A 144,179-nucleotide genomic window follows, 5' to 3' on the forward strand; every position below is an offset into this window, starting at 1 on the left:
TTAGAGATCCTAGTGCCCACTTCATCTGAGAATACCATTATAGCTGCAGCTTATAGCTCTAAGGAATTAGGAGATTGTCCGGGATTTCTAATCAAAAACGATTTTCCAAAATAGTTGAGTATATTCTGAAATTCACTGATAAAAAACACAAGTATCCCTACAACCTAACTAACAGAGCAGTTCAGAGTCTAATGCGCTGATGCAACTATAAATGTCCGAATTAAATGTTAACAAGAATGCTCGCCAAAATTTGATGAGAATATTTCATCAAACGCCACGCTAAAATACTTGGTAGAATGTCTGTCCCGCGACGGCACGTGAAAATACGACAATACGCAAACTGAAGCTAGATAATGAAAATCATCCCAGAATTAACCCTTCACTTGAAATGCTCTCACGGTTCCGCGTCTGTCTGGCATCTGCTTTACCGACGATTAATTTTATATGGTCATTCCATTTTAAATCACTCCTAATACCTACCCCCAGATAATTTATGGAATTAACTGCTTCCAGTTGCTGACCTGCTGTATTGTAGCCGAATCATATGTGTGATGATGATGTGTGGTCTCTTTTTGTTGTTTGAAGTTTTCTGTTTCCGTTTGTTTGTCTTTGATAGCTGGGCCTTTCCCCGAGTTGTCTTTTCGTCAGTATTGCCACCATAGACGAAACGTATAGTTTGTATGTATAGTTTACATTTTAATGTCACATTCATATTTTTCTGATGTTGTTGTTTCATCATATGTGAACCTATCCTCTGGCGAGGGAAAAATTAATTTGCGTTTATGTTGTTTTTGGGTGTCCAGATGTACCGTGTCATTATCCTGTTCTGGATGGGATTGACCGTGTCTCGGACGTCTGTTAAGTACGTCTGTTAAGTACGTCTGTTAAGTACGTCTGTTAAGTACGTCTGTTAAGTACGTCTGTTAAGTACGTCAGTTAAGTACGTCTGTTAAGTACGTCTGTTAAGTACGTCTGTTAAGTACGTCTGTTAAGTACGTCTGTTAAGTACGTCTGTTAAGTACGTCTGTTAAGTACGTCTGTTAAGTACGTCTGTTAAAACGTCTGTTAAGTACGTCTGTTAAGTACGTCTGTTAAATACGTCTGTTAAGTACGTCTGTTAAGTACGTCTGTTAAGTACGTCTGTTAAGTACGTCTGTTAGTACGTCTGTTAAGTACTTCTGTTAAGTACTTCTGTTAAGTACTTCTGTTAAGTGCTTCTGTTAAGTACTTCTGTTAAGTGTGGTGTGTTTTGATTAACAACTGTCTCATGATCCAGTTCAAGATGGTCAAGATCGTGACTCGGAAGTCAATCGTCATTTTTGTGTATTTCTGTTGTGGGTAATCTGCTGTCTTTAAGATCTTCTTTACTCAGTGCTTCCTCTTCTCTACGAAAGTTCGCCGTTTGGAGTGTTCCCCACTGGAAAGTTCGTGTTTGATATGCTTCACCACATTGTATGTAGTCCATGACGCCGTAGAAACACGCATTGTCGATGTAATCTGTTAGGCTAAAACATTTTTTGTGCACAATGTTGCCACTATCGAGGGGATCCATCTCCGTTGGAGAGTATGTGGTCAGCAGGAGACCACGTGGTAATTTCCAGGATACTGCACGTCGCCACGCTCTTGTTTTTGTTGCTGGTGATTTGTGCTGGTGTCTATGTCCGTGTTTTGTTTGAGAGGACGTCTGTACATTTCCATACTTGATACTTGTATTCATATCCCTATCTAGAAGTCCAAGGAGTGTTGTCTCACTGTTTTTGTTTTAGTGTGTGCTGGTTGACATTGTTGGTGACATCATACTCCGTTTCTTCTATTTGTCCTTTGTAGAGCTCTTTGTAAGTAAGGCATTCTATCCCTCCAGCTTTGCTATATGTTCTTTTCCTGCCCTTCTAAGGAATACAGTTGTTTTTCATAACATTCGAATTTTTTATGGCCGGTTTCCCGCAGATAGCTTCCCTGTCACATCTTTTGGACGAATGACCAAAATACCAACACCTGAGGCACTTTTGTAGTTACACATAGTCCCTATTGCGTAACGATTCAAGTTGTATGTACACCCTGTCACTCTGTAATAACAGTAATCTGACTCCTGGTGTCACCTCCAGAATATTATTTACCGTTCTTTCCCCCTTTCGGATCTGTTTTGAAACGTACTGCGACTTGTTGTTGAAATTCATTTTTGATGATGTGGCCACTGAGATTTACTTCAAACAATTCTTCCAGAAAGTTATGATCTGTGAGTGTTGTTAGGACGGTGTGTATTGCCAATAGTGGTCTTACTTTTCAGGGTTCTTCGCATAGAATATGATGTTTTTTTTTTCAATGATCTTCCTCTTGTATGCTTGTGTCTCAGTTTAAAGAATTACTGTGTTTGCTCTATTCCTCATTGCTTTGACTTTTATTTTATCACGTCTAGGGTTTATTGCTTTAGTTAAGGTTTCCCTTACGGCTTGAGCATCCTGATTGTTCTCTGACTTAAAAAAGAGGACAGTTGCCTGTTTATTTGTTGTTAATTCCCTTTGTTCTTCAACCCTGGTGTTCGGGTTGGTGACAGGACTACCTGCCGCGACTGCAGCGCAAATCAGTGGTATTGGCCTCGTTTCAGTGCGTAATTTTCGATTTTCTTCCTTTAGGGCTGCGATCTCCATTTCCAAACGCTGAATACTGTCTGTTGCGTCAGGGGCCTTTGCCGCCGTTAATTCCGCACGCAGTCTTTCGTTTTCAGTTCATGGTTCGTATTTTGTCCACGATATATGATTAGACCATAGTTTTTTCCTGGCTGGTGCAGTATTTGCGTAGACACCCTTTTCTGCTTTAGCTCTGCTTGAAAATCCGCCAGAATTTCGTCTACAGCTGCTACCATTTTCGATTCCGTGTTTGTACGTCTAGATGTTCCATCTCCTGTTCAGGTTGTTCGTGTGATCGCTCCTTGTTCCCGTTGTGGGGCGGCGGTTTAACTCGTGAGAATAGAGTTTTGCTGCATACATGCTTGCAATTCAAAATGTTTGAATGTTGAATCCGTTTCGGGCTTTTAGAATGTTGTTAATGCTGTCTTTCGCCGTTCTCAACACTGGCTCTCTATTTACTTTTTTAGCTCCCAGAATGTGATTTAACCAAACGTGAAGCCAGTATTTAGAGATCCTAGTGCCCACTTCATCTGAGAATACCATTATAGCTGCAGCTTATAGCTCTAAGGAATTAGGAGATTGTCCGGGATTTCTAATCAAAAACGATTTTCCAAAATAGTTGAGTATATTCTGAAATTCACTGATAAAAAACACAAGTATCCCTACAACCTAACTAACAGAGCAGTTCAGAGTCTAATGCGCTGATGCAACTATAAATGTCCGAATTAAATGTTAACAAGAATGCTCGCCAAAATTTGATGAGAATATTTCATCAAACGCCACGCTAAAATACTTGGTAGAATGTCTGTCCCGCGACGGCACGTGAAAATACGACAATACGCAAACTGAAGCTAGATAATGAAAATCATCCCAGAATTAACCCTTCACTTGAAATGCTTTCACGGTTCCGCGTCTGTCTGGCATCTGCTTTACCGACGATTAATTTTATATGGTCATTCCATTTTAAATCACTCCTAATACCTACCCCCAGATAATTTATGGAATTAACTGCTTCCAGTTGCTGACCTGCTATATTGTAGCCGAATCATATGTGTGATGATGATGTGTGGTCTCTTTTTGTTGTTTGAAGTTTTCTGTTTCCGTTTGTTTGTCTTTGATAGCTGGGCCTTTCCCCGAGTTGTCTTTTCGTCAGTATTGCCACCATAGACGAAACGTACAGTTTGTATGTATAGTTTACATTTTAATGTCACATTCATATTTTTCTGATGTTGTTGTTTCATCATATGTGAACCTATCCTCTGGCGAGGGAAAAATTAATTTGCGTTTATGTTGTTCTTGCGTGTCCAGATGTACCGTGTCATTATCCTGTTCTGGATGGGATTGACCGTGTCTCGGACGTCTGTTAAGTACGTCTGTTAAGTACGTCTGTTAAGTACGTCTGTTAAGTACGTCTGTTAAGTACGTCAGTTAAGTACGTCTGTTAAGTACGTCTGTTAAGTACGTCTGTTAAGTACGTCTGTTAAGTACGTCTGTTAAGTACGTCTGTTAAGTACGTCTGTTAAGTACGTCTGTTAAAACGTCTGTTAAGTACGTCTGTTAAATACGTCTGTTAAGTACGTCTGTTAAGTACGTCTGTTAAGTACGTCTGTTAAGTACGTCTGTTAAGTACTTCTGTTAAGTACTTCTGTTAAGTACTTCTGTTAAGTACTTCTGTTAAGTACTTCTGTTAAGTGTGGTGTGTTTTGATTAACAACTGTCTCATGATCCAGTTCTAGATGGTCAAGATCGTGACTCGGAAGTCAATCGTCATTTTTGTGTATTTCTGTTGTGGGTAATCTGCTGTCTTTAAGATCTTCTTTACTCAGTGCTTCCTCTTCTCTACGAAAGTTCGCCGTTTGGAGTGTTCCCCACTGGAACGTTCGTGTTTGATATGCTTCACCACATTGTATGTAGTCCATGACGCCGTAGAAACACGCATTGTCGATGTAATCTGTTAGGCTAAAACATTTTTTGTGCACAATGTTGCCACTATCGAGGGGATCCATCTCCGTTGGAGAGTATGTGGTCAGCAGGAGACCACGTGGTAATTTCCAGGATACTGCACGTCGCCACGCTCTTGTTTTTGTTGCTGGTGATTTGTGCTGGTGTCTATGTCCGTGTTTTGTTTGAGAGGACGTCTGTACATTTCCATACTTGATACTTGTATTCATATCCCTATCTAGAAGTCCAAGGAGTGTTGTCTCACTGTTTTTGTTTTAGTGTGTGCTGGTTGACATTGTTGGTGACATCATACTCCGTTTCTTCTATTTGTCCTTTGTAGAGCTCTTTGTAAGTAAGGCATTCTATCCCTCCAGCTTTGCTATATGTTCTTTTCCTGCCCTTCTAAGGAATACAGTTGTTTTTCATAACATTCGAATTTTTTATGGCCGGTTTCCCGCAGATAGCTTCCCTGTCACATCTTTTGGACGAATGACCAAAATACCAACACCTGAGGCACTTTTGTAGTTACACATAGTCCCTATTGCGTAACGATTCAAGTTGTATGTACACCCTGTCACTCTGTAATAACAGTAATCTGACTCCTGGTGTCACCTCCAGAATATTATTTACCGTTCTTTCCCCCTTTCGGATCTGTTTTGAAACGTACTGCGACTTGTTGTTGAAATTCATTTTTGATGATGTGGCCACTGAGATTTACTTCAAACAATTCTTCCAGAAAGTTATGATCTGTGAGTGTTGTTAGGACGGTGTGTATTGCCAATAGTGGTCTTAGTTTTCAGGGTTCTTCGCATAGAATATGATGTTTTTTTTTTCAATGATCTTCCTCTTGTATGCTTGTGTCTCAGTTTAAAGAATTACTGTGTTTGCTCTATTCCTCATTGCTTTGACTTTTATTTTATCACGTCTAGGGTTTATTGCTTTAGTTAAGGTTTCCCTTACGGCTTGAGCATCCTGATTGTTCTCTGACTTAAAAAAGAGGACAGTTGCCTGTTTATTTGTTGTTAATTCCCTTTGTTCTTCAACCCTGGTGTTCGGGTTGGTGACAGGACTACCTGCCGCGACTGCAGCGCAAATCAGTGGTATTGGCCTCGTTTCAGTGCGTAATTTTCGATTTTCTTCCTTTAGGGCTGCGATCTCCATTTCCAAACGCTGAATACTGTCTGTTGCGTCAGGGGCCTTTGCCGCCGTTAATTCCGCACGCAGTCTTTCGTTTTCAGTTCATGGTTCGTATTTTGTCCACGATATATGATTAGACCATAGTTTTTTCCTGGCTGGTGCAGTATTTGCGTGGACACCCTTTTCTGCTTTAGCTCTGCTTGAAAATCCGCCAGAATTTCGTCTACAGCTGCTACCATTTTCGATTCCGTGTTTGTACGTCTAGATGTTCCATCTCCTGTTCAGGTTGTTCGTGTGATCGCTCCTTGTTCCCGTTGTGGGGCGGCGGTTTAACTCGTGAGAATAGAGTTTTGCTGCATATATGCTTGCAATTCAAAATGTTTGAATGTTGAATCCGTTTCGGGCTTTTAGAATGTTGTTAATGCTGTCTTTCGCCGTTCTCAACACTGGCTCTCTATTTACTTTTTTAGCTCCCAGAATGTGATTTAACCAAACGTGAAGCCAGTATTTAGAGATCCTAGTGCCCACTTCATCTGAGAATACCATTATAGCTGCAGCTTATAGCTCTAAGGAATTAGGAGATTGTCCGGGATTTCTAATCAAAAACGATTTTCCAAAATAGTTGAGTATATTCTGAAATTCACTGATAAAAAACACAAGTATCCCTACAACCTAACTAACAGAGCAGTTCAGAGTCTAATGCGCTGATGCAACTATAAATGTCCGAATTAAATGTTAACAAGAATGCTCGCCAAAATTTGATGAGAATATTTCATCAAACGCCACGCTAAAATACTTGGTAGAATGTCTGTCCCGCGACGGCACGTGAAAATACGACAATACGCAAACTGAAGCTAGATAATGAAAATCATCCCAGAATTAACCCTTCACTTGAAATGCTTTCACGGTTCCGCGTCTGTCTGGCATCTGCTTTACCGACGATTAATTTTATATGGTCATTCCATTTTAAATCACTCCTAATACCTACCCCCAGATAATTTATGGAATTAACTGCTTCCAGTTGCTGACCTGCTATATTGTAGCCGAATCATATGTGTGATGATGATGTGTGGTCTCTTTTTGTTGTTTGAAGTTTTCTGTTTCCGTTTGTTTGTCTTTGATAGCTGGGCCTTTCCCCGAGTTGTCTTTTCGTCAGTATTGCCACCATAGACGAAACGTACAGTTTGTATGTATAGTTTACATTTTAATGTCACATTCATATTTTTCTGATGTTGTTGTTTCATCATATGTGAACCTATCCTCTGGCGAGGGAAAAATTAATTTGCGTTTATGTTGTTTTTGCGTGTCCAGATGTACCGTGTCATTATCCTGTTCTGGATGGGATTGACCGTGTCTCGGACGTCTGTTAAGTACGTCTGTTAAGTACGTCTGTTAAGTACGTCTGTTAAGTACGTCTGTTAAGTACGTCAGTTAAGTACGTCTGTTAAGTACGTCTGTTAAGTACGTCTGTTAAGTACGTCTGTTAAGTACGTCTGTTAAGTACGTCTGTTAAGTACGTCTGTTAAGTACGTCTGTTAAAACGTCTGTTAAGTACGTCTGTTAAATACGTCTGTTAAGTACGTCTGTTAAGTACGTCTGTTAAGTACGTCTGTTAAGTACGTCTGTTAAGTACTTCTGTTAAGTACTTCTGTTAAGTACTTCTGTTAAGTACTTCTGTTAAGTACTTCTGTTAAGTGTGGTGTGTTTTGATTAACAACTGTCTCATGATCCAGTTCTAGATGGTCAAGATCGTGACTCGGAAGTCAATCGTCATTTTTGTGTATTTCTGTTGTGGGTAATCTGCTGTCTTTAAGATCTTCTTTACTCAGTGCTTCCTCTTCTCTACGAAAGTTCGCCGTTTGGAGTGTTCCCCACTGGAACGTTCGTGTTTGATATGCTTCACCACATTGTATGTAGTCCATGACGCCGTAGAAACACGCATTGTCGATGTAATCTGTTAGGCTAAAACATTTTTTGTGCACAATGTTGCCACTATCGAGGGGATCCATCTCCGTTGGAGAGTATGTGGTCAGCAGGAGACCACGTGGTAATTTCCAGGATACTGCACGTCGCCACGCTCTTGTTTTTGTTGCTGGTGATTTGTGCTGGTGTCTATGTCCGTGTTTTGTTTGAGAGGACGTCTGTACATTTCCATACTTGATACTTGTATTCATATCCCTATCTAGAAGTCCAAGGAGTGTTGTCTCACTGTTTTTGTTTTAGTGTGTGCTGGTTGACATTGTTGGTGACATCATACTCCGTTTCTTCTATTTGTCCTTTGTAGAGCTCTTTGTAAGTAAGGCATTCTATCCCTCCAGCTTTGCTATATGTTCTTTTCCTGCCCTTCTAAGGAATACAGTTGTTTTTCATAACATTCGAATTTTTTATGGCCGGTTTCCCGCAGATAGCTTCCCTGTCACATCTTTTGGACGAATGACCAAAATACCAACACCTGAGGCACTTTTGTAGTTACACATAGTCCCTATTGCGTAACGATTCAAGTTGTATGTACACCCTGTCACTCTGTAATAACAGTAATCTGACTCCTGGTGTCACCTCCAGAATATTATTTACCGTTCTTTCCCCCTTTCGGATCTGTTTTGAAACGTACTGCGACTTGTTGTTGAAATTCATTTTTGATGATGTGGCCACTGAGATTTACTTCAAACAATTCTTCCAGAAAGTTATGATCTGTGAGTGTTGTTAGGACGGTGTGTATTGCCAATAGTGGTCTTACTTTTCAGGGTTCTTCGCATAGAATATGATGTTTTTTTTTTCAATGATCTTCCTCTTGTATGCTTGTGTCTCAGTTTAAAGAATTACTGTGTTTGCTCTATTCCTCATTGCTTTGACTTTTATTTTATCACGTCTAGGGTTTATTGCTTTAGTTAAGGTTTCCCTTACGGCTTGAGCATCCTGATTGTTCTCTGACTTAAAAAAGAGGACAGTTGCCTGTTTATTTGTTGTTAATTCCCTTTGTTCTTCAACCCTGGTGTTCGGGTTGGTGACAGGACTACCTGCCGCGACTGCAGCGCAAATCAGTGGTATTGGCCTCGTTTCAGTGCGTAATTTTCGATTTTCTTCCTTTAGGGCTGCGATCTCCATTTCCAAACGCTGAATACTGTCTGTTGCGTCAGGGGCCTTTGCCGCCGTTAATTCCGCACGCAGTCTTTCGTTTTCAGTTCATGGTTCGTATTTTGTCCACGATATATGATTAGACCATAGTTTTTTCCTGGCTGGTGCAGTATTTGCGTAGACACCCTTTTCTGCTTTAGCTCTGCTTGAAAATCCGCCAGAATTTCGTCTACAGCTGCTACCATTTTCGATTCCGTGTTTGTACGTCTAGATGTTCCATCTCCTGTTCAGGTTGTTCGTGTGATCGCTCCTTGTTCCCGTTGTGGGGCGGCGGTTTAACTCGTGAGAATAGAGTTTTGCTGCATACATGCTTGCAATTCAAAATGTTTGAATGTTGAATCCGTTTCGGGCTTTTAGAATGTTGTTAATGCTGTCTTTCGCCGTTCTCAACACTGGCTCTCTATTTACTTTTTTAGCTCCCAGAATGTGATTTAACCAAACGTGAAGCCAGTATTTAGAGATCCTAGTGCCCACTTCATCTGAGAATACCATTATAGCTGCAGCTTATAGCTCTAAGGAATTAGGAGATTGTCCGGGATTTCTAATCAAAAACGATTTTCCAAAATAGTTGAGTATATTCTGAAATTCACTGATAAAAAACACAAGTATCCCTACAACCTAACTAACAGAGCAGTTCAGAGTCTAATGCGCTGATGCAACTATAAATGTCCGAATTAAATGTTAACAAGAATGCTCGCCAAAATTTGATGAGAATATTTCATCAAACGCCACGCTAAAATACTTGGTAGAATGTCTGTCCCGCGACGGCACGTGAAAATACGACAATACGCAAACTGAAGCTAGATAATGAAAATCATCCCAGAATTAACCCTTCACTTGAAATGCTTTCACGGTTCCGCGTCTGTCTGGCATCTGCTTTACCGACGATTAATTTTATATGGTCATTCCATTTTAAATCACTCCTAATACCTACCCCCAGATAATTTATGGAATTAACTGCTTCCAGTTGCTGACCTGCTATATTGTAGCCGAATCATATGTGTGATGATGATGTGTGGTCTCTTTTTGTTGTTTGAAGTTTTCTGTTTCCGTTTGTTTGTCTTTGATAGCTGGGCCTTTCCCCGAGTTGTCTTTTCGTCAGTATTGCCACCATAGACGAAACGTACAGTTTGTATGTATAGTTTACATTTTAATGTCACATTCATATTTTTCTGATGTTGTTGTTTCATCATATGTGAACCTATCCTCTGGCGAGGGAAAAATTAATTTGCGTTTATGTTGTTTTTGCGTGTCCAGATGTACCGTGTCATTATCCTGTTCTGGATGGGATTGACCGTGTCTCGGACGTCTGTTAAGTACGTCTGTTAAGTACGTCTGTTAAGTACGTCTGTTAAGTACGTCTGTTAAGTACGTCAGTTAAGTACGTCTGTTAAGTACGTCTGTTAAGTACGTCTGTTAAGTACGTCTGTTAAGTACGTCTGTTAAGTACGTCTGTTAAGTACGTCTGTTAAGTACGTCTGTTAAAACGTCTGTTAAGTACGTCTGTTAAATACGTCTGTTAAGTACGTCTGTTAAGTACGTCTGTTAAGTACGTCTGTTAAGTACGTCTGTTAAGTACTTCTGTTAAGTACTTCTGTTAAGTACTTCTGTTAAGTACTTCTGTTAAGTACTTCTGTTAAGTGTGGTGTGTTTTGATTAACAACTGTCTCATGATCCAGTTCTAGATGGTCAAGATCGTGACTCGGAAGTCAATCGTCATTTTTGTGTATTTCTGTTGTGGGTAATCTGCTGTCTTTAAGATCTTCTTTACTCAGTGCTTCCTCTTCTCTACGAAAGTTCGCCGTTTGGAGTGTTCCCCACTGGAACGTTCGTGTTTGATATGCTTCACCACATTGTATGTAGTCCATGACGCCGTAGAAACACGCATTGTCGATGTAATCTGTTAGGCTAAAACATTTTTTGTGCACAATGTTGCCACTATCGAGGGGATCCATCTCCGTTGGAGAGTATGTGGTCAGCAGGAGACCACGTGGTAATTTCCAGGATACTGCACGTCGCCACGCTCTTGTTTTTGTTGCTGGTGATTTGTGCTGGTGTCTATGTCCGTGTTTTGTTTGAGAGGACGTCTGTACATTTCCATACTTGATACTTGTATTCATATCCCTATCTAGAAGTCCAAGGAGTGTTGTCTCACTGTTTTTGTTTTAGTGTGTGCTGGTTGACATTGTTGGTGACATCATACTCCGTTTCTTCTATTTGTCCTTTGTAGAGCTCTTTGTAAGTAAGGCATTCTATCCCTCCAGCTTTGCTATATGTTCTTTTCCTGCCCTTCTAAGGAATACAGTTGTTTTTCATAACATTCGAATTTTTTATGGCCGGTTTCCCGCAGATAGCTTCCCTGTCACATCTTTTGGACGAATGACCAAAATACCAACACCTGAGGCACTTTTGTAGTTACACATAGTCCCTATTGCGTAACGATTCAAGTTGTATGTACACCCTGTCACTCTGTAATAACAGTAATCTGACTCCTGGTGTCACCTCCAGAATATTATTTACCGTTCTTTCCCCCTTTCGGATCTGTTTTGAAACGTACTGCGACTTGTTGTTGAAATTCATTTTTGATGATGTGGCCACTGAGATTTACTTCAAACAATTCTTCCAGAAAGTTATGATCTGTGAGTGTTGTTAGGACGGTGTGTATTGCCAATAGTGGTCTTACTTTTCAGGGTTCTTCGCATAGAATATGATGTTTTTTTTTTCAATGATCTTCCTCTTGTATGCTTGTGTCTCAGTTTAAAGAATTACTGTGTTTGCTCTATTCCTCATTGCTTTGACTTTTATTTTATCACGTCTAGGGTTTATTGCTTTAGTTAAGGTTTCCCTTACGGCTTGAGCATCCTGATTGTTCTCTGACTTAAAAAAGAGGACAGTTGCCTGTTTATTTGTTGTTAATTCCCTTTGTTCTTCAACCCTGGTGTTCGGGTTGGTGACAGGACTACCTGCCGCGACTGCAGCGCAAATCAGTGGTATTGGCCTCGTTTCAGTGCGTAATTTTCGATTTTCTTCCTTTAGGGCTGCGATCTCCATTTCCAAACGCTGAATACTGTCTGTTGCGTCAGGGGCCTTTGCCGCCGTTAATTCCGCACGCAGTCTTTCGTTTTCAGTTCATGGTTCGTATTTTGTCCACGATATATGATTAGACCATAGTTTTTTCCTGGCTGGTGCAGTATTTGCGTAGACACCCTTTTCTGCTTTAGCTCTGCTTGAAAATCCGCCAGAATTTCGTCTACAGCTGCTACCATTTTCGATTCCGTGTTTGTACGTCTAGATGTTCCATCTCCTGTTCAGGTTGTTCGTGTGATCGCTCCTTGTTCCCGTTGTGGGGCGGCGGTTTAACTCGTGAGAATAGAGTTTTGCTGCATACATGCTTGCAATTCAAAATGTTTGAATGTTGAATCCGTTTCGGGCTTTTAGAATGTTGTTAATGCTGTCTTTCGCCGTTCTCAACACTGGCTCTCTATTTACTTTTTTAGCTCCCAGAATGTGATTTAACCAAACGTGAAGCCAGTATTTAGAGATCCTAGTGCCCACTTCATCTGAGAATACCATTATAGCTGCAGCTTATAGCTCTAAGGAATTAGGAGATTGTCCGGGATTTCTAATCAAAAACGATTTTCCAAAATAGTTGAGTATATTCTGAAATTCACTGATAAAAAACACAAGTATCCCTACAACCTAACTAACAGAGCAGTTCAGAGTCTAATGCGCTGATGCAACTATAAATGTCCGAATTAAATGTTAACAAGAATGCTCGCCAAAATTTGATGAGAATATTTCATCAAACGCCACGCTAAAATACTTGGTAGAATGTCTGTCCCGCGACGGCACGTGAAAATACGACAATACGCAAACTGAAGCTAGATAATGAAAATCATCCCAGAATTAACCCTTCACTTGAAATGCTTTCACGGTTCCGCGTCTGTCTGGCATCTGCTTTACCGACGATTAATTTTATATGGTCATTCCATTTTAAATCACTCCTAATACCTACCCCCAGATAATTTATGGAATTAACTGCTTCCAGTTGCTGACCTGCTATATTGTAGCCGAATCATATGTGTGATGATGATGTGTGGTCTCTTTTTGTTGTTTGAAGTTTTCTGTTTCCGTTTGTTTGTCTTTGATAGCTGGGCCTTTCCCCGAGTTGTCTTTTCGTCAGTATTGCCACCATAGACGAAACGTACAGTTTGTATGTATAGTTTACATTTTAATGTCACATTCATATTTTTCTGATGTTGTTGTTTCATCATATGTGAACCTATCCTCTGGCGAGGGAAAAATTAATTTGCGTTTATGTTGTTTTTGCGTGTCCAGATGTACCGTGTCATTATCCTGTTCTGGATGGGATTGACCGTGTCTCGGACGTCTGTTAAGTACGTCTGTTAAGTACGTCTGTTAAGTACGTCTGTTAAGTACGTCTGTTAAGTACGTCAGTTAAGTACGTCTGTTAAGTACGTCTGTTAAGTACGTCTGTTAAGTACGTCTGTTAAGTACGTCTGTTAAGTACGTCTGTTAAGTACGTCTGTTAAGTACGTCTGTTAAAACGTCTGTTAAGTACGTCTGTTAAATACGTCTGTTAAGTACGTCTGTTAAGTACGTCTGTTAAGTACGTCTGTTAAGTACGTCTGTTAAGTACTTCTGTTAAGTACTTCTGTTAAGTACTTCTGTTAAGTACTTCTGTTAAGTACTTCTGTTAAGTGTGGTGTGTTTTGATTAACAACTGTCTCATGATCCAGTTCTAGATGGTCAAGATCGTGACTCGGAAGTCAATCGTCATTTTTGTGTATTTCTGTTGTGGGTAATCTGCTGTCTTTAAGATCTTCTTTACTCAGTGCTTCCTCTTCTCTACGAAAGTTCGCCGTTTGGAGTGTTCCCCACTGGAACGTTCGTGTTTGATATGCTTCACCACATTGTATGTAGTCCATGACGCCGTAGAAACACGCATTGTCGATGTAATCTGTTAGGCTAAAACATTTTTTGTGCACAATGTTGCCACTATCGAGGGGATCCATCTCCGTTGGAGAGTATGTGGTCAGCAGGAGACCACGTGGTAATTTCCAGGATACTGCACGTCGCCACGCTCTTGTTTTTGTTGCTGGTGATTTGTGCTGGTGTCTATGTCCGTGTTTTGTTTGAGAGGACGTCTGTACATTTCCATACTTGATACTTGTATTCATATCCCTATCTAGAAGTCCAAGGAGTGTTGTCTCACTGTTTTTGTTTTAGTGTGTGCTGGTTGACATTGTTGGTGACATCATACTCCGTTTCTTCTATTTGTCCTTTGTAGAGCTCTTTGTAAGTAAGGCATTCTATCCCTCCAGCTTTGCTATATGTTCTTTTCCTGCCCTTCTAAGGAATACAGTTGTTTTTCATAACATTCGAATTTTTTATGGCCGGTTTCCCGCAGATAGCTTCCCTGTCACATCTTTTGGACGAATGACCAAAATACCAACACCTGAGGCACTTTTGTAGTTACACATAGTCCCTATTGCGTAACGATTCAAGTTGTATGTACACCCTGTCACTCTGTAATAACAGTAATCTGACTCCTGGTGTCACCTCCAGAATATTATTTACCGTTCTTTCCCCCTTTCGGATCTGTTTTGAAACGTACTGCGACTTGTTGTTGAAATTCATTTTTGATGATGTGGCCACTGAGATTTACTTCAAACAATTCTTCCAGAAAGTTATGATCTGTGAGTGTTGTTAGGACGGTGTGTATTGCCAATAGTGGTCTTACTTTTCAGGGTTCTTCGCATAGAATATGATGTTTTTTTTTTCAATGATCTTCCTCTTGTATGCTTGTGTCTCAGTTTAAAGAATTACTGTGTTTGCTCTATTCCTCATTGCTTTGACTTTTATTTTATCACGTCTAGGGTTTATTGCTTTAGTTAAGGTTTCCCTTACGGCTTGAGCATCCTGATTGTTCTCTGACTTAAAAAAGAGGACAGTTGCCTGTTTATTTGTTGTTAATTCCCTTTGTTCTTCAACCCTGGTGTTCGGGTTGGTGACAGGACTACCTGCCGCGACTGCAGCGCAAATCAGTGGTATTGGCCTCGTTTCAGTGCGTAATTTTCGATTTTCTTCCTTTAGGGCTGCGATCTCCATTTCCAAACGCTGAATACTGTCTGTTGCGTCAGGGGCCTTTGCCGCCGTTAATTCCGCACGCAGTCTTTCGTTTTCAGTTCATGGTTCGTATTTTGTCCACGATATATGATTAGACCATAGTTTTTTCCTGGCTGGTGCAGTATTTGCGTAGACACCCTTTTCTGCTTTAGCTCTGCTTGAAAATCCGCCAGAATTTCGTCTACAGCTGCTACCATTTTCGATTCCGTGTTTGTACGTCTAGATGTTCCATCTCCTGTTCAGGTTGTTCGTGTGATCGCTCCTTGTTCCCGTTGTGGGGCGGCGGTTTAACTCGTGAGAATAGAGTTTTGCTGCATACATGCTTGCAATTCAAAATGTTTGAATGTTGAATCCGTTTCGGGCTTTTAGAATGTTGTTAATGCTGTCTTTCGCCGTTCTCAACACTGGCTCTCTATTTACTTTTTTAGCTCCCAGAATGTGATTTAACCAAACGTGAAGCCAGTATTTAGAGATCCTAGTGCCCACTTCATCTGAGAATACCATTATAGCTGCAGCTTATAGCTCTAAGGAATTAGGAGATTGTCCGGGATTTCTAATCAAAAACGATTTTCCAAAATAGTTGAGTATATTCTGAAATTCACTGATAAAAAACACAAGTATCCCTACAACCTAACTAACAGAGCAGTTCAGAGTCTAATGCGCTGATGCAACTATAAATGTCCGAATTAAATGTTAACAAGAATGCTCGCCAAAATTTGATGAGAATATTTCATCAAACGCCACGCTAAAATACTTGGTAGAATGTCTGTCCCGCGACGGCACGTGAAAATACGACAATACGCAAACTGAAGCTAGATAATGAAAATCATCCCAGAATTAACCCTTCACTTGAAATGCTTTCACGGTTCCGCGTCTGTCTGGCATCTGCTTTACCGACGATTAATTTTATATGGTCATTCCATTTTAAATCACTCCTAATACCTACCCCCAGATAATTTATGGAATTAACTGCTTCCAGTTGCTGACCTGCTATATTGTAGCCGAATCATATGTGTGATGATGATGTGTGGTCTCTTTTTGTTGTTTGAAGTTTTCTGTTTCCGTTTGTTTGTCTTTGATAGCTGGGCCTTTCCCCGAGTTGTCTTTTCGTCAGTATTGCCACCATAGACGAAACGTACAGTTTGTATGTATAGTTTACATTTTAATGTCACATTCATATTTTTCTGATGTTGTTGTTTCATCATATGTGAACCTATCCTCTGGCGAGGGAAAAATTAATTTGCGTTTATGTTGTTTTTGCGTGTCCAGATGTACCGTGTCATTATCCTGTTCTGGATGGGATTGACCGTGTCTCGGACGTCTGTTAAGTACGTCTGTTAAGTACGTCTGTTAAGTACGTCTGTTAAGTACGTCTGTTAAGTACGTCAGTTAAGTACGTCTGTTAAGTACGTCTGTTAAGTACGTCTGTTAAGTACGTCTGTTAAGTACGTCTGTTAAGTACGTCTGTTAAGTACGTCTGTTAAGTACGTCTGTTAAAACGTCTGTTAAGTACGTCTGTTAAATACGTCTGTTAAGTACGTCTGTTAAGTACGTCTGTTAAGTACGTCTGTTAAGTACGTCTGTTAAGTACTTCTGTTAAGTACTTCTGTTAAGTACTTCTGTTAAGTACTTCTGTTAAGTACTTCTGTTAAGTGTGGTGTGTTTTGATTAACAACTGTCTCATGATCCAGTTCTAGATGGTCAAGATCGTGACTCGGAAGTCAATCGTCATTTTTGTGTATTTCTGTTGTGGGTAATCTGCTGTCTTTAAGATCTTCTTTACTCAGTGCTTCCTCTTCTCTACGAAAGTTCGCCGTTTGGAGTGTTCCCCACTGGAACGTTCGTGTTTGATATGCTTCACCACATTGTATGTAGTCCATGACGCCGTAGAAACACGCATTGTCGATGTAATCTGTTAGGCTAAAACATTTTTTGTGCACAATGTTGCCACTATCGAGGGGATCCATCTCCGTTGGAGAGTATGTGGTCAGCAGGAGACCACGTGGTAATTTCCAGGATACTGCACGTCGCCACGCTCTTGTTTTTGTTGCTGGTGATTTGTGCTGGTGTCTATGTCCGTGTTTTGTTTGAGAGGACGTCTGTACATTTCCATACTTGATACTTGTATTCATATCCCTATCTAGAAGTCCAAGGAGTGTTGTCTCACTGTTTTTGTTTTAGTGTGTGCTGGTTGACATTGTTGGTGACATCATACTCCGTTTCTTCTATTTGTCCTTTGTAGAGCTCTTTGTAAGTAAGGCATTCTATCCCTCCAGCTTTGCTATATGTTCTTTTCCTGCCCTTCTAAGGAATACAGTTGTTTTTCATAACATTCGAATTTTTTATGGCCGGTTTCCCGCAGATAGCTTCCCTGTCACATCTTTTGGACGAATGACCAAAATACCAACACCTGAGGCACTTTTGTAGTTACACATAGTCCCTATTGCGTAACGATTCAAGTTGTATGTACACCCTGTCACTCTGTAATAACAGTAATCTGACTCCTGGTGTCACCTCCAGAATATTATTTACCGTTCTTTCCCCCTTTCGGATCTGTTTTGAAACGTACTGCGACTTGTTGTTGAAATTCATTTTTGATGATGTGGCCACTGAGATTTACTTCAAACAATTCTTCCAGAAAGTTATGATCTGTGAGTGTTGTTAGGACGGTGTGTATTGCCAATAGTGGTCTTAGTTTTCAGGGTTCTTCGCATAGAATATGATGTTTTTTTTTCAATGATCTTCCTCTTGTATGCTTGTGTCTCAGTTTAAAGAATTACTGTGTTTGCTCTATTCCTCATTGCTTTGACTTTTATTTTATCACGTCTAGGGTTTATTGCTTTAGTTAAGGTTTCCCTTACGGCTTGAGCATCCTGATTGTTCTCTGACTTAAAAAAGAGGACAGTTGCCTGTTTATTTGTTGTTAATTCCCTTTGTTCTTCAACCCTGGTGTTCGGGTTGGTGACAGGACTACCTGCCGCGACTGCAGCGCAAATCAGTGGTATTGGCCTCGTTTCAGTGCGTAATTTTCGATTTTCTTCCTTTAGGGCTGCGATCTCCATTTCCAAACGCTGAATACTGTCTGTTGCGTCAGGGGCCTTTGCCGCCGTTAATTCCGCACGCAGTCTTTCGTTTTCAGTTCATGGTTCGTATTTTGTCCACGATATATGATTAGACCATAGTTTTTTCCTGGCTGGTGCAGTATTTGCGTGGACACCCTTTTCTGCTTTAGCTCTGCTTGAAAATCCGCCAGAATTTCGTCTACAGCTGCTACCATTTTCGATTCCGTGTTTGTACGTCTAGATGTTCCATCTCCTGTTCAGGTTGTTCGTGTGATCGCTCCTTGTTCCCGTTGTGGGGCGGCGGTTTAACTCGTGAGAATAGAGTTTTGCTGCATATATGCTTGCAATTCAAAATGTTTGAATGTTGAATCCGTTTCGGGCTTTTAGAATGTTGTTAATGCTGTCTTTCGCCGTTCTCAACACTGGCTCTCTATTTACTTTTTTAGCTCCCAGAATGTGATTTAACCAAACGTGAAGCCAGTATTTAGAGATCCTAGTGCCCACTTCATCTGAGAATACCATTATAGCTGCAGCTTATAGCTCTAAGGAATTAGGAGATTGTCCGGGATTTCTAATCAAAAACGATTTTCCAAAATAGTTGAGTATATTCTGAAATTCACTGATAAAAAACACAAGTATCCCTACAACCTAACTAACAGAGCAGTTCAGAGTCTAATGCGCTGATGCAACTATAAATGTCCGAATTAAATGTTAACAAGAATGCTCGCCAAAATTTGATGAGAATATTTCATCAAACGCCACGCTAAAATACTTGGTAGAATGTCTGTCCCGCGACGGCACGTGAAAATACGACAATACGCAAACTGAAGCTAGATAATGAAAATCATCCCAGAATTAACCCTTCACTTGAAATGCTTTCACGGTTCCGCGTATCTTTAGTAACTTAATACGGCACCCGAGGCTGTTTGTAGCAGTGCTACCGAAGCGACGCGACTCCCGACACAGCTGACGTACTATTCAGCGTCTGGAGAGAACTGGGGCCTTCCTTCTTCGCGCAGCGCTCTTATATACGAGGGCTGTTCAGAAAGTAAGCTCCGATTGATCACGAAATGGAAACGACTATGATAATCCGATAAAGCTTTGCACAGATGTGTTGGGCAGTGTCTCTAGTATGACCCTAGATAGCATCACGTCACTCCTCTCATTTCTGAGCTCACAGTGATCGCGTAAAGTTGTCTAGAGAATAGTGTCTCCCGCCAAGTACGAGGACCTGGTGAGAAATTTCGCCTGAAGCTATACAGCCAACATTACATAACTGTCATGCAGTTTCTTCTACAAGGCAATATTCTCAGCCGCATTCTGAAGGGGCAATGAAGATGCTCCTGCATCGTTTTCAATTGGAAATGTTTGACTACCCACAATACAGCCCGTAATTGACTCCCCCTGCGTTTCATTTCTGCTCACATGAACCGCTGGCTATGAAGACAACATTTTGGCTCAGAAAACGAGCTGTAGGCCAGCGAAGAGAATTGGCGGAAAGCACTGGCGGCTGTCTTTTATGATGAGGGTGTTTGAAAGTTGGTACAACGCTACGACAAATGTCTTAGTCAGAACGGCAACTACGTAGAGAAGTAGCTGGATGGTGTAGCTAACTGTTAAAAATAAAACATTTCTAATTTTTACTGTGGTTCCCATTTCGCGATCAATCGGAGCTTACTTTCTGAACAGCCCTCGTATATAGCCGCGGTGCGGACGGCTAAGGGAACGCCTGCTCAAATCGGCTCTCCCGACTAGCCGCTGGGCTAGTAACGCACCACTTCAAGTTACATAATAATTTATAGCTTCTTTTGCTGATGGCCGATGAAGCTCTTAATTTAAACGTGCATTCAGCACGCAGGTAAGTATTGATAATAAAATTTTGACGTGGCTAAGTTAAATACTTTGGGCGAGAGAATTAATTAAATTACGCTGCACGCAGTAGATGAGCTCTGAACTGGCCCTTTTGAGATCTGCTATCGCTATAATTTTATAGGTATTCAAACGAAACTTTTCACATCTTCACAGTCATAGCGGACCTCCAACCTATTTAAATCTAAACATCCTAGCCTTATTTATTAGCCTACTTAATCCATCTTGCTTCCTTCAGTTTTGAGACGAAAACCAGAAAATCGTGAATTTCCACTAAAGTCTTAATTTGTGAAATCCAGAGTACTGTTTTTATTAAATCATTATGAAAGATGAATCTAAATATAAATTTTGAAGTCTCTAGCTCTTTTCTGTTGCGCCAATGATTTTTTCAGAAAAACGTCCAAATTTCAAAAATGGCTGAAGTTATCGAACTGATATTTAACACACATTAATTTAGTATTATTCCTGACATGCTAGAAAAGTTTTAGGTCATTTGCTTGATTTTTAAGGTATTGCGCAACATTTATGACGTCAGAGCTAGTTACAGCAGACTGGCTGGCACACAATGGAAACTGATGTGAATTTACTACAGCGTGAGTAGGCTGCTTCCCTACACCGTGTTGGTGTGTTGTCATTCTCGTTCCCTGCTAATGTTATTGTAATGCTTAATTTCGGCGTCTGACCGCCTTCATAGGCGTTTGATGCAGCCGACGCCAGCTTGGCCGACGATGTATGCTTCAGTGTCCGCGTGTTTGTGTAGACTTGGAGATTAATCTAATGGAAACACAGTACTACATCACGTTCACGAGAACATGTCAACTAGTACACGATCAATTTGTTTGAAAATTTATGAGTGGAAGTGTAGACCAACGTCTAATCAAGTACTTGTAAAAGTGGTCGCGTTACCAACATGTTTTCAAGTAGCACAGAAGTGAAAAGTTTCCTGACATGGGATACAATTCAAAATGTTATCTACTCACTCCACACTACAAGTCCTAGAAGACTGTAACGGCGTTTGCCAAGTTCCCGTATATTCATTGTTTGCGATGGCAGTTATGAGAGGACCAATAGCCTCCACGCCAGTGATAGCTGTCTGCTGTGGTTCACCGAGCGTCGCTTCTGTTTGTCTTTTTTTCTCCTTACTGCTGCGTGCTGGTACAGCAGTATAGCGCGTACCTAGTACCGTCTAAGCGACGTTGTGGGCAGTGATTGTGTTGTTGAGTTTAGAGAGATGTTGTTTAAGAGGCAGTGTCTTTCCTCGGTGTACTAGTGACATCTTTTATAAATTATGTTGTTGCCTGTTAAGGTGTTGTCCTTGCCGGCGATGTCATTTCGGTCATGTTTGTGTCAATCACTGCGTCGCGGGTGCTCCCTTCTGCTGTGAATTCGTGTCTTGTTAAGCTAATAAAAATTGCAGGGTTTATTTAGAGAAAAAAGATTTTTCCACATCCATCGCTAGTCAAAGTAAAATTAAGTTTGTTCTTCCTTTGCTTCATTACGTTTGTGTTTAAGGGATACGAGTAATGAGTCCCCATTCGATTTCTTTTGCTGTTTTGTGCGCTGTTAGCGCCGAGAGTGTCTATGGATGGTACCACGAATATGAGAGAGCTCTCCGCATGCTTAATTTAGTGTGGTGGCAGCCACGCGATAGTACAGTAACAATTTGATTGTGTTAAGGTTTAGTTTGGTTGTTGTACTAAGGCTAATTAAAGCAATAAATATCTCGGTAATAATGTGCCTTGCCGCTATGGTAAGACAGGTCCCCGTCTGATCACCGAAGTTAAGCGCTCTCGGGCTGGGCTAGCATTTGGATGGGTGACCATCTGGTCTGCCGGGCGCTGTTGGAAAAAGGGGGGGACGGTACCGTTGGGACTCCGAGGCCTATTCCGGCGAATTTTTTTCTACATATTTTAATATGTATAGGCAACGGCCTTGCCGCAGTGCATACACCGGTTCCCGTCAGATCGCCGAAGTTAAGTGCTGTCGGGCGTGGCCGGCACTTGGATGTGTGACCATCTGGTCCGCCATGCACTGTTGCCATTTTTTGGGGTGCACTCAGCCTCGTGATGCCAATTGAGAAGCCACTCCGCCAAATAGAGCGGCTTCGGTCAAGAATACCATCATAAAGACCGGGAGAGCGGTGTGCTGAGCCCACGCCCCTGCTATCCGCATCCTTCACTGAGGATGACACGGCGGTCGGATGGTCCCGGTAGGACACTCGTGGGCTGAAGGCGGAGTGCATTTTAATATGTATGTTCTAGAGGTTTTGTTAAGGCGTGGAGAAGAAAGTTGTGAATGGTTTTTGTTACTGGCGAGATCAATAATTTGTTCAACTTTTTGGTTAATGAGAGCAAACGCAGATGGCTATTATTTGGGTCGTAATTGATATCTGTAAAATCGCTCTTGCAGGCAAATGTAATACGGTGACACTACATTCATCAATAAACCTTACTGGGAAATATGTCCTAAGAACCCCAGCACGTTAGACTGTCACAACTCCCACGCACCTATCGCTCATTTATAGCTCCTCACCTTAACGCCTGCAAATTTGTGGATGACCAGCGCATTAACTGGCGAGCCACGACAGTAAGCAGCAGTCACACCTGAAGGCGACGAGCAGCTGCCTCGTGAAAATATTGTGCAGTTTGAACTGTACCATTCATTGCAGTGCCCATAGACCTTACATGTCGTTGCTAATGTTAGAAAGCACATGGGAACACGGCTTTGAGACTGCAGGAGACCTGTGTCGTTTGCGAACTGGACCTCTGCAAGCAGCACTCGTTCCTCCTTCCTAGAGAAGCGGCTGCAGACACGAGCCGCGCCCCGACCAGCCGGCATCTGGGAGACGGGCCGCGTCCTGGAGTTGCCCGCGGCGGCTCCTGAGGGACTGCCGCCGCTGCTGGAACTGTGGGGCGCTGGCGGGGACAGCGGAGCTGGCATTGGCGGAGGGCCTCAGCGTCACGGCGTGGCGTGGCCTGGCGTGGCCTGGCGTGACGTGACGTCTGCTGATTTCTCCAGGGACGTCGCCAATGCTGTTTGGACTCTTCCAGGGGTAAGCGCTCTGCTGAGTCTGACCGCTCCAGACCCGCGTTTTCTAACCTCCACCTACCATGAACTCCACTACACGAATGTTTATGCATAATGATGAAAATTTCTCTGGAATGTGTGAAAATTAATGATTGTGATGAACGATCAAGTATTCATCTGCGCAGCCTCCAAGCTTGGATTAGAAGTACACGTGTTTTGTATGGTAGCCTGCTCCGTATTACTTCCACATATGATGCTGATGAATCTACTCACAGATCTTGGTCAATGTACCAAACCTGTAAATGACGTTTGAAGCTTCCTGGTACGGTCTAGGTAGTCTTAAATGAGATAAGGGTTTATCACTCCATCGATAACGACGTTACTAGAGACACAGGACAAGATCGGACTGGGGAGTGTTGGGCGGAGGAAAAAGTCCTTGTCTTTTCAAAGGACCCATCCCGGGCTTCTCCTTAAACATTTTAGGGAAACTGCTCCCCGGATACAGGTACCGTTGGTGGGTACTCTTGCAGGCCATGGATTTGGCACGTGTTGTTGTAGTTGTCCACATTCTGAAGACTAATCTTATGCAGCACTCTATGCTAGTGTGTCCTGCAACATGCGTGCAGTTGAACCTACAGAAGTTGAACAAAAAAATCACTTCGAGAAATGCTGATGCTAGCCAAGTCTGTAGGTTTCTTTATTGTACCTGACCACAAACAGCACCCCTCTAATGACCTCAGTACGTTGCTAGGTGTCAGTCTTTGTCAGAACAGTTTTCTGTGTAGTTCTGAGCGCATTATCTCGGACCCAAGTAGATTCGAACGGGGACCAATTGTTTGCGCTTGTGTGGTATGTGTTTCCCTAACCAAGGTCTTGGAAGCATTTGCTGTTCCAAGAGGCACTGTTTCGGAACCGTAAACCACATATAGTGAAAGCGGAAAATCATCATCCGATGTGCTACAACGCGGACGAAAGTGTGTGTAGAGTGATCGGAACAGACAGTCATTGAAAACGATTGTGAATTAAAAATGCGAGGAAGACGGCTGCAAAAGTTACTACAGAACTGAATATCGCGCTCGCGAATCTTGTCAGCACAAATAAAAAAAAACACAGCAGGGACCTGCAGGGCGAGCTGAAATTCCAAAACCATTCATCAATTATTCAAATATCCGTAACAGTAAGCCTTGCCGAAGTGATAAAACATCACTGAGCAACGGAAGAATGTGATCTGTTCGGATGAGTCTTGTTCCACATCGTTTCCAACTTCTGGAAGAGACCATGGATTATGTTGTGATTTTTGCTTATGAGGTCCATTTCATGGTACAATGTTTGTTTCCCATTGGTGATGCTGTGTTCGGAAAGTTCGCATAGTCCAGGGCTGGTTGTTGTGATCACATGTATCACTTTTCTCATCTGCTCTGTCCACCACAGTAATCAGATCTCAATATTATTAAGCCTTCGCGGTTTACATTTGAGGGAAGGGCACGTGATTGCTATCCTCCTCCGTCATCGTTTCCTGAACTTGCCAGTGTTTTCCGGGAAGAATGTTGTAACACTCCATTGAAAACAATGTGTTACCTGTATTTATCCGTTCCCAGATAACCAGAAGCTGTTTTGAATACCCAAGGTTATTCTGCACTCTAGTAGATATGGTAATGAGCGGTGGTTTCTGGTGTTTCCGTATCTCTACCCATATTCTAAGCTTTCTACAGGCAAGCCTTCGTCCCCCTCTACGATTTTACACTTCACACTAACACCTTGAGGAAACATTTCCTCGCTTATGAAATAGGCTATTCCTTTATGCCTCGTAGCTTATTAACTGATATCTTCTTTTAACCATGCTGTGCCATAAATTTATTTTCTCCCCATTTCGATACAGTCCTTCTTCATAGAGGATCTATACAAGGGCGATGTACTTGAGGACAATATTCTGGAAATGGAAGAGAATGTAGATGAAGGCAAAATGGGAGATACGATACTGCGTTTGACAGAGCACTGAAAGACCTAAGTCGAAACAAGGCCCCGGGAGTAGACAACATTCCATTAGAACTACTGACGGCCTTGGGAGAGCCGGTCCTGACAAAACTCTACCATCTGGTGACCAAGATGTATGAGACAGGCGAATACCCTCAGACTTCAAGAAGAATATAGTAATTCCAATCCCAAAGAAAGCAGGTGTTGACAGATGTGAAAATTACCGAAATATCAGTTCAATAAGTCACAGCTGCAACATGCCAACGCGAATTCTTTACAGACGAATGGAAAAACTGGTAGAAGCCGACCTCGGGGAAGATCACTTTGGATTCCGTAGAAATGTTGGAACACGCGAGGCAACACTGACCCTACGACTTATCTTAGAAGAAAGATTAAGGAAAGGCAAACCTACGTTTCTAGCATTTGTAGACTAATAGAAAGATTTTGACAATGTTGACTGGAATACTCTCTCTCAAATTATGAAGGTGGCAAGGGTAAAATACAGGGAGCGAAAGGCTATTTACAATTTGTACAGAAACCAGATGGCAGTTATAAGAGTCGAGGGACAAGAAAGGGAAGCAGTCCCCCTGCGGGTTCGGGGGTTAGAATAGGCCCGCGGTATTCTTGCCTGTCGTAAGAGGCGACTAAAAGGAGTCCATCCCCCTCAAGGGGGTAGTTAGCGCCTGCGTCCGGAGACGGACGGTTCCACGACCTATAATTGTGGTCTTTTTGGTTTTTCACTTCTCGTTTCTTCCTTGCTTTGGTTGGTTCCTTTCTTTGTTCTTCTCCATCTCACTGTCTTCCTTACTCTTTCCCTTGCCTTCTTCTCCTTGCCTCCTTCTCCTTGCCTTCTTCTCCTTGCCTTCTTCTCCTTGCCTTCTTCTCCTTGCCTTCTTCTCCTTGCCTTCTTCTCCTTGCCTTCTCTGGTCTCCGCCTCGGCGTTTGAGACAGTCTGTCCTCTAACTCTTCCTTTTCCTCTTCTTCTTTCCTCCCTGTGCGCGCCTGAAGGCCGACCCACGCGTTCGCACGCGTAGCTGGTGACGGGGTAACGCGTAATTCCCCGCCCTGGGTAGACAAGTAAGGCACGCACGTACCCTCTGGTAAAGGCCAGGCCCAGGGAGGGGTGATTGCCTGAGCTGATACCTTCTGACCATGCCGATTGGTCCCTCCGTCTGTTTCTCGGGAGGTGTGACCTGAGGTGTAAACATTCACCTAAGGCGGGAGTGCCCTCTGAGAGGGTCCCCATAAGGAAGGAGCGCGCCATCGGAGACGCTGGCAATCATGGGGGATTCCTCCGCAATGGATTTCTCTTCTTCTCTCTCGACTTCTGCCCACAAACGGAAACATGACCAGCCACCAGTGACAAAGGTACTACCGCCTGCCCCACAGTTCCTCGTCGTTTCTCGATCTGAGGATGGCAAGGATTTTTCCTCTGTCAACCCTTTCGTTATCCAGAAGGGCGTAGATGCCATAGCTGGTACTGTTAAGTCTTTTACAAGGTTGCGTAATGGTACCTTGCTACTAGAAACTGAGAGCGCCTTTCAGGCACAGAAACTGCTTCGAGTCACACTTCTGTACACATTCCCTGTCCGGGTGGAGGCTCACCGAACTTTGAATTCGTCTCGTGGTGTGGTCTATACTAGATCTCTCGACGGATTGACTGACGAGGAGATTCAGTCTTTCCTCGTTGAGCAGGGCGTGACGGCTGTCTATAGGGTCATGAAAAAGGTCAACAATGACCTTCTACCGACCCGGACACTTTTCTTGACCTTTGACAGTGTTCAGCTGCCATCGCGCATCAAAGCGGGCTACGAGGTTATTTCTGTTCGCCCCTATGTTCCGACACCTACGCGCTGCTACCAGTGTCAGCGTTTTAATCACACTCGCCAGTCTTGTTCCAATGCGGCTAAATGTGTCACTTGTGGCAGGGACGCCCATGAGGGTGACTGTCCACCTCCGTCTCCTCGTTGTGTGAACTGTCAGGGTGACCATGCAGCGTCCTCCCGCGACTGTCCCATCTATAAGGAAGAACGATGTATCCAAGAAATTCGGGTCAAAGAGAAAGTGTCCACCTCGGCTGCTCGCAAGCTATTTGCTAGTAGGAAGCCCACGCTGCTCCCAGCGGGTAAATTCAGTACTGTCCTCGCCTCTCCTCGGACTACCAGGGAGGTGGCAACCCAGACATGCGTTCTGACCTTCAGCACCACGGTCGTCCGTTCGGCCAGTGCTAAGATCGCGCGGTCGACGTCTCCTCTTCCTCCCATCACCCCACAGACACAAGCCCCTTCATCAGCTTCTGCTAAGACGAAGACCCAGAAGTCAGATGCACGGGCCTTCAAGAAGGAACCGTCCCGTGCAGACTTCCTACGTACTTCGACCTCCCAGCCATCGACCGGTACTTCCACCAAACGACCTTCCAAGAAGGCTCATAGGAAGCACAGTTCTCCTTCTCCGCCACGGCGCATTTCTTCTCCTGCGCCACCCAGCGGTTGCCGCCCCAGGCCGTCATCCGTTTCGCCTGGCCGCACCGCTGGTAGCCGAACAACTGGCCGTTCACCAGCGGAGGAAGCTCCCCCTCCCGGCCATCTTACCGAGATGGCCGATGAACCTATAGAACCAATGGACGATGACTGTCGGCCTACTGATAGCGGCGGCAGTGCTCGCACGAAGCCAGGCCCTCAGCGGCCTTCGAGGTGACCCCTTATTTCATCTTGCTTTTCTTCTTGCGATGGCACTTATTCACTGGAATATTCGCAGCATTCGCTCCAACCGAGAGGACTTGAAGTTGCTGCTCCGCTTGCACCGTCCGCTCGTCGTAGCCCTCCAGGAAACGAAGCTACGCCCATGCGATCAAATTGCCTTGGCACACTACACCTCTGTGCGTTTTGACCTACCCCCTGTGGTAGGTATTCCAGCTCATGGACGGTTATGCTGCTGGTCCGGGATGATATTTACTACGATCCCATCACATTGTACACCGGCCTGCAGGCAGCTGCCATCCGAATTACTCTCCCCACTTTCACATTTTCCATTTGTACCGTTTACACTCCATCGTCGTCTGCCGTTACCAGGGCAGACATGATGCAAATTATAGCTCAGCTCCCTGCACCATTTTTGTTAACCGGAGACTTCAATGCCAACCATCCCCTTTGGGGCTCTCCAGCATCCTGCCCGAGGGGCTCCCTGTTAGCAGACCTTTTCAACCAACTCAATCTTGTCTGCCTCAATACTGGCGCCCCTACTTTTCTTTCGGACACACCTCACACCTATTCCCATTTAGACCTCTCTATATGTACTACCAAACTTGCACGCCGGTTTGAGTGGTATGCACTTTCTGATACATATTCGAGCGACCACTTCCCGTGTGTTATCCATCTCCTGCAGCATACCCTCCACGTCGCGTACCGGTCCCCTGGTGGACCGCAGCATGTAGAGACGCTTTACGTGCTCGTCGACGTGCTTTACGCACCTTTAAACGCCACCCTACAGTGGCGAATTGTATCAATTATAAACGATTACGTGCACAGTGTCGTCGTATAATTAAAGAAAGCAAGAAAGCCAGCTGGGCTGCTTTCACAAGCACCTTCAACAGTTTTACTCCTTCTTCTGTTGTCTGGGGTAGCCTGCGCCGGCTATCTGGCACTAAGGTACACTCACCAGTTTCTGGCTTGACGGTCGCGAATGACGTCCTTGTGGCCCCTGCGGATGTCTCCAATGCCTTCGGCCGCTTTTTCGCAGAGGTGTCGAGCTCCGCTCATTACCACCCTGCCTTCCTCCCCCGAAAACAGGCAGAGGAGGCTAGGCCACCTAACTTCCGCTCCTCGAATCGTGAAAGTTATAATGCCCCATTCACCATGCGGGAGCTCGAAAACGCACTTGCCCGGTCACGGTCCTCCGCCCCAGGGCCTGATTCTATTCATATTCAGATGCTGAAGAACCTTTCTCCTGCGGGTAAAGGTTTCCTTCTTCGTACTTACAATCGAATCTGGAGTGAGGGACATGTTCCCGCATGCTGGCGCGAGTCTATTGTTGTCCCGATTCCTAAGCCGGGGAAGGACAAGCACTTGCCTTCCAGTTATCGACCCATCTCGCTTACCAGCTGTGTCTGTAAAGTGATGGAGCGAATGGTTCACTCTCGTTTGGTTTGGCTGCTCGAGTCTCGACGCCTCCTTACCAATGTACAATGTGGATTTCGTAGGCGCCGCTCTGCTGTTGACCATCTGGCTACCTTGTCGACCTTCATTATGAATAACTTCTTGCGGAAGCGCCCGACCGCAGCTGTGTTCTTTGATTTGGAGAAGGCTTACGACACCTGTTGGAGGGTGGGCATTCTCCGCACCATGCATACATGGGGCCTTCGCGGTCACCTCCCTCTTTTTATTCGTTCCTTTTTAATGGATCGACAGTTCAGGGTACGTGTGGGTTCTGTCCTGTCAGACACCTTTCGCCAGGAGAATGGGGTGCCACAGGGCTCAGTTTTGAGCGTCGCTCTCTTCGCCATAGCGATCAATCCCATAATGGATTGCCTCCCAGCTGATGTATCGGGCTCCCTTGTCGTGGACGATTTTACCATCTATTGCAGCGCTCAGCGTACATGTTTCCTGGAGCGCTGCCTTCAGCGTTCTCTTGACCGTCTTTACTCCCGGAGTGTCGCCAATGGCTTCCGTTTTTCTGCCGAGAAGACGGTCTGTATTAACTTCTGGCGCTACAAAGAGTTTCTCCCACCGTCCTTACGTCTCGGTCCCGTTGCTCTCCCATTCGTGGAGACAACAAAATTTTTAGGTCTTACATTTGACAGGAAACTTAGCTGGTCTCCACATATATTTGGCTGCCCGTTGTACCCGTTCTCTAAATGTCCTCCGTGTTCTCAGTGGTCTGTCGTGGGGAGCGGATCGAACCGTCCTACTTCATCTATATCGGTCGATCGTCCGCTTCAAGCTGGATTATGGGAGCTTCGTATACTCCTCTGCACGGCCATCCATCTTACGCCGCCTCAACTCCATACACCATCGGGGTTTACGTCTTGCGAACGGAGCGTTTTATACTAGTCCCGTAGAGAGTCTTCATGCTGACGCTGGTGAATTGCCACTCACCTACCGGCGCGATATACTGCTTTGTCGGTATGCCTGTCGGCTACTGTCAATGACCGACCACCCGTCTTATCGTTCCTTTTTTGACGACTCGCTCGACCGTCAATACGGGTTGTATGTCTCTGCCCTGCTACCCCCTGGAGTTCGCTTTCGTCGCCTCCTTCAACACCTTAATTTTTCACTCCCTGCAACCTTTCGAGTGGGCGAGAGCCACACGCCACCTTGGCTCCAGGCTCAGGTTCGCGTTCACCTTGACCTCAGCTCGCTCCCAAAGGTTACCCCCGGTTCGGTCTACCACTCCAGTTTTGTCGAACTTCGTTCGAAGTTCATTAATATGACCTTCATTTATACAGATGGCTCTAAGACCAATGACGGGGTCGGGTGTTCTTTTATTGTCGGGGCACAAAGTTTCAAATACCGGCTCCATGGCCATTGTTCGGTCTTCACAGCTGAGCTCTTTGCCCTCTACCAGGCTGTTCTTTACATCTGCCGCCACCGACATTCTGCTTATGTCATCTGCTCCGATTCCCTGAGCGCCATCCAGAGCCTCAGTGATCCGTATCCCGTTCACCCTTTCGTGCACCGGATCCAACGCTCTCTTCAGCAGCTGGTGGACGTCGGTTCTCCGGTTAGCTTTATGTGGGTTCCTGGCCATGTCGGTCTCCCTGGGAACGAAGCTGCAGATGCCGCGGCCAAGGCTGCGGTCCTCCAGCCTCGGACAGCTTGTTGTTGTGTCCCTTCGTCAGATTGTAGCAGGGTCATTTGTCGGCGCATTTTATCGCTGTGGCATGCCGATTGGGCTGCACTTACAGACAACAAGCTTCGGGCCTTGAAACCTCTTCCCGTGGCTTGGACGTCCTCCTCCCGCCCTTCTCGGCGGGAGGAGGTCGTTTTGGCACGGTTACGAATTGGACACTGCCGGTTCAGACATCGCCATCTGCTGACGGCTGCGCCGGCGCCGTTCTGCCCATGTGGGTAATTGCTGACGGTCCGCCACATTTTAACGTCCTGCCCGTATTTTAACACACTGCGTCTTGATCTTGGCCTGCCATGTAGTCTAGATGCCATTTTAGCGGATGACCCACGAGCAGCTGCTCGCGTTCTTTATTTTATCAACTTGACCAACCTCTCTAAGGACCTTTGATTATGCTGTTTTTATTTTAATCCTATGCCTGTCAGTCTGTCTTTTATCGTGTTTTCCCTTTTAGTTGCTGTTTTAAACTTGTGCCTGGTGGTGCATTCCTAACGTAGTCTGGGCGCTAATGACCATTGAAGTTGTGCGCCCTAAAACCACAAAAAAAAAGGGAAGCAGTGCTTGGGAAGGGAGTGAGACAGGATTGTAGCATCTCCCCGATGTTATTCAATCTGTATATTGAGCAAGCAGTAAAGGAAACAAAAGAATAATTCGGAGTGGGAATTAAAATCCATGGAGTAGAAATAAAAACTTTGAGGTTCGCCAATGACATTGTAACTGTGTCACAGACAGCAAAGGACCTGCAAGAGCAGCTGAACGGAATGGACAGTGTCTTGAAAGGAGGATATAAGATGAACATCAACAAAAGCAAAACGAGGATAATTTAAGTGTCAGGAAGTCGTTTCTGAAAGTATTTATATGGAGTGTAGCCATGTATGGAAGTGAAACATGGACAATAACTAGTTTGGACAAGAAGAGAATAGAAGCTTTCGAAATGTGGTGCTACAGAAGAATGCTGAAGATTAGATGGGTAGATGACATAACTAATGAGGAGGTATTGAATAGAATTGGGGAGAAGAGGAGTTTGTGGCACAACTTGACAAGAAGAAGGGACCGGTTGGTAGGACATGTTCTGAGGCATCAAGGGATCACAAATTTAGCATTGGAGGGCAGAGTGGAGGGTAAAAATCGTAGAAGGAGACCAAGAGATGAATACACTAAGCAGATTCAGAAGGATGTAGGTTGCAGTAGGTACTGGGAGATGAAGAGGCTTGCACAGGATAGAGCAGCATGGAGAGCTGCATCAAACCAGTCTCAGGACTGAAGACCACAACAACAACAACACCTCTTCACTAGTTTCCGTACCTACCCACTTAATATTCACAGTTCTACTGTAGCACCATATTTCAGAAGCCGTTATCTCTTATGGTGAGAACTGCTTATCACCCACATCTCACATCCGTACAAGGTTACCAGTTCATACAAACACCTTTAGAAAATATTGCCTAACACTTAGATTAAATTGTTATACCTGTTGTCGTGAAGGGAAAAGCTATCCAGTTTAAGTATCTTAAAATTTAATAAAAATCTTTTGTAATTATGCTTTAAAAGTCTAGAATGCATCCATTATAAAACATTAAAATGTGATGGCTAATTTCAATTGATTAAGCAACCACCTTCAGATCTTGGAGCAAGCAAAATAACAGGGAACTATCTTAAATTTAATGAACTAGAAATCTAATTTAAAATAGTTTCAAAGGAAGGAAATAAATTAAAGTAGTAACCTAACAGTCTTAGTAAAATATATGTCAGCAAATAACGTACTGGAAGCCTTGTATCGTCTCAGCTGACAAGTTCGTCCATGTAACGTTGTCTATACATTTTACTACTGGCTGCAATATTATGAATCATGGTTTTGAGCAACTCTGTTTCTATTGAAAGTATTACACGTATAGTCTCACTGCCAGCTATGTAGACGATGCAGGTTTTCCAATACGCTATATGCTGACACGTACTTACCATGAGAGGTACGTTATTACTGTTTTTATTTCCCCTCTCTCAGACGTTTAAAAGTTTGGGGATTGGTTTGCAAAATTTAACTTCAGGCACATTTCTCTTCATTGCGTATTCTCAGATTTGAAGATGATTACTTAGTTAATAGAAACTAGTCGTCACATTTTAATGCCTTCTAATGTACACGATCTACACAATTACGGAAAAAGGAAAAAAAGGAAAAGATTTTTATAAATTTTAAGAAAACTTAGATTTATATTTGGCAACAAGTTTCTCTTTATCAGAAACGTTTGTGTTGCCATTTCCAGTGTAGTCTGTTTCGGCCATCGTCAGTATTTCGCCGCCCAAACAGCAAAACTCCATCTACAGCCTTTAGTGTCTCAATTTCTGATACTGTCCGTCGACATTGCTGGGTGGTCAAATTAGAGGGATACCTTGTAGGAGACACGGGTTCGGTTCTGAGTACTGCCAAGGATGATTCATAAAATAAACCAATAAAAGCCGAAAGTAAATATATCGAAACTGTGAAATGTCACGACAGACAGAACACAACTAGATACGTCAAGTACAGATACGTCCAGTACAACACCGCCTTTCGCCGAAATTGACTTAACAGAACAAAGAAAGCCTTAAGGTGGCCAAATGGGACTTGGATATTTCAAATATTACCATTGTGGAGACCAGAGTCCCGTTACTCTAGCCTATTTAGAACCGGATCAAAAGACTAGAGAGGAAAAAGTTGGCCCTGTTTGCCTAACTTTATTTAGGAAAATTATAGAAAATTTAATTAATGTGACGTGCCAGTCTGGAGTACTACTAAGTTTCTAGTAACTAAGATTTGGCCGATGGAAAGCAATGTCTGTGAACTGAGTATATCCAGCGTATACCGCTATTCTTTCAAGACCCTCAGTTTGATTTGTGATAGCTCCAACACTGCTAATATGCAAAATTAGTTAATTTGTCTCACCCACAAGAACTCTTTTCACTCGATCAGACTTGTTTATCTGGTCTTGAAACTTCATGGAATGTCGGAGAAGGAAATACCCAGGGAAAATGTTGTATTGTTAATGATACAAAGTTTGCATCTGATCAGATGAAAACTCTTCTACCTAGCAATCAGTTGCCTGGAAAAATCTTTTGCGCTAGGGAATAAATGAGATCATGTTCCTCCAATGGCCGCTTTCAATCTAGCAGCAGTCGAGAAAGAAACATAGGTGTGACCGCAGCTGAACCAGTCGAAAATGATCACATTTGTCTTTGAAACCCATAGGCTGCCGAAAGTCGCTTTCCACCCTCCATGAGAATCTTTAGCTGAGCCACTGCGTTCAGAGAGGCTCCAAGAGGCTCCGACCGTCAGCCACTTGCCAGTGTGGTTAGAATTGACTGGTTATTAACTCACTGGTGGCTGTTCCATTTGCCTATGACCTCTGTTCCACATATACTTCCCTGCTATTTTCTCCCTTTGCAGGGATCTGTACTGTACTGCCCTAGTGCTCAGTGAAGTTTCAGTTTACTTCATGGAAGATCTCCTGATAGGCAACCCCAAACACACTTGCCTAAATTCTTTGTGACCACTGGAGACCTACTGCTAGCGCCAAGACGAATTAAGCGTAGAGATACTGATCCATTCTCTAATAACGGATGTATCTCAGATAGAAAGGCTAAAACGGAATAAATATAATGTTAAAATTCTATCCTGTTCATCAGTTCTATTGTTCCACCACCCATCAAAGGTATTCATCAAATTCTGCATTTGTGTAAAATACTTGTTTGAAGGTTATGAATGTAAGAATTCATAAATCGCTAAGAGAGCAAGTGTAGCAGACATTTGTAACTAGAAGATCCACAACAGTCACATACGAGGAATTATTCGGTGAAAGCTAAACATTGACTTGAAACAAAACACCGTATGTTGCATAGTCTTTGTGACAAAGGTCTGGGGCTGATAGCTCACGGTTTGGGGAACAACTTTCCTTTATGACGTAATTCTCGCTGATGCTTCCCAGCGACTCTAGGCATCACTTAATATTCACTGTCCCTAGGACGAGAGTGCAGATAAATAGTGTGGTCTACTAACCAGGTGTGCAGTCTACTACCTAGCCCAGTAAACTGCTGAAGTGATTTACGACAAGAAAACCATACGAATGAGTGACTCTAAGCAGAGAAAGGTATTTTAGAAGCGTGTCAGGAAATTTAATTTTGCCCTTCCTTTCAGAGCGGATGACTGAACTGTGTGCAACTCACATTGTATAGGAAAGACAGAGTGCCTACGCTTTGCCGATCCTCAGGGACATAACCAATATTAAACAACGCCTGGCGTTACTCATAAACGACAGCATTATATCTGATCACAGAAAAAAGTTGTTCCCTGTTGCGTGACCTATCAACTATAAACATTTGTTGCAAATACACTGACGGAAGAATTGCAACAAAAAGATGGTGTTATGTGACAAAGACGAAAGTTGATAGACATCTCTGCATCTGAAAGACGATTTCTACTCAAATTTCGCACAGTCGCATAGAAGTGAAACTAGCAGTGCCACTATGAAGGTACAAATCAGGTTTGCCTTAAATAAAGTATTCCACAGTGTTCCGTTCGAAAGCAAACAGCTGCATGCAATATGTCCCGAGGATGTATCCGAATTCTCCAGTTTGATTTAAAACTTCATCCGTCCAAGCAGCAGACTGGGCAAAAAGTCAAGGAGAACAATTACCAGTTGCGATTAGAAATCTGTGAGCAAATGATGACAAATTTAAACGAGGACAGTGGATTCCTTGACAAGCTGTGGATGTCACAAGAGACCCATCTTCATGTCACAGGTTACGTGAATAAGCAGAACTACCGTCACAGGGTAAAATCGGACTCACTTTTTCGAAACTGAAGAGCGGATCACAGAGACTAGTATCGTTATGTTGAGGTGTTGCAATGTTTGTTGCACACTGGATTGAACAATATTCCAAAATCTCACGAAGCCAGGTTTCAACAGGATGGTGCGACATTGCAAACTGAAGGGTAATAAATGGCAGTTGTGCTCGAATTATCGACAACCGTGTCATCTCGACATACGACGACATCCTCTGGCCCCCAGGATCACCTGATTTGTCCGTAGTCTCTTTTTTTTATTTTTTGGAGGGGTTACCCTTAAGAGCCATGTCCACACGACTCGGCCAGGAACACTGGATAAAGTGAAATTCGAGCTATCTCAGCTGCGATGTTGGAATACTCAATGAAGAACATGAGCAGGTTGGAAGAATACATTCATATAGAGCACTCGGTCTTCAGGCCACAAGTAGCCCATCGGGACCATCCGACCACCGTGTCAACCTCATTGAAGATGCGGATAGGAGGGGCGTGTGGTCAGCACACCGCTCTCCCGATCGTTATGACGGTTTTCTTCGACCGTAGCCGCTACTAATCGGTCGAGTTGCTCCTCAATTGGCATCACGAGGCTGAATGCAGCCTGAAAAATGCCAATAGCGCATGACGGCTGGATGGTCTCCCATCCAAGTGTCGGCCACGGCCGAAAGCGATTAACTGCGGTGATCTCACGGGAACCGGTGTATCCACTGCGGCAAGGCCGTTGCCACATTCGTATAGGAGGACATGTAAATAATAATTTTCATCCACTGATAATTTCGATTATTGTCTCCTAAAAATCAAGTTGCAATGGTTCAATTGATGTCAATAATTTTTTGGCATTTTTTTCTATTTCTATCGTGTGTTTTACGGTATGTTTCAAGCAAATGATTAGCATTTTACCAAATAATATACCACTTGTGACTCTTGAGATACTCCTGGACATAATTGTCTCTTATAGTATATTATCTCTTCTGCATCTTGTGTTGTAGTAACATTCATTGACTTTCAGACATGGGTTATTCAGAAACAGAAAAATTACGTTGATTTGTGATAGAACAGGCACATATACTTATGCGAAAACAGTTTTTCTTCAGTTTGGCCTTTGGAAATGGGGTATTTCCTCTGTAAGTAGTGACCGAACTCACGGAGGCGCTTCTCATAAAGCTAACTCAGTGTCGCATCTATCTCACAGAAGGCGTACGGATACACTTCCTGCAGTCTCAGGGAAAAATAGACCCATGATACGGCAGCCCTCTCGACACAGGCTGCTTGCGATAACTCCAGCAGTTAAAATACGGATCGGACAGTTTCTCCTACCACATGCTTGGGAAGGACATTTAGAGTTCAGCTGCATGTGGTACAATATAAACAGCGCATTGTATAAGATTGAATGTAGTTCTGTAAAAGAAATAAAAGGTGAAAATTTGCGGTCTATTTCGGATGAAAGTTAGATAGTTGACGTGGCTAGCACAAATAGATTTGTGGTACTATTCGTAGTGCACCTACGCCGAAATCTTAGTTTCGCACCATAGTTTGTTCTGGGGGTTGACCTCCATGAGCAAAACTCGGCTTTCCCTGTTAATGAGGCACGTTGCGGCTTATTGATAGTCAGAGGAAGAAGTTCTCGGCTAGGTGGTGCTGATATTCCGTCACTGAAATGGATTAAGTTCCGCTGTGCAGGAACTGTCTCCGTAATGGAAACTGTAGGTAAATGCCTCCTCCCTTACGAAATAAGCTGTTGATTCATGCAATGTTCTTTCTGTGTATTTGCTTTCTCGTTCGCAATTGCCTGGGAAGTTCCTCTCTTAACGTTGTAACAGTTTAGAGATAAGTACTCCTGACCCTTACCTGTCAGCATCTTCAGCAGCAGCAATTTCACGTCCACTATTGCGTGAAGACGACCTTTGAATTTTACCATACGTTACCTTCTTCAGCTTTCATCATACATGTAGTTCTCCCGACCTTTCAATTTTATGTGCCAATCTTCTACCAGGACAACATTTCGATATTATCTCCTGGTGTGTGTGTGTGTGAGTGTGTGTGTGTGTGTGTGTGTGTGTGTGTGTGTGTGTTTTGTTTATGGGCGCTCAAGGGGGGGGGGGGATAAAGACCTCTCACAAAACCCAAAGAAATTCTGGTCATATATGAATGTTGTTAGTAATACCAACGCTAGGGTCTAAACAACTACAGGCGAGACAATAACTGTAATTAGGCAAACCAAAATGCTGAACTCCCTTCCGTTTTCAAATTTTCCTTTACAAAGAACGATAAATGACTGTTGGACTCCGTTTGCAAATCTTCCTTTAGAAAGAAAAATCCAGAAGGGTTGCCTAGATTTAGTTCTTGCGCCTCTGTGACCTCAGTGAAATAGATAATTGTATCAGTGGCATTGAGAACCAGCTGAAACTCTCAAAACTGGACAAAGCACAAAGGCCCATAGTGTCCCTATCAGATTCTGTGCCGAATTTCCTACTGATTTTAACCTTCTTTTAATAACGTATGCCTTAAATCCCTCGACCGAAGAAACGTACTCATTGTGCAAGTCTTATGACTTACTCTGAAGATGGCGGCCGAAATATCAGTGGAAGAAATTGTATTAGCGCGGCTGCATGCCCGAAATTTAATGGACTAATTTACTTATTGGTTGGAAGATAGCACAGATCGCACTCATTTTCAAGAAAGGCAGCAGAAGCGACTGACAAAAATTCCATCACTTACACTGGACATACTTTAATTGTAGAATCTTGTAACATATTCTGAGATCAAATTGGTGGCATACTGCTGGTGCCTTATGACCCAGCCACACGCCATACAACAGAGTACAGCGGGTTGCCGCCATATCAGACGCTTGCAAGCCGTTGCAGCTCTTCACTGCCTGCAACAGTGCGACAACCACAGTAGTCAGCATAGTACATCTGTTTCAGCAATTGTATCCGTGACCGTCTAGTCAACAGCTGAACGCGAGGATCACACTACGTCTCTATCGAACAACGATCTTGCCTTCTATCTTAAATTCCCCCTAGGGTATCAGCAGTAACAGCAGTCTCAATCCACTTTACACCCTACAAAACCGATTCCTATAGTTAATCCTTGAAGCATCTTCATGGACAAGAATCAGGGATCTCCACCATGAACTGCCCATCGAGACCATCAGGGAAGTAATCGTGTCATTCACTCAAAAACAGCTGGCTTCCATTGAATCACTAAGGCACTCTATGAGACATCTTGATTATGTGAGTTTTGTAGCCCCTGAGATGTGACATCGCAATGAGTGTGTCTCGCGTCATCATCGAGGAAACACAATGTCATATCAAAGCAACATACGCTTATAAACAAAAAAGGAGAGCAGTTAAAGTAACGTTTTGTAACAGAAATGTAAAGCCAAGTGAAGCAGTATGGAGCATTAAACCTCCTAACTGTTGATTACTTTATTACGAGGCTCAAAGGACGTAGTGCTCAATACCCTTCTCACGCGGAAACGAAGAGAAAATAAGGCCTAAGCCCTTCACGCCTAGGAAGTCTAGCCAAGAGGTGGTAATATTTCCGTGAAATAATTCTAAAACAGTAATGATAAAGTATTGAGGGAGCCACATTCATCGGATGTAGGCTTGCATGCGCTACCCTCGTGACACCTGACAACTTCTTGGTAGTCCTCTACCGGTCGGCGTTTATAGGGCACTGCCTAGCGGCTCGCCAGTCAGTGTGTCCCAGGCTGTACATGGACATTTCGACCTAGGAAGACATCATCAGTACCGGGCGTGAGTCGCGCTTCGGTAGCTCAGTTGGTAGATCACTTGCCCGCGAAAGGCGAAGGTCCCGAGTTCGAGTCTCGGTCGGGCACACAGTTTTAATCTGCCAGGAAGTTTCATATCAGCGCACACTCCGCTGCAGAGTGAAAATCTCATTCTGGAAACATCCCCCAGGCTGTGGCTAAGCCATGTCTTCGCAATATCCTTTCTTTCAGGAGTGCTAGTTCTGCAAGGTTCGCAGGAGAGCTTCTGTAAAGTTTGGAAGGTAGGAGACGAGGTACTGGCAGGAGTAAAGCTGTGAGTATCGGGCGTGAGTCGTGCTTCGATAGCTCAGTTGGTAGAGCACTTGCTCGCGAAAGGCAAAAGTCCCGAGTTCGAGTCTCGATCGGGCACACAGTTTTAATCTGCCAGGAAGTTTCATATCAGCGCACACTCCGCTGCAGAGTGAAAATCTCATTCTGGATCATCAGTGCAGCTTACAACACCGTGCCTACCGGAGTATTTCTCGATCGTGACAGTCTGAGTGCTAAAGTCGCACGTTCAAGAACGGTATCACGTCAGTGACTTTCTTTCAGTCGATCAGGTCGATCTTTACATTACCCTCGCAAGTAAGTCTTGGGTGTGTGGTCGATCTTTACATTACCCTCGCAAGTAAGTCTTGGGTGTGTATCTCCCACAACGTAATAGTTAAAAATTTAACGAATTATATCTAATAGAATGACTTCCTCCTTGAGAAGAAAACGTAGATCGTGAAAAAATCTGTCATCAGAAACCCGACTCCCCATTTTCTCACCTGACATCATGAAAGTAATGGAACACGGCAATCGGATGGATGTAGTATACCTTCACTTGCAAGAAGGATTCGACCAATCACAACAAAAGTTTATTATTTTGAATACAAACAAATGGGTTTCCAGGCGAAGCTTGTGACTAGATTGATGACTTTCTGCTGGGTATGGAGAGTCGTCGGAAGATGTGGAAGTATCTTCCGATGCGCCCAAGTAGGTGTCTTTTGAGCCTAGAACTTTATATTCTGCATTACTAATCTTACAGACATTGCTAGTAGCGACCTCAGATATTACCCTGATGATGCAGTAACCTATAGTGAGGTACTGTCTGAAAAAAAGTCTTCCAATAGTCAGTCAGGCATTCATCAGCTGATTTCGAAGCTCTTGCAATACCCGTATTTGTCGACAGAACAACTGTTACGCTAACGATAGTTATTTTATATAAACCCAAACATGCATCAGCACCTTTGTGTCAATGTCAGTGCGTAGTCTTTATTCAGTTCTTTGAAATGTAATGTTATTTTAAGTAACAATTATTGTAACGAAGTTATCGCTTACACCGCTATTGCATTTTACATAACTGAATAGAGTACCCGTTGGCGATGACACATTGCGCTGACAGATGTTTGGGTTTGCGTAAAAGGCGCAGCTGAAATACAGTAAACAAGTCAGTAAGGTCTTGGTATTATTTCAGGATGGTGCATAGGTCGTCCACTTCATAAAAACACAAATATAAAGTTTTGCACTTCACATAACGAAAAACCGTATTATCGTATGACTACAGTATCAACGAGTCGCAGCTGGAATCAATCTACCCATGTGTAATAAGTTATAGGAATCCGAAATGCAACGATCACGTAGGCTCAGTCGTAGGTAGAGTTCGGTGGCACGTCTTAGAATAGTGTTGAATGACTTGGGGCACGTCCCAAATAGCACGAACAGAGAATATTGAACGAATAAGATCAGCACAGAAGGTGACATGTTGTTTCACTCGTGGGAGAACGTTACGGAGATGCTGAAAAAAACTCAACTTAAAATGCCTAAAGAGATATAAAAAGTACCAATGAAAACCTAGTTAGTTCTTTTTAAGAAGCAACTTTAAATGATGATATGATGATTCGCGTGCGAAAGGGAGAAAGCGCTAATAACTGGTATACGGAACGCACCCCTCAGAGTGGTTTCCGGAGTAGGAATGCAGAATGAGACCTCCAAGGCATTCCTCTTATGACGTTTCTGTGTACATTACTTGACATGTGTCAGCTTCGTTGCTTTGATAATGAACAACTCAGCAGGCTCTGAACATAGTTACTAGATAACGCCTTCATCACCTACAAACACATGGAGCAACGGTTTCCCCTGCCTGTACTAAGTGTTAAGAGAATCCATTTCCAGGGTGAGAATTATTGTACTATATGAAAAAAAAGTAAATTACTTCTAAACTCAGAGTGCACACACTTTATTTAACATGTAAACATAACTACAGATATTAGGATTTAGGTTATGACATGTTGGATATGCCTGCCATCATTGGCAATGATGTCACGCAGACAAATAGAGAAACTCTGCATGACCGGCTGAAGCGCCGGAACATCGATGGTGTCGATGACCCCCTGAATGGCTATATTCAACTCAGCAATGGTTTTGGGGTTATCGCTATTCGTCTTATCTTTAATCTAGCCCCACAAAAAGGAGTCGCATGTGTTCAGATCCGGAGAATATGGCGGCCATTCGAGGCCCATGCCAGTAGCCTCTGGGTACACCAGAGCCAGAATGCGCTCCGCAAAGTCTTCGTCCAGGACGTCAGACAATCTCCTGCTTCTATGGGTCGAGCTCGGTCTTGCACGAACCACATCGTTTTGAAACGACGTCCACTTCGGATAATGGGGATGAAATCATTTTCCAAATCCTTCACGTACCGTTCGGTAGTCACCGCACCATCAGGAACTGTCGCACCGATTATTCCGTGACTGGACATTGCACACTACACAGTCACTCAGAGGGTGAAGAGACTTTTCTATGGCGAAATGCAGATTCTCTGTCCCCCAAATGCGCCAATTTTGCTTGGCGAATCCATCCAAATGAAAGCGGGCTTCGCTGCTAAATCATACCATACTAATTCTGTGAGATTTAAAACTTTTGCGGCATACATATTGTTCCACAAAATTTCCGGCGAACTGCCGGATGTTTGCAACTTCCTGCCACAATATTTCGGTGCAGAGTCTTCTGGCCATCTTCAGGTGATACAGGCGAAAACTCACTGAGCTCTGGTATGTAGGGCCCCCGCGGCACATGCGTGGTGGATTCACTTGGCGTCGAGCGTACGCTACTTGAGCGCGTTTGATTCTGCAGCGCCGCGCGCCCTCCGTTGTGAAAACTTGCCGCATCGATATCAGTTCGATTGTCATCCCGCGGTTGCATCACGGAACTACGCCGGCTACGTAGGACACGAAGTTTCTCGACGACTGGATTCCATGCCGAATTCAATTAGTAACTGCCGTCACGATTAATAAGAGACTCATTGTCAGACAGCCGTATTTCCACTGATTCATTAATAACAGAACTCCAAATATTAGACGTATGGGCCACAATTTTTGTCTCATTGTAATTCATGGTTTGACCAGTGGAAATACAGTGTTCGGCGGTGGCAGACTTACAAGGCTGAAGAAGGCGAATATGCCGCTGATTTTCTACAATGCGATCTAGCACAATACGCGTCGTATTCCCTATATAAGGTTTGCCGCATTCACACGGAATCCTGTAAACACCTGCTCTGCGCAGTTCTAGGTCGGCTTTGACAGATACCAATAGCAAAAAGGGTTCAAATGGCTCTGAGCACTATGGGACTTAATTGCTAAGGTCATCAGTAGTCCTAGAACTTAGAACTACTTAAACCTAACTAACCTAAGGACATCACACACATCCATGCCCGAGGCAGGATTCGAACCTGCGACCGTAGCGGTCGCGCGGTTCCACACTGTAGCGCCTAGAACCTCTCGGCCACCCCGGCCGGCCGATACCAATAGCGACGAAATTTTTGCAGGAGGGCGAAAGATTGCTTTCACTTTATATTTTCTTAGTATTCTGCCTATTTGCGCTGAAATATTAACAATATATGGTAAATAGGCAGTCGTTTTAAAGGCCTCTTTCTCTTCTTTGCCCCGTCGTTTACAGGTCTGCAATGCCCTCTCCACTAGCTGGGACGAATACCCATTCTTCAGAAATACAGTCTGCAGGTGCTCCAGTTCCGTTTACAAACTATCGGTGTCAGAGATGACGTGGGCTCGGTGAATCAAAGTCTTCAAAACACCCATCGTTTGTGTCGGATGGTGGCAACTAGCGGCTTGCAAGTAAAGGCCTGCGAGAGTGGGATTTCTATATACCGAATGACCCAGTGTGCCATCGCTCTTACGTCGCACCAATATGTCTAAGAACGGCAGGCATTCTCAGACTTCATAGTAAATTTTATGTTTTCGTGTATGGTCTTCAGATATTGTAGGAACTAAAACCAAATACAAGTCGCTCCATTAAGATGTGTTTACATGGGCAATGCTTTACGGCAATGTGTAGTCGCAATGATGTTTCTGTCGACATTACTGCAATGCGACTGAAATACATGGCAATATTGCAGTATATCACGGTAATATTGCAAGTGGAGCAGGCTGTTGCAGTCGGTTGTCCATCTTTCCAGCGTTTCCACCAAGGAAAGAGAATATTTCGTGCGGTATCAACGGCGTGTTCCTCAACCGCACTCAGTACGTCACGCGCCGCTCTCATGTCCACAGAAGAGACGTTTAAATCGGCGGCCACGAATCGGACGCCGCCAAGTGTCGCTTCTGACGCCATCGGAGAACACCAACTTCGGATCCCTCCACTACCTGCAACTATCACTCGTCTGTGGGGGTTTTTAAGCTGCTGCTCTAAGAGCGCCGCCTCATAGTACCTTCAGGTTATAATCACACCACTCGCCTATCACAACGAGCGTACAGACTACAAAGCAGTGTAGCTACGTCCGGTGATCATGTGCTAATGCGCTTCAGCCCGTTGTAAATATTGCACCAAAATTACTCCTTTTTTCTTCGAATGCAAGCCCGGAAACGTCCAAAAATTACACCATGTCTCCGAATGTGAACCGGAAATCACACTAAAATTACGGCATTTCTATTCGAAGGCTTTCTGGTATGCAAATAAAACGGACGAAATCATGTTTCTTAGCGCTCTCATGGATCATTGGATGTAGTCGAATTAAGTCGGGTGATGCTGAGGGAATTAGATTAGGAAATGAGACACTTAAAGTTGTCGGGGAGTTTTGCTATTTGGGGAGCAAAATAACTGATGATGGTCGAAGTAGAGAGGATATAAAGTGTAGACTGGCAATGGCAAGGAAAGCGTTTCTGAAGAAGAGGAATTTGTTAACATCAAGTATAGATTTAAGTGTCAGGAAGTCGTTTCTGAAAGTATTTGTATGGAATGTAGCCATGTGTGGAAGTGAAACATGGCCGATAAATAGTTTTGACAAGAAGAGAATAGAAGCTTTCCAAATGTGGTGCTACAGAAGAATGCTGAAGGTTAGATGGGTAGATCACGTAACTAATGAGGAGGTATTGAATAGATTAGGGGAGAAGAGGCGTTTGTGGCACAACTTGACAAGAAGGGACCAGTTGGTAAGGCATGTTCTGAGGCATCAAGGGATCACAAATTTAGCATTCGAGGGCAGCGTGGAGGGTAAAAATCGTAGAGGGAGACCAAGAGATGAATACACTAAGCAAATTCAGAAGAATGTAGGTTGCAAAAAGTACTGGGAGATGAAGCGGCTTGCACAGGATAGAGTAGCATGGAGAGCTGCATAAAACCAGTCTCAGGACTGAAGACCACAACAACAACAACAGCTCTCTCTCCCAGCGATAACTAGGAACCAGTGTCAACTGCTGAAATGACGGTCAGCCCCGCTACGCTCAGCTTAAAGAGGTGGGATGTAGCTGTCTCTTTTCGACTGCGATTGAGACGTCATCCCTTCCAGCGCTGACGGTCCTTCTTTGCTCACAGCATTAAATCAATATTTTTCTTTCATGTATTGTGAAAGCTACAGTATAAGGCATTTTAGAGCAGAAGTTGTTACAACAGCGTTGTAGCTGAGTGCTTTTAGCATACGTACTGACAATTCGCTTGGGTATGAATCCTACTGCTACTAAGAATTTTTTTTCATTTGAATCTTCTTAATGTTAAACTACTGAATACAGAATTTAACTATTTAACTGCTATAGGCGTGCTCTCTAGATACCGTGTTCTGAGCGGCTTTGTTGTTGCTGTATTGCTCACCTAACGCTGCTAGTCAGCATTCCAGCCACTTTGAAATACTTGTTTTATCAACTAATTTTAAGGAAACTGTGTAGAGAAAAAATTTGATTTTTTTCACGTCTTAGGGTTGATAACTTTGCTCGATAAAGAATTTCCTTTCGTTATCGTCACTGTTAACTTGCTGCATCATATTAAGTAAAGCACAGCACGAAATTTCAAAGAGTGTGCAGAGATAAACATGCACTGCGTAAACTTTGCATATGGTTGATTTTATCCCATGCATTGCTGAATATAAAACGTAGATAAGAGGTCAATGTTTTAATTTAAATTCAGAGCAAAACGATATCTTATTTCATTCTCCAGTTACTGATCTTTATACAAGCCAGACGGCTACGCACGGTTTGCCCAGTTCTGTCCATACAGACTAGTTGGCTGTTATAAAACACTTATAAGCCAATTTTAAGAAAACTGTTTGGTGAAAAGTGAGACTTTTCCTCACATCACAGTCCGATATCTTCCTTGATAAAGAACTGAATTTCTTTTCGTTATTCGTCATATTTACTATCTAACAAATTAAGTAAAGCATTACAGTGGTAGATGATATTGGAAATCAAATTCTAGCCTGCTCCACATAATATGGATAAAGATGTAGTTCATTGCTCACACAAATCTTCGTTAACCGTAAACGCTTCTTCGATCATGCGATTGAATGGTGGGAGAAATTTTGCAGACCAATATTTAAGTTCAAGGCTACGCTCAGTAACCGATATTTTTATAAATGATTTCATCCCGACAGCTGCGCGATGCCACAGAATAAAACTGACTAGTCATCCGTACAAAGAGTACAGTGGAATGTTTGACACTGGAATACACCAAACAGATGGATACAATTGGATACAATTGAAATCAGCAAGTTTGCCATCAACCACTGTTAATTAAACAAAACCGTTTCTACCATCCAAGACAAGAACGCTCACTTCGTTCATACAGTCTTTTGTAAACCACATCTCCAGTGAGGGAGGAGAGTCTATACAGGATGATTTACGAAGATATGCAAATATTTTAATATGTTATTCTGCAAGTAAAACTAAAGAAAAAAGTTTATATAATCATACGTCCGCAAATGTTTAGTTACGGATAATAAAAGATTTTGCCTCAAATTTAGCAACTTTCCTAAAATGAAGCTATCGTAAAACTGTACGAGGTTAAAGAAAAGCACGATTTCCATTTATTTTGTTGTTATTGGTCTGGTAAATCTAAAGAAAAATGTCTGTAGTAGTTTTACAGAACATCAAGAGAAGCACAGATTAGTATACAAAAATGTAGAAACGTTTATGTCATTGTTGGCAAGCTAACGGTTCTTTCAGCCATTTCCTATGCTTGAAATGAGTTAGTTTGCTGCATTGTTCAGTGAAAGAACATAATAACAAAAAATTATTTAAGTTAACACACGTAGTAACTGTTATAGTTTGTAGATTATTTATTAAATAGAGATGTCTTTCAAATTTACAATAGATGAATACGCCGATATGGTGTTTATTTACGGCAAATGTGATGGTAACGCTACGGCTGCAGTTAACGAATATCGCATACGTATCCAGCTCTGAGTATTCCGAATGCACTACCATTAGTTAATAACCAGTATGAGCGCTCGATAAGTGAAAACAATGATGAGGATATTATGGATGCTGTTCAACGTAGCCCGGGTACCAGTACACGACGTACGCTATGCGATCAAATGTATCCGGACACCTGGCTACCTCCATCGGTAATGCTGGAAGTCAGTATGGTGTTGGACCATTCTTAGCCTTGATGACAACTTCCAGTCTCACAGGCAGACGTTCAGTGACGTACTGGAACGTTTCTTGGAGAATGCCAGACCATTCTTCACGGAATGTTGCACTGAGGAACGGCGTCGATGTCGGCGTTCCAAAACATCCCAAAGGTGTTCTATGGGATTCAAGTAAGGACTCTGTGCAGGCCAGTCCATTACAGGGATGTTACTGTCGTGTAATCACTCCGCCACAGGCCGTGCAGTGTGAACAGATGCTAGATTGTGTTGACAGATGCAATCGCCATCCCCGAATTGCTGTTCAACTGTGGGAAGCAAGAAGTGCTTAAAACATCATTGTAGACCTGTGCTGTGACAGTGCCACCAAAACAAGGGGTGCAAGCCTCCTCCATGTAAAACATGACCACACTATAACACCGCCGCTTCCGAATTTTACTGTTGGCACTACACAGGCTGGCAGATGACGTTCACCAGGCATTCGCCATACCCACACCCTGTCATCGAATCACCACATTGTGTACCGTGATTCGTCACTCCAAACAATGTTTCTCCACTGTTTAATCGTCCAATATTTACGCTCCTTAATTCAAGCGAGTCGTCATTTGACATTTACCGGCGCGATGTGTGGCTTACGAGCAGCTGCTCGACCATGAAATCAAAGTATTCTCACTTCCCGTCTAACTATCATAGAACTTGCAGTTGATCTTGTGCAGTTTGGAACTCCTCTTCAACTGTCGGCGGTCTCTGCCAGTCAACAGACGAGATCGGCCTGTGCGCTTTTCTGCTGTACGTCTCATCACGTTTCCACTTCACTATCACATCGGAAAAAGTGGGCCTAGGGATATTTAGGAGTGTGGAAATCTCGCTTACAGACGTATGACACAAGTGACACCCAGTCATCTGACCACCTTCGAAGTCCGTGAGTTCCGCGGAGTGCCCCATTCTGCTCTCTCACGATGTCTAATAACTACTGAGGTCGCTGATATGGAGTACCTGGCCGCAGGGGGCAGGACAGTGCACCTAATATGAAAAAGATATGTTTTGGGGGTGTCCGGATACTTTCGATCACAATGTTTATTTCTCAATGATTAGGCATTTCACAGTCTAAGGTATGGCGTACACTGAAGTTGAATAATCTGTATCATTACCATAAACAAAAAGTGCATCATTTACATCCAGGAGATCCTGTCCTTCGCTTGGAATTGTGCAAGTGGTTAAATACCAATCTACAGTTACGCAAATACATTTTATTTACTGATGAGGCACAGTTTACTCGAGGTGGTATGAACAATTTACATAACGAGCACGTTTGGTCTGTAGCAAACTCACATGCAACAGTGCAACGCAATTTCCAGCAGCCATTTAGCATTAATGTGTGGTGTAATCTACGAACACTTTATTGGACCATTTATTTTCACAGGACATCGAACTGGCGAGACGTGCTTACAATTCCTTCAAGAAGAAATGTCCTGCTTGCTCGAAGATGTTCCACTTGCTACGGGTTTGCAAATGTGTTTTCAACATGTCGGCGCGCCCCCATATTTCACCTACGTCGTTACTACACATTTAAATGAACATTTCCCCCAGAAATGGATTGGTAGTGGTACTACACGCCTGTGGCCATCCAAATCGCACGATTTAACACCAATGGATATTGGTGCACGGGGATGGATGAACGACATTGTTTATGAGGACAAAGTCACCACACGTGAGGCATTACTTGCTCGTATTATGAATGCAATAGACGAAAATAAGAACAACCCTGTGAAACTGAAACGAGCAACAAAATCTCTTCATACCCGTGCATCTAAATGCATTGAACACGTTGGACCCATTTTGAGCATTTATTGTGAATGTGTTGTGAATTCGTATGTGTCCTGTACAACTTCCTTAACACAGAGGTTTGTTTCATACGATTCAATATGAATTCACGTGTTCTACGATATTGATAAATGCAGATCATCTGACTCATTCATACAGTTTCAGTGAACGTTTTTACCATCATTTATCCAAAATAAAATTCTGTACCACTTCTGTTGAAACTTTGTGCAATTGTCTGGAATTAAAAAAAAAAAATTGGCCAAGTAGTTAAAAAATTAAAAAATTTACGAAATTACTTCTTGGCTTCTCTGGATATTCTGGAAACTACTGCAGATACACGTGTGGGACATTTTATTAGATTCACCAAATCAATAACAACATAGTAAATGGAAATCGTGGTTTCCTTTAACCTCGTACATTTTTGCAATGGCTTCATGTGAGTAAGTTGCTAAATTTCAGGCAAAATCTTTTATTAGTCTTAACTCCGTAACTAAACATTTGCGGACCTATGTTATCACGAACATTTTTGTTTAGTTTCACTTGTAGAATAAGATATTAAAATATTTGCATATCATCGTGAAGCTCCCTGTATATGACCTGAAACAATACTTGAATAAAGAGAAACAAGAAATCCTCATCGACAATAGGAGAAAAGTTCTTACCACTTTTGTATCTTATTTATATGTTGTGTTTAAAGTCAGTGTAAAAGTTTATGATACATATTGCTGAATAAATTCATTAAGAAAAATATGTTAAGCGCATGGTCTAGCAGTTCGTCGGCTCGAGTTCGACTCTCACTGCTGTCATCATTTATTTCTTCTTTCTTTTCTCTCAGTGTTAGACTATTCACTACAAAATTTAAATATATTTAAACAGCTCCGCCCGTATGAATAAAATTAATGTATTCAATTTAGTTAAGGTGACTACTCTTGTAAATAAAAAGGCCATAGTCCACAACACTGTAGCACGTGGTAAAATTTTACATGAGCCGCCACTTGTACAGAGAGAACTATACGGACATAACACGACTCTAGCGCTATACTTCTCTTGTCAGTATTATAAATCCAGTACTAGTGGAAAGAGAGAGACTGCAGAGGGACTCAAGAATATAATCTACGCTTCATACAGAATATACTATAAATAAATACATTTATCTTTTAATAGTTTTGTAGTGTCTGACGACTTCTAAGGGCTTCATCTATCTTCGCACAATATTTCTTGTGGCTGGGCCATATCTCTATCTGTCAATGTCTGTAAATGCTTGCCTCTCACTCTCAGCTTTGGTTTCTCTTTCGGACGCTCACTACACGACAGTGTCAAGTCACGTAATCTGAGTCGTGAAACAATGTTATTCACTTCAGTCAGAAAATTGGTACGCGATTGTAGAGGTACTCAGTTTGTTTGTTGCCTGCAGGAATGGAGTAGTACGGAAATAAACTTGATAATTAAACTTACTGCCAGAACTCTGGAAAATATAAATGCCTCGATCTGGGGAATAAAAAAAAAAAACTGCGCGAGGTGACGCAGTGGTTAGTGCACTGGACTGGCATTCGGGAGGACGACGGTTCAAATCCGGGCATGCAGTTGAAGATCTGTGATTTCCCTATATCACTCGAGACAAAGGTCGGGAAGACTCGTTTCACAAAACATGGACGATTTACTTCCCGACCCTTGAAACAATCTGAGCTTCGCACTGATATGAAACTTCGTAGCAAATTAACCGGATTAGGACTACAACTCGAGACCGCCTTTCGCGGCAAATGCTCTACCAACTGAGCTGCCCGAACACGACCCACTGCCCATCCTTGCACCCTTAGTTCCGCCAGTTAACTCACCTCACACATTGCAGACTTCACAAAAATTTCTTCTCAAATTTTCTAGGAGTGCCAGTTCCGCAAGCTATGCAGGTGTATTTCTGTGAAATTTGGAAGTTAGGAAATGAAGTCCTGGCGGAAGTAAGGCTGCGAGTACGGGTCTTGAGTCGTACTCGGTTAATTGATAGCGCACACTTGCCCGCGAAAGACGAAGGTCTCGGATCGAGAGCACACGCAGTTTTAGTCTGCTTGTTGAATATGAGCTCGTGGTCCATCTCTAACGATCCCGGGACATTGAACACTAACGTTTCTCCCTTTCTTCCTTTCAATCTGAAGCAGGACTTTCACACAGCTATCGTCGTAGTAGATCTGCAGCCGTGAGCCGTAAGTCTATTGAAACAAGACTTATCCACATTCCTTTTACAGATCATTACGTCTTTTTCCGTGTTCAGGGGCAGCAACTTGCCAATTTTTTGTTTTTATTATTGTTTTTGTATGAATTACTATCCAAGTCCCCTAGCTCTGGTCACAGATGTATCGCATTAGTGTCACTATGGGTCAAAGTACAATGTTAACTTATGAAGGGACTTTAAGATAGTTACAAAGAGTCAAGCACAAATAAAATTATGCGCAAATGGTAGAAGAGCCATGGACAGTATTATTGTTGCCGCCGAAGTAATACGTCGACGCAGCTTCGCAAATTGTAAGACAGAACCACCTTAGACATCCTGTTTTGTATATGACTTGCCAGTGACTCAAAGTTTTCTTTGGAGAACAAATCAATTGCGTGGAACGTAATTGGTACTGTATTCTGGTTATTAATTCATATCATTTTCACCATACATAGTGTCCATAACCTGTCATTCTAAATACCGAAACTCACATAATTAATTAAAGAAATATTTCAGTAAAAAAGGCGATAACGTTTCCAGGAAGTAAAGCTAAATTGTTTTCGTAAATTAAAAAATCAATCATCGTTGGGTATCAAAAAGCCGTTACAAAAATTTCGTAGGGAGAGTCTTGTACCGTGAGGGTAGTGTACCCAGGATCATGTAATGTTTTTTCGTCATTTTTTCTGTCTCGTGACTGATTTTAGATTCACATTAACGAATGTTTGCTAGAGACCTAAGTAGTTTCTGGCACTTTCTGCTGTTTATGCTGTTGTGAGAAATGAAGTTGTGTTCTGTGCAGCGTATGTAGATATTTTCCGATAAACACATTTAATTGCTGTATCATATTTTAAAAATATTTTGCAGTTAATGCTTCATTTACAGAATTTTATGGTGATCCAAATTCTATATATTTTTAAAACTAGTTATATAACTTGTGGACAGTGAAGGTACATTTCGTAACTCATGCACTATCTTATACCTTAAAACGGAAGAAGTTTTTCTACAGTGGAACCTATGACATTAGCAAATGAACTGAGTTTCTTTAATGTCTGAACAGTTACGCCTGTCTTGACCATAGGAACTTGCGATAGTTTTCAATAACTTCTACTTACACATACTGGCTATTGGTGTCTAGTAGTGTAACAGGCAGACGACTAAATACTGGATTGACAAGATATTCTCAATTGCAGTGCTTTCTGATGTTCCTGGCTGTGGACGCCAGAATTTTATTTTGCTAGAAGCTCGCCTTGATTCAGCATGATACACGTGAGGTACCATACGGTACAAAAGTGGACTGAGGTACAAGCGACAGATGAAACAGTATGTACCAGTCCCGTGGGAGATTCCGCCAATTGTACTGAACTTGTTTTTGATTGGTCGGCACGTTCGGCTGCTAGTGGGTTAAACGCCTAATTTATATACTTTTCATTGTATTTAACCCAGTTTTCAGTGCGACAATCTCTCATGGTTACCCTCGAGCCTATCGTTTCTGTTTATTATATTTCTCTAGTTTTCAGAAACATAAGAGTAATGATATTGCAACCGAAGTGCTTCGGACACCTTCGTTTTGCTTTGGCGCGGCTGGGAGTCAAAGTACTTTGGGTGGTCTAGTCATCCTGTTTCGGACTTTCTGGAGGGCGAGAAACGTATCTGTGTTTCGGGCGTTCTGAAGGGTCGGACACGTATCTCAGTATCGTGTTTACTTAGCTGTGAATATGTAATAGCCACTCTGTTTTGAGTGTTCTTCAGAGCCGGACATGTTGTCTCTATATGGGGCGTAAATTAGTTTTGAATATGTATTACCCACTCTATCTACTGCGTACCGAAGAGCCGGACATCATATTTCGGGAGATGGATGGAAGCTTTACCATACAATTAAGAAAGCAATGTCGAGTGCTGTAAAGGCAGTGTAAATGTGTGAATGTTTGAATAATAACCAAACAGGATACATTAATGAGATGTGGCACTTGTCGTCATTGTCAATAGTACAGATCTTGCCCTCTATAGATATAGAGACTAACCTGGTCAAGTGACATCCCGCAAAGAGTACAATCACGGGTTCGAACTGACAGCGTAGCAGCCTCCGCCGAAGATCATCTCACGCCCTACGAGCTGTCTGCTGAGATGGGTACGCAACTTTAGAAGACGATAGGTTGGTGGAAAGAACGATCAGAGACTCTTATTCAATCTCTCCAGCTTCCAGACCTGGCTTACAATGGGACACATAATTTATAGCTTCAAAATTTCAGTAGAATATTTGTTTCGTTGTACATGACCAAGTTGTGTCTTGGGGTATGATTTTACATTTGGAATAAACTTAATACTCCAAACTAATTTTTGTAATTTCAGAAAAAAAACCAGTGCATAAAAAGTAAATTACACCATTTAAAAATGGAGTAAAGACATTCATTAAACTTCTATTACATGGCTGGGACGAGCCGAAAGTCTGAAAAGTGTTCCGGGGTGCAACACTTCCCCGACTGCAACAGTCTTAATTAAGTTTTGAAAATAATGCGTTATTTTTATTGAAATTATTTTATTGGGTTAAAAGTAGTGAGTTTTAACTTTTATTCAACTACGTTAGTCATTTTTATGTATTACTGTCAATTTAGGTATCAACATCTTGGCTGTCGTACTTCAGCGGTTTCTTGGGATTTTGTAGTCGTTTTTGCATGATTCGAATTTAATGATCATAATTCGACAGTGAATTATGAAGTTTTGAAAGGCTGGTTGGTCAAAGATAACCACGAAATCACGCTAAACAATTACTAACGCATAGCATAATGCACTATCTCATTCACATTTGATTTCGAAAAATTCTAAAGTTTCGAATTTGGGCTTGGTTTCGGCTATCTAATTCTTGTGATCCCTGTTTATAAAAAAGAGTTCCCGCTTCAGTAATGACAATTGTTCTTCATAGCCTTACGTAAACTGCTTCTTTAACTAATTAAAAATTCGGATAACTAACAACAATTTCGTGTGACTAGGGCCACCCGTCGGGTAGACCATTCATCGGGTGCAAGACTTTCGATTTGGCGCCACTTCGGCGATTTGCGCGTCGATGGGGATGAAACGGTGACGATTAGGACAACACAACACCCAGTCTCTGAGCGGAGAAAATCACCGACCCAGCCGGGAATCGAACCTGGGCGCTTAGGATTGACATTCTGTCGCACTGACCACTCAGCTGCCGGGGGCGGACAATAATAAAAATTAATCTCTGTAGTTACGCACGTTTGCTTTCATTCGCTACTACGCAATTATATTCGCTTGTCATGCTAACGAATAGTTGTAAACTTTTGCACATGATTTTAGTTTGTTGTTTTCAGAATTGATCCATTTGATGCATCCACACTTTATCGCTGTTGTTTGCAGCGTGTACCTAAATGGTTCAAATTGCTCTGAGCACTATGGGACTTAACTACTGAGGTCATCAGTCCCCTAGAACTTAGAACTACTTAAACCTAACTAACCTAAGGACATCACACACATCCATGCCCGAGGCAGGATTCGAACCTGCGACCGTAGCGGTCACGCGGTTCCAAACTGACGCACTTAGAACCGCACGGCCACACAGGCCGGCGTGTACCTAAAGGTGAGGGGGGTTTACAAGCCTTCGTTTTGGTATTGATTTTAGCCCACAGGCTTCTACGATAAATTCAAAATCATGCTGCTACATTCTGGAATCATCATCAGTTCAAGAGTTAAACTTGTGGAGTCATACCACTTAAAAAAGAACTCATCCACAAAAGCCAATTTCTTCTTTTCTCGCTAACTTGTTCAAATGTAGAACATAAAAACAAGAGAGTAGCACTCACTTTCACAAATTTGCTTTCGTTCATTTTGCCGCTACACTGTTGCTAGTATAAACACTTCTGGCCCGGAAAAGTTTTGCTGCAAACATTGTCGGGCAACAGTGACCGGTAACGTTGTAGACAGAACCTCATTTCGTGTGGAGAGAAATGTTGCCGGAATACAATTTCGGAAATAAGCATTGCTATGTCGCAGTTTAACACACCTTCCACGTTAACCAGACGTTGTACATATTTCGCATTATAAGCAGTACGATAAACATGTCGTAAGTTACAGCTAATATAGAAAAAAGCGTTTAGAAATTACTATACTGCATGTAAAAGACCACAGTTTACATTCGCTCATGAGAAGCTTATCAATGAAGACCAATTACAGGCAAATAGAATAAAACTGTGGGCGCTAGCAGCAGTGAACACGATTGGGCATGTAAAGCAGTGACACTGTCATATCGACGAATGTAGTAGATGTAGTAACTAACACAGTTATTCATTGTTTGGTTATAACCGTGTACGATTACCAGTACCCACGGCGTGCTGGATTACATCCCAGTAGTGGAGTTTCACTAGGAAAGTGTGAATGTGTTTTGGGGTCTAATGGGCGCCCAACAGCAAAGTTATCAGCGCCCTAACATTTATTAAAACAAACAAATGTGGATAAGGCCTAAAATCGTCGAACATGCATGCGCACGATCTCCCAATCGCACAGGCACTCTCACATTCACTAAAACCAATGAGGAGGGAAGATAGTTAATCAAGAAAGTGGAACAGAAGCGGAACAAAACACATAAGAGCTAAAAGAACAACATAGAGAAATGCGACTGGCTGACCACTTAAAAAAAATTGGGTGAGCCAGCCATCCTGTTGACTTATTAAAAACATCTCCCAAAGGTCCGCTCCCGGTAGCTGAGTGGAAAGCGCGACAGAATGTCAATCCAAAGGGCCCGGGTTCGATTCCCGGCTGAGCCGGAGATTTTCTCCGCTCAGGGACTGGTTGTTGTGTTGTCCTAATCATCATCATTTCATCCCCATAGACGTGCAAGTCGTCGAAATGGCGTCAAATCGAAAGACTTGCACCAGGCGAACGGTCTACCCGACCGGAGGCCCTAGTCACACGACATTAGTATTATTATCTCCCAAAAATCTTGTTAAAAACGTGGGACAATTCACAAAACTTTAAAACGCGAACCATATTCGTTTGATCATTACATGAAATAGACTGCAGCTCCGCCGGAAAATCCGATACAGTTCGATGGTCACCAAATAAAATGAGGAAATATGACTGCACAAGGTTTCAAAACATGGTTCAAATGGCTATGAGCAGTATGTAACTTAACATCTGAGGTCATCAGTCCCCTAGAACTTAAATCTAAGTAACCTAAGGGCATCACACACATCCATGCCCGAGGCAGGATTCGTACCTGCGACCGTAGTGGTCGGACGGTTCCAGACGGAAGCACCTAGAACCGCTCGGCCACATCGCCCGGCCACAAGGTTTCGTTTCACAACCTGTGGAAGTATGTTCCGAAACTTTTTTCAGGACACACATTCAAGCGGATGTCGTTCTTAATGTGGCAACAGTATTTTCCGCCCAGATAAGGTGATCCCAGTACTTCACTGTTTCCTCACATGATAATGGAATACCGTGAAGAAGAATAGAAGGTATTAGTTTCTATTGGAATGTTAAAATTACTTGAGAATTTCTCGCATTTAATTCACGTCCTGGTTTTTCACATGTGCAAATGACTATTTTTTTCGTAACAACGTTCCTTCAAAAGATTTTCGACCCGCCTTCGCTGTTGGAAAATGTAAAATGTTTGAATCATTCACATGTCATGGAAATTTCCGTCTCGGTTAACGTAGACAACGACAACCGAAGGAGGGCTAGGGGTGGAAACAGTAAAGATAGAGACTGATTACGAGTTATGAGTATAGTGTATGCAGGCACAAATGAATATCATTGGCATCGACCTTTTCATAATCACGATGTCTAAATAATTCTTATTTCCAGATAGTGAAATTTCGGTCCAAATGTATATAGTGGAATGCAGCGAATTTGATGTTTAAATCTTTACCGGTGCTTCAATCTACTTGTATAGGTGACCGTCTGGGTCTGCCAAGCACTGTTGACAAGTGGGCTGCACTCGGCCCTCGTGAGGCGAACTGAGGAGCTACTTGAGTGAGAAGCTGCGACTTCGGTCACGAAAACTGACAACGGCCCAGAGAGCGTTGTGCCGCTCACACGTCCCTCCATATCCGCATCCAGCGAGGCCTATCGGCTGTGGATGACACGGTAGTCGATCTGTACCGTTGGGCATTCCGAGCCCTATTCGGGAGAAAATATTTCAATCAATCTGGATTGACTTTCCCCATCATCTGCCAAAGGGAAAACACTAGATGAGTATAGTTCCTTCTGCATGTAATTCAATACAATCGAAAAGGAATGCACCATTGCCACGTAGCAAATCAGCATGCGAAGGTGAATCAGAGTTCAAAACATTCTCCGTAATAAGAAGCACAAATTTAATGCACGAAATAAAAGATTTATCTGCTCACTTTAAGTTCGAATTCACCTTGAAAAGTGAGCCAGGACAGCAGATCTTTGATGTCACTGGACAATCTGGGAATTCAGTTAGTGGAGACTGTTGTAGTGGAATTCGACTATTATCGAATTTTTACAGGTCAGCTTGCTAAAAAAGCCACGAAACAACCGCAACTAATAGCTACCATTTAGAAAGCCAATAAAATCTTTCTGATTTTAAATTTCCAGATTACAGGCGACTCGTATTTTAACGACTAAAAGCGCCAACAAATTGTACATTCTTACTGATGTGCATCGCAACTAGGGCACTATAAACAATCTTCAAGATATTGAGGGAAAGAGAGAACAGTTCGCCTCTCTGGTTGTAATCGTCTGAGGGACGATTGCGTAACGTATTGTGGGGGCGCTATCTATGGATATGTTTGCTTTACGTCTGTCCATGTCATGTTTGATGTCACTGATCAATTTTCTTAACGCAGTTTCTCTGCTATGGTGTTTACGAAAGTATGCGTGATTTTTTTCGCTGGTTATAAACAATACATTCGAAGCCCTTAGCTACTGCTGGTAATTTGCTTATAGACATACAGTCATCCGGTTAATTTGGCGTTTCATTATTGGATATTTATCGATCTAAGTTTTGATTCTACTCAGCTGGATATTTCCGAAAAGGAAAGGTCGCCGATTCCTGTGACAAATGGAAAAATAGTATCGGCAGCGTTTTCAGTCGCACTTTTCCCATTTCAGAATTTATGTAGTTTCTCAGAAGCAAGGTGCAGTGCATGCCATTAAAGTAAAGAAAGTAGTAATAGACGTCAATACTCCTTTTACATAGATCAGGATCTTGAGGAAGGTGTACGATTTGTGTGGCAAGTTATAGAATTTAGTTTGGATGTACTACCTGTTAATATTTCTTTTTTATTGTACATCTGCATCTACATAGATACTCCGCAAGCCACCGTAAGGTGCGTGGCGGCGGGTACCCTGTACCTCCACTTGTCATTTCCCTTCGTGTTCCACTCACAAATAGAGCGAGGGAAAAACTATTTCCTGTGCCTCTCCGTATGAGCCCAAGTTTCTCGTATCTTATCTCCGTGGTCCTTACGCGCGATGTATGTTGGCGGAAGCAGAATCGTTCGGCAGTCAGCTTCAAATGCCGGTTCTGTAAATTTTCTCAGTAGTGTTTTGCGTAAAGAACGCCGCCTTCCCTCCAGAGATTCCGATTTGACTTCCCGAAGCATCTGCGTAACACTTAAATTTTGTAGGAATCTACTGATAACAAATCTAGCAGCCCTGCTCTAAAATTCTTCTTTGTCTTCCTTCAATCCGATCTGGTACCGATCCCAAACACTCGAGCAGTACTCGAGAATAGGTCGCACCAGCGTCCTGTACGGTGTTTCATCTTAAATGCTGTATACTTTGTAGGTGAACCACTCTTTCCTAAAATTCTCTCAGTATTTCGTAGGTGGCGACCAAGTAGGTTGTAGTGTTCAGATTTTATGAGCTGAAGCAGTGTACACTGTTAGGGAGCAGTATTACGTAAGTAAAACTAGGAGTGCATCACTAAAATTACCACCTAAGGTATTACAAGAATGATTGAAAGTTCCCACTTGTTACTTCAGGAGATGAATTCACCGATGTTTAGTTGAATGTGGACTGTCTGAATGGTTGAGTGGATGGCGACGAACGTTTTTGTGTGTAGCTGTATCGTTCAGCAATGAGTGCAACATAGTGGCAGCTTTAAGGGTAACAATAAAGTTCTACAGACTGGAGTGACTGATATTTTTGTTCGAGGAATTTTGCTATTACTAATAAAGAAGCTTCAGTGCCGGAGTGCAGTGGCGCCAATTAGTCCCCAGACACGGCCACTGCTGGAGACCAGAGAGGGCGTTGGAGCGGCGTCGCACTAAACGCCGGGCCGTTCCACATGCAAAGCACCCCCGGCTTTATTTACCGTGCCACGTCTGCCGCCTGCCCCCTTTCCCCCATCCCCCCCATTGTGCTCACTTGCCGCAATAACAATAAACGGTCTCTCCTCTAGCAGCGACCGCGCCACCACTTCTTTTCCCATCTCGTTTTATTATTGCAGTTACTTGTGTAGTACCGCACCTGCGTAGCCATAAATTGCGGGCAGATAGCCAGGAAATAAACATGTTCCCCTAAAGAGGAACAAGCGGAGCAGCCAGCTATTGCCATCGCTGCAGAACTCATTCCGCTCTCTTGTTTGTCTCCCTACAATAGAGTCTCACCTCGTTTCCCAAAGCACAAAAGGCATTCATGGAAACGTTTCATTACCGCGTTAGAGCATGGCGTCTGTAAGAGTGCAAAGTTTTCTGATAAAGATGATAAATGGCAACTAGAAGTGTTAATCATCATGCACTCCGACGGACGGCTTTAGGTAATACCAGGAATCACTTTCTTTAGAATGCATTGACCGCCATCGTTTGACATAAAATGTGTTTAGTTTACTACCTGTAAATATTAGTCCTTTGAGTATCACACGTTCTCAGATTTGATGGTAACTGGAATGGTAATTTTAGAATGTTGCCCCGTTATTGATAAATATCTGTGGAAAACCATGACCCACCAAACCCTGCTACCTCATTTTTCCGAAACGAACCAAAATGTGCAAAATGCAATTGACCAGGGATGTACCCATGCCAGGGGCTCACACTATGGGCAGCAATGCACAATCCACATCACTTTCAACTCAAAATTAATTTTCTTTTCAAGTGCCCTATGTATGTCCATCAACGGAAATGAAAGTTAATATGCCAGAAGTGTTTCCACTGTACTAAACAACAATACGTAGACTACGTAGAAATACGTAGACTACAGTGGATGGTAACGGCGCCACAATTTCTGCCGTAATGCGCAGAGCAATAGTTGTCTACAGCAGGCAGCCTGCAGGATAGCACAGGCAACACGCATTACAGCATTAATGTGGAAAGTGTGGCACTTTTTTCATTATTTAAATTCAAAGTTGTCCAGAAGGCATAATGTTTAGAGTAGTAAGACCAAGTCTGCCATCATTAATTGTACCTCTTATTTCCATTTCGGTAGAAAAAAAAAACATGGATGCGCCTTAAAACAAAAACAATAAGAACGTAACTTTTGTTCAAAGCGATGTTTGTTTATTTGTAGGGAATGTGCATTCCTGCCCATCGTATGAGCCTCTGACATAGATACATCGATTTCCAGTTAGCTTTTTCACATATTGTTTCATGTGTGAAACACATGAGGTGGAAAACTTATTTGGAGCATCCTGTACTTTAAGTGCACCTCCTACTGAATACGGTGTACATTCAGGTTTTTGACGTACGTCTAGCACGACGGTCTCTATAACTGTGCTTATGCTCGGTCTCAAATCTGAATTGCGGATAAATTTAAGCTTTATCCTTAACGAAACTCTATAGGGGAAAAAGATAACTCTGCAGAAACGGTATTTTGCAGTTGCCAGTGCACGGTATATTCGTCGTCCCGGCCTGGGTTGATTTAGGTGACCTTCTTATTGAAAAATTGGCTACTGTCCCTTTTTCCCGGCGTGAGATCTGACATTCATCGGTGTCTTGACATATTGTGGTACATGTGTTCCGTAACCCATTGTCTCTACGAAGAAATCTGTAACAACCGCACATGGTTTAGAAATGTACAGTGAAGATCGATCTTAACAAAAATCCTGAGTTTCCCAAGTCCCAAATCTTAACGCTTTGTCTACTGATATCTTTTACATAAATAGAATATCCCTACGTCACCCATAATAGTGCATACCGGCAACACTGTTTGGTAATGTCGATAACATTATAATACACAGTCAAAAGACCTTCAACAAAAACATCTCACTGCATCTTTACCAGATCCATGGCTCCATGGAATCCACCGTAATCCATTTCGCACAAACATTTTCACTATCGATGTTGCTGATGTTTAGTTGTAGACAAAATTGCTTGGTATACTGATACTATGAACATTTAAATGACACTGCATAGTTTTATTTCTTTGAACTACACCTCTAATGATGCACTTAATGTTCTCTGTAATAAATAAACATTGACGTTATTTGAAGTGAAGTGTCTTCACCTAAGCTCGTAATTCACAGTTCACCCTGGAACCGCACGACGCTACGGTCGCAGGTTCGAATCCTGCCTCGGAGCCGGCCGGTGTGGCCGTACGGTTAAAGGCGCTTCAGTCTGGAACCGCGTGACCGCTACGGTCGCAGGTTCGAATCCTGCCTCGGGCATGGATGTGTGTGATGTCCTTAGGTTAGTTAGGTTTAAGTAGTTCTAAGTTCTAGGGGACTTATGACCACAGATGTTGAGTCCCATAGTGCTCAGAGCCATTTGAACCATTTGAACCTGCCTCTGATATGGATGTGTGTGATGTCCTTAGGTTAGTTAGGTTTAAGTAGTTCTAAGTTCTAGGGGACTGATGACCTCAGAGGTTAAGTCCCATAGTGCTCAGACCAATAGCAGTCCTGATTAAATTTCAACATCAGAATATTTGCAGAAAACTTTACAGGTCAAATTTAGCTCTGGAGAACTTTTGCCGTCACGGGATCTCTGATTATCCATATCTTTGGGGCTGTCCTTTATCTACAAGGTGTTTGCTATTGTGAAATTTTCTTTCAGTTTTTATACTTCGCGTGGCTTGAAGCTAAAGGTTGGCCCTTAATTATCATACTCTTCATACACCGCAGGTTTCGATAATTGGTTTGTCTTACGACTGCCTTGAGTACTGATATGTGTGTTCATTCTTCTGATGGAGCCAGATGGTCAAGTGCTACCACACTGGATTCTTATTCTGGAGAGCGGCGGTAAAAATACTCGTCCTCTACTATATTAAGGACTCGTTGATGCTTCAGGAGCTGTTTCATCTACTGATCTCTTCTTTTTGTCAAATTTTGCGATAAATTTGTTTGTTTCGCCAGTTCGATGCAGGACCTCCTCATTAGTTATTCGAGCTATCCATCTAATCTTCAGAATTTCAAAAACTTCTGGACGGAACTGCTTGTCGTCCAAGTTTCACTTCCGCACAAGGCAACACTCCAGAGAAAGGACTGCAAAAAGACTTCCTTAAACTCAAATTTAATTTGCATCTCAACAAAGCTCTCTTTCTCAGAAACGCATTTATTGCTCCGCATTTTATATCCACTTTGCTTCTGTCATCTTCAGTTATTCTAAAACCTTGGTAGCAAAACTCATCTGTTACTTTTAGCGTCTCATTTCATAATTTAGTCCCCTCAGCATCGTCTGATTTAGTTCGGCTACATTTCGTTAACATTGTTTTACAAATCGAAAATATTTAATTTCTTCCTCCTGAACTAAAATTTCCTATCAAAATTTTCCATTACTTTCCTTTATTCCTTTCTGAATGTACAGAAAGAATAACGTCGAGGAGAGGTTACAAAACTGTCTCACTCCCTTCTCAACTACTGATTTCCTTTCGTGACCTCCGATACTTCAGACAGTTTATGTATAAGCTGTAGATATACATTCGATTCTACCCCCCGCCCACCTTCCCCCCCCCCCCCCCCACCATCCCTTCAGAAATTCCAAGAGTGTATTGAAGTCACAACTGTCAAAAGCTTTCTCTACAGCTTTCTTCGATTTTTCTTCTAGGATAATTCGTAAATTTTATTGTAAGTATCATTACCTCACGCAATTTTGATTTTCTCCGGAATTCAAATTGATCTTGAAGGTCAGTTTCTGCCATTCTTTCCATTCTTCCTTAAATAATAGATGTCAGTATTTTGCAGCAATGACTTACAAAACCGATAGTTCGGTAATATTTACAACTGTCAGCTGCCGTATTTGCAGTTGGAATTGTTACATTCTTGTTGACGTTTGCGGGTATGTTGCATGTCTTATATATCCTGCAACACTTTAAACATTTCTGTTATCAATAAAATTACGTTACGATGTATTCATTTTAACAGGGTTTTTTACCAGAAACAGATGGAGATAATTACGATACTACTGCCTGTCTGAATGGATTTCATATTCTATAAATTCTGCATGCATTATTGTTACTACTGGTGGAAATTCATATAGCACTATCCGCATTAAGCTGCTCTTCAATAAAGTAACCCATGGAATTCTTTACGTCGAGATGCCCCTGCTAATGTTACCGAACTATCATCTACAGAGTAAGAGAAAGAGTGGAAAAGCGGCGTTGCCTTAGAGATCCCAATGGATAGGTTCACCCGCCTAACCGGAAGGGGTTTTCTTCGTCCATGCACAGTGCCCCCCCCCCCCCCTTCCCCACGTTGTATGAGAATTGCATCTAAAGTATATGTGCTGCGCGAAGGTGAATCCAATGTGTTACGTCTGTATTGTGTGATCGTGGGAAAATAATGAGGATATGATTTGGTGCTGCCAATAGCCTACTTGTCTCCAACAATACCAAGAGAAGTGCAAAGATTAAAGTCATCATACCACAGACGATTCAGCATCAACTAGAGGTCAGCAATGTAATCCAGGAAATTGGTGCAAAGTGTATTGTTGCCACCTGACGTACCGTTGCTGGAAAAATAGAGGAAATGATCAAGAATGCTTACAACATTCATTCGAAGTGCAAAAAAGACGCACCACGGAAGAATTACCGAGCTGGAAAGGATACCGGTATATCGGTAGATGTGATGTGCAGAGATAGCATTGAATCTTCCTGGTAGATTAAAACTGTATGCGGGACCTAGACTCGAACTAGGGACCTTTGCCATTCGCGGGAAACTGCTCTACCATCTGAGCTACCCAAGCACGACTCACGCCCCATCCCCCCCCTCCCCTCACAACTTCACTTCTGCCAGTACCTCGCCTCCTGCCTTCCAAACTTCACAGAAGGTCTCCTCTCGCAGGAGACGAGGTACTGGCAGAAGTGAAACTGTGAGGACAGGGAATGAGCCGGGTTTGGGTAGCTCAGATGGTAGAGGATTTGCCCTCGAAAGGCAAAGGTCGCGGGTTCGAGTCTCGGTCTGGCACAAAGTTTTAATCTGCCAGGAGGTTTCTTATCAGCGCACACTCCGCTTCAGAGTGAAATCCTCATTCAGAGATAGAACTGATTACAATTTCAGAAAGAGCGTCACAAACAAGCAAGCCAGCAACGCGTTGGCCCACCTCTGGTCTTTATGCTAGCTGGTATTCGGTCCTCCTGAGTGACATCGTGTCAAATTCTGTCCAACTGGCGCGTTACAAAGTCGAAATCACAAACTGGTTGCACGATCCTGCTCATAATGTTCCAAAAGTTTAAAACTGGGGAGAGATCCTGCGACCTTGCTGGATGCGGTAGGGCTTGACAAGCACGAAAGTAAACGGTAGAAACTCTGAAACTCTCGCAGTGTGCAGACTGGCAGTATATTGCTGAAATGCAAGCCCAAGATAGCTTGCCATTAAGGGAAACAAAAAGAGGTGTACAATATCGTCGACGTAGCGCTGTACTGTAAGGTCACTGTGGCTGACAACCAAAGGCGTCCTATACTGTTCAACCTGGAATCTCATTCTGGAGCAGGTCTTCAGTGATTAGTCCTGAATCTAACTGAGCCCCGATGACCAGCAAAGGCGTGTCTGGAGGCGCCCTGGACAGCGCTGGGATACCAACCTGACTGCCATGCGCCATACGATCCGACGACCACGAGTGATGGTCCAGGGTACCTTTGATTGTCACTCTGCTGTATCCTTACAGCACAGCGGTACGTCGACGATGCTCTACGCCCCGTTTTCTGCCCTTCATGACAAGCCATTATGGGCTTACATTTCAGTAAGACAATGTCCACCCGCAAGAGGCGAAAGTTTCTACTCTTTTCCTCGTGCTTGTCAAACCATAAAGAGAACAGGAAGGTAACCGGATCTCCCCCCCCTCCCAAATTGAGAACGTTTTAAGCGTTATGGGCAGGGTCCTACAACCAGCTCGGGATTTTGATGATCTGAAGCTGCAAATGAACAAAATTTGGCACGATAACCCGCAGAAGGACATCCAACAACTCTGTCAATCAACACCAAGCCGAATAACTTCTTACGAAAGGGGTGGAGGTGGACCAGTGCGTTATTGACTCATCTTATGAAGCACTTTCACTTGAATTAATCAGCTATTTTTTTGAAGTTGTAGCTATTTTGTAAACGTGGGCTTCCGTGGCCGTTGTCCCTGTCAATCAGTTTCTTCTGGGCTGTTGACCGCATTGTTAATATATAAAACTGTCCGACGTTGTCAGATCAGCAGAGCCCTGATGAAGGCCCTTACAATAGTGGCCGAAACGTGGCACAGTTTTACATATTGACAATGCGGTCAGCCGGCCGTTGTGGCCGAGTGGTTCTAGGCCCTTTAGTCCGGAACCTGCTGCTGTTACGATAGCAGGTTCGAATCCTGCCTCGGGCATGTATGTGTGTGCTGTCCTTAGGTTTTTTAGGTTTAAGTAGTTCTAAGTTCTAGGGGACTGATGACCTCAGATGTTAAGTGCCATAATGCTCAGAGCCATTTGAACCATTTGATTTGACAATGCGGTCAATAGCCCAGAAGAATTTTATTGACAGTTGTAATCACTTTATTTGGCTGTACATGGACATATCTACCTATTTCCGTCCCATTCGATAATGGAGGATTTTGAGGAGAGAGCACTTGAATCAGCAGCCCTCAAACCAACTGTTTTTTGGAGGTGCGTGGATGACACTTTCGTAGTGTGGCCTCATGGAGAAAAAAAATTAATGGAGTTTTTAGATCATCTCTACTCCATTCATGAGAACATTCGGTTCACCATGGAATTAGACAAAAATGGTTGCCTCCCCTTCTTGGGTGTGCTAGTTATGGCTCTCTGGGGCATTCGGTTTATCGAAAGCCGACACATACTGATTTTTATTTAAATTCGTCCAGCTGCCATCACCCATCGCAAATAATGAGTGTACTTAAAACATTTGTACACAGAGCTCATGTAGTGTCAGATGCAGATAGTTTGCCTGAAGAGCTTGCCCATCTGAAGAGGGTTTTCAAAATGGATATTCTACCCGGCAAATTAGCAAGGCACTTGCAATTAAGCCAAAGAAACAGGGAGTGGAGAAAGAAGAGAGCACGCCTACTAAATCTTTAGCTTTCCTTCCCGTTGTTGGCAACATTTCCTTCAAAATTGCAAGAATCATCCACGGTTTCGAATTGAAAGTAATTTTCCGTCCACCATCGAAGATTTCCGACCTGCTGGGATCAGTAAAGGACGATCTGGTATTGCGGAAAGCGGGAATTTATAAAATACCTTGTCAGTGTGACATGTCATATATAGGACAAACATTGCGAGCAGTAGAAGAACGTTGCACTGAACATCAACGCTGTACTCGTCTTTTGCAGCCTAGCAAGTCTGCAATTGCTAAGCATTGCATTTCCACTGGACACACTCAATGGAGTATGACAAGACAACAATTTTGGCCACAGCAACATCCTTTTGGGACTCCGTCATAAAAGAATCAGTGGAAATTCACATGACAGAGAATCTTATCAACCGTGACAATGGCTACCAGCTAGATAGTGCGTGGAACCCCGTCGTCTCTAAGATCTGCGCCAGACGAAGACGTCAGAGTACTCCGATGGCCGCGGCAGTTAACAACGCCGAAGACAGCTGAGTTCTGCAGTTCCACCAGCGAGGGCGCTGCTGGCGGGCGGTGTGGTTCGTCTGTCCATATGATTTTGACGCATGCGCGGAATACTCGTTGCACGCTATATATTACGGAACGGAGGGCGCCTTCGTCAGTCTTCGATGGTTCACCTGAGGATGGCTGGCAGGTGGCCAGTCGAAATATCGTGGACGGAAGCTGACGACGACTGGCTGCAAGACCGAAATCTTTTTGAATATTTAGTTCCCGGGAAAATTTTAAATTTCACAATGCCTTCCTAATTCGTCGGCCTTAAAAGCGGCAGCTTAACCACAATCGCGGAATGAGGGGCAGAAACGCCGCTTCCAGCGAGCGATACCTGCTGAGCGTAGCGAGAGGCCCGCCTTTGCCGCAGGCGGGCACCACCACTAGCGGAGGCGCTGCGCGCCCTCTGCCGCGTCCGCCATGATGAATGTGCCGTCCTAAATCACGCCTCCTGACACATGTTTGCGTGCGCCCTTGTTTTTCATCGCCCACACGGCTCCCTCGGCCGCCCTTGAAGAGCGTGTTGGATTGTCTGCGGTACGGTAACGCTCCGGAGATTTATATGCACTGCTATTTTTCTTCCAAAAGACTACAGTTTTTTCACCTAGACTGTGTAGCGCTCCTAGGCGAGAAACTATACAGCTGGATTCGGTACTAACGCTTACCAGTTCAGCTGACCAGCATATCATTATGTGAGCGAGTAGCTGTGTACCGTGCAGGCTATGGGATTAATCGTACTGTTCAGCTTCGTCACAGCTAGTACTCGTGTGTAGGTACTTTGTGTAAAAATATAACTGATACTGCTGGGTTGGTGATTAAGTTCGCCGCGTGTTTCCTAAGATTTATAAATGAAACAGTTACACGCAACAGTCACTTGTTTCACCAATAATATACTCATCTTGACTATTTAGAACAGTCTGTCAACATTCCGGAATGTAGAGTTCTAAGTGGTTTTGAGGCGAAGAAATTGGCGAGACAAGGAGTCCCTTAAAATTTTGGCGGTAGAGGGCGGAAAAACTGAAAATCTGCGAGCACAAGATCAGCTGAGTAAGGAGGGGCGCAAAACGATTTCCCAACTTAACTCCTGTGAAGTCTAGTACACTACTGGCCATTAAAATTGCTACACCACGAAGATGACATGCTACAGACGCGAAATTTAACCGACAGGAAGAAGATGCTGTGATATGCAAATGATTAGCTTTTCAGAGCATTCACACAAGGTTGGCGCCGGTGGCGACACCTACAACTTGCTGACATGAGAAAGTTTCCAACCGATTTCTCATACACAAACAGCAGTTGACCGGCGTTGCCTGGTGAAACGTTGTTGTGATGCCTCGTGTAAGGAGGAGAAATGCGTTCCAACACGTTTCCGACTTTGATAAAGGTCGGATTGTAGCCTATCGCGATTGCAGTTTATCGTATCGCTACATTGCTGCTCGCGTTGGTCGAGATCCAATGGATGGTAGCAGAATATTGAATCGGTGGGTTCAGGGGGGTAATACGGAACGCCGTGCTGGATCCCAACGGCCTCGTATCACTAGCAGTCGAGATGACAGGCATCTTATCCGCAAGGCTGTAACGGATCGTGCAGCCACGTTTCGATTCCTGAGTCAACAGATGGGGACGTTTGCAAAACAACAACCATATGCACGGACAGTTCGACGACGTTTGCAGCAGCATGGACTATCAGATTGGAGACCATGGCTGTGGTTACCGTTGACGCTGCATGACAGACAGGAGCGCCTGCGATCGTGTACTCAACGACGGACCTGGGTGCACGAATGGCAAAACCTCATTTTTTCGGATGAATCCAGGTTCTGTTTACAACATCTAGATGGTAGCATCCGTGTTTGGTGACATCGCGGTGAAAGCAAATTGGAAGCCTGTAATCGTCATCGCCATACTGGCGTATCACCCGGCGTGATGGTATGGGGTGCCACTGGTTACACGTCTCGGTCACTTCTTGTTTGCATTGACGGCACTTTGAATGAACAATGGACGTTACATTTCAGATTTGTTACAACCCGTGGCTCTACCCTTCATTCGATCCCTGCGAAACCCTACATTTCAGCAGGATAATGCACGACCGCATGTTGCAGGTCCTGTACGGGCCTTTCTGGATACAGAAAATGTTTGACTGCTGCCCTGGCCAGCACATTCTCCAGATCTCTCACCAACTGAAGACGGCTGGTTAATGGTGGCCGAGCAACTGTCTCGTCACAATACACCAGTCACTACTCTTGATGAACTGTGGTATCGTGTTGAAGCTGCATGGGCAGCTGTACCTGTACACGCCATCCAAGCTCTGTTTGACTCAATGCCGAGGCGTATCAAGGACGTTATTACGGCTAGAGGTGGTTTTTCTGGGTACTGATTTCACAGTATCTATGCACCGAAATTGCGTGAAAATGTTATCACATGTCAGTTCTAATGTAATATATTTGTCGAATCAATACTCGTTTATCATCTGTATTTCTTCGTGGTGTAGCAATCTTAATGGCCAATAGTGTAGAATGCGGGCGGATATTATCGTGGAGTAGCATCACACAGCCTTCCAGGTCGTCGTTCGTGGATTGCGTCTGCAAGACGTCTCAGTTGTTGAGAGTAAACGTCAGCAGCGGGGTTACATCTCGGGGAAGTGATTCGTAGCACGCAACACCATCGCTGTTCCACCAGGTGCATAACATTATCTTTTGTGGATGCACACGGGTCTTTCTACGGGAGCTGCTGCTTATCTTTGGGCTCAACAAATTCTTCCTTTTCCTTATGTAAGCGTAAAATCACAATTCCTCGTCACCAGTAACGATACAGCAGAAAAAATGAAATTGCTCTGAGCACTATGGGACTTAACTTCTAAGGTCATCAGTCCCCTAGTACTTAGAACTACTTAAACCTAACTAACCTAAGGACATCACACACATCCATGCCCGAGGCAGGATTCGAACCAGCGACCGTAGCGGTCGCGCGGTTCCAGACTAAAGCGCCTAGAACCGCTCGGCCACAACGGCCGGCGATACAGCAGAGGAATGATCGGTGCTGTTTACGAACCAACTGATGACGAGCAAGCAGAGATGCGTATGGAGACCTGCTGGATTTTGTGATTTTTGGCTTACAGCGATTTTTGAACATTTGCATGCCAATGTAATACAATGGTGGAATGATCACAATTCATCACATTTCCCAGTTCTACACTGAAGTGTATCATTGTGGATTCTTGCGTTTAATCGATCTTCGCCATACCCCGGAGGTCTTACTCAACGTGGAGAGTCATTAATGTCAAAACGATCCTCCTGAAAACGAGAAAACCATTTTCTTGCCGTACTCTGTCCACTATCATTATACACAAACACAAGTCGAAAATGCTTCTGGCTGCCTCCGCTGTTATCATCCCTCTACTGAACTGTGTGTCGGCATATGTCGGAAATGTTCCAACTTCTCCACTTGGCACTCTGTTTTCTAGCGTCCACAACTCCATTCACTTTCTCCATAGAACAAGTGACAGTATGTAAACTGGAATAGCAATAGTGATCTACAAATAAAAAAAAGTATCAGTCGATAAATAAAGCCATAGCAGCCCGAAAACCAATATGCAAAACAAAAACGCTACGAACTAGTGCACCAACCTAACACAACGACAAAAACTGTGATACGTGTTAGAGACTAGATTGAGGACTTCAGATAAAGATCAACGTCTTTCTTAACTGGACGAAATCAGCTATAAAACGAACTTCAAGAGCAGCCAATGATAGTGTTACAGGGCCGTTATTGTTTACGATTTAAAACAGTAATACATAGCATGATGTCAGATTCTTCGTGATGCTGTTCGCCGAGGGCGCTGTTGTGTATACACTGCGCAAAAGAATTAAATGGTAACGGTCCTGAAACGCCATGATTTTCCGTCGTTACGGCGCAGACGTTTGAAATTTTGCTCAAAGGCGCCTACAGCCTTCCTCTGTTGTTATTATTAAGTATTCTGCCTACTGGCTGGTCCCTGCCTTCGCACGGAAAATTTATGATGCCTGTGTTGTCTGTCTTCACCTTCTTTCTTCAGTCTACTGTATCTCCATCCATCTTTCACGTATTCCAGATGTTCAGTTCTTCTTCTTACTCTTCCTGTAGTTAATTTCATCTTCCCTTCCATTACGTGTCTAAGTATGAGTCCGAGCCAGTCCGCCTACCTCTGAAGAACTGTATTCAGAATAGTTTCCTTCCCTCTTACTTTTCTCAGTACATCGTAGTTTCTCACCCAGTCTGTCTACGTGATCTGGACTATTCTTCTTCACCAGATATTTCGAACTTTTCCAGGTATTTTTTCTCCATTTTTCTCGTGGTCCACTTGTAGTGTCCGTACAGTGAATGCTCCCGATGTAGCACTTCGACAGTTCTTTCCTCAACTGCAAGGTCAGCTTGCTGGTAAGCAAGATCCTCTTCTTGTTGAATACGGCTTTAACCAAGGCGATTCTTGTTCGAATTTAATATGTGGAGTGGGCATACTTTGTCAGCAAGTTTCCTCAAGTAATTGAACAACATCACAATCCACACTTCTCGACTGTCGACAGTTATCCTCAAACTACATGAATTGTATTCGCACAGTTGCCAATTTGATCTGTGGTAACCATATAATGGAGCGATGACAATGAAAATTTGTGCGGACCGGGACTCGAGACTCGAACCAGGATTTCCCTTTCATCGTTAGTGGTCGGCACAGATTGGCTACCCGAGCACGACTCACGGCCAGATAAAACTTCCATATGTCGTCACCCATGTGTCTACAACCTGTACTCGTACATCCCTTATGTAGGTTCTCGTAGAGTGAAGACATTTTACTTGAATGTCGTTTGCCCCGTGTTGACGAATAAATAGGATATTGCAGTGCCTGTATTATTCCAAATTACGATGCAAGGAGCCTTCAGACATGCAAGCGGGCAATCCGGTTTCCAGTTCCGGTCCAGCACAGATTTACATTATGATCATTCCATTATACAATTGATGGTAGTTCATATTCGCAACAGCGAATACATTTCATGTATTTCATGGCGGCTGTAGTCGCTCAGTCCCTATTCCTTCGGACATACATGCTTGTCCGCAGAAACTTTATGTCGTAATTCGGAGTAACACGGGCACTGCAATATCGCAGTTATCCTCAAAGGTTCCTACTGTTTTGATATCCACATCGATTTTGGTTTCTCTACATTGATTTCCATACAAATTTACTTTCACTTTCCATGTATTGCAGCTGTCTTTAATTTCTGGCGAGCACTAGCAACGTACTTGACGGTGTTGATGAGTCTTCTTCCTATCCTGGAGTTGCCGCATCCTTTCAAACCTTCTGTCGCCAACCTTTCGCCATACAGGTTGAAGCGATGGACAACGTCCTTGCCTGATTCCCTTTCCGATTTCCACTGTCATTTCTCCGTAGTTCGATCGCACCTTCACTCTTCGTCCCAGGTAAAGATTGAGAATTAATCCGCGGCCTATCCAGTTGATTCATGTCTCCTTAAGTATATTTGTCAGTTTTGTCCATTTCAATCCGTCTAAGGCCTTCTGCCAGTCTATAAAACGAGCGCAAACTTTTTCGTTAACAGACAAAACTCTCCCCGATAAACTCCTCACCAGTTGATGGCGTCTCGGGTTTCTTTTCATTTCCTAAATCCAAACTGGTCTTCTCTCGCTACATGTTCAATTTTACGTTTTAGCACTGCCTTAAGTATTACTTGAATGATCTTCGCCACGTCAGCTTTGGTCTCGTCATCGTTTCAAACAGGAAAGTGTCAACGCATGCGCAAAAAATGCCAGAGCTCAGAAATTCATGTGAACTGTAAGGGAAAATTAACGATGTAATATTGGCAGCAAATTTCACCACTTTGCACTGTGCACCGTAATTCTGAATAACACAAGCGCTGCAATGTCGTATTTATCCTCCGACACCGGGCAAAGGACTTTCAAGGAAAATGTCTTCACTGGACGGCAATATATGTATATAATGGTTTTACGAGTAAGGTTGTAGACACATGGTTGACCACATATGGAAATTGGGGTGTGACCGTGCGTCGTGCTCGGGTAGACAATCGGTAAAGCGACCGCGCGCGGTAAGGAGGACAGCTGTCGACAATCGAGAAATGGTGAATGTGACGCAGTTCCATTACTTGAGGAAACTTGCTGATGAAGGATGCCCACTGCACATATGAAATTCGAAGAAGAATCCCTTTCGCGAAAACCATATTCAACATGAACAGGACTTTGCTAATCAGCTAGACAACCTGGGAGCCGGCCGAAGTGGCCGTGCGGTTAAAGGCGCTGCAGTCTGGAACCGCAAGACCGCTACGGTCGCAGGTTCGAATCCTGCCTCGGGCATGGATGTTTGTGATGTCCTTAGGTTAGTTAGGTTTAACTAGTTCTAAGTTCTAGGGGACTAATGACCATGGCAGTTGAGTCCCATAGTGCTCAGAGCCATTTTGACAACCTGGGAATTAAGGAAGAAACTGGTGGTGAATAGCTACATGTGGAGCATTGCACTGTAGTGAGGCGAGACGTGAAGCATGACAAAAATGGAGAAAGTAATACGTGGAAAAGTTTAAAATGTGATGCTGAAGAAGAATAGAGCAGATCAAGTAGTCAGATCGGTTGACAAACGACGATGTACTCAGAAGAGAGGTCAGAAAGTTAGAACCCAGAATTAAAATCACACGGTGTGTAATGCGATCTGTAAAAGACGTTTATGGTCACTCTGCCCTCCTGTTTTACAGGGGGATGCGACAATGACAGGTGCATGATTACAACGGTAAAGCGTCCCTCTGCGTCCGACCCCCTCCCCCACACTTCGGCAACACCCTCGGTGCCACCTGTGCACCTTTTTTGAGCACTTTAAAATGTGTTTGCAGAGACAACCCTTGACCGATTCGTAGGCACCTGTGCAAAGACAACCCCTTCGACACTTTCTGGCTGAGAAGCACTATAGTGCTACTCTTGTAGCTGCTTGCAGGCATCCGGAATCTGAGGTGTGTTGAAGGGGTTGCCTGAGTTGAGCATATGTGAGGTGTTAGTTAACAACCAAGGCTACATGTTTGAGTGATCCATCTGTACAGAGCATAGTGTTCACTACATACCCATTACACCTAAGGCATTTATATTTCATAGAATAGTTAAATTTCCATGACAAACACCAAAAGAATCACTAAGCAAATGGTGCACACTATACTACCTCAGGGACCGAGCCTGTGATGGTCACTGGAAACTATAAAAGAACTCCGACCGAATAGGTCTCTCAAGACGCACGATACTGACCGACTGCCGTGACGTCACTGGATGCAGATATGGAGGGGAGTCAGGTCGACACACCGCACTCCAGACCGTTGTCAGTTTTCGTGATCGGAGCCGCTACTTCTCAGTCAGTAGCTCCAGAATTAGCCTCACATGGGCCAAGTGGACCCGACTTGCCAACAGCCCTCGGCAGACTAGACGGTCAGTGATCCAAATGCTAGCCAAGTCCGACAGCGGCTAACTTCGGTAATACGACGGGAATCGATGTTACAACTGATTCAGTGCCGTTGCCTAAATAAAAAAAAGTCATAATTGGTATTTCAACCTTTTGCAGCTGCGTAGGTCGACTTTTGGTGACGTGATTGTTTAGCCGTGGCGGCTTCTGTGAGGGCGCATGCGCTGTCATACGGGCGCCACTTGTGCTAACGTTCCATCGACTCTGGCCCTCGTCGTATCATCTTTGCTTGGTTATGTGTTACCTCTCGTGCTGTGTGGTGGTGAGTGGTTTGTGTGACACTGAGCTGCACGGGTGTGCCTCAGTACTCGGCGTTCTAGCGATGCGGTGAGTTGGAACGGTTGACCATTGAGCTATTGGAGCCCGAGTTATCCTGCAGTGTTGACCGTTGCGACTGGCAAGGAGCGGCTCTCGTCGCGTACAACTTCGTTACGATGTGCATCAGTCAATTTCGGTGTGCTAAATACTTCGAGATGTTAAAATTTTGAACATGGCTGCATGGTCAGCGACCGTTTACAAAGTAGAATTAACAGCAATAGCAGCCCTCGATCACAAAAATTCTTTCTCTTCGTTTTTCTTGATCTCAAAAATTCAGGTTTCGGAGCTGCTAAGCCGAAACCTGGGTCAAAAGACTCTTTTTTTTGCGGCTGAGGACTGCTATTGCTGTTAATTTTACACCGAGATTTATTGGACAGTATTATCGGGCGCCTACCAGGAGTCCTGAAGCTTTTGACCTCCTTGGCATTTACTTCTATTATGTATAAAGACTGTTCGACTTATTGGCTCTTCCTGGAGCGAGTTACTGGATTTTGCCTGTAACTTAAGTTGTGTGCCGGGTCGATGGCCGAGAGGTTATAGGCGCTTGAGTCCGGAACCGCGTGACTGCTAAGGTCGCAGGTTCGAATCCCGCCTCGGGCGTGGATGTGTGTGATGTCCTTAGGTTAGTTAGGTTTAAGTAATTCTAAGTGAACTCAGATTTTTAAAGTTGTGTGCGCTCAGCCTAAAGATACGCACGTGTGAGTCATGTGCATGTTTGTATTTGCACACTCTTTTACTCCGTCTTGAGGAGCCCTTCCGCTTATAGGAGTACGTTTTAACCGGCCATCTGCCATTTGCTTTGTATAGGCAGCTGTTGACCCGTTGGTGTTCCGCTGGTCCTGGACAGCGACGCGTTTTTCTTCTGCTTCGGCTGCTTTAGCACCATAACACGAAGCCTAGGTGTTGGCGGATCACATGTGCTTCTGCGGATCTCCCGTCCCAGCCACAAGTTGAGTAGTTCATTGTCAATCTCCTGGTTTCGTGCCGCGGTGGTGGTGTCGCCGGATTAGGAAGTAGTTTACTCAGTGTTTCTGAGTTTCTTGATTTAGTGGCCCGGTAGTTTATTTAATTACTTAACTTGATTTGTGTGTAACAGGCTTGTGGCCAATCAGTAAAGTACTACTGTTTGCTTAGGTTTATACACATGAGTAGCGTTTGACCACCTTTGCCGTATTATGTCTAAATGAGAGCAGAATTACCAGTGGAGATGTATGGGTTTTAATGTCTTTTATTTAAATTCTGTTGAACTAATATTCAAATCCTATTGTGGGGTTAGCCCACAGCTATGATCCAGTCGCGCAGACAGAGCGCCGCCGCTGATTTACTTAATCAGTTAAGGGTTTGTAATCGGGCAACCACTGCACTGCACATTTGACATATTCTTCGCGGACTATTTGTAATTTTATGTATAATTCAAATGTCCTGATGCATTGTGATTATAATATAAAAGCCTTAACTATTTGTATGTATTTGGCTAGAACCTTCGTAACCTTTAGCTTGCTTATGATAGAATTATAATTTAATAAAAATATTTGTTTGGTAATGATAAATGGCGCATCAAGTTGGGCTACCCTTCCACGTGTTTTTCTTAAATTAAGGATTAATTCCAATCTTTATCCTGGGCTTCAATTGTATAGTCTAAACACGAAGAAACAACACAGCTTAACCGAGATCAGGCAGATTTCATGTACTGATGGGAAAAGACCATCGAGCATTGGGGAGAGTGAGTGTAAAACATAGCATGCAGTCAGAGGCAGGAATCGCTCCTGCCAGCATACCACGTGGTACAATCACTCTACGAGGGGACTTATAAGAAAAGCGTACAGTGGTTGAGCAGCTCCTCATAAGCCACACATTGTTTATAGTTAATGGTAAGCGGCGGCTTAGATGGCGTCAAGGATGACGCCAGTAGACAGTGGATGATTGGAAACGAGTGATTTGGAGCGATGAATCTCGCTATAACCTGTGGCAATCCGGCCGAGTGGTTTGGGTTTGTCGAATGCCTGGAGAAGTTTGCCTACCGTCATGGGAGGCGCCAACAGTTAAGTACAGAGAAGGCGGTGTTAAGCTTACTGTCTACGGCAGAGGAACAGTTCATTGACGATGATTGCTTGTATCAGTGTGACAATGCACCCTGTCATAAAGCAGCATCTATGACGCAATGATTTGTGGACAATAACAATCCTGAAGGGAACTGGCTTGCCCAGAGTCTCGATCTGAATCTAATGGAACACCTTTGGAATCTGTTAAAATGTCGATTCCGCTCCAGATCCCAGCATCCAGTATCACACTTTCTCTGGTTTCGGTTCTCTGCCATTCCTCCACGGACATTAAGATACCTCACTGCAAGGGTCCCCAGTAGAGTTCAAGCCGTCATAAGTCGAAGGGTGGCTACACTCCTTGTTAATGTCTACGAATGGGTGCCCTGATTATTTTGATCACACAGTGTACTTTAGAGTCTACTGAAGCACTGCTACGAGAAACTATCTCATCTTCGTCACTAATAAATGATGTCAGTACTAAAAGTGCAGATTATTATTTTCGTCACAGAAACTTTTCTCGTCACGTCTTGCTTGCAGTTATCAGTTTTGAGGATTCGATGCCTTCTGTATGAAAGTAATGCTCTACCTTAGAAATACATGGAGTAGTATGCTAGCAGTCACCTATGAGCACCAGCACGATGGGCTTGAAAAGGCTCCCTCTGGCATGCTGGTCTTACTTTTCATATACAGAGCATTAAGTAGGTTGACTGTCTTATAAAACATCACGAGATGTACCAGCAGTGGCATGACTTAGACAACACTACGGGGACGATGCTAGTTCATTTCATTTAAAATCATCTCAAATAAAGAGATCCAGTTATCTAAATGTCGCAAAAGTTCGTGGAAAATTCATGTAAGAAAGTAAATGGTGAAACTGGAATAAAATATTTCTTCCCCAAATTTTTTACCAATGTTGTGGTTAGGGCATAAGTTTGAAATTTGTTTCAGCGCCACAGACAGGCGTTTGTAGCAAAGGTGGGTAAAAGGTTTATCACAACAATAACAATTTTATTTGTCAGTAAGTTTTATTTAACTTGAACTCATTGGAAAGATAGGATCAAGTATGATGTAAAATTATTAAAAATGATGTAATTATTTACAAAGGAGTTTCTCAAGATTCGGTTTTGCATATTTTGGGAATACTTCCACCAAAATCACAAGTTTCACGTTCTTAATTTTGTTTTCTCATAATGTGTTATCATACTTTTCAACATAAGAAAGAATCAGAGGGGTGTTTGTTTTGTTTAGTGATTGAAATCGGAAAGGACCTAAGTAAATATAAATATTCCTTTCATTTTTGTGACTCTTAGCTCTTGCACAGCAAATGATCTTCAGTTCACATAAAATACATCCATAAAGTCTAAGAACTGTCAATTTTGCTAAACAAGCATTCAGAGGAGAATACTGTGTCTGATCCGAGACTATATAAGCAACCAGTGCATGTGCTGGAAGCAGACGAAGTCACTATAATATTTCCGTAAGTGGTATGAAGTGATCAAGAATAAACCGAGGAAGGCTCTCTTGGTCTCATGACTATGCCCTTTGCATTTCTGTGTTCTTCCCTGATTTCCATGTTTTTTACAAGCCACCAATGATTATCACAGATAGCTGCGACGAACAATTTTCTTCACTATTCTTTAGAGGACTTGTTTAGAAGAACAAAATGAACTTGTATGAATTAAGAAACAGACGAAACACTCTTTATCAGCTTCCTGTTTTCATTCAGTGATTTGAAAAATTGATCAACTATTTCTCCTAGATTGAACCAGTTTCACATTGGTTTGGTAACATTTTGTGATTTTTGTTACTTCCTCTGTCGTAATCTAAAATGTTCCTGGAACCTGTGGTTTGGAAAATGTAAACTGATCTTTCGGACATAAGATCTGATTGCCATATGGACGTTGCGAACTTGCTCTTGTGGCTAAGTGTTTAATAATACTACCAACTCTGTTACATGCGATTTGGCCATGGCTAATGGCAAAAGAAGTCCATGCTGCAGTTTGCAGTTATCCCTTTGTGTTTCATTCCATACAGATCTGCCATCATTGATGCAAATGTCTCGATGGATGTGTAGTACTTGTTCCATCGCATAGGAGATAGTGTTCCCTGGAAGACACTGTCTCCCATACACACGAATACTATGTTTTCTGGAAAAGACAGTACATATTTGCATCATGCTGCAAACAATTACATATACAAGACGACGACATTGACTTAATGCATCCCCCTGTTAACCTGAACCAAACATGTATAGTTGCTATAAAATCGTTTGTAATGGTGCACAAAGTACCAGGGAGTGTTTGCTTGGTTAATGTTTAGCAGTAATAACTGAGATTTGCATGTATAATGATTTTATGTAAAGTCTGGAGATTTTGGACGAGATACCGAAGCAATTCATAGACTGCATTCATTAATGTGCCCTTGCAGGTCGATCAGTTTGGATCCATTACTTGAAAATAATCTTTTCTGAATCTTGTAAGTGTGCCACCTCCAGTAAAAATTTACGCAGTTTATTTCCTTCAGAACAATAAAAACAGTGATGCACCATCCACACCTCATTTTTTCAGATGGCAAACAAGTTCCTGTAAAAGTTATGGTTCTTTCACATTGTTGCCAGCCTAATCAGTTTTACGTTTTGATGATAAGTGCATACGCATCCGCTATGTATTCGACAAGTGTTACAGTAAATCATTCTTCTGGATAAAGATAACACACGTTTTTTCTTCGAAAACTAAATAAGCATCTTTCTGGGACCTAATGAGAATTTTGTGTTGAACCGCCTTTTGCCATTTTCTGAAGGAACAGATAGTTTCTGTTAATAACAGCAATACCACTTACACCATTGCCGTAGTAAAAAATCGGGACATGTCTTTCTCATCTATTCTGTTTCCCAGTTTACAGCTTCATTTTACCGAAATACCAACTTTTGTAGTAATACCTGTGATTTCTTTACCGTGTATTCAGTACTGTTAATAAACGTTTGGATTTCTTTTCTTTACCCCTATATCGTTGGTACTAAGATAAGAATTTGTTGTTTTTCCTTAATAGAGTTTTTCATAAGTTTCTGTTGAAGTTTATGCATTAAACTATTACATGTTATGCATTCAGCGCTGCCATGTTTTTTCGCTGTAACACGTAACACTTCTGACGTTTCCTGGAATTGTATTGCTAAGTGCCGAGACTTGAATACATTCTTGCCTCTTGACTTTTTTTATTATGGTAATTTGAAATGGTCAAATGTTAAGTAATTCAAAGCTTTGATTAAGTTTTTCAAGGGTTGAAGATGGATCGGGTGTGTATTGTGGAATGCTTTACAATCTTCCATCTCAGGCAAGGTATGTTATGTAGAAGATAAAATTAACTTGCAGCATGTTATACAATGCTTAGTACCAGAATAAGTCTAGTACACTTATACTTCCTTCTGATGGTTAAAGAAAAAAGTTTCATAGTTTTCTTATCAATGTTTTTACCATGCCTCGGTTAAAGGCGTGCAGCAAATTTTTTGTCTGTCTTAGAATGTTCCAAAGTAGAGCCATTGATGAGAGTACTTCTTAGCTTCAGTAACTGAATATCAGCTTGATTCAAGCTTCTCACTTCTGTTAAACCAATCACATTGCTACTATTACGTTGCCTCTGGCGCGTCTCTGTTGACATGAAACCTACAGAACATTTCATTTCATAATGTCAGTCAGTCGGAGGAGTAAGGTGGCTGCAGCTGTGCAGACGGCGTGCACGGAAACCGTTTATCATCCCATCAACCTAAGAGCGGCTACAGGCAGGCGCAGCCTGGCGTCCATCTACGGCGTCCGCGTTCTGTGGCGTGGTCAGGTGTCCATCCTGCAGCCCTTGGCGGAGAAACTTTGACGCTGCTGCGAGCGCTGCGGCCGAGTACTGAGCGATCTTGTGTTCTAAGATGTTTTCAGTGGCTCCGTGCTGCCTCGCGAGGCACTGTGGACCACTTTAGTTGTAGTCACGAACAATGGTGGTCGAGTTAAGAGTCGTTCAGCACACCTACTTCATGCATTCTCCGACAGACAATTAGCGTTCAGTCGTATTTTGATCGTTCTACTGTGAATATTGTAGGCAATGGGTGCGTTAAACGTGATCGTAATGAGGCATTCTTATTTTTTTTCATTTTTTTGCGAGTTTTTCATCGCTGATGACGCTGGTAAGCGGAAAATGCTACGTAAGTAGGCGAGGGACAACATTTTTTTGCGAGTTTTTCATCGCTGATGACGCTGGTAAGCGGAAAATGCTACGTAAGTAGGCGAGGGACAACATTTTCTTCAAGTACAAAGCCCGTGACTGTGGATACTGCAACTGTCGACTTTAACCAGCAACCATGTTCCCGTTCGTGCCTCGACGACCACGAACCGCCATCGTTCGTGATTCAGCTTTAGTTCTGCTGCTGGCGACACTAGTCCAGCTGTGGTGTGCCCGGGCTCAGCAACAGGAGAGGCTTGCTGGTGGTCGACTCATTGTGAAGCAACAGAAGTATCTGGGTGCGAACCCTGAAACTTGCGCCAACTAGCGGCGGCTGACTCTAGCGGATGCCCCAGCGGCTCAGTGGCTGGGAGGGCCTCAGTTCGAGAAATGGCTCTGAGCACTATGCGACTTAACTTCTGAGGTCATCAGTCGCCTAGAACTTAGAACTAATTAAACCCAACTAACCTAAGGACATCACACACAGCCATGCCCGAGGCAGGATTCGAACCTGCGACCGCAGCGGTCGCCCGGTTCCAGACTGTAGCGCCTAGAACCGCACGGCCACTCCGGCTGGCCTCAGGTCGAGCATCAGTCTCTTCTTTACATTAAGTAATTTATTTTCCTAAGCATCATTTTAAAAGAATCCATCTGTTTAATATAAGGAAAACAGAGGTCGAATATATCTGCAGTTTGCAGTACCAGAACAGTTCCTCCATTCAGCTGTATCACTTACATGAATGATCTATAATAACTTAAGAGACTATGCTTTGGGATTCATTTTTTCATTGTGTCGGTTACGTAGTGACTGGCGTGATGGAGAGCATTTCTGGATCATGATGTGTAGCGTGTTGACAAATGTTTTCCTGTGTTTGGTATATCGTGCAAATCGATAATTTTCCCCTTCACTATAGGACAAGTATCTCTGTTACCAGTAGTTTAGGTTGAAATGTCCCCTTTGGAAAATTATGAATGAAAGTGCTGGAAAACTACTAAATTATTTGATTTTCAAACAGCTGAGCAAAACTGAACGTACTCATACAGTTCTCTCTTTACTTATTTTGATCATCACTAAACTAGCACACAACTGACTTTGAATAATCCCTACAAAAGAATGGCCCTGACTAACAATAAGCTATACCTGTCATGAATCACTTACCTCACAAAAACTTTCGTTACTCGAACACTCCTGCGATACAGTGAGCGCCAATACTGCCAGCTAAATAAAAGATTGTAATGAAAGATTTTGATAGGGAACAAACAATCTATTTACCTTAATACGTTCAAAAGTTTATATATATATATATATATATATATATATATATATATATATATATATATATAAAATTTCTTGAAATTCAATTAAACAATAAACATCCACCACTGCTGGTGGCTCATCTCCAAATGCCCTATGCTACGCGCTGTTCACATCCAACTGCCGAACACTACACAACCGAATATTCCAACAATGAGTCCAACCACCCACAGACTGCCCACAGCACAGTCAGTGATTTTCATACATAGCGCTACGTGGTGTTACCAACATAAAAACATGAACAGCCTACTTACAAGGTAACTGTATGTCCAATCATCGACAAAACTGTAATGTATTTAGTACTTGGATATCACCTGCTGTAATGCCGCATCATTTCTGGAACATTCAGATAGTGTGAGTTCGTCCCGTCAATGATGGCTAGTCGGTGGTTGAGAAAATTCCACATTTCTTGCGATTATTCACAAATAAAGATGTCCGCGACCGAGTCAACGTTTCCACATATGTGGCACGTGGCTGTATCTCATTTTTCGACAAGTCGGAGCACCATCGGACTAGCACCTGGTCTTTAAGGCTATTACTCATAATGACCGTCTTCAACAATGGATCGTCCATAAAGAGGCATGCAGATCTTGCATTGCAGCATTAGCCTACAAGATCGACGTATCTCACAGCTAGTGATTTCTTTTGTGAGTGTGCTTGAGAAACCCCATCTACGTCGTCCATTTCTAACAGCTTTCGATGGCCAGCGAAGCCACAGACCAACAGCAGACAGTGCGGAAACTCAGGACACACTCGAAAGCCGTTGAGACAACTTCGACCATCATCTGGCTGTTTGTCGTGCATCCAATGGAGAACAAATTGATCCTTTTTTAGAGGGAAATGTAGTTGTAGAAAGTACACAAAGATTGTATGTTCCTGAGTGTGAAAGACATACCCTTGTACGGTCTGCTGGCTCCTTTGAAAGTAAATACATTTCTTTTTCCCCGTGTTCCGTTCTTCATTCATGTAGAACATGTAGTCCTGTGAAAAAGGATGAATGTTTTTGGGAAACATACACTACTCTCCATAATTTTGGAAACACCTAGTAATTATAGACAATGGAAAGAAAATACAGTATAAAATGCATTTTGTTGTTTTCCAAATGTATATTAAGCTCAAATAATACACAGGAAAATGCAACAATTAAATTTTTTATTCCTCAAAATAGTCACCCTTTGCTTTCATCATTGCCTTGCACACTCTTGGCATGCGCTGCGTCAGTTTTGCCAAGGTTTCAGTTGGAATTAATCTCCATTCTTGCTGCACAACCTCCCACATTTGTGACCCACTCATGATATCCCGTTTTCGGATTCTCCTGTCCAATTCATCCCATAGCAGCAAGATTGTGTTACAATCAGGGGATTTGGGTCGCTATTCCATGTTTTCAATATTTTACGAACGTCTAGAGACTTAACATAGTTCTGACACAAGCGAGACGTAGGTTTCGGGTCGCTTTCTTGTAGCAAGACAAACCCTTTCCCAATCAGACACAAACCAGATGCCTTAGCATGCCGCTGGAGAATGACATGATAATCCTTTTGGTTCATTTTTCTCCAAATCTCCGACTTTATTCCCTCCAAAGAATCCCCATACCATCACAGAACCCCCGCCATGCTTTACAGTTCGAATTACGTACTGAGGATTCAAGTGTTCATGGGGTAAACGGCGCACAAACTGACAGCGTTTACTTGCAAATACTTCAGACTTGGTTTCATCAGTGACTAAGACTCTTTCCCAATCCCCCGCTGACCAATGTTGGTGTGTCTTAGCCCACTGAAGCCTTTTCTTCTTGTTAACAGGGCGAAACAATGGTTTGCTTGTTTGCTACATAACCTCGGAGGTTGTTGTCTGCCTGGCATCATCTCAAAGCTGACTCACTCAACGGTTTAGTTCAGCATTCAATTCACGGACAGTTTTTAATCTGTTACGTTTACTGGTCAGTACCAAATACTTTTCCTGGATTTCTGATTTTTTTCTGGGTGCTCCTGAGCGAGAACGATCTTCATAGGATCCTGTTTATCGATGCCGGTGTATGGTTTTGACAACTCCGCTGATGAAAATCATCAGTTTCATTGCTATTTGTCGGACACTATTGCCTTCTTGGTGCAAAGTCATTATAATTATCCGTGATTCATGAGGAATCTGGCACTTTGGGTCCATTTTCAGTTACTTTCGCGGCGTGTTATACCTTCATGCAAACAGGACTACAAGTGAACAGAAATGTAAACATGCGGTATACTCGCGATACTTGACGTGTTTAGTAGAACTGTTTGGATAAGTAACGTCGGTTTATAGATATCGAAGCAATACTAGTATGTTCCAGTATGTACGTATATGTACAAAAATTAAGTGTAAAATACTGTACATGTCATTATTAACCGTTATATCAGCTTGCTATTCCATATTGCAACCAATGACTCACATAGATCATTTCCATCTTGCTCTGTTGCAGTACGCAGCATGGTGTTTCCAAACTTATAGAGGGCAGTCTATATTTCTTTGTTCTCACTGTTGATTATGTTTTCCGAGATGGTGCCAGTGACTAAGGATTGCTTCATCACTCATTCTAGTGCAGACAGTTAAAACCCAGCACTACGAATCCAAACGAAATTCAACATAGTCAATGCTTTGGTGTTGAAGTATCGTTTGATCGCGTAGGTTGACAGTTGCCAAGAGCAAAATCAGTGGCACCACTATGTTTTCAGTCTTCTTCTGATATTGGATGACTGTGTTCAAAAGCTCATGGAAATTGACACGGTCTCAGTACTCCACAGTAAGTGCGATCGCCGCCTAAAGTAAAAAACACATTGGTATACTGTGTTCTTCATTTCTTCTGTCTGACCCGTAACTCTGTTCCGCCGGCGACAGTACCGAAAAAAGTCGAAAAATTCGACAAGAGTCTACCTGTCAGTTTATCGTATTCATTAACCGCCTCTAGACAGTTACTCAGGTGAGGGGAAAACACGGTATGGGGGCAGAACAGGATATCCAAGTGCAGAAATCATCACGTTTGGCGCTCCTCCACTTGTCCAGCTTTGAAATATTCTGCGACCAGCACTGCCTGAGAGAATTTCTCTGCCGCTAGGTAGACTGGCGGGTCCCTCACAACATTACTTCCGTGCGTTTGGAGACTTGTTCATTTTGTGGATGCTTTCCGGCAGCTGCGACTGTAAATCTAGCCCTCCCATAGCCACAATTTCACCTTTGGACTTTATGGGGGGCCCCAAGCATTAATTAAAAAGTTTTTGTGAGTAGTCGCTCCGTCTTGTGGCACTCTTTTCATGAGTCTACAAAAATGCCACGTTTCGAATGTAGTTCACAGCACACTGCCGATTCCACTGAAATACACTTTCATTATTAAACACTTGACTTACTTTTCAGTTCATATTTTACTCTCTTTTAAACATATTATTGTCCCCCTTTGCACCTTCTCAGTCTCGTGACAATGATTTGCTGACTACTCCTCTCTGATTTTAAAATCCGATACACACACCTATAACATGCTCTTCTAATACTTCGTACACTTGACAGGAACGTACATGAAAATTTACCTTTGATGTAGATTAATACGTCCCTTCTCACATTCTCAATCTCGTGACAATGTTTTGCTGACTACTTATATCAGATTTTAACCTCCTACAGCTACATTTACAGCATGCTCTTCTGCGTTTCTAATACTGCGAACACTTCGCAGGAACGTACATGGAGATTTACAATTGATGTAGATTCCAACAACGTGCATGCCTCTTCAGTCCAACATGCGAATTATGGCAGTGTACCAAAGTTGTAGCCCCAGAGGCTTGCAGGTGTTCAATCACCTTGACAGCTGTCATAAGATGACTAGTCGATATGTTCATTGTTTTAGGCCTCACTTTGGCTTCATACTTCATTTAATCCTGTCTAATTCTTAATTTTGTCATTGCAGTATACTTATTGTCCCCTAGGCCCTTAACCTCTTATCAAAAATGATTTACTTTTCCTGTTATTCAGAGGAAAATACTAATAGGAAATCATTACTCAAAAAATATCCGAATAGTGGCTATCCGAAACCGTCTATTCTTTATAGACTCTAACTCTGACGTGCAAAACAGCTCCATTTTTGCAGGTTTTAAGCATCTCAATGTTTATTACACCGTATCTCCTGAACTATGTGTCATCTATGTTTTTGCAGGTAAATTGTGTGGTACACGCACAGGGTGACAGTTATTGAACTATATGAAATACAATCGTCATGACTTCCGAACTATTTGCGTTACGACGTTCAAACTGTATGGTTCACCGTGGGGCATGATGGGAATTAGTAAGCGCAGGCATCGTTTGCTTTAGCGACGAATCCCACCTTCATTTGGATGGGTTCATCAATAAGCAAATATGGCGCATTTGGGGGACTTTACCCTCAACGGGTGACTCTGTGGTGTGCAATGTCTAGTCACGGAATAATCGGTGCGATATTCCATGATGACACGGTGATTACCGAACGGTACATGAAGGTTTTGGAAGATGATTTCATCCCCATTATCCAGAGTAACCCTAATTTCGTCAATATGCGGTTCATGCAAGACGGAGATCGACCCCATCGAGGCAGGAGAGTGTTTGATGTCCTGGAGGAGCAGTCTGGGGACAGCATTCTGGCTCTGGGACACTAAGAGGAAACTGGCATGGACCTCGATTGGCCGCCATTGCCTCAGAATCTGAACACCTGCGACTCCTTTTTGTGGAGATATATTATTTTTTTATTTTTTTTATTTGGCCTTTGAGTGTGTGCTCAATTTAACCATCGGCAACACATAGTGACAATGTACACATAATTGAATAAACAAATACAGAAATGCATATTTACAAGAATAAAAAGCTTAACTATTACAGATGTGTACATAATGTTTTAAAAATTGAATTGAATTTAATTGGAAAATAATTAAAAGTGTCTTCAATTCACACCACTTCTGAAATATCTTCATCAGCAAGACATATTTATAATTTATGTACACCATTAAAACCTATAGATTGTAACCAGTAGTCACTTTATATAGACGAACGTCTTTAGTACACAAAAGTGAAGAAGCTGATTGAGGAAGATGGTAGCCCATACTCAGCAATGTCTTCAGAAAGACCAACCGTTCACAGTCAAATTTGGGGCATATAAATAAGATGTGGTTGTCATCAGCTTCCGACTCAGGATCACACTCACAAGCTGGTGATCTGTAAACGTTTATTCGATGTAGATGTTGTGGGAAAGAGGCACGATTGAAGCGGAGTCTTATGATGGTAGAAATCGTGTATCGGTCCAGATGTGTCCTCATGAACCACGGCTGTGAAGGAATCCGAGGTTGTAGCACTGCGAAATACCCGCCTTTTGTCTATTGAGAAACGTTCCACATTTCCTGCCATTGTCGTCTTGCGTGATCCTTGACTTTACGTAAGTAGACTGTATAAGGAAGGTGCAGATCCAGGACGGTGCCTAAGGTTGCCGCTTATTTGGCTAATGCATCAACTTCATCATTATATAGGATACCAGACTGGGATGGTACCCACAACAAATGGATCGTCCGGTCCGTGCGTGTGCTGCGAATATATTCAGATATCACATCCAAGATGTAACTGTTGGTTGTTTTGTTGCATCGACTGTACTGAATGTTTTTAAGAACGCTTTGCGAGTCAGATACTATCAGTATCTTGGGGAAGGAAGTGCTAGAGACAAACTTAAGTGCTTCCAAAACTGACACTGTCTCCGCCGTAAAAATAGAAGTGCTCGTAGGCAGTTTGAAGGTTTTGCAGATCCGGATCTGAGGGCAGAAAAAAACGCATCCTGTACACTCTTCTTGCGGAATTTTGGAGCCATCGGTATATACACTGAGAAAACCCGGCCATTGTGCTTGAACGAGACGATTGAAGCCAACGTTGACATCAGTACTGTCCAGCCAGGTCGTACTTAAATAATGGACTGGGATCTGTGAGCAGAGCATTTGAAAATCATATTCAAAAACAGGTAGATGCGCTGAACAGCGTATAGAATGTATGACAGGTGACCAAGTATCAAAGCTGGCACAAACGGCTGGCACTTTATTCCTTCTGTGGGATGCAATCCACAGTAGTCGATAAATGCAGTCTCTACTTTGATAGACGGAACTGTCCATAATGGCCATGCCTTGAATGTAGAATTTGTCCGATAACATTTGGCGCCTAATGCTCAAGGGCATCTCCCCTGCTTCTATTAATAGGGCGTTGGTGGGCGTCGATCGGAGATATATTAAAGACAAGCTGTACAACAATAACCCCAAAACCGTTGCTGAGCCGAACAGTCACTCGGGAGGTCATGGACAGCATCGATGTGCCGACACTTCAGCTGGTCACGCACAATTTTGCTATTCGTCTACGCCACATCATCGCCAATAATTGCAGGTATATCGAACGTGTCATAACCTTTATCCAAGTATCTGTACTGATGTTTACATGTTGAATAAAGTGTGTGCACGCCGTAGTTTGTAACTAATTTACGTTTTTTTCCGTGTATCTCAATAATTGTCACTCTGTAGATACTGCCTGCAGTAGCAAAGAAATATGATGCCTGATGCTGAAAGTTGACTGCGTTTCTTCAGGGACAAACTGGGCTCGGCTTATTACTCATTATTGCTGATTCAGAAAGCCGTCAGCGAACTGAAGACGATGGAAACCGAGAACACAGCACTGAGACAGTGTTGGACAGAACTTCTCATGATACTAGTTATTGACCCAATGCATCTGGAATGCAGCAAATTCTATACTGTGAAATCTTCAGCAGTAGAACTGAACCATAATGAATAACACCTCTTCGGTTGTATCTTTATTTCTGATCCAAAAATTTGAGTTCGTCTAGGTGGTCCTTGTGGACCTTGCGTTGTAACGACGATTTTAAACCTCAGTTTTCCTTCATCTAAATGATGTCCCCTTGATTCTATTTTAAGTAGGACTACCGGCCTTCTGATGGTTAAACACTTTTATCTCAACTGTACAAAGAATATTTGGTCATTTATTGCTTATCTTTTGGTATAAATTATGAAATAAATCTTTATCCCTGAGGATGTGACTCCAACACAGCGAAACTAGTTGTATCAGAAATAAATATTTATAGTACATCTGAATCGGCCCTGTTCATCACGATTATTAGGAATTTAAAATACGACCCAGCGCACTCGTGATCTGAACATTATTTTTCCCCACATCGGAGTTGCGCTGGGTTGCATACACACTGCAGCAACACTCTCAAACAGAAAATTTTTCAGTGCTCCTTGTATGTGCAGTCGGTTGATTAATCACTTGACAAGCCCCTTTAAGAGTTTTAAAAAACTAAGATTATGTTACCGACTACGAAAATGATCGAAAGTATCTTCGGATATTTTTCAAAGAAGGAAAGGTGTTAAATGTGTTTAATAGAACGGCTACTCTTTGCTTCAAGGTCAGATTTCGATAATTTCAAACCATTGTGAATATTCGATGAATCATTAGACAAGATGTGTGGCGCTTTGGCTACAGTAATATCGTCGATGGCCGCACGTCGGGCTTTTCAACGAGCACAGTCAGCACGTAAAAATGCCTAGAACAGTAAGTCTCCTGCCAAGTGTGGAGTGCGTGCTGTCATTGTATGTCTTCATGATGGGGGGTTCAGCCCGATTTCATGGAACCCACATCACGCAACTGTTATGCTTAACAGCAAACGTGTTCTCCATGATAATGCTCGGCTGCTCACTGCACCTGCGACAAAGAAGCTCCTTTAGAATTTTCTACTCAAAGTGATGATCCGCCATACAGCCTGGCATTGCCTACTTCTAATTTTCATCTCTTTGCTCATACGAATCGCTGTCTATGAGAACAGCATTTCGGCCGAGACATCGAGTTGCAGACCAGCTTAGAGAATCGGTGGATACCGTAGGGGGCTGCCTTGTATGACGAGGGTATTGGAAAGTTTGTATTTCCCGAATAAGATTGTTTAAGTCGGAGAGGCGACTATGTAGAGAAGTAGCTGAAACGTTTAGCTAAATGTTGAGAATAAAACATTTTTTGATTTACACTGTGGTTTCCATTTCGCTGCCGACCGGACCTCGAAAAAGCGTTCCTCGTACGCCGCCATTGTGTAGGAAAATGCGGCAAATTTTCTCCGAGCTCATCTAATTACTGAAACCTGTTCTCCTACATGGCGATAAAAGACTGCATTCGATTGAGTAAATCGTTGCTGAGAGTGCAGAGTATCTGTGAAAATCCTGACCTCATCCGTCACTTAGAGAGGGGTTTAACGTCAGACCATAATTTGTTCCTGTCGTCCCTTCGACCGAAAGACATGCGACAATGGGCCTTACACTGTGTGGGCTAAGTACACCGGACAAAGAATTAGCAACGTCAAGGAGACACCACTTTGATACCGCCTCTGTTCTCTAATAGGTGATAAAGGCAGCCACTAATTCATTGACATAACGATCCCGTGGAGGGGAAAGTTGATTGTTAGCTTTACCCTCTATTCCAAATAGTCCCAGACATTTTCTGATGGATTAACAGAGTGAAAATTGGGTGTGCAGTGTAGGCACTTTACGCGCTCGTATGATGCGTATTCATACATCAAACCAAAAACGTATGTATGCGACCCTGTACACACTAGGAAGAAGGCAAAATTCATAGCATACTCATCATGAAGACATAGAAGAAAGCGCAACACTTAGTCATAAAGAATGTTGATATAAGCTGTAAGGTGTCAGGCAAATCCAACACCTTCCATGAAAACCCTGACATGATAAGCAAATCCAGTAGTATGTCACATAGCTCCGAATAAATTGTGACATTAAATTAACCAAAGTAATACGAGTAACGAGTGAGCAAAATGGAATACCACAGACTAACACAAGAATGCCTAAATGCATGTCATACCTTCCCACCGTGAGACAGACGCAGTTCCGAGGGGAGAAACGAGAACAGAAGCCGAGAGCAGAACCGTGTTAAGCTAGAAGGCCCTACGATAAGGGACGGACACCCACGTTGCCAGCTAACCGCTAGGACCACGCCCCAGCCCATATTAAAAGCTAGAGCCCTCCAGAAGAACAGTATAGATCCTACAATAACACTAAAAGGGCCACCCCAGCCGCAAGTTTTAACGTGAGACTTTTTCGCGTCTCTGCTACGTTGCAAACTTTAAAAACATTGCCCCACCACGAAAAGTATAACGTTTCCCATTGGATAGACAGAATTTTTGTAGGTGGAGCTTAATGTTAACATTGAGACGCTGATTGGTCAGATGAAAACACAGCCAGATAGTTTTTTTTAAAGCAACTTCGGTAAATTGTAGTAAGGAGAAGTTAGGAGAGAGTTGCTTCCGAGACAGCGAGGTGAGTGGAGCTGTGCGGCCTGCCGCCCCCTGACGAACACCGACAAGGTAATGAACGCACGCGATGCCGCATAACAGCGCATAAAGCTTCACTCAGAACTGCAGAAGTCTCATCTGTTACACCCCCCTTTTGCGTAATACTAGTGTCGATCGTCAATTTAAGCTCATGGTGTTCACATTTGCCACTTGAAGAAAAAATCTGAAACACGATGATTTTTCTGTTATATAGTTATTGAGAAGCCACATAAGCCACTGTAATTTACGCCAAGTTAGATAAGTAATGAAAGATAATTGAGGGTCACTGTAGACCATTTTGATAGTTTTCTCTCTTGTGAAACTTAATTTAAACCTAGATTATAGATGTGATATGGCATAGGTCATTCTTCGATCCATTGTAGAACTTGGAAACCCACTCACGGAATATTCGTTCACATTTTTGTTGAACGCAGTTGGTTTTTATCATCCTGTATTAAAAATTTCCTTTTATCAATAGTGCAATTTATAAACAATGTTTTGTGAGTAGAATAAAATTTCCAATGGTAAACTTAAGTGCTTTTTCGACGTTATTGTACCAGCTAACTAAAAATAGGAAAGCCTTGAACCACTTCCACTAAATTTAGTTAGTATTAAGATTCTTTTACAGGGAGTGCAGTGGAGCTGACGCTGAAATCATTAAGTATTTGGTTATATCATCGCTAGTCTCACTGAACTCTTCTGAACTCTACATGTCAGGTGTGGTCTGGCGTCTCCTTACCAGCAACAGGTCCCAGGTTCAAACTAGTCAATTCCCTAAAAAAACACGCTCAGAGCGTCGTTGCGCGAAAGTGGTAGGCAGACACGATATAGAATAGACAGACACCATGCAGAATGCTAGAAAGCATCCTGATCCACGCTTACGGAAACCTAAAGCGGTGCACCCAAGTCATGGTACGATAAGCACCCACAGAACATCACAGAACCACCTCTGATATCTAATAAATGCGTCATTGTGTGACTTCTATGCACACGACCCCTTCTACAATTTGAATTTAGCAAAATTGTAGCTTATCTTATTCTACACGTTCCCTGCCAGCTATGGTCCACTTTCTCTCTTCTAACTTCATTTGCGGTTGTGAACAATAGTCTTTTCGACGTCCCCTGCTCCAAATGTAAACTGCAGTGTTGACTCGGAAAGAAGCTGAGAATGACCTGCACTCAACGACAGCAGCAATTGTCATTTGGGAAAGTTGCTTCTGCGTCTGTCGGTTAGGATCCTTTTGCGACCATTTACAATTTAAAGCCATGTTCAACGTTAATCGACGGGGACTTTTTCAAAAATATGAACGGTCTTCTCATTTAGAGCTGCATAACAGGATATTTTGACTTCTTAAACTACATAATTCGCAACATGTTTCGAGGTTACAGCTCATCGACAAGCTACAGAAGCAGTACACAAACGATTAAGACAAGGTTTATATAATTTTTTTTTTTTGGGGGGGGGGGGGAAGGGGAAAAATATTCTCTGGTCATCATGTGGAGAAACAGGAGGCTAATCTAACAAGAGGCTATGTCTCATGGTATTATTGTATGCTTCTCTGCAATCCACATGCCTTTTTCTTTTGGAAAATAATCACTCAATATTTTCTTATGAAGTGAATCATAAGAAGACAGCCATGTGACAAGAACAAAGTAAATGAATTATTTTCACGTGAATAGCAGATCGACTTACAATGAGACATTGCCTCTTATTAGGTCTGTCTTATCTTTTCCAAAGGATACTCAGACCACATGTCAACAAATTTTGTTGCTGACCACGGTACTTACAAAAATTCCACTAATTTTATGCAATATTAAAAGGCTGCGAGTGGTATGCCGTTCCATTTAAACTATTGGACAGCCGCCGGCCGCTGTGGTCTAGCGGTTCTAGGCGCTCAGTCCGGAGCCGCGCGACTGCTACGGTCGCGGGTTCGAATCCTGCCTCGGGCATGGATGTGTGTGATGTCCTTAGGTTAGTTAGGTTTAAGTAGTTCTAAGTTCTAGGGGACTGATGACCACAGATGTTAAGTCCCATACTGCTCAGACCCATTTGAACCATTTTTTTATTGGACAGCCCACGTTGATAGACCAACGTAATAAAAAGTGTCTGCCGGGTTTCGTAGCCATTGTCATTTGTAGTATACCCTTCTCAATCCATAGGCTACATAACATTCATCTTCAAAGTCCTTCATAGCTCGACGTTTAGATCCCTCTGTTGGGATAACCTTCAGGACCGATGACCCTGGATGACTTTTAATCTGGTCAGATATTCAGCCATTCAACGACAACACTAAAAGCCTGAAGAATATCCCAGTGGGGTGATCGAAACGTCAAGCTTTGAAGTAGATAAACTCCAGTGGAACACTCTGCAAGAGAGACGCTCAGTAGCTCGGTACGGGCTTTTGTTGAAGTTTCGAGAACATACTTTCACGGAGGAGTCAAGCAGTATATTGCTCCCTCCTACATATATCTCGGGAAGAGACCATGAGGATTAAATCTGAGAGATTAGAGCCCACACAGAGGCATACCGACAATCTTTCTTTCCACCAACAATACGAGACTGGAATAGAAGGGAGAACCGATAGAGGTGCTCAAGGTACCCTCCGCCACACATCGTCAGGTGGCTTGCGGAGTATGGATGTAGATGGAGTTTGAAGGGGGATGTGATGTGGCCCAGTAACTCAGAGATTATCATCGGGCTGGTAGCTTCAATCAAGGCGTCGTCATGAGCACGTCTAATCGCAGCTACTTCTTTCTGCCATCCTCCTGCGCCTCCTGATCGAACCATCTTACTGGGCTGATTCTGTACAACTCAGTGGTATAGTGTCACATGGACACTTTGTAACAGGTAGACAGCAGCTAGAGTGCTCTAAAATGTATATTGTACTTTGTTAAGGATGTGGCTAATATGCTTATATTTAGTCTGTTTCTGACACTCCACTGCTATTCTCCTTCATCAGACCTCAGCAAAAACACCCTGTAAGTGCGTTAGCGTCTATAGAATAAATGACTGGGGTTAGGAGTGGACCCTTATTCTATAACAGAGCACAGCGGTGTTTAGCTGTACGCAAATTGTTTTGAATGCAAGATTATTGTCAAAGGAATACACGAATTTACATAGGTTGACACATGACAATGTTAGGCCAGTTGTCAAGATAACGGATTACCTCCTGTTTAATCGAAATCACACTGAACACAATAGCAAATTTTAATCAGAACGTTCTCTACAGAATTATTCTTACTATTACATCGTGAAGTTGGCCAATATTACGAGAAATCATCTGATTTCGGTACTAAGTTCGGTAATATTTATGATGACAGTCAAGCCTACGGAGAATGGCTAGTTTTTGTGACAAGCTGAGCAAAAGATTTACTCGAGGTTGCTCGAGTTCGCAGTGGACGAAAACTGGTGAACCAACAAGCTTACGCCTCTGCTAGCGGTATCTACCTTAGCTGCGATGAGTTGTTGGCTGCATGGCTGCCCGTGTCCTCTGAAAGTCCTATAAAAGCTAATCAAAATCTTTGCTGATTTTATCAGTAGAAACTGTCCTATGTTTCTCGTTAGGAGAGAAAACATGCACTCATCCCTGGTCTTGAAATATGGCCATATTCAAGTGTATGGATGGAGCAGCGTGCATATTACAACGGAATCTCAGTTCCTGCAAGAACAATTAACTACGTGGCTGTTTCGTTTCTCCAGTGTTGGAGCTCAATGACGCTGCAGCTAATATCTAGCTGAATGTCAGCCGACATGAAAACAGTGTTCACACAAAATTCCTCCTTTGTGTCATACAGAGCTTGATGCACCCTCGTCTGCATTTGACGCTGGTTCAAAGGAGAGTCCCAAAAATTTTCGGTCTTGTGTCTCTCGTAGCAAAACTGTCTTCGGGCCGCCCCCCCCCCCCCCCCCCCCAACTCCTCTGGTCCCTTTCATGCTCCGTGTCATGTCTTTTTCTGACCAATAGGAGTATTCCTTTCATCTTGTGCAAACTATCTCTGTCAATCGCAAAGCGCCTACCATCAAACTGCTTCGAAATTTCGGCACTTTACTCCTTCTTAGTTCATGTTAGCCAATCGGACATTTTGTGCCCGCTCCAGACGCCTAAGAGTTACACGTGTACATCATGAGCATACCACGCGCAGTTCACGTGATCGACTGTGTCACTGGTCTGTTTGTATCCATCTGCGAACTCCTCAACGCAGTTTTCTAAAGATTCTCTCTGTACCAAGCAGCTAGCCCACTACCTGCTCTGCTCGATGAGTCAGCTGGCGCTATCATTGTCCCTCACTATGGCTTGCTTTAAGAGTGTTCCAGTGTACTCGAGTCATGACATCGCAACTTGCATATGCTCCCAAACTAAAATTTTTTCTCCAGCAGCTTTTTTTCTTCTCTGGCTCATTGAAATGCAGGATGTACTGTAGGTTTGGTGCGTTAGTACCGTCGATTGAGTGTCAACCCTTTGTATTGCATACTGTACATTATAATACGCAAATATGCTCATTTTCACCAAAGTACGTCAGGTGACATATTCACCTTCCTGTTATGATGTATAAAATCTCTCATTTAATGTGCAAAATTGACATTCATTTACTCTGCCACCTTACATGTCCTCCTCCTTCTGTGTTCATTTTTGTTTTTGGTCAATCAATGTTTGAGAAATTGATTGAAGTCATGCAAAGTCGTTTTCTGCCGCTAACTGTAGCAATTGACGTATATTTATTGAGCAATTGTCTATTTTAATATAGCATAATCACACAGTGGTTCTGTTAGTTTCCTTATCGATATGGATGTCTATGTTTTAATTTTAAATTTAAACATATCAGAGCTTCTCTATACATTTGTACCACACACAGATATTAAATTTGAGACTGATCTGTTTTTGGCACTAACTCTTGTGTAATGATGATGGATATGTATTGAAGTTGAGGAAACTTTCATTTAACATTATCCTCCCCTTTATCAATACTTATGGTCTAGTATCAACCCTCTTTTTTCATGTCAATTATAATTTAAGAACATTTCATTTCTTACAGTAATTTCTTGATTTATTTTATACTTAACTGGACCCTTCTCATAAGTTTACAAGTATAATTCCATTCACAAACATAGTTATATCCCCAAAAAATCTTACTTAACAAAATTTTAAATTATTTGTTGACTTTTACCAACATATTAAATTTCTAATCCTACTAATTAACTTGCAAATATAAAATTAATGTCATGGAATTGCTAAATTCATTTCTCTATATTACCCTATATTTTAACAAACACATTACATACTAGAACCCTAGCATCCCAAGAAAATATCAATGTTTGGTTTTCTTAACTTAGACATGTTGAAAAATATGAAATACGAGGAAATATTATTGATATGTCAAAATTAAAAAGTATTGTTAGCAAATATCTGTTTCTTACATGCAAAATTCTTCAAAAATTAAATAATTTTAAACAGCAACAAACTTCGTGTGTTCATAACATGTTTCTTTTTCAGTTTAATCTGATATTAGTCTGTCACAGACCGTCCTTTCTCCTATAACTTCAACATGGTTCAGTGAAATCGTCACTCTACTTTTCATATGTCTCCACTGAGCCTGGAATGACGGTTGGCAGGAGAAAAGTTGCTGAAGGTATGAGTGTGTCATGACTGCTTGGTTGCTTTTGTTCCATTCCGCAAGTGCCCATGGCGAAATTGTATTAGAGATTTATTCTTAGCGGCATAGAAACATACCTTCGTCATTCCTTCAATATTTATGTCGATTCATCGTTGGTCATTTCGTCTCCTGTTTTCAATATGAGTAGTCATCTCCCAGCTCTCAGTGTGACATCTGAAAGTGTTGCAATTTGTCATAATAATATCGGACATGTGTACTGGTAGAACAGTTAAAACTGGATTTGTTGTTGATAGGAAAATGCAATAATGGTCTTGTATGGGAAGGGATTTAGAAAGGTTTCTTGAGCTCTTCTGGTCCAGGCTCTTCTTGCTTCTAAATTTTCTGCATTGAATTTTCTGTTCTTTTTGCATCTTGCTGTCTTCTCACTTGTGCCTTCGTTCTTCTCTGGACCGGGAATTGGGATTTAAGACCTGCTCAAACTTCTTATTGTATAATCCGTGTTTTCTTTCGAATCGTTGTGTATCCTTTATTGTATCAGGTTTTTCATCATGATTGATTGGACAGCCTCCCATCGTTCTCTTGCTTACTCCCATGAGTGTTCATGGAATGTTTCGCAGTTGCTGAATTCTGTACGGTATGATAAGTTTCAGCAATTCTGAACCTTGAGTTACAGATAGGCGTCTCTTCTTCTTTCAGTGAATTTAAACATTCGTTCGTCCTTGATGTAACATGTCCGCTTCCACTCCGGTTCGGTGGACATCCATCATCTCTCCTTATGCTGCTCTAAACAGTTTGTGACAAAAGTGCTAAGTACCTAAGAATTTCGCAAAACCGTTATTATAAAGATCGCATGTGGCATTCACTTGAATATAGATCATGTCATGGTACATGTTGACCGTATCCAGGAGGTGTTATGGTCTTGGACTGTTACTTCCACCAACGCACCTTCATTCGTCATCTCGTAAGCTGATGTACCGGGCACCCACACTCACTGTCTCTTCCTCTCACGCCTAACCACTCTACTCAGTTCTGCTGTCGATCTGGCCCCAGCAAAGCTACACCGTGGTTGATGACGTCATGTATACTAAAATATTGTGCTAACTTTTCTCTGTCTTAATTATTTTATATCCTCAAATTTCTCTAATTTACTTGATATTATTAACTATCGTATCGTACCCCATATTCTCTTAACATACATTACAAGCTTTACTAACACTAAATTATTAAGAGACTTTACAAAATCGGTTATTTAAACTATTTGTAAGATTTTTCTTATTACCCTCTTCATGACTTTACATATTTTATCCCCATTCTATGTAAAGGTATTCTGTTTTATTAGTATAAAGGTTATGGTTTCCCTATCTCCATTACGATGGATAATAAAAGGAAAATTGATGGTAATGAAGGTTAGTAAGACCTTTTTTTCAAATTAGTGGAACTTCATCTTATCATGAAAACTTCGCACCTTGACTCCGAATCCAGAGTCTTTTTGTCGGCAATTTCTTCTTTTTGGCCTTAACTGTAACACAACTTCAAAATACTGTAACACAATTTCAAAATACATTAACTTCCTAGTTCATGTCAGCCAATCGGCCATTTTGTGCCCACTCCATACACCTAAAAGTTACACATGTACATCATGAGCATACCATGCACAGTTCACGTGATCGACTGTGTAACTGATCTGCTTACATCCATCTGCGAATTCCTCAACGAAGTTTTCTAAAGATTCTCTCTGTACCACGCTGCTGACCCACTACCTGCTCTGCTCAATGAGTCAGCTGGGTCGCTTTAAGAGCGTTCCATTGTACTTGGGCCATGACGCAGCAACTCATATCCTCTCCCAAACTAAAACGTTTCTTGCAGCAGCATTTTTCTTTTTTTGCTCATTGACATGCAGGAGTTAGGTTTGGTGTGTTAATACCGCGACTGAGTGGCATCCGTTTGCATTGCATACTATACATTATAGTAGGCCAATGTGCTCATTTTCGCCGAAGTATGTCAGGTGGCATATTCACCTTCCTGTTAGAATGTGTGAAATCTCTCATGTAAAATGTGAAATTGACATTGATTTAATCTGCCATCTTACACGTTGAACTCTTTTTCTCTACTGGAGCATATGTGCACTTATTAAATGAAGCAAACAAACTGTTGTCAAGACAGACTATAGTGAAATATGATATTTCAGTCAGAAGATATGTGGCAACAAACTGCATTAATATAATTCGTTACCTTTTTAATGAAATAAAGAAAGAATGCTTTAAGATACATAAGTCGCCGAGAGAGTGTCACATAATATCCTCTGCTTCAGAAATTTCATCTTCATATAGGTTTGCTTCCTAACTATCCTGCATTCAGTAATGGTGTAGTTACAGAAATCCATGTTTTTCTTTAAGCCAATGAAAGCATCTTGCCATGTCAACTTTCAGAATTATTCTTTCTTTCACATATGCTTAATTGCATGCATATACAATGATGCTCTGTACCAGCTGGTGGATTACCGACGAAAATCAGTGTTTAACTATTTGGGAAGACAACTCTGACACAAGGTACATTGTTGATTAAAGGTGCGAGCCAGTAGTGCAAGTAATCCAATGCGGCTGCGAGATCTTGCCATTGCCCTCTGTGTGAACGACACAAAGCACTGTAGTCTGCTCCAGGCTGTGTTTCTAGCAGGTCTTTCGTGAGTGGCTGTGGCTGTTGTCATACTTTTTCTGTGGACGATCAGTGTAGTAACTTGGTCTGAAGTTTTTTCTAGTGGCCGTTCTTATGCTAAGACTTCTAAGAGTTGCAAAAATATGATGAGATTGCAAATTTGAATTTGGAAGCTTGTCGTAATATACCCTTGCAACCTGTTTGGCCTGTAATGTGCCATTACTTGGTTTCAGACAAACGTTTCTTGCTCGGTAAGAAATCTGTGATATGGAATCCCGTGACAAATCAGCGCTACTTATTTGTAATAGTATTTTAATACGATGTTTATTGAAGACTTAACAAACGAAACCCTATTAGTAAAAAGTTTGGATTCTGGGACATGTGATGCCCACGCATTTCCAAACATGTCGTAAAATGTAAAGTGTGGAAACGACTTTGTACTAACTAAGAATTTCTTTATGCATTATTCGCAAATTAAGTGGTTGACAGAAAAAGTCAGGAAGCTGAATACTATTCACATAATATGTATTGAAACGAATGTTGTGGATAATAATAATATGGCACTGTAAATATTCAAAAATGAACTGATGTTAATGATCGACATTCGTTTGTTATCAGAAATATTCCATACAATCACAGTTGAAAAGATACTATATAAATAAAAAACTCAGAATAAAAATCAGTAAAAGTTTGACGCCGTACGCATCGAGCGGCCATTATCACTTTCTGCATTGCTTAAAACGCCTTTCTACCACACCGAGCTAGGTGTAGTATTCTGGTGGACGACAAATCAGACCCGCGTCCGGCCATCCTGATTTAGGTTTTCCGTGACTTCCCTAAATCGCTTCAGAAAAATGCTTTGACAAAGGGCACGGCTGATTTCCTTCCCCGTCCTTCCCTAATCCGAGCCTCTGCTCCGTTTCTCACGACCTCGTTGTCGACGGGACGGTAAACACTAATCTGCTCCCTCGCCTCCCTACCTCTCTTTTTACTTTAGTTTTATCTTAGCCTTGTAATTTCTCAGGAGGATAACAAGTCACTTTAAGATTGTGGCCCATCTAATTATCACAACCGTGGCTAGTGGCTGACATGGGCCAAGATCGACAGCATCATTGATTGGACACTAATGACGGAATCATTTGTAATATATTTTGATTGGAATGGATACAACATACATTAAAACGATCGGCGTCTGACCTCTTGGCCGCTGGTAGTTGGCTGTTATGAGCAGGAAAAATTGTTGACCGAACGCGTATTGCGTTCGGTGACTGAACGCAAAACGCGTTCAGTCATTACCTCACCTCACAATGATTTGCTGGCTTCAATGATCCATATACTGTAACATATAATGCAGCAGCAAAAGTAACATAATTATTCGCACTGGGAGCCGGTAGATTCAAAATATCTACAATAGTTTTAAACATGTACCACATTTAATTACTCCAAGAGAGCGAACAATATATTTTAAACACAACTTAAATAGCATATATGATTACTACGACGGACTACCGGAGAACGTCTAAACTAGAGTGAGATCGCCCTCTTACATAAAAGTAAGAAAATAGTCTTCTTTACTTAGTTCTGTTTTAGCGACTGGCCATTTCAGTATAGGTGATCGTCGATAAGTTTCCAGTACGGTGACACAGAATTCTGTGGCTACCACATTACATTGAATAACTAGACATTGTGTGAGGTCTCTTCTTCTTCCTTCAAAGGAAGTATTTCACTGATTGTTCGAATCCTAAAAAAATTCTGTTTTTTTTTTATATAATAGTATGATGAGGAACGAAGTTGAAGATTTTTAAAGGGTGTAAAATGGTAGCAAAATATACATTTTTGACACCTTTGGAACTGTGCTGAAGGCATTGATCCCACACAAGTGCTTGCTGACAATTTATATTGAGAATAATGCATTAAACAAATTTTAAGTAGCATAAAATAGCAAACCTTTTGATAATGGCCTTCCGTTTGTTGTCATCAGCAACAGAATATTAAAACACAAAGTAATGTAAAATTATTGCCTTTTTGTCACGGGGTCCCTGACTATTATCTTTCAATATATGTGGTACAGAATCAGTTTTTATTAGTCCATCTGAATAGTAGGCACTTCGGATACATCATATTCACGTTTACTGAAATGAATCCAGGATTTTCTAGGGCATCTAGAGTTCTTGTTCCTTTAACTGCTTTCCATATAGTGGCGCTGTATACAACATGAAGTACGTGTAGACAATTATATTCCTTCCTGTATGAATAATTATAGTCTGATTCGTAGTAACTATACTCTGAAGCTTCTATAGTTTATTTAAGTTCATGAGCCACTGTTGATCTCATGCTTGATGACTACTTGCATATCATTGTAGGTATTTTGCAGTTTGTACTTAACATCGAGCATGAACCTTCACACATCTTCTGCGTTCAGCGGGAATGTTAGTCAATGCGAGCCACAGCTGCAATCAATAAAACCTGTTGCTGTCCTTTTTTTGTGATTTAGAGGTTAGAAGGTCAGTGACGGTGTGAAGATTCCAAGACCCCTTGCTGCTGATCATATTAAGTTCGACGTGATTGTTAGTATTTATGTTTCAGTTTGTAGAGAAAGGTTTTAAGTAATCAGACAGAGCCGCAATAGTTCATCGAAAATGTTTCGCATGTAAAATGGATCATACATACGTTCTTTGGATAAGGGTATGAAACTGCTAGAAGTAAGTGCGATCATAAAAGTGAACTAATTAATTATTTATGCCCATAATTTTTTCTGTGGCTCAAAGTAAGCGCTAACTATTCTTGAACATGTTTTCAAAATACGGAGTGATGATAAAATGTCGCACTTGGATCGGCATGCGATTCCTGATGCAGATTCAAGACGAAAGTTTATGTAGCAGAATCAGGTGGGGTACATTTTTAAAACACATTTATGGAAACGAGTAGCTGCAACACTTACGTTGTGCAGCACGTCGGACTGTGTAGAGCATCATGTATCACCCCACCCCCCTCCGTATCAGCCGTTGTAGCTCATTGAATAGACCGCTGGGACACCAAAACCACATCCACTATGACGTTATGGCTCGAATCTTCGTCAGGTTCTTTTTTTATTTTTTTTAAACGTCCGTTCTTTAATTACCTTCGTTAATAAGCAGGGGATGACTATTTCACATAACAATAGCCTATCACATGACAGTGGGCGCCATTAAACTGCAATCATATGTGTACTAACCCACAATGCATGACTGTAAGTGGTTCTGTCTAGTTCACGTAAGACGATGGATACGTCAATACGAATTTAGTGCTGGGTGTATCCGATAAGGAAGCTGCTGTTGCTGGTGCGTACTGTGCACGGTATCTCCAAAAACACCACTCCAATAAGAACTTTTTCGTCGCCTGTAGCAACACCTTCGGGAAACTGGTAATCTTCGTCCACAAGTAATACACAGAGGTCGTCCAAGGGCTACACATATTCCAAAAACAAAGGATTTGATTCTTGAAAGCTTTACCCAATCATATCGGCGAAGTACCCGTGATATTGCAAGGGAAATCCAGGTATTCCAGGGACTCATCGCTAAGTGTTGCACGATGAAGAAATGCATCCATATCACTTCACGTTATCGCAACATCAGCGGCTAGATAACAGCATTCGACGAGTAGTTTGGTGACTGTCTTTTGCACCAAAGGAGATGTAATGAACATATTACAAATAAAGTGATATTGACTGACGAAACGTGTAAAAGTGTTTCCAACCTCCATATCAGCTACTATAGATAGGAACACAACCCACATGCCACCCGTGAACATGGCTTTCAGACACGCTTTGGCATAAAGCTATGGACTGGAAACGTGGGAGGGGTGCTTTTGGGTCCTCACCTATTGCCGGAAAAGTCAAATACACCCCTGAATCGTACTTTTCCTTGCAATACTTTAACTGGCACATTATAAAACGTTCCACTTGGTGTTCAGCGACGGCTACGGTTTCAGCAAGGTGGTGCACGGCCGCACCTTGGAATGAATGTGCGAAACTATTTAAATGAAGCGTTTTCAGGGTGACGAATTGGTCGTGGATGTCTAATGTTCCGGCGTCCGTGTTCCCCGGACCTTGATACTCTAGTTTTTTATTTGTGAACATAGTTAAAAGAACAGGTTTATAGTTCTCCATCTATAGATGTACGCGACCTAATAGCTCGGTGCATGACGCTTCGACAATGGTGGATGTAGGTAGGTAGTGCAGCGCCCAAGCACGGAATGATTCAGCGAGTGGCGTAGTGTTTGCAAATGCCAGGTGTTCGCTTTCAACATTATCTCTAAAGTGAATATTGCTCGTACGTGCACGTACCAGCTTTGTGAAAATCATTCTGGACGTCAAATGTACAGAATGGAGTTATTGGGCATAGCACAATGTGCAGTCTACTGTAGCTAACCTGTTGTGTTTATCCTACGTCACTGGGTACAGACGATGTTACCACTATTACATCCTACTGACTCCATTTGAGTCATAGACGAAACAAAGAGGTCGTTTACAAAACAGAATGGCCGTCTACCTAATTGCCGGTATTTCCACCTTTGGCACGGGCAACAGCAGCGACGCGTCGTGGTATGGATGCAATAAGTCCTTGCAGGTCGCTGCATGGAGTCAGCACAATATCTGCACGCACAAGTCACATAATTCCCCGTAAATTCCGGGGAGGGGGCGATGAGCTCTGGCGCCATGTTCGATCACATCCCAGATGTGTTCGGTCGGGTTCAGATTTGGAGAGTAGGGGTGCCAACACCTCAGTTGGAACTCACCACTGTGTTCCTCTAACCACTCCATCCCACTCCTCCCCTTGTGACATGTCGCATTGCCTTGTTTAAAAATGCCGCACCCGTCGAGAAACGTGATGGTCGTGAATTGATGTACGTGGTCTTTGGGCGTTATGGTGCTTTGGACTAACTCCACTGGACCTATGGACGTTCACGTGAATGTTACCCAGAGCATAATGGAGCAGCCGCCAGCTTGTCTCCGTCCCGGAATTTGGGTGTCAAGTAGCTGTTCCTCTGGAAGACGACGGATTCGCGCCCTCCCAACGGTAAGATGAAGAAAATGTGAGGATTCATGAGACCATGCAACGCTCTGCCACTGGGCTAACGTCCACTGCCGATGGTCGCGTCTCCATTTCAATGGTAGTTGCCGATGTCATAGTGTAAATAATCGAACATGCATGGGTCGTCGGCCGCGGAGGTCTATCGTTAAGAATTTAGAGTGCACTGTGTGTACAAACCCACTTGTAATATGCTCAGCAATGAAGTCTGATGTTAGTTCCGCCTGTCCTGTTTCACCGGTCTGCCCAGCGTACGACGTCTCACATCTGTAATGAGTAGTGGCCACCTAATCCCCATGTCTTGACGACACTTACCATAGCACTCCTCGAACACCAGACAAGTCGAGAAGTTTCCGAAATTCTGGCGCCATCACATTTGCCCTCGGTTAAACTCAGATAGATCGCTCGCCATCACCACTCTACACACGGACAGCACGCTCACTAATACCATGTGCACTGTGCATCTGTCTGACTAACAGACATTCCTCGCCAGGTGACGCTGCTATCGCCTGGACGGCTTTATATTGATAGTAAGTTGGTGGTCGCGTTGTTCTGGCTGATCAGCGTAAATGCGGATGTACCTCTGTCTGCTACGTTTCAGAACTAAACTGCTGATCAGATTTTGGTAAATTTTTGTATAGGTATAGTCTCAACATAGGCTATTCTAGAAAGTCTGTAGTACACCATTTTTACTGACTTCAAGAACATAACGGGAAATACGGATCAATCAAATGGAACGGCAGATATGCCCCAACCACCCTCCGTCCCTCCAGTACACCTCCTGAAGTATGCCAATGACACCGCATTCCTTGCCCTCGCTCCTACCTTCCAACGGTCCAAACGCCTTCTCCAGAATCATCTTGACCATTTTGCCGCATGGTGTAACCAGTGGCTCCCGAAAATCAATCCTTCCAAGACCCAGGCAATCATCTTAGGTTGTACCACTCGCTCCTTCCGACTCCTGGATTTCTGCCTTGCCATCTGCGCCCGTCCTGTACACCTCTTCCCCGCCCTCAACTCCCTTGGCCGCACCATTGGCCGTCACCTCACCTGGATCCCTCATCTCCACTCCATCCAATACAAAGCCCACAACCGCCTCCGACTCCTCAAACTCCTCTCTGACTGGACATGGGGGTTGCACCCCTCTACCGTCCTCCACACCTTTTCTTTTTTTTTGGTCATCAGTCTACTGACTGGTTTGATGCGGCCCGCCACGAATTCCTTTCCTGTGCTAACCTCTTCATCTCAGAGTAGCACTTGCAACCAACGTCCTCAATTATTTGCTTGACGTATTACAATCTATGTCTTCCTCTACAGTTTTTGCCCTCTACAGCTCCCTCTTGTACCATGGATGTCATTCCCTCATGTCTTAGCAGATGTCCTGTCATCCTGTCCCTTCTCCTTATCAGTGTTCTCCACATATTCCTTTCCTCTACGATTCTGCGTAGAACCTCCTCATTCCTTACCTTATCTGCCCACCAAATTTTCAACATTCGTCTATAGCACCACATCTCAAATGCTTCGATTCTCTTCTGTTACGGTTTCCCCACAGTCCATGTTTCACTACCATACAATGTTGTACTCAAGACGTACATCCTCAGAAATTTCTTCCTCAAATTAAGGCCGGTATTTGATATTAGTAGATTTCTCTTGGCCAGAAATGCCTTTCTTGCCATAGCGAGTCTGCTTTTGATGTTCTCCTTGCTCCGTCCGTAATTGGTTATTTTACTGCCTAGGTAACAGAATTGCTTAACTTCATTGACTTTCTGACCATCAATCCTGATGTTAAGTTTCTCGCTGTTCTCATTTCTACTACTTCTCATTACCTTCGTCTTTCTCCGATTTACTCTCAGACCATACTGTGTACTCATTAGACAGTTCATTCCGTTCAGCAGATCATTTAATTCTTCTTCACTTTCACTCAGGATAGCAATGTCATCAGCGAATCGTATCATTGATATCATTTCACCTTGTATTTTAATTCCACTCCTGAAACTTTCTTTTATTTCCATCATTGCTTCCTCGATGTACAGATTGAAGAGTAGGGGCGAAAGGCTACAGCCTTGTCTTACACCCTTCTTAATACGAGCACTTCGTTCTTGATCGTCCACGCTTATTATTCCCTCTTGGGTGTTGTACGTGTTGTATATGACCCGTCTCTCCCTATAGCGTAGCCCTACTTTTTTCAGAATCTCGAACAGCTTGAAACAATTTATATTGTCGAACGCTTTTTACAGGTCGACAAATCCTATGAAAGTGTCTTGATTTTTCTTTAGCCTTGCTTCCATTATTAGCCGTAACGTCAGAATTGCCTCTCTCGTCCCTTTACTTTTTCTAAAGCCAAACTGATCGTCATCTAGGGCATTCTCAGTTATCTTTTCCATTCTTCTGTATATTATTCTTGTAAGCAGCTTCAATGCATGAGCTGTTAAGCTGATTGTGCGATAATTCTGGCACTTGTCAGCTCTTGCCGTCTTCGGAATTGTGTGGATGATGCTTTGCCGAAAGTCAGATGGTATCTCGCCAGACTCATATATTCTAAACACCAACGTGAATAGTCGTTTTGTTGCCACTTCCCCCAATGATTTTAGAAATTCTGATGAAATGTTATCTATCCCTTCTGCCTTATTTGACCGTAAGTCCTCCAAAGCTCTTTTTAAATTCCGATTCTAATACTGGATCCCCTATCTCTTCTAAATCGTCTCCTGTTTCTTCTTCTATCACATCAGACAAATCTTCACCCTCATAGAGGCTTTCAATGTATTTTGTCCACCTATATGCTCTCTCCTCTGCATTTAACAGTGGAATTCCCGTTGCACTGTTAATGTTACCACCATTGCTTTTAATGTCACCAAAGGTTGTTTTGACTTTCCTGTATGCTGAGTCTGTCCTTACGACAGTCATATCTTTTTCGATGTCTTCACATTTTTCCTGCACCCATTTCGTCTTAGCTTCCCTGCACTTTATTTTATTCCTCAGCGGCTTGTATTTCTGTATTCCTGATTTTCCCGGAACATGTTTGTACTTCCTCCTTTCATCAATCAACTGAAGTATTTCTTCTATTACCCATGGTTTCTTCGCAGCTACCTTCTTTGTACCTATGTTTTCCTTCCCAACTTCTGTGATGGCCCTTTTTAGAGATGTCCATTCCTCTTCAACTGTACAGCCTACTGCGCTATTCCTTATTGCTGTATCTATAGCGTTAGAAAACTTCAAACGCATCTCGTCATTCCTTATCCCACTTCTTTGCGTATTGATTCTTCCTGACTAATGTCTTGAACTTCAGCCTACTCTTCATCACTACTGTATTGTGATCTGAGTCTATATCTGCTCCTGGGTACGCCTTACAATCCAGTATCTGATTTCGGAATCTCTGTCTGACCATGATGTAATCTAATTGAAATCTTCCCATATCTCCCGGCCTTTTCCAAGTATACCTCCTCCTCTTGTGATTCTTGAACAGGGTATTCGCTATCACTAGCTGAAACTTGTTACAGAACTCAATAATTTTTTTTTCCTCTTTCATTCCTTGTCCCAAGCCCATATTCTCCTGTAACCTTTTCTTCTACTCCTTCCCCTTCAACTGCATTCCAGTCGCCCATGACTATTACATTTTCGTCCCCCTTTACATACTGCATTACCCTTTCAATATCCTCATACACTTTCTCTATCTGTTCATCTTCAGCTTGCGACGTCGGCATGTATACCTAAACTATCGTTGTCGGTGTTGGTCTGCTGTCGATCCTGATTAGAACAACCCGGTCACTGAACTGTTCACAGTAACACACCCTCTGCCCTACCTTCCTATTCATAACGAATCCTACACCTGTTATACCATTTTCTGCTGCTGTTGATATTACCCAATACTCATCTGACCAGAAATCCTTGTCTTCCTTCCACTTCATTTAACTGGCCCTTACTATATCTAGATTGAGCCTTTGCTTTTCCCTTTTCAGATTTTCTAGTTTCCCTACCACGTTCAAGCTTCTGACATTGCACGCCCCGACTCGTAGAACGTTATCCTTTCGTAGATTATTCAATCTTTTTCTCATGGTAACCTCCCCCTTGGCAGTCCCCTCCCGGAGATCCGAATGGGGGACTATCCCGGAATCTTTTGCCAATGGTGAGATCATCATGACACTTCTTCAAACACAGGCCACATGTCCTGTGGATACATGTTACGTGCCTTTTATGCAGTTGTTTCCATTGCCTTCTGCGTCCTCATGTCGTTGATCATTGCTGATTCTTCCGCCTTTAGGGGCAATTTCCCACCCCTAGGACAAGAGAATGCCCTGAACATCTATCAGCTCCTCCGCCCTCTTTGACAAGGCCGTTGGCAGAATGAGGCTGACTTCTTATGCTGGAAGTCTTCGGCAGCCAATGCTGATTATTTATCAAAATTTAGGCAGTGGCGGGGATCGAACTCGGGACTGAACACGTTTTAGGACGCTACCCCTAGACCACGGGTACCACACCTACAAATCCTTAATCCCTCCCATCGTCTGTTATGCCAGTCTCGCCCCCCCCCCCTCCCATATTCTATAAGTCCCTCCAGATCCTCGAGTGTCATGCACTCCACCTCGGTTTCTGTATCTGCCTCCAGTCCTCCACGCAGATCATCTACGTGCTCATTCCTTTCCCTCATCTGCCCCTATTCCTCGAACATATCCACATATTCTACACCTCCCGCCGCCTTGATCCCCCTCTCCCACTGGTTGCTCCTCTCCTCTCCAACCCCCGCCCTCTGCCACGCCTTTACTGTTGTGTCCCCCTTACCCTACATCTATACACCTTCATCTCCTTTCCCAAGGTGGCTTCCGTTAACTCCCCCTCCCAGATGGTCCCCTCTCTCCCTCCATTTATCCCTCCTATCAACCCTGATCCTTAACCCCCCTCCGTTCCTGTCCTTTCCCTGGGCTCCCTCTCCCCCCACTCCCTCCATTCCATCCTGTTTTTTCCCTGCCTAACCTCTCCCTGCCTGCCTTCTCCCCCCTCACAGCCGGCCGCGGTGGTCTAGTGGTTCTAGGCGCGCAGTCTGGAACTGTGGGACTGCTAAGGTCGCAGGTTCGAATCCTGCCTCGGGCATAGGTGTGTGTGATGTCATTAGGTTAGTTAGGTTTAAGTAGTTCTAAGTTCTAGGGGACTGATGACCACAGAAGTTAAGTCCCATAGTGTTCAAAGCCATTTGAACCATTTTTTGAACCCCCTCACTGAGTCCTTTTCCATTCCCCTCCTCTGCCTTTCCCCACTCCCTGTCATGTCTGCCCAGGACCCGCCCCCCTCTTATGGGTCCTTGTCCTCCATCAGCTCCTTTCCCCCCCCCCCCCGCCCCCAATTCGTTTTTTCCTCTCCTTCCACCCTTTCTTGTCCTGTCGTCTGTCCAGGTTCCCCCCTCACCCACCCCATTAGCCCTTGGCTGTGGTATATCATATTTGTGAGAAATTTTTAGGGCAGCGTTCAAGAGAATGTTCAGTGTTGTTCGTCTTTCCAAAGTGTTGCGAACAGAAACCATGCTGTCGCTGGATGTAACTTTTATATGTCTTGCGAACAGAAACCAGACTGTCGCCATGTTTTTTTAATTGTACTTCTATTCTTTTACCTGTCTGCTTTTACGTACTTTATTAGCGTCATCAACCCTTTGCTTTATGTTTTAAGTTCCAGGATTTTCCGCCATTTTACCATTAAAAAAATTGCTCTCAGCCCTATGGGACTTAACTTCTAAGGTCATCAGTCCCCTTGAACTTGGAACTAATTAAACCTAACTAACCTAAGGACATCACACACATCCATGCCCGAGGCAGGATTCGAACCTGCGACCGTAGCGGTCGTGCGGTTCCACACTGTAGCACCTAGAACCGCTCGTCCACCTTGGCCGGCTTACCATTTAAGTCACCGATTTTATCGCCTGTTTTTGTTATTTATTATCTTCATCTTTTTAAAACAAATTCTGTAGGCCGAAGAGCGGCATACTAATCTGCTGCCAGCCCGTCCCCTTCTGGGGGAATCGAAACTCAACAAAGGAAAATAATCAAATGAAACAGGTATTACCCTTTGACTTCTGGACTTTATACTTGTGAAAATTCTTTAATTGTTTGGTGTGTTCCACATAATACGTCTCAATATAATGAATACAATGCTTATACAATTCAATAAGATTTTAATCCATACTTCCATACTAATATTAGCCCCAAACGGTTGCATTTTGGCCGCTGAGCGTTATGCGCCATTTATAATACCTTTGTTGCACTCATATTTGGGTACACAGCTTGTACGCATACGGTTAGCATTGCTGTTTCTTGATCCTGGGTTCAGTTACCGCCCATGTCGCTTTTGTCTGCTTGGGTCTGGATGTGTGCGTTGTAATCATCATCATCATCATCATCATCATCACCATCGTCATCGTCATCGTCACCATCGTCGTCGTGGTAGACACCAAAGTGTAGTCAAATAAAACGTCTTGCACCAGACTCACGAACATCCCACCTGAGGCCTTTCGATCAGGTAAGCCACACGCATATTTCTTTTTATTTTACTGATACGTTAGCACAGCCGTGGGTATCAGCTACAATAAAATGGTAATGCAGTCCTCAACATGCTTAATCCATGCCAATCCGTACTTCCACTCTAATATTGTAAATGCGAAAATAACTCTGTTACTCTGTCTATTATGTTTCCGCGGTTAAACCACTGAACCACTGCCGAAGAAATTTGAAGCGGGAGTAGCTTGAACCCTGGTGAAGAAGGTAGACTATTTCACAAATTGTGTAGTACAAAATATTTAGTGCAGAATGAAATTTTCACTCCACAGTGGAGTGTGCGCTAATGTGAAACTTCGTGTCAGATTAAAAGTGTGTGCCGTATCGAGACTCGAACTCGGGACCTTCGTTAATCGCTAGCAAGTGCTCTACCGACTGAGCTACCAAAGCTCGACTCGCGATCCCTTCTCACAGCTGTACTTCATTAAGTAAGCTGTACTTCATTAAGTACCTCGTCTCCTACCTTCCAAACTTATGTAGGAGACCTTCCAAACTTAAGTAGGAGACGATGTACTAGCGGAAGTAAGTCAGCGGGAACGGCTCGTGAGTCGTGCTTGCGTAGCTCAGATGGCAGCAGTGCTGACCGTGCTCGGCCGTCCACGCTACTGCGCACGCGGAATGTTTACTTTCATGTCACCTTGATTCTCATTCGAACAAACTGTAATGACCAACTGTTACAGGAAGAACACTCTTGAGTTCACTTTTTCAAATGAATACACACGACTCAAAGCACTGGCCATCGAATGATTCCTAAGGGAAGCCGGTCGGAGTGGCCGAGCGGTTAAAGGCGCTACAGTCTGGAACCGCACGACCGCTGCGGTCGCAGGTTCGAATCCTGCCTCGGGCATAGATGTGTGTGATGTCCTTAGGTTAGTTAGGTTTAAGTAGTTCTAAGTTCTAGGGGACTTATGACCACAGCAGTTGAGTCCCATTGTGCTCAAAGCCATTTGCACCATTTTTTTCCTAAGGGAAGATGATGACTTCCGACGCTGCCTCCAACGAGATTGGTTCAAAATGGTTCAAATGCCTCTGAGCACTATGGGACTTAACATCTGAGGTCAACAGTCTCCTAGAACGTAGAACTACTTAAACCTAACTAACCTAAGGACATCACACGCATCCATGCCCGAGGCAGGATTCGAACCTGCGACCGTAGCAGTCGCGCGGTTCCGGACTGAAGCGCCTAGAACCGCTCGGCCACCGCGACCGGCCCAACGAGATTATTCAAAGGATGCGACATGGACAAAAATTTTCACACTCCGACGGAAAGTTCGGGCCTGTGGATATGGACCACACAAGACTTGGCCTTCGAACGATCGGTGTATTCGAACTGCCTTTGGAGGTGAATGAAGATGAAGTCATCGCTGAGCTAAGCTCTTAAGGAAAATTCCACAGTCACGTAGCCGAGAGATGGGCACAGCTTACGAGGTATCCGGTTGTTAGTGGCGTGAGACAAGTCAGAATAGGTCTCAAACGGCACGTCCCATCGTACATTTTTATAGGTGGCTGCCATCTAGTGGACAGTTTCGACGGACAACTTCGGTGTTCCGATTGTTGGCCATGTCCGCAATGCATGCCTGCATCGCAGCATACACAACTACCGCACGAAGATATGAACACCAAGCCGGCCGCGGTGGTCTAGCGGTTCTAGGCGCTCAGTCCGGAACCGCGCGACTGCTACGGTCGCAGGTTCGAATCCTGCCTCGGGCATGGATGTGTGTGATGTCCTTAGGTTAGTTAGGTTTAAGTAGTTCTAAGTTCTAGGGGACTGATGACCACCGATGTTAAGTCCCGTAGTGCTCAGAGCCAATTGAACCATTTTTTATGAACACCAACCAAACGAAAACCTCCCTTCCAGTCACCTATGCGGCGACAGTGCACGACCAGACGCTACAAGACACAGTTCCTGAGCGTCATTCAGGACCGATACACCCGGAGGCGTAACAGTACCTTGCCGCCGGCAGTGCCGCCCGCGAACATGACTTACAACTGGACATATCCCCGGTTCATAAGGATATCAGAGAGACAGAAGACCACTTCATAGCACCCGCGGCTTTTTTACCGAAACGACATGAATGTCTTCCTTCCTCAGACAGTGATACACATTGCTGGAATCAAAAGTCGCCAAAAGGAAGGGAAAAAAATGGTTCAAATGGCTCTGAGCACTATGGGACTCAACTGCTGTGGTCATCAGTCCCCTATAACTTAGAACTACTTAAACCTAACTAACCTAAGGACATCACACACACCCATGCCCGAAGCAGGATTCGAACCTGCGACCGTAGCAGCAGCGCGGCTCCGGACTGGAGCGCCTAGAACCGCACAGCAAAGGAAGGAAAAAGAAAAAAATCGCCGCAAGACATCAGAATCTGTCACTGAGCCACCTCCTCAAGACGAAGAGGCGGCGCGTAAATCTGACTGAATTCACGATAACTCTTTTTCCGCTGCCACAAAGACGCGTCCTCCACAAGACGGTGAGCCGTCCAACAGAAATCGTGAGCAAGACCCTCACCAAGAAGGCATGGAACACAGCACACTTGTCGTCGCCGAAGCAATTGAGCCGACTCGGCCAGCGCTGCCACCTCACAAATGTTGAAACTAACGGTTCATTTTCATTGGCTGATGACGGGGATTTACCACCTCCACCCGATGTGTAAATGACATCTGTTCCTCCGTTAGGCAAACACTAAAATGGAGGATGTTTCTACGACGACTCCTGCGACCACTATGGACTTCCACAATCCACCATGGCAATGTTCACCGGCTGTGAGCACATCGACAGCGCGGATCCCCCAGCAACATCAGCACCAATAATATCGGCTCTAATGTTAAACTTCAATAGCTCCACGACAAGCTAAGAGTAGTTGACATCGACATCGACATCGCCCTACTACAAGAAATGAGGACAGAAACTCGGTCCGGGTCTTATGGATGCGAGACGTACGCCACCCAGGCGGCTATGGAACGCATAGGTGCAGCCATATTCTTCCGAGAAGTGATTAGAGTTTACTACGTCGCATATTTCCCAATGGTGTGAGGGGTGGCCAATACAGTCGAGGGAGTCAGAATCATAAATGCTTCGCCCGGTCGGGCACAGATAAACGGAGGGACCGCTCCCAGTTCTTCGCAAAAGGTATCACGCTTTTCTTCCTCAGCATATGCGATCACCTCATCGTGGGACGATATTTCAACTGTCATCTCGAGCTTGCAGACGAATACCCACATTTCACCACATGTCCGGATCTTCGCTTCCTTGTCCACCGCCTTCGTGTCGTCGATACTTGGAGAGTGGTACACGGCGACCGGCCGCCATCCCGTCAGCCTCATTCCACCAGTATACTCGATAGGATTTATATCTCTGACGCTCCAAAAACTCATTCCTCTCGACGCGGAACGTAGGATGTCTGCCTCTTCGGATCACAACATCTACACCTGTGCCATCAATCTACGTAGACAATCTATATGGTGCAGTGCAGGACCTTGGAAACCCAACGTCACACTACTGCGAGAGCCCGAGTGTCGACAAAAGGTCACCGAAGTGGCACGCTTGTGTTAAATGCGTCATATATTACAAGAATACTTTGCAATGGTGGTTACTGTGCGCAAAACCGGCCATCCAACTCACCTTGACATATTGTGGTAGAGCCAGGCCGAATCACCAGACAACAGATTTGTACTACAGCGCTCTACGCGAGATCATGGACCATCCTCCATCCCCGGACGGTCTAAAAGAAGCTCAACGCATCAGGTCAAAAAATTTTACCCTCAAGCAGGTGTCGTATTCTGCAGAACCTTCCAAGATTTGATGTTGCCACGATGGAGAGACATGTATTGGAAACTTTTGTCCGTCGCGGCACAGCCGCTACCAACGTTCATGGAAGGCTTACTCATACCAGTCCCGAAACCTGCAGGAGGAACACGATTCGATAGTTATTGGCCGATCGCGTTACTCTATTCCGACTTCAAGATTTTCACACGCCTTCTAGCTGTGCGACTCAAACATGTATTACGAGAAATTATTTCCCACGTCAAACAACTTTAGGCGGCGATGATGACAGTTGAATATCGAGATGTGATCGCTGTGGCAACACACTCGCGACTGCCAGGCGCTTTAATATTCTTCGACTTCAATCAAGCGTTTTACCGTGTCAGTCACTCCTCCCTCAACGCAGTGGTGGACCGGATGGCGATTTCCCCGACGTTCACGCAGGTGATTATGCGGTTCCTTCTAGGGGCACGTCTAGACTTCTCGTCATCTTCAGACTTACAGAAACTGTATGAATCGAACGCCAAATACGACAGGGTTGCCCACTGGCGACGAAATCATACACGCAAAAGGTATAAAGGGAAGAACTGTCACATCATAGTTAAGTCAAATTTCCATCCAGTGTTTCTTTCATTAAATACATTTTTAAATTTAAATTAAAATACATCCACAACCTATCATGTACCTCAAGTTTAAACAAAATTGCTTATATGTGTTTGTACTTATTACATATACATTCTTTATTTGCTTTTTTTAAATTTATTCTTTTGTAAAATTTTCAACAAAAGAAAAGAAATGTACTAGAAATAAAACTGAACATGTACGAGGTACATTCAAGTTCTAAGGCCTCCGATTTCTTTTCTCCGGACTGGAAAGGGATAGAAACATGCGCATTGTTTTAAAATGAGGCCGCGTTCATTGTCAATACGTCCCAGAGATGGCAGCACCGTACGGCAGATGGAATTTTACCACCAGCGGCGAGAATGAGAACTGTTTTAAATACTTAAAATGGTGACGTTTTCCTTGCTTGAACAGCGTGCAATCATTCGTTTTCTGAATTTGTGTGATGTGAAACCAATCGAAATTCATCGACAGTGGAAGGAGACATGTGGTGATGGAGTTATGGATGTGTCGAAAGTACGTTCGTGGGTGCGACAGTTTAATGAGGGCAGAACATCGTGTGACAACAAACCAAAACAACCTCGGGCTCACACAAGCCGGTCCGACGACATGATCGAGAAAGTGGAGAGAATTGTTTTGGGGGATCGCCGAATGACTGTTGAACAGATCGCCTCCAGAGTTGGCAGTTCTGTGGGTTCTGTGCACACAATCCTGCATGACAACCTGAAAATGCGAAAAGTGTCATCCAGGTGGATGCTGACGGACGACCACATGGCTGCCCATGTGGCATGTTGCCAAGCAATGTTGACACGCAACGACAGAATGAATGGGTCTTTCTTTTCGTCGGTTGTGACAATGGATGAGACGTGGATCCCAGTTTTCAATCCAGAAACAAAGCGCCAGTCTGCTCAATGGAAGCACACAGATACACCGCCACCAAAAAAATTTCGGGTAACCGCCAGTGTTGAAAAAATGATGGTGTCCATGTTCTGGGACAGCGAGGGGGTAATCCTTACCCATTGCGTTCCAAAGGGCACTACGGTAACAAGTAAATCCTACGAAAATGTTTTGAAGAACAAATTCCTTCCTGCACTGCAACAAAAACGTCTGGGAAGGGCTGCGCGTGTGCTGTTTCACCAAGACAACGCACCTGCACATCAAGCTAACGTTACGCAACAGTTTCTTCGTGATAACAACTTTGAAATAATTCCTCATGCTCCCTACTCACCTGACCTGGCTCCTAGTGACTTTTGGCTTTTTCCAACAATGAAAGACACTCTCCGTGGCCGCACATTCACCAGCCATGCTGCTATTGCCTCAGCGATTTACCAGCGGTCAAAACAGACTCCTAAAGAAGCCTTCGCCGCTGCTATGGAATCATGGCGTCAGCGTTGTGAAAAATGTGTACGTCTGCAGGGCGATTACGTCGAGAAGTAACGCCAGTTTCATCGATTTCGGGTGAGTAGTTAATTAGAAAAAAAAATCGGAGGCCTTAGAACTTGAATGCACCTCGTAAAAGCACACATGTACGACATGCTATATAATAACAGGCAGCAGGTCTTTACTTAAGAAATAAATAAATAAACTGAAGTAAATACGTGCTTTATGCCATTGCGATGGTACCATTCATCTGCGGATTACGGCGATACTTGACAGGTATTCCACTCCGTGACTATGTGTTCCGCTGCCGAGCCTATGGGGACCACTTGGCCCTCGTCGTACTTTCAGCGGCCGACGTACAAGCTACGATGCAATGGATTACCCGTTACAGTGCAGGGGCATGGGGCGCTATGAACGTCGCAAAATCAAGCGCCAAGAAGGTCGGCCGCTGAATATGTGCCAGAGAGTCGCCTTCCCGTCAATACTCATCTGGCAGTCCGGATACCCCACATCGCGCAGATTCTGCCCATCATTGCAACAAAGGCGCCAAGACTACTGCTGGCTTTTGTGTATTTTAGATGTTCCGGACCCATCTTCAGAGTCCAGTACCTTATTCGGGATGGTAGCCTAGATCTGGGTAGCATGAGAGCCCGGAGCACGTCACTTTACACCAATACTATGTTCCGGTTATGGAAATGCCAAAATACTAATTTCTCTGAAATGTTGACCACTGAGTTCGCATCCGTTTCGAGACGCCCGCCGACGTCTTCGCACGTATCTCACCTCCAATGAATCACATCGGTAGTTACTTTTTTGGAATACAGCTGTATATGCACCGAGCTCCCCAGGATAAGGAAGACGACCACCCGCGACATCTATCGCCTTCTCCGACCGCACCTCCCCTGAAACCATGTCGAAGCACGTCGCCCCTGGGTTTCATGGCCTACAGTTTGGAGCATGATCCATCAACGATACCACCCACTGACACCACCAAGACGTGGTACCTTCTCGTAAACGACAAATATACTAGAAGATAGAAACTGCACCGCATCGCGCTGGTGGACTCACCCCTGTGCCTCAAGTGCAATGTCGAAGAGACAGATTTACGCCGTTTTGAGTGTGGGGCAGCAGCAGCAGCTTGTAACAACACTAACGTTATCCTACTGTATATGTAATAAATTGTTTTCTTCTGAATTTCAATAAATTAGTATAATCGATGTTCTGATTTCATTTCTTTTTTGTTTCATGCCATTATGTTGAAGAAGATATAAACAATTTTCGATGTATATTTTAATATTTATGTCAAATTTCAAGCAATGTTGTAATCAAAGTGAAGTGTAACTAATGTTGGAAATATTGTAAGATGTGAAAGTTGTAATTATACGCCTGGTCCATACGTAGGCAATGTATTAGGATAAGTAGAATGTAAAACCTTTGTTGAATACCCTGTCTGTAGGGGAGCGGTAAAAGGTGGAGGCAGGCAAGCGCGGGAAAATGCACACGGGCGCGGCACGGCATAACGGGCTCAGCAGTAGTAGTCGGAGTTGGGCATCGATCTGAGAAACACGTGCTGGATCGAGGAGGCTCTCCTGGAAAAAGTGGTTTCGTTGAGCCTCGGATGCGCTGTTTCCGACGTCTATACAGCATGACAGTATTCCATAGGCACTAAATGGAAAAGCATTGCGACGCCATGAAGAAGTAAAGTGCCGATATTTCATGAGCCATTGCTGTAATTGCACGTGTGCTTTGTGCCTCGCCATTTCGCCACCTGCCGACCGCCTCATCGATACGAACCGGTTGAATCTTTCAGTACTGTATTCGTGTAGACCAGTGTTACTTTTGCTACATACTATTCAATAACAACTTAAATTTTACCAGAACTGTCCTATCAATTAATTACCCTCACAACTAACCTAGATAGGGTCCTTTCAACATGTTGTGTAATCCGAGTATCCCAAGATGAAGTTTTAAAGTTTATGTTAATAATAATTACCTGTAGACCTATCAATGTTAAAATGATATTTAAAGAACTTTGTTGTTAATGAATACTGGACGAATAATATAAGTATGACAAAGTTGGAAGATAATGTTGAAATTGGTTTAGTAATGAAGTTTATTTAAATTGAGACAAAAATAACGGTAGTTAAATGAGCAGGAAATAAGACAAAAAGAATGGTAAATCATATTTTAAAAATCTTGAATGCTTAATGCTCTCAATAATCCAACTTTCACTACAGTGATCATAATAGTTTCAGGGTCTCCCCCCCCCTTTTTTTCCTTTTCTATTCATTTGAATTCTGAAGTGTACTGAACTGATTTGACCAGCAAAGTTAAAGTCAATATAAAACCTAAATTTATCAGTGTTTTACCCTTCTTAAAATTGACATTGTATGTGTGTTTCAAAAGTGCTATTTCTAGGGTAACCTATGCCCGATTTCAGTCGGATCAATAGACAAAACGCAGTTTGTAGTAATCATTATAGTGTAATGTTGTGTATTTATAGCTTGTCCAAATTAGTACAGAAAGTGAAAATATTAGTTCAGTAGATTTTTCTGGTTCTAAAATTTGCCATATAATGCAGTATTACTACGTGTTGTTATGCTTGTACATACATCCACTTGTACAAGGAAAAAACTCACTTAATGCCTAATTAGGCTGGCGACCATATTATTAACAATTGGTAGCATCTGCTGTGTATATTTCTTGCCCGTCCTAACGTGTAGTTGCACTTTAGACTTGCTTGACGTATCATTGTTGTTACTGAGTTAGTGTAAGTCTGATTTTGCCTCCATTCAGGTACACGCGGTCAAAATATTTACTAAAATCCTTTCTTAAGGTGAAGCCCGTCAACTTACCATAGTACAGGCTTTAAAGAGTTAACGTACGCGAGAGCGTAGTCGTTACAAGCTGACTGGACCCTCGTACAGAAGATTGTGGCTTTCTATATTCGAGCACCCGCACATCACGTCTCTCGTACCATGCTGATAAATCCTCACACAACCTGCTTTCCATCGTCTAAATGCCATGCCGTCACATCCATCAGGGGCATGGCTATTAACTATTTCGATTCGACGGACTTCTGGACACGTCTCCAATTACACCACCACACCCTTCGCCGAAGCGGGCCACATCGCAATCTAGTTTCAGAGTATTTTCGCCAACCCTTCTCGGAGCCGAAATCTCAACGAAACGTGCCAACCAAGACCGGACGATCACACGTACCCTTTCCAATGATCAACGATAGAATGAATTTGGTTCTGACAGCGTGACAAATTGGAGCATGGTGGCGCAAGTCTTCCTGATTCCTTTAACTTCTCTTTTCTCTTTATCTTCTAATTTTTTTACTTCGACATGTTTAATCCCGGATGGCTCTGTATCCGCATCCCATTTGTTTTCTTTATCATGCACTGTCCTAAAAAATAGCGATGTTGTGAAAGTATACTTATTTACGTTGAAAAGTGATTTTGAAAAAAATGTAGTTATTTACGTTTTCAAAAAGTATTGTTTATTTCATGAAGAACCTCGTCTTTTAATTTCCAACAATAGAGGCTTTTATTTGTTTCCTCATTACCTGCAATATTTTGCTCATATAGTAGGTGATTATTATTTTGTTGTCTACAAGGAAGATATTATTCTGTATTTCAAAAATAGACCATATGAAGTATATAAAAAAAGGTGGTAGAGCACTTGTCCGCGAAAGGCAAAGGTCCCGAGATCGAGTTTCGGTCTGGCACACAGTTTTAATCTGTCAGGAAGTTTCCAGATATTTATTGATTAGAGAATGTTACACAAATTATGGAAAAATATTTACTCTTTGGAAAAGATCGTTGCTTTTACGATTTTGAAATTTATCACATTTGTGAAAACGATTTTATTGGGTGGTATATCCACCGTAATATGATTCATCGTAATCAGTACAATGCATAATCAATTCTCAACGATTGTAATCTACACTTCCACACTAATACTAGTATTATTAACTGAGAAAGGAACTCATTCTATTATGTTTTCACGACTCTAGAGCTGAACCAACTGCGATGGTATTTGGTACGGTCGTAGCTTGAGAGCTGAGGAAGGCCGTAGGCTAGTTTAGAAAGTTGTATCTTCTTGAGTATTATTAACACTTTTAAATATGGTGTATGTGAGTGGTATGCACACGACGATGGTGCTGTGGTCGGCTACGCTTAGTCTCTATAAACTATTCCGTGACAGTGCAAATCCAATATTATTTGTGCGTGGTTTATGATATTGAGTTCCGACTCCACTTGGAATAGCTGGAGAGTTTTGGTTAAGGTAAAACAAAAAAATAATCCGATGTTAACTTTAAGGACCATATTTGAAAGTGTTACTATACGCCTTGCAAACGTAACTCTGGTTCAACACATAACAAGCTAGGAAAGTTACTCGAGTCCAACAAACCTCAGAGCAATCTCAAGTCCGCCGGAACTTGGGTGCAGAACGTCAGGCGGCCTTTAGAGGTGCAGAGACATTAGTACAGTCACAAATCCGTCGCATTTTAGACACTAAGAGCCAGATGTCTCTCTCTCCCTTCCGGAGAGGCTTCAAGACTCACATCGACGGAGTCATTTAAAAACTGTACGAAAAAACGGGAGGGGTCCTTTACACGTGGAACGCGGGAAGGTTTTCGTGAGGCTTCATTTGATTCTGATCTATTAACTGATTAGGTTAATCATAAATTAATCATCATAGGCGGTGGGTCAAATATGTAGGCACCATAAAGCATTAACATGAAAGGGAGAAACGGTTCGAAAGTGGTGCTCTGGTGGCAAAGTCTCACACTGAGTACTAGGTGAGCCTGAGAAACAAGAAGAAAACTCTATTTCTGTACGAGTGTAACGCATCGAGGCATATTTAAATATAATTAGAAAATATAATCATGCCTTCAGATTCGACGTAGAGAAAATTAATAGAAACACATTCATTATGTACCTACATACAGGCACTGCGTACTTTTAATACACGTATGTCTCTACACCACTAGATACACATATTGTAAAATTACCAGCTTGCTTACTCACCACAAGTCATAACAAAACTATTGATATGAGTGCGAAGCAGCGGGTAACAGCTATTGTTTCAATAAAGATAAAACTAACGTAAAGAAATAAAGAAGACTGGGCACTGTGGAGGTGTAAATTGGATACGACTTGTTACTTTAACTGAATAACAATACTCGGCACGAACTCGACTCCAACATCAGTGGATCTGTATATCCGTTCCTAACAGTATTGCCTCGTCTCACTTGTTTTTTTTTCCTCTTAATCCTCATTTTGTTTATTTTCATTCGTTACAATTGTTCGGGGCGCACGTCCCATGACATCCGTTCAAGTTTGTCGACGATCCATTTACTTAGTTTTTTATTTACATAGGTCAGCTGACCCTCTCACCGTACACGCTGAGCTACCAAGCCGGCGATCCCATTGAGCTCACGGGACAGCTCGGCCACTGCGCAGTGTTCATGCTCCCTGTTCTTGGCCATTCCACACGCGGTTACAGCGTTGCCAGAGCGTGTTTTTTAAATCACATTTCTCTTAAATTTGTAGCGGGAAGAGTTTTTGCTAGCTACGCTTTTGTCTTGAATTGGAATGAGGAATCGGATGCCAACCGCTATGTGGAGCATATTTTGTTCGCCCTGTATGGTCAGATGTCGTCAAAGAACGTTTCGTGTGTGTAAAGTTTATGTTTTATGTGTGAAGGGGCATAGCTTCAAAGCAGTTTATAAGAAGATATACCCTTTTCTAGTCATAACAATACGCAATAGAACAGTTTGCTTACATCATGTAAGGTCGTTAAAGAAAAGTCACCCTGCTCAGAGATATATGTCGAAAGACAGGACGCCGAGTAAGGTAAGGAGACAAATGTCTGCTGTACATTTTGGGAGCTGTACCGCGTGGGTGCGAAAGACGGAGACACGATTCTGGAGCTGTATGGCGATTTACAGCCACAGCCCGCCGCAGACGCCAGACATTCTCCCCCCTCTCCCTCCCCCACCATCCCCACTAGGGGGCCCAGCAGATGTCGCGCACCTCCCAATCATTCCGAGATCAGACGGCGTGCCGTCACGCGCCGAACACACGCCCCGCCTCGGAGGTTTCAGCTCGCTGTATAAGAGCACATTACAGCTAACAGCCAATTCAGAACTTCTGAAACTCCAATTTTACTGCCGCCGCCTCCGGCGAGGAGTTCTTTTATGGATAAAGTTGAAGCAACGGCCGACTGCGCCAAGACGTTTCAATCCCTGTCCCGATTCAGTTAGCTCACATTTCCTCACTCTGTAACTTCTCCTTGCGAACATGCATTCTCTTTGGCGGAGCTTAGCGTGTAACGAACGAGACCAAGTGTGTAACTTCTGCGCACACTTCTTTTTACCTTTAATCATTTTTGTCGAATTCCGGAACGATGTAAAATGATATTATTTTCCGTGTTGGTAAAAACTATAAAAACTTCGAACTGATTTAAAACCGCCACGTTGTCATCTGCACCACAAGTAAACTTTAGATGAATGTCATTCGTCTTGCGATAAAATTCCATAGAACCATCAAATACTACAGGGTGATCAAAAAGTCAGTATAAATTTGAAAAATGAATAAATCACGGAATAATGTAGATAGAGAGGCACAAATTGACACACATGCTTGGAATGATATGGGGTTTTATTAGAAGCAAAAAAATACAAAAGTTGAAAAATGTCCGACAGATAGCGCTTCATCTGATCAGAATAGCAATAATTAACATAATAAAGTAAGACAAAGCAAAGATGATGTTCTTTACAGGAAATGCTCTCAATATGTCCACCATCATTCCTCAACAATAGCTGTAGTCGAGGAATAATGTTGTGAACACCACTGTAAAGCATGTCCGGAGTTATGGTGAGGCATCGGCGTCGAATGTTGTCTTTCAGCATCCCTAGAGATATCGGTCGATCACGATACACTTGCGACTTCAGGTAACCGCAAAGCCAATAATCGCACGGACTGAGGTCTGGGGACCTGGGAGACCAAGCATGACGGAAGTGGCGGCTGAGCACACGATCATCACCAAACGACGAGCACAAGAGATCTTTCACGCGTCTAGCAGTATGGGGTGGTTCTAATGAAACCCCATGTCATTCCAAGCATGTGTGTCAATTTTTACCTCTCTATCTACATTATTCCGTGGTTTAGTAAGTTTTCAAATTTCTACTGAATTTTTGATCACCCGGTACATTGAATTAGTTATGTCCTGACGTTCCTTAACTGATGTCTACATACAGCTTATTATTCTCGAAAACTTTCTGGTGTAATTGATGCGGTTCCTCACACACTCTGCATACATTGGATAAGAATCCATTTCATATCTTTGCACGAAAATAAAGATCAACTTGGTTTTAAGAGAAGCATAAGAGAAGCGACTGAATTTGTGGAACAGCCTGCCACAGTTAATCGTGACGGTGGATACAGACCTCCTAAGGTGTCGACTTTCAGCAGTGGCCGACGTATGGGCCGACAGCGTTATCAGTTCTGCCCCAGCGTTCGCACAATAGTGGTTACCTCCACTGTTGCAAGAACAAGGGACTACTGGATGAGCGTAGCTAAATGTTTGTGAAAGATCACCTTTTTAAACTATTTCCATCAAAGCTAAAATGTAATATTTTAATTTTTTGTAGTAGGTATGTTGATATGGCGATCGCAGCACTTTGTCAGATTACATGGTATAAGCACTCACATGGAATCAAAATACTTCATTTTAACATAGGAACAGTTCAGCTATCACAGAAATCACATTAATAAATACTGATACAACTGTCAAAAACGATCGATAAGATTCCTTTAATTTTTATTGTGATAATATTACACTTAATGTTTTTTCAGATAATATTCCAGTAAATTTTGATTTGATTGTCCTGTGACTTGACCAGCAATTATTACTCTAAGGTACTATATTACGCCAGAGCTAATTAAAGTTTTTAACAGATATAAGGGTAGTAAGAAACGAAACTTTATCTACTGGTGCTGGTACGGTTTTGTTTACAGCAGCACCGGTCTGTGGAGTGGAAGCGACTGAGAGATGGGGAGGAACAGTTAAATACGTACTGTTAGGAGTACAAATGAAGATATTTTTATTGGTGGCTGAGAAAACTGTACTGAATAACATTACATCATCATATACTTCATTTGTGGACTGATAGTTATAGCTGTTAGGAATAATATGTTTTCATTTTAGCCAGTACCTCCAAGTACTTCTGGCAAGAGGAAACCATTAATGCTTATTTTTCCCTGGGCAGCAAGTCACGTGTTGAAGGGAGGGTACGTGGACACAAAACGCTTGATCTATAGTGACAGGCGTACTCCACGTGGCTGTCAGTTACTCCCTGCAGAAAACATCAGGTAGTACATTATGTGACATGCTTTCGGGCAGACTATTAGACACAGACTATTAGACACAGAAAAATCACCTAACACGTTGAAGTGGATATATCTTAAATTTTCAGTTGTACCCCTAACACCATGTACATATCGGCTGTAACTAAATTACGTCTGCAAACGTTGAAAACCTATAGTGCAATCAAAGACGGTGATATTTAGGATAGGAACTCACGAACGGGAACACAGATTTCTCTCTACATGCAAAAATCCCAAATAGACATAGAAATCTCCCCACTGACTAGAGTATTATGTACGTCCTTCACTGACCACCTGTTCCCCCACATCCACTAAAGATTTGTCTGCATACCTTTAATTTGAATTTGTGATATGCCCAGAGAGGATTGTAGCTGCTGACGCCTGACTGGACCACATTTTCTTTCACATGTGACACCTGCCACTTACTTACAACCCCTTGACGCTGTATTAATCGGCTTTTGGAAGGTGTGACGTTTGTGATAATACAATGTTTGGAGCGGTGTACCATCGATTTGTTCCCGCCACGTGACACATGGAATGTAGGTAGCTGCAGGTTTGTGATAACGTTTAGGTATGGTCAAATGAATTTTATATTTTTTTGTTACAGCTGTAATACTGGAAGAAATGTAAGAAATGTTTGTGTTTATTTCTGTTTCATGATACGAGCTGGGGTGTGGCAGTGGCGGTAGAAAAGGTCTTCCCGTCGTCACCTCGTCAGAGTTAACGCCCATCGACATTGACGGTCGAATTCCAAAGAAGACGTCCCGAAGCGACTCGCCCAACCTTGCCGTAATAATGGGAAAAAAGAAGAATGTTACAAACTGAAAAAAAAATTTGTATTAAATTCATACTGTAAAGAACACAAGATTCACGAATGGGTGCGAACTTACTCATTCACATTGTTAATGTTTGATACGTGGCTATTAATAACTGTATGATTTCACTGTAATAAAGTGGATAGAAATGAAGTTATTAATTTGGAAGCGTTTGGTCGAAAAGTTTATATGAAGATAATTGTTACGAATTGAGTCCGAGTGGAATATATTGTGGATTAAGTGAAGTTGATTTTTTAAGCTTAATGAAACTGCAGATCAAATTATGCGGGATAATGCTGTATTTGGAATATTGAATGCACGGACGTGATATTTTATGGACTATACTTCACAGCCATTAGCAAGTTGAGATTTTCTTTTCCAGGCATACAAAAGATAAATCTGAGTTCATAAAGTTTGCAGAAACGAAGGTTTATCAAATTACGGGCGAAATAAGTTTTCAAGCTATAAATCAACAGACAAAGATTGTCTTTGTACTTGAAGCGCAGCTGCAGCAGACGAATATACTAAATTCGATGGATATTCTTTACAGACGAATGGAAAAACTAGTAGAAGTCGACCTCGGGGAAGATCAGTTTGGATTCCGTAGAAATGTTGGAACACGTGAGGCAATACTGACCTTGCGCCTTATCTTAGAAGAAGGATTAAGGCAAACCTACGTTTCTAGCATTTGTAGACTTAGAGAAAGCTTTTGACAATGTTGACTGGAATACTCTCTTTCAAATTCTGAAGGTGGCAGGGGTAAAATACAGGGATCGAAAGGCTATTTACAATTTGTACAAAAGCCAAATGGCAGTTATAATAATCGAGGGGAAGCAGTGGTTGGGAAGGGAGTGAGACAGGGTTTTAACCTCTCCCCGATGTTATTCAATCTGTATATTGAGCAAGCAGTAAAGGAAACGAAAGAAAAATTCAGAGTAGGTATTAAAATCCATGGAGAAGAAATAAAAACTTTGAGGTTCGCAGATGACATTGGAATTCTGTCGGAGACAGTAAAGGACTTGGAAGAGCAGTTGACCGGAATGGACAGTGTCTTGAAAGGAGGATATCAGATGAACATCAACAAAAGCAAAACGAGGATCATGGAATGTAGTCGAATTAAGTCGGGTGATGCTGGGGGAATTAGATTAGAAAATGAGACACTTAAAGTAGTAAAGGAGTTTGGCTATTTGGGGAGGAAAATAACTGATGATGGTCGAAGTAGAGATGATATGGCAATGGCAAGGAAAGCGTTTCTGAAGAAGAGAAATCTGTTAACATCGAGTATAGATTTAAGTGTCAGGAAGACGTTTCTGAAGGTATTTGTATGGAATGTAGCCATGTATGGAAGTGAAACATGGACGATAATTAGTTTGGACAAGAAGAGAACGGAACCTTTCGAAATGTGGTGCTACAGAAGAATGCTGAATATTAGAGGGGTATATTACGTAACTAATGAGGAGGTATTGAATAGAATAGGGGAGAAGAGAAGTTTGTGGCACAACTTGACAAGAAGAAGGGACCGGTTGGTAGGCATGTTCGGAGCCATCAAGGGATCACCAATTTAGTATTGGAGGACAGCGTGGGGGGTAAAAATCGTAGAGGAAGACCAAGGGATGAACACACTAAGCAGATTCAGAAGGATGTAGGTCGCAGTAAGTACTGGGAGATGAAGAAGCTTTCACAGGATGGAGTAGCATGGAGAGCTGCATCAAACCAGTCTCAGGACTGAAGACCACAACAACAACAACATTCTAAGTAACTTTAAATGCAGTTTTAAAGTGGAAAGTCATACTAATTATGGAAAAGCGTATGTTGGAACTAATCCAAAATCCATTTATTCTGTAAAAGTGAAACCTCTTGGGTCTGTGTATTTTCAGTGAAAAATCATAAACTGTGGCAACATTAAATGTTATTAGGACCAAAGATCAATTGCTGTGGAAACTTGACAGAAAGTGAATATCTTTGGGTTGCTATGTCGACAAAATAATAAACAATACCGTAATAAGGAAATTTTTATAATTCTGAATACTACTGACCTATTACTACCAATGCGCATGCGCCCTCGACGATCGACCGTTAAAACGGAACCTGGATATTGATTATATCTTCGGAACTATACAGTGTACAGCAATTACAGTATGTACTTTTCTTTATTGCAGTAGCATATCGTAACTGAGAGGTAGCACCTTTTCGTCACCTAGCAAGAAAAGTTGCCGGCCAAGTGTACGCTGGATGATCATCAAATAATGTGACTCTGGCGCTATGGTGCAGCACCTTATTCTTCATATGTCATCAGAGATCATATGGACCAATGATTTGGGCAAAACTGGGTAGGTTGTGGTGGCCTCATTGATTGGCCTGTACATTCTCGAAACTTAAACCTGGTAAACTACTGCTAATTGGAAAAGTGTCATGACTGGTAAAAGAATCCGTACAAGTCCCCGATCCATATCTCCGACAATGGACTACCAAAGTGAATGTGACCATGAGAAAAAGGTTGAATAACCAACGTAACGTTCTACGAGTCAGGGACCGGAATGTCGGATATTTGAATGTGATAGGGAAACTAGAAAATCTTTAAAGGGAACTGCAGAGGCTCGATATTGTGGGGTCAGTGAAGTGAAATGGAAAGAAGACAAGGATTTCTGGTCAGACAAGTATAGGGCAATATCAACAGCCACAGAAAACGGTATAATGAGAGTTGGATTCGTTATGAATAGGAAGTTAGGGCAGAGAATGAGTTACTGTGGACAGTTAAATGACTTTATGTTTGACCTCTGTTTAAGACAGTGTTACTACTCAGGGTACATATTGGTTGAAAGCACCGATGATGGCTGTTAATCATTTGAAATAGATTTGCAAAAGTGAATAAATAAAACATGATTTTGCGACTGGTTGCTGCATATATGGTAATTTTAAAGTTAAATGATAGTTTAGCTCTTATCAGAATACAGAGCGAAACAACACCCACAAAAACAGTTATACATGCCGACGTCGCTGTCAGATGATGAAGAGACAGACAAAGCATAGAAGAATACTGAATGGATAAGTCAGCATGTAAAGGGAGATCAGTAGACATGGTGGACTGGAATGTAGTTGTAGGGGAGGAAGCACAAGAAAGGGTTACAGGAGACTGTGAGCTTGGCAGTAGGGACTGCGATACTGAATATATGAGTAAGCTATTCAGTTGAAGAGGAATAGACATATCTATAGGGCAATCACAGACTCTGAAAGAAACAAGCAAATTAAAGGAAGATAGATGGGAACAAACGAAGAATAACAGAAGAAATACTTCAGTTGATTGACAATACAACGAAGTACAAAATGTGCTGGGAAATTCGAGAATACACCAACACAAGTCACTTAAGAACGAAGTAAATAGCAAATTCAGGGAAGCTAAGGCGAAAGGACTGCATGAAAACCCTGAAGGAATCGGAAAAGAAATCTTGCTCGGAACCACTGAGTCAGCGTACAGGAAAGTCAAAAGGAAGGGCGGTAGCACTAAAAGTGCAATAGGAATTCCGCTATTAAATGGGGATGAGAGAGTATATTGAAGGCCTCTATGTAGGTGAAGACTTGTCTGGCAACGTTATGGAAGGAGAAATGGGAGTCGACAAGAAGAATTTAAAATACCTCTGGATGACTTAAGGTTAAATAAGACAGCAGGGAAAGTTAATATTCCATAGGAATTTCTAAAGACATTGATCTGTCGACCCGGAAGTCGTGCAAAATGTTAAAAATTGGAGTACGCTATAGGGAAAGACGGTGAGGTGCCAACTGGACAAGAACCTGGAAGGAACAATAAGGCTGGAAGACCAAGAATTAAGCTCTTATATTAAAGAGGTGTAAGACCGGTATGTAGTCTTTCACCCTTACCGTTGAACCTACAAATATATATCGAAGAATCAAAAAAAAAAAAAAAAAGGATGGTTCAGTTTTAAAAGAGTGTAAGACATGAATGTAGCCTTTCACCCCTACTGTTTAATCTATATATCAAAGAAGCAATGACGGAAATAAAAGAAAGATTCAAGAGTTATATGAATATTCAGGGTGAGAGCCTATCAGTGATCATATTCACTGATGACATTGCTGTTGTCAGTCAATGTAAGGAAGAATTACAGGATGTATTGAATGGAATGAACTGTCTGAGTACAGAATATACATTGAGCATAAATCGAAGAAAGAGGGAGATAATCAGAGGAGGTAGAAATTAGGACAGCGAGAAACTTAACATCAGAATTCAAATGACAAAGCTCAAGATTTGTGCTACCTCGGCGGCAAAACAACGTATAAAGCATGTAGCAAGGTGGACATACAAAGCGACTAGATCTGACAAAAAGAGAAATCATGCTCAAGAGAAGTCTACTAGTATCAAGGATAGGACTTACGTTTGAGGAAGAAATTTCTGAGAAATTATATTTGGAGCACAGCATAGTATGGTAGGGAAACATGGACTGTGGGAAAACTGGAACAGAAGAGAATCGAAGCATTTGGGATGCTGAAAATTTAGTGGACTGGTAAGATAAGGAATGAGGAAGTTCCCTGCAGAATCGGCGAGGAAAGTAGTATTTGGGGAACACTGACAAGAAGAAGGGGCAGGATGATAGGACATTTGTTAAGATTTCAGGGAATAACTTCCATGTTACTAGAGGGAATTATAGAGGGTAAAAACTGTCGAGGAAGGCATAGATTGGAATACATCCAGCAAATAATTGATGAAAGGCTTAGTACAGCGGAGGAATTCATAACAAGCCACATCAAACCAGTCTGAAGACAGATGACTCAAGGAAAAGTACTATCTATAGGGTCAGATGAAAAACTAGACCTACGAGACCCCTGTGGCATATAAATAAATCCTACTGATGCAGGCTATGAGAATGGTGGACACTGGAGAACCAGAGATTGGTGATTACGAATGGCATTGCCATACCACATCTATATTTACGTCATCACATCACTCACTACTTGATAGCTGGACCCAGACAACAAGTAGCAGCTGCCAGAGACCAATGTATATTGTGATATTTTATGTGTATTGGTAAAGGAATACGTTTCTGGGCATGAGTTCTAATGCTGAACTTAACCATCTTGGTCCCATATCAATTCCTCTGTCATAAAGGCAATTTACTTACATCCCGTTGAATTAACAAATTAATAGCACAAAAATAAGGAATAACAACAGAGGTGCCTGGTATTAAGAAACAATCTATTATATAGAGGGTGTTGCAAAGCGCTACTGACAAACTTCGTAGGTTTGCTATCAGTGTCTTGAGGAGCTAATTGAGGATAGGAATCCGTGATGGGAATCGTCATCCGACGACACTACAGAACGTCGACGTTACATGCGCTGGTTCCTACCTCTAGGCCATCACTTAGGCAGCAAATGTGACTTTGTGTGCTGATGGACCACAAGCAGAATGTTTCGCTATGATGTTTGTTATTCAGTGATATCAACTAACTACCATGAACGCCAGTAGAAAAAATGGAGCCAGCTGCTGCGTAGATGGGCCTTGTCTTCTCTGAACAATGGTCTTTTGCCTTGGTGGATAGTAGTTTCAGATGCAGTTCCCCATCTGCAGTTAATTTTTTTCTTTGCATGCTCTAAGGTCTCCAGTGACTTTCGGTAAGTTCAAGGCACTCCCTACTCCTGACATCATTTAGTAACACCCTGCACATAAAGCTGAGTGTAAGTACATGTTTTGTCCAGCATCTCCTCCGAAACCCCTGGATAGATCTCACTTGAATTTGGAAAACATATAGGGGGCCTCAGGTATATTAGCACTGTGATGTTTATAACTTCCTGGGTCAAACAGGATAGAAGACATGGGTAAATATGAGTTTTTTTGAACCCCTCGCATACACACCGTCCTGAATGAGACGCATGTTGTGTAGGAAAACTAGCGACCTGCTAAATCAATCTGCTTTGCAGTGCAGCGTACATATCATGGGAAAGAACTGGTTTTCTGGGCCCTGACAGTTCGGCCGCCCTGCATAACAGTTGTCTTGTGTTGTAGAAACGGTTTTCTGTGCTTCTGACATCTAGGCTGCCCTACATGAAAGGTGTGCTAAGTTGGAATAGTATCAACCAGCTATATTGACCTGCTTTCCATGGCGCCTTGTGTCAGGGGCAAAAAGTGATTTTCAAGCTCCTGGTAGAGTCTGTCTGGCATGACAAACATATTGAGTAATACTGACCTGCTTTAGTGAAATGTATTGAAGCGGTACATAGGCTGATGAGATTGAGGGGATGGACTGAGTTGGGAGGAAGACGAAATTGACAGAGTGATGGCAGGAATGGGAGACGTATGACGCAGACAAACGGTTTATTTTATTTATTGATGCATTTATTTTACCTGGCAAGATTAGGGCCTTCAGGCCCTCTCTTACACCCAACCAGGCATACTCAGATTCAACAAATTTCAGTTTCTACAGAACATTAAGGACATATAACATGTTATACAGTATTATTGTTAAAGAAAAAAAATAGAGATTATAAAAGTAGTACAATGATAATTATAACAATCAAAAAATAATTATAACAATCAAGAATAATAATAATAATAATAATGATGATGATGATGATGATGATGATGATGATGACTATGTATATGAAAGTAAACATATTTTTCTTTTATGGTTGTCAGTCCTATTGCTAGTTGGGAATTTTCTCGTTATATTCTTGCAGCTTGTGATTTATTCTCATCAAGCAGAGACATAAGACGATAGAATGGGGTGAAAGAGATATAGAAGAGGTAGATAGGTTAGAGAAAGAGAAATAGAATGGTAAAATTCGAAGCTATGATGGAGAGGAGAAAGAAAAATATGAGAGGGGCACAACAATGGTTGCTATACCGTCCCTAATATGTAAGTCTTGAGTTCCCTCTTGAATGTTGAGTGGTTCTGGATAAGACGCAGATCACAGGGGAGCGCGTTCCATAGTCGTATGGCTGAGATGGAGAATGACACGGAGAAAGATTTTGTGTTATGTAAAGGTACAGCCAAGATGCTAGATGTATCCGATCTGGTATTGCGGTTGTTGAATGATGATAGGTGTTTAATGTGAGAAGATAAGTATTTGGGGCACCAGTGGCTAATAAATCGATGAAGTAAGCACATCGTGTGGAGATCGCGTGCCTTATTTGGGCGTATCCAACCTAGCTGGGAGTATGAAGGACTGATATGATCATACAACCGTATATTGCATACGTATCTAACGCAAGTATTCATCACTAGCTCGAGGCATCTCGAATTTTCACTATTTGTGCCGTGTTGAACTACATCACAGTAGTAAAGATTAGGCAAGACTAGTGTTTGGGGTAATTTTTGTTTAACATGGGTTGGAAATATTTTTCTAAATTTTTGACTTGCGTGTAGGGAGGAGAGCGAGTTCCGGCAAGCTGTGACTGTTTGCTCTTCCCAGTTTAGGTGTTCATCCAAGATTATTCCAAGGTCTTTCACTGTTTTTTGGTATGGTAGTTGGGTACCATTGAGGAGTATTTGAGGGACTGTTTCGCGAAAGTACCGACTGATTAACTTTGGATGAGATATAAGTATGACCTGGGATTTCTTGGGGTTTAGTTTCAGACCTAGGTTCTGTGCCCATCGAGAAACAGAGCAAAGATCTGCGTTCATACTCGCTACTGCGTCAGCAATGTTCTTGGGGCTTGCATTTATGTACAGTTGGGTGTCGTCGGCATATAGATAGTAGTTGCAGGAGTGAATCACTGAAGAAATATCATTAATGTACAGTGAGAAGAGTAATGGACCAAGGACGGAGCCTTGGGGAACTCCAGAGCGCACGTTTTTCCATGATGACTTTTCCGACCCACAAATGACTTGTTGACTTCTGTTTTTGAGGTAGCTGTCGAACCAGTGTATTGCGCTGTTTGAGAAATTCAGCTGCTTCATTTTAATTAGTAATATATCAAAGTGAACTGTATCAAAAGCCTTGCTAAAGTCAAGCAGTGTTAGGATGGTAGCTTCACGTCTGTCCATAGCATGTTTAATGTCATCAGTTACTTTGATTAATGCAGTTGCTGTACTATGGTGCTTTCGAAAGCCTGACTGATATTTGTCGTGGATGTTATGAGTTTGAGGTAATCCGTCAGCTGTTCAAGGACGATGTATTCTAGGGCTTAGATATTGCAGGAAGTATGCTGATCGGCCTGTAGTCACCTGGCGACTTAGGGTTGTCAGTCTTGGGTATAGGTTGAATTAAACTTTGCTTCCACTCAGTAGGATATGTACTACTGACAAGAGACAGGTTGAAGATGGTTTAGAGGGATAGTGGGCAGGTTGAAAAGGAAGAGGAGGAGGTAGGAAGAGGGAGGGGGAGGAGGATACTGTCAGAGGAAGGGGAGGTAGATATGATGAGAGGAAGGGGTGGAGAAAGCAGACAAAGAGGGAGGAGGAGGAGACGAAGTAAAAGTGGAGAGGAGGAGATAGACAGGGAGCGGTGAGAGAATGAGGTGAACGAACAGAGGGAAGAAGAGGTGGACGGACAGAGAGGGGAGGTGTGTTCAGGAAATGTGGAAGTGTGTTCAGTACATGTGTCGAACAAATACATGCAAAATTACGCAAGAAATACGTCCAACTCTTATAGAGGAAATGCGTGCTGTGGAGATAAAGAGTCCCTGTTGTATTGTCTATCTCCTATTCGGAAGAATCGTTAATCACAGTAGAAATTCTCAACATCTTCAGGGTCTGAACGTGCCTAGAAGTTCTCAGCAGCTCATAGGTACCTTATATTTGCTTATAAATGAATAGCTACTCATAAATCAAAACAGAATTAAGAAAATAAATTGATTCAAATGTTTGATGACTGGCTAATTATGAACAACAATGAGAAAGAAAGTCTAGAAATAAGAGCAAAAGAGATGAGCATCGCAAAAAAGATGAACGTATACAAGAAGAGGGCATTATCATGGGACACCAAAATTAAACACTACAATACAGTGGTGAGAACATAGGCTCTGTATGCTGCCGAAACCTAAACCTGGTACAAAAATATGGAATGAATAAAGTAATGGAAATAGAAAGGAGACTGCTTAGAAGCATACTCGGCCCAAGGACAGCATTTAAATAATACAGCCTTTGTATAAAAATAATGAGACTGAGCAGGTGAATCAAAATTTATTGTAGATATCGCTACAACCACTTAGTACACTTCAATGATGACCGTTGAGATTCAACAATCCGTTGCATGCGAGATTTCCGCGCTTCAAACGCTGCCGCGAACGTTGAGTCCAGGATGGCCTTCAAAGCCCGCGTCGTGGCTGCTTGGACCTCCTCCAGGGTCCCACGACGGTGTCCTTTCAGGGAAGTTTTGCTGGTTAACGGGTGTTCGGAGCAGTCCTTAACGCTGTGCCAGCCCTCTTTAAAGCTCTTCACCCACCTGAAAACCTGGGCTTTTGACAGGCAGCCATCGCCGTAGACTTGCCGACACATATCCGAAGTTTCCGTATCCGATTTTCCTAGTTTCACACAAAAGTTGATAACGTAACGTTACTCGATCGTTTGCTGCATGTTGCGCCACGACCGACGACTTTGCGACATGTTCAGTCAAAGCACGATGCTGCCGAATCAAGAGCTCGCAGGCGACTGGCACTCCGCTCCTTTTCGGCCAGGGAACCCCCACCACCAACCCCCCTCCCCCCGGGGTGAGCGCCCGTTGCGAAGTACAGTCGCGTCAGCAAAAAATCAGTCTCACTACTTTTTATACAAACCCTTTACAGTAGACCACGACCCAGCAAAGAAATGTGTGTACATGTAGCAAACATAATACATATTATGTGCAAAACAAGAATGTCTCCCTTTGGACATTTGGCCAGAATGGAAAATGGCAGACTCAAAAAAACAAATCTTTAGTAAAATTATGAAGCTTAAAGGACAAGAAGAGGATTTTACACGGACTTCAGATGATCTCAAAGAAGTAAACATTGGGATAACGGAAATACACAGCAGAAACTTGTACAGAACAAAACTGAGAAAGTGTTCTTCTGGGAAAAACAAGAGAGATAAAGAGAGCAGCCTCATAACGTAGAGGAACTCCGAAGACATTGGCCAGTAAGCATGAAACTAATGTGGGCAAGAAGGAAGAAGAAGGAAGAAAGCAAGAATAAGTGTACTGATTTAAAGTGTTCTGTAAAAGTGCCACTCGAATTTAAAAAAAAATATATTAATGTACTTTCCTGTGATTATGGTCTCTGCGAGCAAAACCGGTGAAGTATAAAGGAAAATTTTTATGGATGATGGCTAAAATCATATTCTTCAAGTTCCTGACATCCGTAACAATTCACGTCACTAAAACATTCTTAATACAAAAGTTGCATGAGAGGTATAAACGAAATTTTGTTTCCACTGACCTTACTGAAGTTAAAATGTGTTTATTTATTCTTACGTTAGTGTATCCTCAGAGTATTTTAATATATTTCCTGATGTTTTGTTATAAAATAATCCTCGCTTCTGTAGACCGAGCGATGTGGTGCAGTTGTGGGACACTTAAAACATACTGTGGCCGTGTATCTGCCCGCATATTAATCTTTGCGTCTTGTGAGATGCTGTGCACTCTTTGCCTCTACGGGGCATAGTGTGGCTGTTATGCCGGTCAAATTACTGATTGGGGAGTGATTTACTCCACTGTTGTCCGTCTATACCATGGTCTTTCTTTTTTCCCCCAGAATCCGCAGACCGAAAATCTCGTCTGTAGGAACCAACATGGGTTCCGAAAACTACAATAATGTGAAATCCACCTCTCTTTACTCGTCCATGAGACCCAGATACTGTAGATACCAGTACCCTGGTTGATGCCGTATTCCTTGATTTGCGCAACGCGTTTGATGAAGTTCCGCACTGCCACCTTGTGAATAAAGTAAGAGCGCATGCAATGACAGACTAGCTCTGTCACTGAACTGAAGAATTTCTAACAAACAGAACGTAACATGTCATTCTCAAGAGAGAGAAAAATTTTCAGACGTACCACACAGGATTATTACAGGACCATTTATTTTCACAATACAAATAAGTGAGCTACTGGATAACGTCGCACGTTCCATGATGCTTATCATTGAGAAGTCGTATGCTAAGAAAATTGTAGCGAAATGCAGGGAGACCAACAGAGCACTTGGGCTTGATGGAGTGCTTGGAAATTGACGTTCAACATAAAGAAATGCAATTTATTGTGCATTAGTAAGTAGAAAGACCCATTATTGCAATCACGTCTAGAAGTTCACTTACGGAGCGATTCAAAATGAGAATGCTACCATGAAAGTACAAACAGGGAGAATAGGGGCCACACGGGAGCTTACCAACAACAAATCTTCCTGTGAACCATTCGCTACTGGAACAGGAAAGGCGGGAAATCACAGTGGTGAAAAAAGTACCCTCCATAACATAGCTTAAACTTTCTTGCGGAGATGTACTGTTTGACACAGTTGCACGGAGTAGTGCCATACGTCATTGTCATCCCAGTCTGGACCATCCTGCATTCCATTATCACGCTGAGGTCGTAAGATCTGGTGACGGATTAGTCACTTAAAGAGGTGAACTGTTGTACTGGCACTGGCGAGGTGGCCCTATTGTTAGTACAGGGAGCTGGGATTATCGAGGACAACGGTTCAAACCCACGTCTAGCAACACGTATTTAGGTTTTCCGTGAGTTCCCTATATTTCTCCAGCGTATACCGGAATGGTTCTTTTCAAAGGGGCACGGACTATTTCATTTACCACCGTTTGGCATTTCGACCTTGTGCACCACTGTTGACGGGACACTATACTTCGCTCCTCCCTTTTTGTTTGCCGTTGCAACAGGAGTACAATCTCGCCAACACTACAGCAGTCTTTTGTACTGCTAAGAATGACAGTTTAGTCGCGCTGGAGACAACAATGATCTATTGTTTGTTTGTCTGTCACAACCGCACTAATTTCAAATTGAAAGACCAGATGACCGCTTTCGCCCGGCATCGGCCATCCTCAGATCATAAAATACTTACTTTGGTTGAATCCAACCACAGCGGAAAAAAAAATCCGGAGTTAAACAACAGCATGTATTTTATGAAATGAAGATAACCAATGCTACGTCTACATCTACATCTACATCGATACTCTGCAAATCACATTAAAGTGCCCGACAGAGGGTTCATCGAACCACCTTCACAATTCTCTATTATTCCAATCTCTTGCAGGTGAAAAAAGGAACGTCTATATCTTTCCATGCGAGCTCTGATTTCAGTTATTTTATTATGGTGATAATTTCTCCCTATGTAGTTCGGCGTCAACAAAATGTTTTCGCATTCGGAGGAGAATTCTGGTGACTGACATTTCGTGAGAACATTCCCCCGCAACGAAAGACGCCTTTGTTTTAATGGTATCCACTCCAAATCCTGCATCATTTCAGTTACACTCTATTCTTTATTTCACGATAATACAGAACGTGCTGCCATTCTTTGAATTTTTTCGATGTACTCTGTCAATTTTATCTGGATCGCACGCCGTGCAGCAATATTATAAAAGAGGACGAAGAAGTGTAATGTACACATTCGCTTTACTAGATCTCTTACAATTTCTAAGTGTGTGGCCAATAAAACGCAGTCTGTTTAGCCTCCCCCACAACATTTTCTGTATGTTCTTTTCAATTTAAGTTATTCGTAATTGTATTTCTTAGATACTTTGTTGAATTTACTGCCTTTATATTTGGCTGATGTACCGTGTAACCGAAGATGAACGGATTCTTTTTAGCACTCATGTGGATGACCTCACACTTTTCGTTACATAAGGTCAATTTCCAATTTTCGCACCATACAGATATATTTTCTAAATCGTTTTGCAATTTGTTTTGATCTTCTGATGATTTTACTAGTAAATACGCGACTGCGTCATCTGCAGACAACCTAAGACGGTGGCTCAGATTGTCTCCCAAATCATTTATATAGATAAGTTCTGGTAAGTTCTGTTTCACTCGATGACTTTTCGTTAATTGCTACGGCCTGTGACCTCTGGCAGGAAATCACGAATCCAGTCAGATAACAGACGATATTCCATAAGCACGCAATTTCATTAGAGGCAGCTTGTGTGATACAGTGTCAAAAGCCTTCGGGATATCCAGAAACCTGTCATTTATTTTGATATCTGTATCGATTAATGAATTATTTTCTCTTACTCATTGCTTCACATTCTTCTTTCTTTGAGTAGATCCCTTAGTCATAACGCACGGAGGGCAGAATTCATCATTGGTTACAAACGATCACCATTTCTAACTCAAGCAGATTCGTGACAAACAGGGTGAACCCGAAACCACCAACAAAATTTCGGAGGATGTGCAGGAGTACTGTATGAGCATTTCGTAAAAGAGTGATTTAATTTCTTTCTCTATTAATCTTACACTTCTATTTCGCTAAAATTATTTGCACAACAGTAGAAATGTTGGCAGTACGCGACAGTTGTCTTCTTCGGGAGCAAGCTTGTTCTATCTCATCACGGAACTCGCTGTTGGTAACAGAAATGCCCACTTCACCTTTTACCCTTAAGCTCTGTCTCCATTTTGTTATCCCGTCATCATTTAAGTGTGATCCAATGCAACACAGACAGGTTTATTGTACTTCGTTCTGGGCCCATACGCACCTCCTATATGGTTTCAGTGAATAACGTGCACGGGCTGCATCAAGATGTTGAGCCGTTCCTTGACCGACATCACAGTAACTTTGCATCTGTGTAAGGCTTGTTGTATTTTTGTTTCGTGTTCTAAATTTTGGTGCTTTCGTATTACAGGCTATTTTGCTGTTGAGAAGATATTTTCACCGAAACAAAGGTAATTCGAATAACAAACCGAATAAAACATAAGAAGATTTTTTTTAACGAGTCAACAGATACCACGTGTGCCTTATTCCAAAGTACTGAGAAAATGTTCCTGAATAACCACCGAAATTTTGTAGATGGAGTTGGGATTCATCCTGCATACGTAGCTCCACCATTTGTCTCAAACATGTCTGCCTTACCAAAAGTTCTACCGCTACGTCTGAAATATGCAGGTACATGACTCAAGCATTCAGTTGGTGACTGTAAGTAGGGGTACGCGGGTAGCGGTACTGGAGGCGCTGAAAAGCAGTTCTGGGCCGTCCCTGATGAGCAGTCATTAGACAGGCGGCGGGGCCTGGAGTTTTCCGCCTCATTAGACTGCCAGTGGACCACGCGCCGCCCATTAATCTCGCAGCAGGCAGGCAGGCCACAGCGGTCTGCGACGCAACAGGTGCCCACTGCCTGCTGCCTGTTCCTACCGTCTGCTCTACCTGCCCGCAGACCGTGTTACGCGGGTAGTCGCAGCTCCAGGCGCCCATTGCATTCGCAACGCGTGGCTCACCACCAGAGCGCACATCTGTCGCCAGCAGCTACGTAGGAATGAGAGCAATTCTGTCTTTCCTCCATTATCTGAGACAGCGGCCAGAAAAAATATTTCTGGAGCTGCGGAAGCGTTTTGAACGCTCTAGAAAAGCTCCATATATATATTAAAAAAAAGGTAGCTGCTGAAAATCAGGAGATCAGACAACAACTCACTACTAAGTAACCGACAGGATGCTGAGAAAAGGGAATGCACAAAGTTAACAAACCCTGGGGAAAAGAAAAAGTAGATGAAGAGGGCACTGCTAGACAACGCTGATTGAATCCAAACAAAATATTAGGGAGGTCCATATCTACGTAGCGTTCTTCCATAAGTTTAATAGACACAACAGATACACTTAACAGAGTCTTCAGTTGTCAATAACATATTCTCTTCCACTATTTACAACAGTCTGCCAACGTTGGTGTGAAATTCCATTCCGCGGATGCAGAAATCACGTGGTTTTGGGGCAAAGAACTTGCCAAGCACATTTTCATCCGCCAAGAAAATTCCTTGAAGATGTTCAACAGAGAGTTTAAAAGGTGAAACTCTATGGGCGCAATATCAGTTGTGTAAGGTGGATGCTGAATGACTTCCCAATTCAACTCCAGTACAATGTTTTTGTCAGTGCAGCAGAAGGCGTGCGAGCGTTGCCGTGGATTAGCATCACTTCAAGTTATCTTTCTGGTCGTCGTTTTGGAGAGCGCGAGTAAGACGTCTCAATTGTTGACAATGAACGTCAGCAGTCTTGGTTACACCTTGGAGAAGCAATTCGTAATACACCAAACCCTCGCTGTTCTAACAGAAGCACAACATTATCTTTTGTGAATGCGGGCAGATCTTTGTACGGGGAGTTGCTGCTTTGTTTGGACTCAATCATTCCTTTCTTTTCCTGATGTTAGCAGTAACGATACATAATGGGAATGGTCGGTGTTGTTCACGAGCCAACAGATGACGATGAAGCTGAGATTAACATATGGCCGCCAGCTGATTTTCGTGATTTTGGCCTACAACATGCTGTACCCATCACACGAATTTTGGACCTTCCCCAATGCATGGAAAAGTCGCGCGATGGTGGAATGGTCACCATTCATCAAATCTATCAGTTGTTGATTACATTGGCATGGATCATTGTGGATTAATGCGTTTCCGCGATCCTCATCAAACCCTGAAGCTCTTCCTGAACACGGTGAGTTACTAATGTCAAAACTATTATCCTTAGAAAGAGAAAAACATTTTCTTGCCGTACTCTGTCCAAGATGTCAATCTTTCTGGTGCCTCCGTTGCTGTTACCCCTCTATTGAGCTTAAACAGAAGTACGTGTCGGAAATATTTCTCTATCTCCACATGCCACTCCATATTCTAGCGTCCACAGCTCCAAGCTCTGTCTAAAAAAGACAAAATGACAATATGTAAACTCAAAGAGCAACAGTGAACTACAAATGAAAAATGACTATCGGCAAAAAAACCCATAGCAACCGGAATGTCAACATGCAAAACAAAAACGCTCCTTACTTATGCACAGTCTAAAACTTAAGGTACAAAATATTTTCTCAGAATTATGAGATTTTTGAAGAAAATACCATGACTAAATTATTCCATTGATACGCAAGTTATAAATAATCTAATAACTCCAATTACAAAGGTAGATGATAACGTGTGTGAATATCACAGCTTAATAAACGACGACCGCACAATACCGCAAGAAAATGTGTTGGTTCTCTTGCTACTCGTGATTTGTGTTAATGACTTCTTGCGGACAATATGAATATTAATCTCAGATGTTTCGAGGACGATGCTGTTATCGATAACGAAGCACTCTCTGAAAGAAACTCCACAAAGATTCATTCAGATATTGATAAAAAGTTCAGAAATTTAAAATCGTGTGCTTCAATAAACGCAAACACATGATATCCTACGACTGTGTTATCAGTGCCTCACAAGCGGAATAGGTCAACTTCTAAAAATACCATAGCGTAACATTTCGTAGGCCGGTAATATAGTATCACTCATAGGAAAAGCTCGTGGCGCTCTGTAATTCATTCATGGAGCACTACAGAAATGCAATCGAACTAAAAATGTGATTGCATACTTAACAGTCGGGGGACCCATCCGCAAGAGCGAGGGACCTATACCAAACACTAATAACAGGGGACATTGAACGGTTACAAAGAAGGGCAACATTAATGATCATCATGGGTTTGTTCGACCCATGGGAGAGTGTTACACAGATGCTGAAACATCTGAATTAGCAGACGCTTGAAGATAGACGCATACTATCCCGTGGAAATCTACTTAGAAACTTTGTATAAACAATTTTGAGAGATGAATCTAGGAATATACTACAAAACCCTACGTACTATACCAAAAGGGATTGCGAATACAAGATTAGAGCAATTAAACACCACACGGAGGCATTTAAGCAATCATCTTCTTCCCGCGGTCCACACGTGACTGGAACGGGAGAAAGCCCTAACAACTGGTGTAATAGGATGTACTCTCTGCCGTGCGCTTCGCAGAGCGTAGATGTGGATGTAGACGTATCTTACAAATTAGGTTGAAGAAAAGCCTACATTTATACCACTCGTGGATTCACAGTGTGAAATGAATAAACTCAAACTTGGACGCCAGCAGGTATAAAATACAGTCATGTAAAGGAAGTAGTAACTCAGAAGGAAAGGAATTCTAGATAAATGTGCATACTTGCTTCGATGATTATGCTAAACCCGTTGGCTGCGTCGACCACAATAAATTATGGTAAGTGCTTTCAGATCACTTCATTTACCATCTGCGGAATTTTATACTGACCAAGAAGCCATGGTGAGAAGCATATATGAAGCAACTAAATGCGTCAAGATTCAGGAAGGAGTACGGTAAACCTAGAATATTATCCCCTTACCTATTTAAAATTTTGTTTTTGTGGGATCCACAGCCTCTAAACGTTTCATAAAAGAAAACATGGTCATTAGCAGGCTGTCGTGTAAACGATCGTTATTTAAATGGTGTGATTAACAAATTTCAACTTCAA

The sequence above is a fragment of the Schistocerca cancellata genome, chromosome 2, assembly GCF_023864275.1.
Source record: "Schistocerca cancellata isolate TAMUIC-IGC-003103 chromosome 2, iqSchCanc2.1, whole genome shotgun sequence".
Classification (NCBI taxonomy): Eukaryota; Metazoa; Arthropoda; class Insecta; order Orthoptera; family Acrididae; genus Schistocerca; species Schistocerca cancellata.